The sequence below is a fragment of the Oculina patagonica genome, chromosome 1 (assembly GCF_052425735.1).
Source record: "Oculina patagonica isolate OP01 chromosome 1, crgOcupat, whole genome shotgun sequence".
Lineage (NCBI taxonomy): Eukaryota > Metazoa > Cnidaria > Anthozoa > Scleractinia > Oculinidae > Oculina > Oculina patagonica.
The window spans coordinates 17,599,466-17,721,547 of record NC_135758.1 but is presented as its reverse complement, the minus strand read 5'-3'; the positions used below and the strand labels follow the sequence as shown (position 1 = coordinate 17,721,547).

The 122,082-nt window shown below is 38.4% G+C and overlaps 9 protein-coding genes and 1 non-coding gene across 16 annotated transcripts in view; 4 read left to right on the top strand and 6 right to left on the bottom strand.

The window, feature by feature from the left end:
* The window catches only part of LOC144660061 (uncharacterized), a 7,481-nt gene extending 770 nt beyond the window's left edge, over window positions 1–6,711 (bottom strand). Inside the window, exons 1-3 of the mRNA XM_078520624.1 lie at window positions 6,220–6,711; window positions 3,586–3,941; window positions 1–2,907 (exon numbers count right to left, since the gene is read on the bottom strand). The exon at window positions 1–2,907 is cut by the window's left edge and continues 770 nt beyond it. Of these exons, the coding sequence (XP_078376750.1) occupies window positions 2,686–2,907; window positions 3,586–3,941; window positions 6,220–6,355 (714 nt within the window). The 5' untranslated portion in view covers window positions 6,356–6,711 and the 3' untranslated portion in view covers window positions 1–2,685. The remainder of the gene's footprint in view (window positions 2,908–3,585; window positions 3,942–6,219) is intronic.
* A 1,915-nt stretch (window positions 6,712–8,626) lies between these two features.
* Trnal-cag (transfer RNA leucine (anticodon CAG)) lies at window positions 8,627–8,710 on the top strand. The gene has a single exon. It is a non-coding gene; the product is annotated as a tRNA-Leu (tRNA).
* Window positions 8,711–17,090: 8,380 nt separating this feature from the next.
* Window positions 17,091–23,983, bottom strand: LOC144659770 (uncharacterized). Of its 2 annotated transcripts, none has more exons than XM_078520274.1 (3): window positions 23,720–23,983; window positions 18,114–18,526; window positions 17,091–17,571 (listed from the first exon to the last, which is right to left on the bottom strand). In XM_078520274.1, exons 1-3 carry the CDS (start codon window positions 23,787–23,789, stop codon window positions 17,344–17,346), a joined length of 711 nt encoding a protein of 236 aa, XP_078376400.1. In that variant the 5' UTR covers window positions 23,790–23,983; the 3' UTR covers window positions 17,091–17,343. The 2 variants fall into 2 exon arrangements, with proteins under 2 accessions (XP_078376400.1, XP_078376408.1); XM_078520282.1 differs by lacking the exon at window positions 23,720–23,983 and adding an exon at window positions 18,954–19,271.
* An 11,174-nt stretch (window positions 23,984–35,157) lies between these two features.
* On the top strand, window positions 35,158–46,923 carry LOC144648959 (histamine H2 receptor-like). 2 transcript variants are annotated; one of them, XM_078508414.1, is made up of 2 exons: window positions 35,158–35,284; window positions 45,497–46,923. In XM_078508414.1, exon 2 carries the CDS (start codon window positions 45,548–45,550, stop codon window positions 46,589–46,591), a length of 1,044 nt encoding a protein of 347 aa, XP_078364540.1. In that variant the 5' UTR covers window positions 35,158–35,284; window positions 45,497–45,547; the 3' UTR covers window positions 46,592–46,923. The 2 variants fall into 2 exon arrangements, with proteins under 2 accessions (XP_078364540.1, XP_078364544.1); XM_078508418.1 differs by lacking the exon at window positions 35,158–35,284 and adding an exon at window positions 37,032–37,111.
* Window positions 46,924–54,020: 7,097 nt separating this feature from the next.
* On the top strand, window positions 54,021–60,343 carry LOC144659761 (uncharacterized). The gene is made up of 4 exons (XM_078520261.1): window positions 54,021–54,253; window positions 56,946–57,154; window positions 57,741–57,947; window positions 58,519–60,343. Exons 1-4 carry the CDS (start codon window positions 54,184–54,186, stop codon window positions 58,723–58,725), a joined length of 693 nt encoding a protein of 230 aa, XP_078376387.1. The 5' UTR covers window positions 54,021–54,183; the 3' UTR covers window positions 58,726–60,343.
* A 1,386-nt stretch (window positions 60,344–61,729) lies between these two features.
* Window positions 61,730–68,522, bottom strand: LOC144648935 (trace amine-associated receptor 6-like). Of its 3 annotated transcripts, none has more exons than XM_078508404.1 (2): window positions 68,481–68,522; window positions 61,730–62,839 (listed from the first exon to the last, which is right to left on the bottom strand). In XM_078508404.1, exon 2 carries the CDS (start codon window positions 62,799–62,801, stop codon window positions 61,767–61,769), a length of 1,035 nt encoding a protein of 344 aa, XP_078364530.1. In that variant the 5' UTR covers window positions 62,802–62,839; window positions 68,481–68,522; the 3' UTR covers window positions 61,730–61,766. The 3 variants fall into 3 exon arrangements, with proteins under 3 accessions (XP_078364530.1, XP_078364516.1, XP_078364524.1); XM_078508390.1 differs by lacking the exon at window positions 68,481–68,522 and adding an exon at window positions 66,281–66,485; XM_078508398.1 differs by lacking the exon at window positions 68,481–68,522 and adding an exon at window positions 63,094–63,151.
* Window positions 68,523–72,004: 3,482 nt separating this feature from the next.
* On the bottom strand, window positions 72,005–82,116 carry LOC144659752 (sugar transporter SWEET1-like). Its single transcript, XM_078520250.1, has 6 exons — window positions 81,966–82,116; window positions 77,432–77,509; window positions 75,967–76,087; window positions 75,398–75,559; window positions 74,148–74,267; window positions 72,005–73,235 (listed from the first exon to the last, which is right to left on the bottom strand). The coding sequence occupies exons 1-6, from the start codon at window positions 82,106–82,108 to the stop codon at window positions 73,152–73,154; spliced, it is 708 nt and encodes a 235-aa protein (XP_078376376.1). The 5' UTR covers window positions 82,109–82,116; the 3' UTR covers window positions 72,005–73,151.
* Window positions 82,117–83,004: 888 nt separating this feature from the next.
* Window positions 83,005–92,516, bottom strand: LOC144659743 (uncharacterized). The gene is made up of 10 exons (XM_078520243.1): window positions 92,281–92,516; window positions 90,169–91,049; window positions 89,510–89,714; window positions 89,174–89,299; window positions 89,003–89,065; window positions 88,444–88,755; window positions 87,178–87,525; window positions 86,172–86,335; window positions 85,274–85,370; window positions 83,005–84,162 (listed from the first exon to the last, which is right to left on the bottom strand). The coding sequence occupies exons 1-10, from the start codon at window positions 92,324–92,326 to the stop codon at window positions 83,846–83,848; spliced, it is 2,559 nt and encodes an 852-aa protein (XP_078376369.1). The 5' UTR covers window positions 92,327–92,516; the 3' UTR covers window positions 83,005–83,845.
* An 898-nt stretch (window positions 92,517–93,414) lies between these two features.
* On the top strand, window positions 93,415–104,621 carry LOC144659922 (uncharacterized). 3 transcript variants are annotated; one of them, XM_078520455.1, is made up of 10 exons: window positions 93,415–93,708; window positions 96,686–96,990; window positions 97,397–97,625; window positions 98,202–98,219; window positions 99,198–99,245; window positions 99,398–99,706; window positions 100,073–100,426; window positions 100,913–101,082; window positions 102,813–102,906; window positions 103,186–104,621. In XM_078520455.1, exons 1-10 carry the CDS (start codon window positions 93,630–93,632, stop codon window positions 103,446–103,448), a joined length of 1,869 nt encoding a protein of 622 aa, XP_078376581.1. In that variant the 5' UTR covers window positions 93,415–93,629; the 3' UTR covers window positions 103,449–104,621. The 3 variants fall into 3 exon arrangements, with proteins under 3 accessions (XP_078376581.1, XP_078376588.1, XP_078376594.1); XM_078520462.1 differs by lacking the exon at window positions 93,415–93,708 and adding an exon at window positions 94,187–95,535; XM_078520468.1 differs by lacking the exon at window positions 93,415–93,708 and adding an exon at window positions 94,191–96,041.
* Window positions 104,622–107,320: 2,699 nt separating this feature from the next.
* LOC144645359 (uncharacterized) lies at window positions 107,321–115,572 on the bottom strand. The gene is made up of 6 exons (XM_078504914.1): window positions 115,389–115,572; window positions 110,588–110,863; window positions 109,617–109,862; window positions 108,737–108,856; window positions 108,257–108,456; window positions 107,321–107,828 (listed from the first exon to the last, which is right to left on the bottom strand). Exons 1-6 carry the CDS (start codon window positions 115,570–115,572, stop codon window positions 107,466–107,468), a joined length of 1,389 nt encoding a protein of 462 aa, XP_078361040.1. The 3' UTR covers window positions 107,321–107,465.
* Window positions 115,573–122,082: the final 6,510 nt, after the last annotated feature.

Below are 122,082 nucleotides of genomic sequence, written 5' to 3'. Positions count from 1 at the left end.
TGAACTCCGAGGAAAATGTTTTACCAATCAGATAACTGAATGAACTCGCTGGGAGAGAAAAAGAACTGTACTAATGCACTGGGAAATTGTCAGTCCCGGGCTCTTCTCTGTTTTTGGATGCGAGTAATGTCTTTCATTTTCACTGAGGAAGTTCTAAATTGTAAACTGTAAAAATAAAACAATCAAACGAATTAAAGATCGCACCTAAAAACTTTTTTGTGGCTGGTGACTGATGAGTGAAATAAGAAAAAGAAACATCTGAGGGCCTAAATTGTGAAACTGTAACATTGCAATAAATTAAATGTGAGGCATATGGCGATTCGTCTTATAATTTTGCATGAGCTTGTTCCTCTTATAAAGTGAATAAGATCAACCTCAATATAAGTTTACCGGAAAATTATAAAAATTAACATTTCAACTTAAATTTTAGGCCCCGTCCACACTGATCCGGGTAAATTTGAAAACGCATCTTTTTTTTCCCGGCTAGGCCAACCGTCCACACTGAAACGGCGTTTTCGGTCACCGAAAACGGGGCTTTTCAAAAACGCTCACCGCAATGAACCGTATCGTTTTCAAATTTACCCGGGTAAATGTGGACGGGAAACATTTTACGCGGCGTTTTCAAATTCCTCCGTTTCCAAATTTACTCGGGTCAGTATGGACGGGGCCTTAGGCTACCTGTCAGATGCATACTGACACCACTAAAAAACTGGCTAACGTATATAGGGAAAAAGGTAAAAACGAAGATAACGAAATGATAAACTTAGGGCACAACATGTGCAATCAATGTGATTTTTCATAAGCACAACTGTTATTCACTTGCAGTGAAACTTTTTTGATGTTGCAAGCCAATCCTATGTAGATAATGTGGACTACTTGTATGTCTATGGGTCAAGGATATGTTTGGCTTTTCTTCTTCCCCTAATAACACTTATTCCCCAGCCGCGAAGTAGCTCGAAGTACCTGCCTTGCATGCAGCTATTTAAAGGCATTCCGATTCATGGTTAGGGATGGACCGTTATTTCTTTGGAGGGGGGGGGGGGGGAGGAATCAAAAATCCTGAAATAAATTGTTTGCAAAAAAAAAAAAGCTCAAATAAATTGTTTGAATACATCAGAAACATTGTCTGCAGGAAGCTAAGATGCAGCCGGAAAAAATTGTTTGCACAACATCGACACTGAAAAAAAATGTTTGTTTAGAAAAAAGATTTTGATCCCCCTTCCACCCCCCCCCCCATTCAAAAAAATAAAGGCCTGTTCCTTTTTTTAAAGAACGATGAAACAAAAACCTTCGCATGAGTCGATGCCTTATGGCCAGGCCAAGACTAGGAAAAATGCTGACTATAAATGATCTGTTGATCATAATAAGGGCTTGGAGAAAACTTAAAAATATGTGCCTATGCATATGCAGTTTGTTGCACTTGACTCTATATTAAAGGCCTTTAGCCGGGTGCCACTTCTTTAGTTAACAATCGCTAATGCATTTTCTACTGACTTGCATTTGAGCGGCGGATAATACTGCACAGCAGTAATCTGAGTAATGGGCCTTAGATTCAAAATTCGAACTCTTCATTTGCGGAATAGCCTTTCGATATCTAAACGAAGCATGAAGCCGCTGAAAATTTGTTCGAGAAATGATTGATTACCAGAGAAAGCTTGTGGGGAAATATGAGATTGTAAGTTGAGGATTGCCGATAAAATACCGCTACCAATCTCCCCACATATCGCAAAAAGATGTAAACTGAAGATTTTTAACCGCCAACATGCCATGGGGACCCCAGTGAACTAGTCGAGCTCACAAGCATTCTTTGGTCCCAAAAGCTGTAATTTAATGGCTTCCCAACATTCGTTAACTTCATTGGCTTTAACCCGATTGACTTCCGTTTGTTTGCATCTGCGCATGAAAAGTTCGATATCTTTAACCTGGCCCATACCTGAATAAAAGATATATAATATCTAACGTAACACCTTAACCAGTCGATGTGGACTGGTAAGACAGATATGTTTCTTGACGCACAACAATGTGATATGATTCAATCCCAGGCTGCATTGATAATCTGGCTGTGAAAACGGGAGTTTTGGAATCAGGGATACACCGTCTTGAGACCAGACAAAATAGGCTAAACTGGCGTTTCTTGCGTCAGCTAAATAGGGACAAATAACTAACTGAAAGTAGCACTGAAGTATTTTTCATGTTGTATGACACAGTTTTCATTTTATAATCCAAATTTTTAAAGAGCTTTGAAGACCAAACATTAACGTCTACAACTGACACATCGCCCCCTGTTGTTTCGTCCTCTTGTCCGTGATCACGTGACTGAATTGCTTGTGCTATTTCGTGATTGGATGAAAAAAAAAAAAAAAAACACGGAAACTTGTCGCACTCTTTTTATCGAGGGTTTGTCGAAATAGGGGCCCCAAAGTTTAGAAAAAAAAAAAAAAAAAAAGTTAGTTAATGATTTTTAAAAAAGGGACGATCACACTTAAGTAAAATAACGAGCCACACTGTTAGGGTTAGTGCCACTGAAAATGTTTTGAATTTGATTTTTACTTGATAACCGACCTCTAGCTGAATAACAACTTCGAGACGATAGCCTTTTTGATTCAGTTAGATTTTGAAGCCTCGACTCGACAACCGTTTATCAATGAAGCCAGAGTTTGAAGAACCATCACTAAGTTAGTTTAACTACACTGACAGGCTTCTAAACCTGCAGCCATTTGTCTTGCTACGAAGACGAAATGGGCGACTGATAAACTCCTTACTACGGGCGTCGCCAATAAGAATCACAACCACAACCAAACGAAAGTTGTTTCGTCTCTCTGAGTCCACTGTGGACAGCTTGTACACTGGAACGCCATGCCTCTTGGGGGATTCGTAAACGGAATCCAGATCGACCGTGAAATAATACTGTGAAGAAAATATATTGATAAGAGCTGGTCCAAAATAATTCCTTTATAAGGGCCCCGTGAAATTAAATACGCTATAGTCCCCCTTCACTGGCTGGTTTTACTCCGTCTAAATTACTCGAGAAAAGGTTTCTAGTTCTTGGGATCTCGTATTTTCCAAAAATCCGTCTCATAGAACAACAACTCGTCATCTCTCGAGATGAGCAAAAGCAATTTACGAGTTTAGTCCGAGTAGATGGAATTTAAACTCACCTTTGCTGATCCTACGCATGTTAGTTACCGGCGTGTCACGAAACTCGTATGCACTTCGCGCTTGTCACACAATCCGTAGCGAACAGATCACTGCGTCCGGCATTATTTCTTTATACCTAACTTGTCCACTGGCAACACAAATAGGCATACTGGCATATCATTATAGTAATCAACCCAAATTTACAAGGGAGCGGTGGGGAGGTAAGTGACCGTGGTCTAGGGAAACAAAAATGCTAAAATGGGAGCCATCATGAGGAGAACGAAGCAGTCATTCAAGAGCATCACTGACTTGGAAGTTCGTCAATAACACTGATACTTTAAGAGTGAACACTGTCGCGGACAGCACATAATCAGTCCAAACCAACCATATAAAGTCATGTCTGCATAACGCAATCTCGACACTCTCACGTCACGCTATTTACTTTACCTTGCTTGAAAAGTAAGGTCCTGGCTGAGGCTTGAGGCACACCCTACCACACTTATCCCCGACAAGATGAGCTGCATCCGGGGTCCTTTCCACGTAAACCTCAATAGTTTGCACTTGATGGCCGCCGGTGGTGACACAAACCCTTATCTTGCCTTTGACTACTCTCTGCCTTGACTGGCGGTTCACACGTGATTGCGTCTTGTGGTAGAGGGGCTTTAGATCAGGGAAGTCCACCTTGATGCGCAGAGCAGGCTGCTCCTCCTCCTCTAGTTCCATCTTCTCAAATATCGACTGACAGCATGTTTTCGGAGACTGGGGCTCTGTTTTATGGCCTGAATCCAGTTTAGATTCCTCATCTAAATCAACAAGAATTGGCAAGGAATAAGATAACTCAATGAGGATTATCACATCGTCTTCTTCCGCGCAGCTGTCATGGCACTAGTTGCTACGATTACATCATGTTGAACTATTTCCTTGTTATGATAATTAGGTCTTATCATGATCATGGTTTGCGACGCCATCTTGACGGGTAGGCAAATAGGGTAGAAAATACAGTGTTTGTATGGGAATCCGACGGCTGTATTTTCTCTGCAGATTTACGTTCCGGTTCGCTGAGTTGACGCGGTTCGCGGGAAAAAATATAGACAAATGTATAGGAAATTAAAAACGTAACTGAACGCTTTCTAGCCCCGCTACATCCTTCAAACTTGTCGAATAAAAACTTTTGCCTAGTATTTTAACTTTACATTTCATAAGTTGACCAGAATTCAATTTTTGTAGAAGATATTTGCCGTCGGATTCCCATACAAACACTGTTAGTAATTTCTATTTGCCTTCTCGTCAAGATGGCGTCGAACACGGTGATAAGGCCTATTGCTATATAGTTCTCATGACCAGGGTGCTAAAAGGCGCTAATCGACTATCATCTATGTAGTATGAACAGTTTACCAGAACTTTTGGTAGCATTTTATACTTGAAGAAGGCCTGTTTCATAAGCCGAAATATTGAAATAAAAACAATTAGATAAATATGATTTGATCAGCTTTTTAGTGGTCATTTGATCTCTTCCAGTCAGTCATTTATCAATTTACGACCAGGTCTGATCAGGTCTCTTGAGATCCAGTGTGAAATGCAATATGATCACCTGGGGTATGTGGGATAGGCCTTTTGAGGTTCACGGTAATTAAATAGGTATCAATTCCATCAGCTAAAATAAACGGCCAGCTAAACGAAACAAAAAGGTATCTTCAAACTGAACAAGTTATTAGTAAAGCGATGTTATAAAGATTTGTGTTTTGCCGTGCGCGGTTAGCCGTTATTTGAGTCGTCACCGAATTAACGCTTCTCTTCCCCTTGAATAGGGTGTCATTTTTCGGTTCTCGGCCTTTAAAAGGGTATCAATTTTCGCTTTCTTTATCCTTTAATAGGGTCGGGTTTAAGAACCTTCGAGGCACACTATTTTCCGAAATTTACGGGAGTACCCTTCCCGGGCATGATCATCGCCCACGGCTTTTGCTGTCTTCAAGTTTTTGCTACCGGGAGTGTGCCGAGCGATTATTTCCAAGATGCCCTGATAGAGTTTGTCTTTATTCGAATATTAAATGCAGTGGAATCGAAATCAAAGTTGTTTAAATGAATAAATAAATAACTATATTTAGAGAGGAAGCCACAGCAGCTCTAGCTGTTTTTTTTTTTTTTGGCGGGCCCTCTATCCAGATCGAATTGGAATTTGGAAATGTTGGTTTTTGTTTCCCTTCCCTCGGTCGAACACTGAAATTTTATCCCCGATTTCTCGAACTGCCAGATTTTTCGAAACAATATATTTTCGTTTCCCAAGTTGAGGTTCGTAAAAATCGGGATTTCACTGTATCTGCCCGTGCTACATCACAAGACTAAGAAACTTGTTGGAGAAAGAAACTTAGGATATTGCGTAAAGTTAAGTGCTATTTACTAAAACAAATATTTTGGTTAACTGCCTTTTAAATAGACTGTAACGCGGAACTGAAACACGAGACACAGTCATGCCAACATTTGTGTAAGCTGCTCAAATATGGCGTGATATTCAGCAACCGACCACAACAATATCACGTGACTTATAACTTCCTGTCTTGCTGAAGCGTAAAGCAGTGAGGCATAAAATATTTTATCTGAAAAATATGCTCATCTTGAAAGTTGAAAACCATCCACAGCCTTACCTATCCATTTTTTTTACAAATAGAAAATTCTTAGCGCGATAAATATCCTTCACTCAGTATCAATTTGTTTCGCAGCAGACAAATAAACCGAACTCTCCTTTAACTTGTCGTTTTGTTCCGCTTGATCTCTGACCCTACAATTTTTCTTGTCGAACAAATACCTCTTAGCCTTTTTGTGGTTTATCGTTTCTTTGCATCAACAATAAAAATTTTCCCAGTCGAGAATTATTTCGCACTTTTATCTGCAGTAAAATTTTTATCACTACAAGCACGCGATGTAGTAACAATGTTTCCCCTGCCTCCCATCCCTGCATGGTCTGGCTTAGGAACTGGCATAAACATCTTTAGCTTGCAGGCAAACGGGTTTTGCATGTTAATATCCTTCCGTTTGTGTTTTTTAGCGGAAAAAAGCGCGTTCCTTTACATGTTAGGTACTCACCTTCTTCTTTCCAAGGCAAATTTCTTGCCATAAAAAGATCTCTCAGTATGGATGAATTCAGTAAGCTCAACAGCTTGCTGTCTTTCTCTGCCCCTGTAGTCAAACAGTCCAGGGTTTTTAACTCGGATTTTTCCATGACTAGTCGTACAGAGAGAAAAAAGTTTCCTCGACTGAAGCTTGCAGTCAAGTGAAAAAAGCTCGATTTGCTGTAATCGCACGCGTTGTCAAACTTGAGTTCTAGTATTTTGCCATCATGTCATGTTGCGTCCGACTTAATCAAGCTGAAACGACCGATTCCTTCCGTGTGATGGCTCTCGAATTTGATTTCGACCATATATTCGCTGTTAGGCAGACGAATAATTATATAATGCGAATAGAAACCACGGGCGGTCTAGAGATCCCACCACATTCATTCAGTAATACTTGATTGACACCTGTCAAGTGAAAATGAAACTATGAGATTGGTCCATTCGCCTCAGGAATCACAACAGCTTTTCAACAATTATTCAATCCAGCTTGAAAACACCGAGCAACACTTGAAGGTACAATAAGTTCTCATCGCCATGGGGACAACAGGGGTTTTCCCTAGCTTAAGTCTTCCGTTCAAACTGCCCGTGGGCTCACAAAATGTAATTATGCGCACGACAGAACGAACTGGAATAATCTTTGTTTCTAGTAATTAACCAGAAGTACAAGTTGCAACTTTGTTCAAACCAAGAAAAAGGTTAAGGAACTATTTGATAGAGAAATCTGGCAAGTAATTTATAATACAGTACTCTCTGATTAGGGAAAAAGCAGTACGCTTGCGTGACACAACATTGTCACGGTCAATGCACTTGACAATGCCACGGTGCATGAGCAAACATATTAAATGCAACTTCAATCTTTAGAATAGTAAAACAAGCATTTGTCAAGTTTACGTATTGCAAAGAAAGACGGAAAATAAAAGCAGAATCCCATCAAAAGTAATGGTAAAGGAAACTTAATATAAAAGAAACTACTGGCAAGAGTTTTGAATGATACTAAAAACAGCCTGGGCTTGTATAATTAGAACTTCCTGTTTCAGCTGTTTACAAAATTTACACAAAGCCAAAACGCTTCAATGGGGTGACAGGTCAAGTCTTGCTGCGGAAAATTTACATTTGCGGCGTCTATTGCGGTTCAGACAGCATCAATCGTTTATTTTTCCACTGAACAATCTTTAACACGGAAGCTTCCAGTGCACGACAAATTTGTTGGCATGATTCAAGTTTTCTTCGTTTGAATTCCTTTACCACACACACTTAATTCTTTGCAAAAACACAAGCAACCGTGTTTCTATTTAAAATCCTCTTCTGTAAAATATTTCAATTATCGTGGTTCTTTTGAAACCTTCCCTGAAAAATAATCTTTTGAACCCTCCCTTGTATAAAAAAAATGTTTTTGGAGAGAACGTTGACCTGTGTTTAACATGTGAAACCGGTTCGCTCTTCCAACGGAGTTGTGTGTGTGTGTGTGTGTGTGGGGGGGGGGGGGGGGAGGAAGGGGGGGAAGTGGTGATTTGTTCAAATCTGAATAATATAATAAGCCTCCTTTGTAAAAGAATTTGAACCGGACGCCAGAGTCTACATCCCTTTGCAGTGCCTTTGATAAGTGTTCGGACGGTGTATTTTTCTGTTTATCACGACGAAATTTAATATGCTTCAACTTGGACGGAACTTATGTCTCTTTAGGTAATCACGCTTTTGCCCCTTAGGAATGTCACTCACTCTTAAGTTTGCGTGTGTGCTATTTTTATTTCTAGCTCTCATACACAAATACATGCACTTCCTCATGTGGTTTTTACGAGCGTTGTATATTATGCTCAGCAGTTGAAATAAAGTTGCAATCCCTGACATCTATGTTTCCTCAAAAAGTCACTGGACGTAAGTAAATGAAGTCCAATAAAGTAAATACGATGTGTCCCGGTTGAATCTAGAACGGGAAGCTATAAGAGATGATAGCTAACGATAAAATGTCAGTAATTTTCGTTGTCAGCTGCATAGGACGTTAATGTTTAATCATGTTAAATAAACTTATTTTTGATCAGCTGTTGTAATATAGATTTGTAATCTTCCCCCGGATTGCATAGCTCATCTATTATTATCAAATCTTTATTCTGAGGTCAGGCCTCTCAGTGATTCACCTACCACAGGTTTAGCTGCATAAAGTAATTACAGTAACACTGAAACATGTACTGATGGATCAGAAAATATTCCTGAAGTTAGAGTTAAATGGAGAAACAAAGACAATCCATAAAATCTCGGTGCTGTAAGAAATGAACGATCCTTGGGATATAGACAATATTTCACTGCGCTTTTCGACTTAAAAAATCAATAAGAATTAAATTAGTCAAATAATTTTTCACTGCCTATCTAAGCATGAATCAGTCAGGATGGCCGAGCGGTCTAAGGCGCTGCGTTCAGGTCGCAGTCTACTCATGTAGGCGTGGGTTCGAATCCCACTCCTGACAGAACACTTTCTTCCTATTTCTTCCTTTTTCTTTCCTTTTTTGATTGTCGCCGTTGTTAGAATTATTAGTTGTAACTGAAGTTATGTCTCAGTGAATCCTTTGTTAAATATAAGGCAGCGCTTTGCCTACATTTTGTTCAGCCGTTTTATACGTAAATTTGAAAGTTTGCATCGTTTCTCATAAACGGCTTCAGGTTCCAATAACTGAACTGGTTTTAAGTCTCATACTACAGCACTCCGGGCAGGTGTTTTGAAATCCATGCCAAACGCTGTAATTTCAATACTCTGAGATTACAGTAAATCAATGAGATCAGACTGAGTTCAGGGTCTTGAAGGGTTTGTAAATCCCGCCGCATCCCGTACTTTTTTCATTACTGTCCCGATATCCCGGGCTAGTTTCTGCAAAAGCTTATAAATGCAAGATGTAGATGTTGTAGATGCAACGCCACTGCCTGCCTTTTAGGTTTAGAATGAGACACCACTTACCGCCGGCCAAGTTGATTCGCTTTCTCTGCTAGAACGTTTATTCGAGTTGTGACGATTTCCAAAATTCCCGACAGACAGACAAAAATCCCGCATCCCCAAATTTTAGTATATCCCGCTTGCTTTGGAGCAGTCGAATCCCGAATCCCGTCAAGATATTTTGCGTTTTCTCGAATCCCGCACAGTTTTTTGGATCAAATCCGGGATCCCGAAAATACCCTTCCAGTCCCTGAGAGTTCTGCCGATCGTTCAAGAGGTTGAACTTGAAGAGGAAATTGATTTGTGTAATATGTGTTATACCGCCAAAACTGTCCACATTTTTAACTCTCAGACAAATACAGGCATTTTTTTAGGTTTTGAAAGAAAATCAGTGGTGTGGAAAATTGACGTTTTGTCCGCAGCTGTCCGTTTTAATACCTGCATGATTGAGTGTCCTTGCAATGATTAATATGAAGTTTTGCAGAGAAAGGATGCGCAAACAAGATAGATGCAGCATCAAAAACCCGGGATCAAGTTCAGTTAGCAAATAAACGCGACAATGAAAATTTACAGTCCATAGATAAACAGGGTTCGTTTTAATTAAGCGTCACTCGGGACACGGAAGATGTCCGTTGTCCGTATTAAGCGGGTTAATTTTAGAGAAAATGTATGAGGTTTTCGTCAGGACCAACGAAACTGTCCGTAAAGCGGGGTTCCACTGTACACAGAATAGGAAAATATAAACGTTTCAGTATTACTTAAAACCTCTTGAATTGAAATGAATAAAGATTCATTGCAAAATCTCTGAATCTCGTTTCCACGGCACTCAGCAGCTTCGGTGTCTATTTGGTAAACGGTAAAGGGGTTCAGGCATGACGCGTGATTTGAACAAAATAGCGCGTGACACGTGAAAACAGCTCAAATCTGTCCGTGATCCGTGAATTGCTATTCCGCGACTGTCACGCGTGATCTCATATTTTGAGGACCGTGATTCCGAAAAAAAAAAAAAACGGTCGTGAAATACGAAAATAAATAACGTACTCATAAATCAATTCACGGAAGTAAACCATTTATAACAAAAGACACGAATCATGAAGAACCATAGATTGATCTTGTTTGGAGAATACGTTGTGTTGGCTTGATTTATGTTTGGACCTTGTCACACTATGAGCTCGCCTGAGAGATCACGTCTTGCTACTAGGCTTGTTAATTTTTATTTTTTTTTTTATTTTTTTATTTTTTATTTTTTTTTTATTGAATGAAATACAAACATTTACATTAAAACGACACACACAAAAAAAAAATACAGGAAATAAAGGAAATAAAAAATTAAAGGAATAAAAATAAAACAAAGGAAAGGAAAATTACATAATCACTTGTTTACATGAATATTTAAAAAACAATATATATATATATATATCTAGTGCCTACCTCTCTTACTTAATTAACACTAACTGAACTTTAACTTAGAAAAAAAAACTGTAATTAATAAGACGATTAAAGTTTTTTTTTTAAAAAAAAACCCCCCCCCCCCCCCCGCCGTGAGAATAAAGAATAGAGGGGGGGGGGATAATTATAAAAATTTTTTTTTTTTAAAAAAAAAAAAAAAAAAAAAAAAAAAAAAAAAAAAAAAAAAAAAAAAAAAAAAAAAAAAAAAAAAGAGAAACCCCCCCCCACCCCAAAAAAATTTAGATAGACGCCCCCACCCAAACCCCCCGCGCGCGGGCGGGGGCGTCATTTCCCCCCGACACCAAAAAAAAAAAAAAAAACAAAAAAACCAAAAAAAAATTTCACCCCCCCGGCCCCTCCAGGGAAAAAAAAAAAAACCCCCCCAAACCCCGCCTTCGTCCCCGCTTCGCGAGGAATAAGTTCTGGACAAAAAAGAGAAGCAATTGTCCCTTACTCTAATAATGGATCAGTGATAGTTCTCAACACTGAGCCGGAAATTCAATTTGGCAATAAATTCTTCAAAATTGCATGTTTAAGATTGGAGCTTCTGACAATATGAGTAATATTTGGCAAACAATAAACAGAAATTGAGCTTTAAAATATTTTGGTTGTCTCCTGTGCCATCCATCCATAACCCCAAAGAGCCTTTCCATTTTGGAAAGCGAATAGCTAGTGTTGTTTGAACTATTGAACCAATTTATAAGTTTATCAGTGAGCATCGTGGTAAGTTGGCAGTCTGCGTAAGAAAGCAATATAGAGTCAGGTTCATCGCAATATAAGCATCCATTATTTGTTTCAATTCCATATATATGCAGCTCTTTTTTGGTGACGATTATTCGGTGGATTAATTTATAATAAAATTCTCTTAACTTGCTGTCCTTACAAATTTTGCTTATTCGTGAGAAAACTAACTCCCAATTAAACACTTGCAGATTAAGATCATTTTCCCACTTCTTTGTTCCGGATGGTTCAATTATGGAGGCGTTTATAAAAAGCCAGTAGTAATCCTTGCATTTCAATTTGGCAATGTCTAATATAACCGAAGCGGAAAACTGAAAGATTGTATTGTTGAGGCTCTTCCTCACGTCAAAAATCGGTTGAGCTCGTGCTTTCTCAAGCAAAAAGTCAGGAATCGCAGAAAGTACTTGTAAATAGTTTAAAAAATTGCATTTAACGTTATATTTCTCTTGGAATGCTTGAAAAGATAAATATTTCCCGTTATTGTCCAAAATATCTTGTATTGTAGATATCCCGTTTTCCATCCATTTTGGGTAATAGATTGGTTTTCTATCTATTAGGATATCTTTGTTGTTGAACAGGATCAGAGCAGATTCACTGTTTGGTTCATAGAGGTTCTTCAACTCTAGGAAATATGCTAACATGTTTTTGTAGAATAGTGGAATATCATAGTTTTCTAAGACGCTGTTATCATAATTGCAACGAAGGAAGAATTGGAGGCCACCATACTTGCCAAAAAAATTGTTTGGGATGGTTTTCCAAGCTTCCGGGAAACTTTGGTCTTTGGTCAGGAGTCTGGAAATCCATACCAAATTTAAAGATTTGAATAGGACGTCGACATTTGGAGCACGTAGGCCCCCGTTTGCATAGTCCTGATACAAGACATCTCTTTTAATTTTGTCCTGTTTTTTGTTCCAGATAAAGCTGAAAATATGATTTTTAATGGAAGGAATATAACATTTCGGAATTATTGATGTCGAAGCAGAATAAACCAGATGCGGAATAGGCTTGCTAATAATGAGGCAAACTACAACTTATCAATTGAAGCTCATTTTCTTTATTAATGTATATCAAATACGCGATTCGTGAAATGGCCTAAAAAATATACGTGATACGTGATTTAAATGAAAATAGGCTAGTGATTCGTGATTGGGACTAGTCTATGGCGCACGGAAAGATTTACTTACGAACTCGGATGACCAGCTGAAGAGATGGGCTGAACACTTTTAGGAACTCCTTAACCGTCCCGCTCCACCAGAGAGGCCAGATATTCCAGCGGCAAAGGTAGATCTTGAGATCAGCTGTGACAGACCAAGTAGGGGAGAGATTTAGAGAGCCATTAATCCTCTGAAGAACGGAAAAAGCCGCGGGCCAGATGGACTACCCGCTGAAGTTATTAAGGCAGACATAGACACCTCAACAGACATGCTGTATAACTTGCTTGATAAGGTCTGGCAGGAGGAGGTTGTGCCAGCTGATTGGAAGATGGGATAACTGGTCAAGCTTCCAAAGAAAGGCGATCTGCTGGATTGCGGGAACTATCGAGGAATAATGCTCCTATCAGTGCCAGGAAAGGTTCTTTGTAGAGTCATTTTGGAGAGACTCAGCACTGCTGTTGATGATAAGCTTAGAGACAACCAAGCTGGCTTCCGTAGAGAAAGAACCTGTACGGACCAGATCGCAACGCTACGAATTATCGTTGAGCAGATCGACCATCGAATGGAACTCTGTCCTTCATGTCAACTTTGTGGATTACGAGAAAAGCTTTCGGCAGCTTGGACAGAGAGTCTCTTTGGGAGCTATAATGAGGCATTATGTGATTCCTGAGAAATTTTTCACCCTGATTCGCAACACATGCGGGCAAGATCTCCGCTGGCTTTGAGGTTCTTACTGGAGTCAGGCAGGGATGTCTTCCATCACCATTCCTGTTCCTGCTGGCTATTGATTGGATTACAAGAAAGACTACAGCAAGCAAGAGAAATGGAATCCAGTGGACAATGTTGACACAATTGGATGGCCTCGGCTATGCTGATGACTTGGCTCTCCTTTCGCAAAAGGTACGGCAGATGCAGGAGAAAACATCAGACCTGGACAGGAACTCTGCACAGCTGGGGCTGAACGTCCACAGCCACAAGACTAAGATCTTGAGGCTGAACTCGACAACTGAACATTCAGTCATCCTTAGGGGGGAGCCACTTGAGGACGTGGATTCTTTTAGTTACTCGTTAGTACCATCGACAAGCTAGGAGGCACATACAGACGCAGACATCAAAAGTAGAATCCAAAAGACACACACCACCTTTGCTGCCATGAGAAATATCTGGAGCTCAAGGAATATCACCACACAAACCAATCTGGGGCTCTTTAATTCCAACATTAAGTCTGTTTTACTTTATGGCTCAGAGACTTGGAGATCAACAAACGCATCGACGATGAAGCTCCAGGTTTTCATTAACAAGTGCTTGCGTAGGATTTTACAGTTGGTGTGGTCAGATAGAGTTAGTAAGATCGAACTACCGCAAAGATCTGGGCAAACTTTAGTGGAGGAAGCTATCCCGAGAATAAAATGGAAATGGCTTGGTCACACCTTACGGAAGCCTTCCTGTACCATCACGAGGCAAACTTTAACCACCTGGAATCCTCAAGGGAGTCGAAAAAGAGGTCGACCACGGAACACCTGGGGACGTTCGCTTGAAGCAGAGATCAAGTCTATGGGCAAAAGTTGGTATACCAGCTAGAGAGGGATGCACAGGACAGGAGGCTATGGTGAGAGACTGTTGATGGCCTATGCTCCTGAGAAGGAGTGAAGGGCTACTACTAACATTAACCTTCGTTTTAAGTGCCACCCCGGGGCAGTTCGACCAACTTATTTGTCGCCATCCCCGGGAATTTGCCATTTTTTAACAACAAAATTGTCCAGGGTTTGGCCCAGGGAGTTTGGCAGGTGTGGTGTATAACCTGGTAAGGGCTCAAGCCTGGACCGCTCTCACCCGAGTCTCACCCTGACTGGGAGCTACTGGGGCTTAAAAGTCACTTTTAATTGCGTACCATGATTGGCCAGGCTTATATACCGATGACTTGGAATTCTAAAAAAAAATCATTTGCTTGTCTTTTGGGTGTGCAAAAATTCATATTTATGCATCAGTCAATTCAAGCATTGCCAATCCCCCAGTCCTCCCTGGGCTCGGGTGATCGTTATGATTTGGCAAGCAAGTAAAAGTACTTATAGCAAACTTACCATTAATAGATTCAAGAGCCCTGAAAATCGCAGGTTTCAACAGGTGGAAGGCTGTTATACCACTGTCATTTATGTCTAGGATGGTCCAGAACTATTGTTGAATATGTACTCCATTTAAAGAAGATTTTTTAAGCCGATCTGTTTTTCTTTTCTAAATTTTCGGTGACATCTGTTCACCTTCATCAGAGTTTAACTGAGTTATTTGACATTTTCATATCACTTTAATTTATATTTAACAGAACTGTACGTGTTTTGGTGAACTTTTATCAAGAATGAGGACACTTTGGTATGCTTTTCATAAAGAGCGGCTATCTCATAAGCGCGGTAAAAACCGGTCCATTCATAACTTTATCTGAAAATTCCGCTGGGGAGCATACACCCACAGGGACGGCGGAGCCGGGGGGGCTGGGGGGCTTTAGCCCCCCCCCCCCACTTTTTCCGAAAAAATAAAGAATTACTAAGAGAAAAGTCTCTTAAGCCCCCCTCCCCCACTTAAAGTCACTAGTCAGCCCCCCCAACCTGGAAAACTGCTCCGCCGTCCCTGACCCAGACCCCCAAACGGACCATTTGAGGTCTACAACCCTTCAAAAGCTGGCTACGCCCCTGTATGGCCGGGGTGCCATTATACTCCCATAAAACTGACAGGGTCATTTAATGATAGTTGAAAATTTGAAAGGAACCCGGCCTAAAAAGGTGCCAAAATGTTTGCATCGAACACCGTTCTATTATTCATCATAAGAGAGGTAAACTCTGATATATCTATCTATATACTCCACTGTGGTTGCCTCCATCGTGTTTATTCTGGGAAGAATAACCACGTATACTCCATCGTGGTTATTCTGGGCAGCCATGCACTTTACTTTATTTCTTTTATTATTGTATTGTTAATTTAATTGAATGTAAAGGGTGCAAATAAAGTTGTTGTCTAGGTAGCTCAGTGGTTGGAGCACCTTTCGTGAGATCGGGGTGTCGTGGGTTCGAATCCCGCGCGCTCGGGCTTGATTTTTTCGATCCTACATTAGTTAGTTAGTCCTATTAGTTACTTTATCTTAAGTACAGTAAAACCCTGCATTATGGCTTGTTGATCAACTCATTACAACCACTATCGTTTTTGGTTTGGCAAGTAAACATGCTACAAGGAATAACGATGCATGATGTTGCTTATTTGCACAATAGCTGGAACATCTTTTGATCATTGCATAACTGAAAAAGAGTCTCCAGATACTTGTATAACTACAGCAAAAAACATCTGTAACGTTAACGTACATCAATACTCGTTCGCAACAACAAAGCTGCTCAACAACAACAAAAAATAGCAGACTCACACAGTACACAAGAGTTAAGAATGGGTATGTAGCAATTTGATTTTTCGCGGTTGCAGACCATGGGACTCGTTTCCAGCACCTGGAATCAGACTTTGCGCTTGCTATAACGAGGTACGAGGGTAATTGAGAATTCTGATTTTTTTCTTTATTTCACGTTAAACTTGCTAACAATAGTTTTCTTGCTCATAAAAGTTCTCTTTTGTAATTTTACTTATGAAATAATACCGATTAATTTTGTTTTAAGTTGATACAATTCAAGTAATGTTTACCAGATAGTGTACAACAGTAAAACACTGCAAGTTATTAAACATATATTGACCACAATTTGATTGTTGTTAAAATCTAACAAATCGTCAACTATTAATGTTTAGCAAACGTCCTTTACCCAAAAAAGCTCAATATGTAAGAATTTTTTACAACCTTTAAAATGAAACGAATAATTAAACAAACTATATATTTACAATAAGTTCTTAATTTTGCGTGTACGTTCCTGCTTACATTAATCTTAGAGGACCGGCTGGGAATTAAGACTGCAATTCATCTTTTGGAACTTAATTTTAAAGCTCTTTTGATTGAAACTATTCAACCCTTATGAAAAGTAAGGTGCGTCTTCCAATATTAATACGAAACTGTATTTTGAAGCATTCCTTTGAAAGCGAACGTTTTAAGAAAACGTATGATTGATGTATGGCCTTCGTTGAGAACCGCACTTACTCAAACACTCTATTGCTTAACCTTGCTAGATTTTTTATGCCTTTTTAATTTGGAATACCTTTTTATAAAATAAAACTATTTACAAACGATATATTTACAATCTCGTCTACAGAATGACTTTACTAACACGTGAAACAAAATCTACTAGTGAACTTATATTACACTCAGTGTAAAAAAATAAAGAGAGAGTTTAGAAAGTTATCAAGAGAGTCTGGATGCGTTTTAACTAACAGCTGAGAATTGGTCACATTTTACTGTCAGCTGATCATGAGAAATGATAACTTTTCAACTGAGATCTGCAAAATTTATTGATAACTGGGCCGAAATTTTAACTGATGGTTGAGAAATCGCCGAAAAAATAAAAGTTAACTGATAACTGCTATGTCAGGTACCTCCCCATTGAGGCCATCTTCCAGAACCCTCAGATCATCCAGACCCTCTTATTAAATGTGTTAATCTAGAATTTATTTCACGAATTAAGTAAATCACTCATTGCTTTTATACATGGCAATACTGAACAAAATATGAACTAAATTATAAAAAATTGCCTTAACGTTATCATGACCCATATGGTCTACGCTTAGGGGAGGAGTTAGACAGTCTTTTCTATGTAACCTCAAGTGAGATAAACAGCCTCTTCATTACGACCTTCCCCCATAAACACTTCACAGAAGTTACTTTTAACTTTGGTCAGAAGAAAAGCGTTCCTTAATATGGAGAAACCTTACAACTTCTCTTGCTCTTGAGCAAAAATGGCTCACTATAAAATGGTTGACTTTTACGGCCATTGGTATAGACAATATAAGCTACAAGCCAAAAGCGGTTGCGTCTTTCTGAGTCTACTGTGGACAGCTTGTACACTGGAGAGCCTGTCAGAGGGTTATGGTACACAGAGTCCAGATCGACTGAAAAGTACTGGTCTTGTCTTTGGTAATTCTGGAGGGAGGAACAAAAAGAAAAGATAAATAAAAAGCAAACAAGTATTTGCAGCTATTTAGGTAGGTAGGTAGGTAGGTAGGTAGGTAGGTAGGTAGGTAGGTAGGTAGGTAGGTAGGTAGGAGGTAGGTAGGTAGGTAGGTAGGTAGGTAGGAGGTAGGTAGGTAGGTAGGTAGGTAGGTAGGTAGGTAGGTAGGAGGTAGGTGGGTAGGTAGGTAGGTAGGAGGTAGGTGGGTAGGAAGGTAGGTAGGAGGTAGGTAGGTAGGTAGGTAGGCAGGTGAGCTGGTGGGTGGGAGGGTGGCTAGGTAGGTAGCTAAACTAAGCCAAAAAACTGGAACAGAACATAGTTATTGATAAAATGTGCATAATGCAATCTTCCACTACAAATATATTAATTGTATTAAAAGGTGGATTATAACAGCCAGATGACTAAAAAACCTACATTCTTACATTGTATATTCTAATAAAACGGAGTGGCACGTTTTAAGCCAATCACACTACATGTTCTATACATGCTGCATCATTACAAAAGAAATACATACATCAGAATACATGAGGTTTTCCATCTTGAGCTTGAGTGGCACTCTTCCGTTGCTATCACCGCAAAGTACAGCAGCCTTGGGCAGCCTCTCTACATACACTTCCACTTTAGAAATAGGCGCATCAGTTGCTACTCTCAAGTTTATTGTGGCGCCCTGCACACGCTGTTTTGATTTCTTGTTCTTTCGGCATTGTACTTTCTCGTAGCATTTTTGAACGTTGAAGAATACCACTTCCTCAGTTAAGCTTGGCTGTATGCGTTGGAGAGGCGGAGGCATTTCAGCGTAGCGCGGAGGCTGAGAACACGCTGCCCAGTTTAAGAAGCCATTGGTTGGTAAGTCACTGTACCTATCACAGTCCCTTGACTTAGGCAACTGGAATGGTTTGATGTCTCTGAATGCGTCCAGGTCGCAATCTGTAAATAAATCAAACATTTGGTTACCTAACTAATATTCAAAAACTCAATAATTCATAAAGAAAATACAAAAGAAATAAAGAAATAAATGTTAATAAAATCTTTATATCTGATAAAGACACGGCTAATTAATTTTAGTGCAAAAATGAGTTGTTCTACATTTAAAACACTCGGCTGCGCGTCATGTTTTAAACTTGATAAAACATTATTGCATGACGAATCATGCAATAATTGCTTACATAGCAGCTCGCAGGTCGCTATATCCACAAACTCATATGGCATTCTCAGCTTAAACTGAGAGCCGATTCATACACTGAACTATAATAAAGAATAAGCCGAAAACGCATGTTAGAACCATACTCTGCATCGTTCAGTTCTGTATTCCTTTAGAATGAGAGATGGAAAGAAATGAAAACCTGCAACAAACCTCGCCTATCGTAATTGTTTCCCATCGCAAGTAAAAGTTGCCTTATATTAGATATAGAGCACAACATTTCAGAGACCGGCCAGCACGGAACAGGTTAGCTGATAGAATGATAAGCCAAACGATATCCCTACAAACATCCTGTCAGTACTGAGGGCAATACAGCTTTTTACTGTTGATAAAAAGAGTTCAACAGGAAGTCCAAATTCACGTTTGGTTGGGTTTGACCGGAACCGTTTGCTGACTGGGCCGGCCGGCGTTTTAGCAGTTTTAGTGTTCATTTCATCGTGCGAAAAATTCAAGATTTCCAGTTTAGTATTGAAAAGACCTGAACCTCTTCAACTGCATGAAAATTGAGTCGTATTGCTGGTCCATATGCAAACACTGATCACAAGTAAAATAGGTGGCTTCAATTATGCTTTAAAAGCGGAAAGGAAGTCGATTTGGCCGGAAACTAAGTCACGTTAGTAATTTTACGTTTCCGGTGAATACAATGTGTTAAATCACTAATGCAGGTCAATTAGATATACAGGAACAACTAACACTGCTAGTAAAATATCAGTCAGAACAAGTAGCCAAAGAAAATAATAAAATATATACCAAACAAAATAAAAAATAAAGTTTCCTTAATACAACGTTGGTGCAAATATTAGAAATTCAAATTGCCAATAGAAGAGTAAAAGCCACAAAGACGGGAAAAAGAATTCTCAGGTGCTTTGAATTTCTGTTGAGTTTTTCCGTTAGAGAACGAAATAGAATGAGTAAGAGCATGAGTAATCTCTATCGTGTCCTTTAGCTAGTCTGGTCTGCGTGTAACATATAGCTCCAATCAGTGTCACTGAAGCGTTCGACGTACTTATAGAGAGTATAAGCAAAGAAATGTTCGGGTCACTGCCTTGCAGAACATTATGTACGCAAGAAATTAAACGAGAACATAAAATCAAACAATTTAATTTGAATGATCGCATTCGAGCTTTGCAGCTGGTAGAGAGATTAAACGAATACAAAGGCAAATGTTCTGTCAAAAACCCATGTTTCCTGAGTAAAAAAAATATTATACAAAACTGGGATAGCAAGAGAAACTCAACTTTTTAAGGATGCCAGTTTGAAAGTGAAAGTATCACATGCTGCAATCCAAGCTGTAAAAACTACCTCAAAATGTTTTTAAATACAACCTGCTCCTTAGTGTGCATCAAGTGCTCGACTTACGATTCATTCGCTTCTTGAATGTTCGTTTTCCAAACGTTTACCGCTGTTAAGCAACTAGTTTTAATCACAAAGAGTGCCTGATGTAACCTCTCACTGTTGATACGCGGTAAAACCGGAACAACTTTGCTTTTCCCGAGAAAGCGTTTATTTGAACATGCACATCTAAAATAACATTTAAATATTTAAACGAGTAGAAAATGGTTGTATGATTTTTTTTATTCCGGAACCAAACTTGAGAAAAGTCTGGAGTTTTGGAAACATAAAAAAAAAATATTTTCCCGGTTCAACTTGGAAATAAACCTTAAACAACGTAAACGTCCTCATTAAATCAATTAATACATAAAAATTAGCTTTAGATACCTTCATTAATAGCATGATCCTTCATTTCTCGTGTTAACTCAAAAGGACACATGTGCAAATGCAGTGAGTTCTACCTGATGTATGAGTTGCTAATGAATAACTGCCGGTTACCCAGTGAACCGAGAAAATGTCTTCCTGTTCTAAAAACAGCCCATGAACGCATGGCGTACTGTCATCGTGAATGAGTTGAATGAAATTAAACCAGCCGAAGGGAATATTTTAAACCGAATCACAAAATGTGTTTTTTGTGGGCTATGTATGAAGAAATAAATTGTATATTTTCTTGGCTCAATCAAAAAAAACACCCAGAACTTAGTCCTTATGTAAACTTCTCCTGCGCGCGTTTCTCGCGATATTGCACGTATATTTTAAGATGGATTTTCTCTAAGGCACAATTTATACCACGCACATACTAAACGGGACTTGGAAAAATGTTATAATTTAGGGTCAGAAAAAGAACTGTGAACCTCCAAATCTGAGTGAATTTGCGCAGGTTTTGTACGATGACAGGGAGTCAAAAATCTGACTTTGTATTTTGTCTATTTAAAACAACAAAAGATCAGCGAACAAGGAACATTAGTCTATCGACAGTGATCGTTCAAGATATCGTTGATAGCCGATCGGACTTAAGATACAGTTTTTCTAATCTAATACGGCTGACACGAGTCCTGCAAATCACCCACATGTCACCCAAAGGCGGGTAAACTTGGCGAAAGCAACACGAACGAAATGTTGTGGCCACTATCAGGAGAAGTATAGTGAAACAGCTTGGTGAAATAAGAATTAAATTATAAACAAAAAGACACTTCAGCTGATTTTTTTTTTTTCAGAGCCAATACAACAGTAAGCTAAAGAGTTCCTGCCTGGTACTAAGACAAACTTCCTTCAGCAAGTGGGTCAAACAAAAGTGTCATCGACTCCTATGCTTCAGTACTGGAGGTAATAATACCCAGCAGGGGAAAGCGAAAGAGGATTTCCTTGTATCTTTTCAGCAAAATTTAACGTTGGATAAAAAGTGAAATCAAAGAATTTTGGGTAGTTCTGTGTTGAAAATTAAAACAATACCAGCACTGGAGGGCATGCATTCAACCTTGTTATCACGATAGGAAAAAAATAGAGATTTCTTCGGCATTTTATCATTCTGTTTATAAAAATAAATTTCCAAAACACTTCTTCCCTTGAAAACACTCACTTATTCAAAAAACGCGGCCAAGAACCGATTGTGGACAAAAGACAGCATCAAAAATGACACTAAGTTTAAAGTTTCTATCTTTCCTCATTTTAAGGTCTGTTTAATTGACTTAGAATAACAAGATCATTGCCTGCAGCGTCTGGTTTTCCTCTACTTCCTCATCGAACTCATTTATTTTAATTCGCCTAGCTAATTCAGTTTATTTTAATTCGCCTAGTACATTCAGTTTATTTTAATTCGCCTAGCTCATTCAGTTTATTTTAATTCGCTTAGCTTCCCAGTTTTTCAAACCTCTTTCAATATCTACATTACACTGTTGTTGATCAAGTTTGAGGTTTCGTTTTTAATTTTTTTTAAGTTGTGGCGTTGGTGGCAAGGCAAAATCTCTTATACTGATTCTCGAATGAAACCGAGTATTAACGCTAATGGATTTGTAAAACTGCTTTGCACTTTTTCATCAAGTTGACTGTTCTTTGAGACGTGAGCTAAAAAGCGAAACGTAAGACTCTGCACCCATGCGTGAATCCTTTCGATTTGTTTCCACGAAAAATTACGAAATTTAAACATCGTTTTGCGTCTGCGCTGGCCATCGCGGCCCTGAAACTCTACGTGATTCGAATGCAGAGTGTCTCGAACAAGCAAACTCCGCTTTCTCAGAAAAACCAGCACCAAAGTAAGGAGGAAAAGAGCACACCCAACGGAGATGACGTAACTAAACAGGATGCTGAACACGGAACAATTACTGCTAAGTAAACAAAAACCCCTGAAAAAAGTTATCCAGTTTAAGCAGCGAAAATATTTTTTAATGGCGAGCAACAGTACAACAAGAAAATTACTGGGAAATTACTGCTCTTGCTCTAAGTAGCTAGGCCCAGACTAAAAGAAAACTATGGAAAAAATGGGAATAATTTCACTTTTATAGTTCTGCCCAAACAAACATAATTGCTAAAATAAATAACCAGGGTAATCAGTCGACAAACAATAAACGGTTTTATTATTGAATAGACTGTGTTTTCAAGAGTTGCAAAAGGGGTTTGATCTTAATCCTAATCTATTGTGGTTCGAAGGTGAAAACGAAACAGTTTGACGAGTTTTCACGCGTTACACCTCGCGGTTCCATATTAGTCTAAATAGGTTGAAGCTGCTTTGCGTTAAAAATAGACCGACGTAGGCCATAAGGCCCAGTTAAAATTTTTTAAACGCACCGGGCGAAAATTTTCAGTGAATCAAATTTCACGGGAAGTCTTTTACTGTCTAAAGTGCCAAGAAATGTAAACTAGTGAAATTTAATACCAAATTAACTTGTTCTTTTTGCTGTCATGTATTAGCCAACAAGATGATAACAAATGTCAACAAAATGTTGGTTTGGTTGAAACAAACTACTGCAACTTTTAGAAGCAGTGATGTCGTTTTAATTCGTGTTACTGGATGTAAAGGAATCAATCGAAACAAATAAGAAGATAGACCGCGACTGACACGACAACCCAAGCTAAAGATGCTATGATGATCCTATGATAGCATTAAAAGGTCGACCACCCACTGATCGCCTTTTTCAAAAGCCTCCTAAAATGGCCTTAAAAGTAAAAATCGTAGGCAGTGATAACTTTGTTTTTTCTACTGAGTCAGCTAGGCAGGAATATAGAAAGCATAAAAAGTTTCTAACTTAGATCCCAATAAAACGAATTGATAAGTCGTGCGTTTTTTCATTTCTTCAATTTTTGTTACAGTTTTGTTCCACAGCAAAGACAATTCATTGACACGACAGATATCAATAAAACCAGGGCTCCTGATAAAACAGCATCCAAATTATATTTAGATCATAACTATTTTAGTTTCATTGGCAAAATGGATGAAATGTTAGCCACAATTGACTTTTTTTGCCTTGATTACCGATCCTTAATGGTTAATACTAGATAAATAGATTTTTATTGTAAAACAGCTATCAAGATTGCAAAGTAGAAATCAGAATAAATACAAACAGCAGTAATATTTATACATGTACACTTACCATGTATAAAATATCTCTCTAGCTCTGCAATGCTGAGGAAACCGCCAAGACATCCATCTTCCAACTCCATCGTTTAAATTGTATTTTTCAGTGAGATATAAAACGTCCGATTCAGTTATTCAGCTAACAGCCTTCAGAATTCCGCTATCAACGCTGCTAAAATATTTTTGACAAGGCCTTAGAAAAAATTCACTGAATTTGGGGCAGCTAAGAGCTAAGTCGATTTCAGTCTTCGCTGCAGTAGGCTACAGATGACGGCGCTTGTTGCCAAATAAATCCACGGGCTTCAAAGATCAGCCTTTCCCTAATTTATACCCTTGATTGAGTAGTTTGATTGACGTTTTGTTTTGATATGTGATTATAATGGGCTTTAGTGGAGCAGGAAGCGTATCGTGTCAATGAGTCGACACGTGTCTTTTGTGAAACTCTGCCAAGTTTGATTTAAAATACTTTCTAATTCGTCCTGCAGCGCTAACAGCCAATTTATAACAAGCTCTTTCGCTCTGCTGTAACTTCCTAATAGTTCTCTAATTAATAAAATCTTTTCAGCGCAGTGTTGTCTTTCTCGCATTAAGTTAAACTGTTCCGCACTCAAGCTAAATTTATTTGACCGGAAATGACCACAGGAAAATCAAAACAAATTATATGCGTGACTTTGACACGTTTTCAAGGGTCAACGATTTCATAGCATTTACACTGATTATCCAGGACCTCGCCTTCCACACTCGGAAATTCAATTTGTCATCGAAAGACGATGAAGAGCAATATTACGATCGCTGTGGATTTTTCATAAAAATCATAAAAGACAATGCGTTTCCTCTTTAAAAGGTTTAGTTACAGTTTCACTATGGCACTGCGGGAGAATAGTGCTCAAACACGACAGAAGCTGTGTTCAATGCTGTGATTAATCGATTCACGAAGCGATAAATTTTTACATCCTGTCTGCCTGCACAAGTAACACAATATCGTCATATTCAATCGATATCGGAAGGGAGCGGCGATCGCGCGACTTACGACCGGAAACGCAATTCCAACACCAAATAAGGCTAGGAGAATTAAGGGTGTGAATTGTGGCACAGTAATCTCGCATGTCTCTTTTGCAAGCAGCCGCAGCTAGACAAATCAAAACTTTTTTTTTATTTTATTACATAACATTTATGTTAGATTTCCTTTCACACACGCAGTCACCTTACACAAACGTGGTTTTGCTTTCATTTAAAGTTTCTTCTCAAGCTCAAGACATATTGAAAAAAAAAAAGATGGTTAACACACGTTACCCAGCGCGAGCTCACAAAATAAAATATACCTGTACCTTTCACACACAAGCTTGACCGGAACATGAAAGCTTAGGGTTTTCCCGCTTATACCCCAATATGTAATCAATTGACGAAAAAAAATATGGGTCGAAAATTAATCTACACCGCGATAATTGTGTAGGCTTGGTCGGGATCAAAGGGCAACACCACTACACCGCTATAAGTTCCTTTCAGCCGTAAAAGGGAAGAGATCTAGACCTTAATTGTAAAAACATTGGAATAAGATACAACTTTAAAAAGTAAATAAAGTGATGTAAAGAGTTTAAGTTTGTTCAACTGGAAGCAGATATTTTCTGTTGAAATTTATTCAAGACTACGCTACAGGAACAAGGGTTTTAGGGGCCGGGTTATTATATATTGGTTAAATTTGTGGCGCCCCAAAACCGCAAGCCATAGAACGGATAGCTAAATGGCGACGGGAAATGTCGTCTTAATAATATTGGTAAGGGTAGCAAGCATATCATCACACGTTAGTGCTTGATGTCATTTGCATTGAACGGCTTTTTCTGTGGGATTTTAAAAAGAATCTGCAGTGATTTGCCAAAGAATTAACCTCGCAAAAGAACAACTTGTTGTATTGATTTTATTTAGCCCGCCAGGACGAATACTTGCGTCTAAGGCTAGGTTCACACAGTTTGCACTGATGTAAAATAACCCAAAATACACTGATATTTATTCTCTCTTTTTTTTTTATCTTATCCAAAACACGGACTGCAGGAAACATTCAGGTCCCCCTGGAGCTAGTTTCAGTTTTTCAAACACAAGGGTTTTAATTACAACAGGATATCATACTTTTCACGCCATTGTAAGGCGCTTAAACGTTGCTTCCTCACTTTAAGCTGAAACACGAGGTACAAACGATGTTTTGGTTTTCGCTTTAAAAATTGTGGCTGGCTAAAATGATCAAAAATTTTCTAGATGTGGTGAGATGCTTCGCTCTTAGACGCTGCTGAATGGGAGGAGTTTCACTACTACAACAAAATGGACAATAGTCTCTTGAAACACGCCCTTTTAGGACAAGAGCCATGTTTTGATTTTATTTTATCTGTGGGATTGACTAAAAATACCCAAATTTATTTTCAACTGTAATTTAACATACAACAGCCAGGGCAAGGTCACAGCATGAGATTATGAAACAACGCTAGCACACTAGTCTGCGAGCAGGAGTCTCTCTTTAGGGGCAACGATGCGAGCGCCGAGCGAAGCACTTACATTGCTCCGAAGAGAGAGCCTGCTTGCAGGCTACAAGCAAACAGAGATACAAAAGCTTCTGTCCAACATGAAAAGCTGAGGTAACATTATAGCGATCAGTCTATTGAGGTTTGTTACCCAAAATCAATTATCTTTAGTTGTAATTCACACTCTCGGTTTTACAATCTGTGATTTGTGACTTTTTCTGACTAGAATAGAGCCTCTCTATGGATACTCGTAGACTTCGTTTTCGTCGCATTTTTTTTCGCAAATCTTTGATTTCTTTAAGCAGATCTTCGTTTTTATGGATTGAAGCTGCGTGACAGTGAAGTCTGTAAATCACAGCCGAATAGATATCTCACTTCAGCTACAAATTGCATACATAACTGTTTAAATTAATCAAAAGCAAACGATTGTTGAAATAATAACAAGGCAAATTAAAAATTGTTTGAATTTGTTGCCGACGTTGTGTCCGGTTTGTTCAGTGTCTGATTTTCTTTATTACATTTATGTTCTTTTCGAGTTTACTTTTATACGACCCCACAAGCTCGAAACTTCGTTTTTCCTGCGGTAATCGTCATGTCTTCGATTTCTTCAAAATTTTACCCATAAATAAAGGGGCTCAGAATACAAGACAGTCAGAGAGGGCGACTAAGAGAAGCACGAGTAGGGCTCTTTGGATGAATCGAGACTTTCATCAAAAACCTTCAAAAAACTTCGATAAAAGAAGAATGATACAAGCTAATGAAGCCATACGAGTCACGGTTCTAGATAACTGATTAATATTTTTCATGTGAAACCTTGTAACCCTGAGTTTAACCTGTGTCTTAGTAATCTATATTTGCATGGTTTGCGTATTATGTTTTGCGTGTTGTTGGGTGAGGCATAGGATGGTTAAATTGTTAGCATTGTAAAGCCGATAGGGTCACCGTAAGGATTGTAAAACAAGAAAGATAAGAATTGTTACAGTTTAGCTTTTCTGCGATATCACATCAAGTGATATCTTAAGCGAGCGAAAATTTGTTATACGGTAAAAAAAAATCTACAACGCGATATCACGTTTTAGCTACCTAACTGATCCAAGCTGCTATGCCTAACACTAACACTATGAAGTTCTGATCAGTACGAATTTGTTGAATCTATCAAAGAAGAGAAGAGTCATAGGATTCAACATAAACCCTTTCTCGAGATTATCTTTTAGCTTGGACAGCGTGCATGCAAAGAAGTGCATGTCCTATAGCCCGGGGATAGTAGATTTTATGACCGGGCTAGTGGGTTTCATCCTAGGAAAATGATCACACTCAGTACAAGGATTTTTTCGGGCTAGTTAAAACGACTTTCGGGCTAATAAATCCTGGCTACAGCTTGCCTGAAGAGCAAGATGTACAAATTGAATTTTTTTTTGCAATCTGTTGGAATTTATACGTAAATCGGGCAGCCCATCAACGGTCGATCTGTTCTGTTATAAACACTATGTATCTGGGGATGAGAATTTATGACCGGTGAACAGATATGTCGAATCAGTAAAATCACACACTCCCCTATGGACTCAGGTGATGATCGAGCGACCCACTGAATGATTTTAGAAAAGAATAACGAGATATTTTAAAAGGCCAGAAAAAGCGAGCATTAAAAAAGGGACATGGCTACTGCCCAAATGAGAGTAGTTCATTTTATACGGACATCAGATCCAAAAAAATTGTACACAGCATGCACAGTATGTTTGTTTAAAAGAAGCGAAAATCTAGTCAAAATAAATTTGGTCGACTTTCATTCTTGCTGCATGACTAAACAATTCAGCTCTCGATTTAATTCAAATTGCCATTTGCAACATTTCAGTTTCTGTAAGCGTCCCTTTAAACCCACAAGCCCAAGATGCGTTGTTACTGATTCCATCGCAAACCGTTAACACCCTCATAAAAATGAATTATGTGAATTATTTACCTGCACGTGGCGAAGCAGAATTGCTTTTTCATTTTTCACTATTTTTTTGTTATTGTTGTTTCTAACAGTTTGTTATCATTCCGCCCACACACTCTCCATGCCACACCTTTTAGACATGTTTGCTAGCAGTACAGTCTAGTAGCTACTTCTCGAAGCCATAAGATGTTATGGACGTGTGATATAAAGCATTGCTTTCTTAGCTTGGGGAATTCCGTGGCTCAAGCATTATTTCGTTTTTTCGTTTGCCTGAGCTCGCGCTTTTTGTGACACACTGATTAAAGCGGACCGCAACCAATTTAAAGTGGAATGGGAGTGCCCGGCATAAAACCCTTAACGCAGCTGGGGAAACGGTAACCTTTGCTCTTACATAGATCCACAGACTCAACTTAAACAAACTTTAGCGATTATCTTCAAATTATGACATTGAGTGTTAAAATAAAACCCACTGGGGGACTAAAGACAATGGGTGGGGAAAGGATGGGTTTATGTTTTAAAGAGATTCCTGAACTAGATGAAATTATCTTCGCAGTGTGTGAGCAATTAACGCTGCGTAATAAGCCTACTCAGCGGGTTAAGGGTTACATAGTGAAGTGTCCCTTCCCTCAAGCGCTGCCTCTGTAATATATTGTTTCCTTTCTAACAGCTTTTCCTTTGTTTTTCACACGAATAGGTGATCATGATCAATAGCACTTGAAAACGGTCGTAAAAATAATCATGCCGCATTATCGAGAAGCTCAACAAAAGAACACCCAAGTGTTTCAAGTGGTAGCTTCCAACAAGGAGTTGTGAACTCGACCTCCAACTGTGCTTTACACTCAGCTATTTCACTAGCCTGCATAACAGGCAGTTTGGCAGGGCAGTGCCCGGAGTGCGAACACAGTCTACTATTTCATAGACTCTTCATATCTCAGTTTTTTTTCAGGAAAGATTCAAGGACCTTTCAAGGACAATTCATCTACAATCAAGGACTCGTTTTCATTAGTACCACATTTTACATTTGTCTAAGCAGGGGGGTTACAGAATTCCATTAAAGGAGGGATCATCATGAAAACTTAAAACTAGTATTATCAAAATCAACTTTCCTCGACTTGTACTGATATATGTCCGTTAACGTCCTGCCAACTTTTGGTGCAAACTATTTCTTTTTTCGCGTTATTGTCTCGAGCATTCAATGACGTCTTAATAAAAATCATGGGCTGCTGGTAAAATTTCGAGGAGTTTTTAAGAAAGAGCCACTGCCAAAGTTTAAAGCACCAACGAGTACTATAAACGACACTCGCATCCACACATAACACAAAGCGCGCGAAAAATCGTGATTGACAATTTTTAACTCTGGACGGTCATCCAAGACTTTTCAAATTGAGAGCCGTTGATCTTTATAAAGTACAATCAATGATAACCGTGTAATGAAAAAAATAGTGAGCCACTTTCTTTTGCGACGCAAAAACTTAACAGCTGAAGACCTAAGCTATCAAGGCGCCCTGATACGTCTGCAATTATTTTATACTATGTGATCACGTGTACTTCTTTTTTTTTCAATAACTTCATTTTATTTTTAGCTCAAAAGATATTAATTACGTTTAATTTCTTCCTCGCTGCAAAACATAAACTTGTAAAATAAAAGGCACTGCCTTATTAAACATCGTGTTTTTCATTAGATATGTTTTTACGCCCAGAAATCTTAATCCTTCAAGTATTGAACTAAAACAAGTTAGGACTAGACGAGATAAGATTTAGTCGTTTTGAAATCAGATTAGTTTGGCAATTGTGTATCTTCTACTCTGCTAAATAATCTTTCCTTCTGACTCATTTCTCAGATTGCAGCCATAACAACCCACATATTTAATTAAGGAAGTTGTTTCACTTCCTACTCCTTGTTTATTTAACCGTACGCGTCGGGCAAAATTAAATTTTGTTTTTGACATACATGTGACAAACTATCTAATACTATACTTCATGTAATATTTCCGGATTTACTGCGCCTTGAACAAACTGGACTTGGGTTTAAGTCGCGGGATTTATATTTACAAAAACAAATCTGTCCTATTTTAGGCAAGCATTATCCTCGCCCAAGTTTGATATCGAGGTATTACAGGCAATTTTTTTTGGTGAAACACCCTAATTAGATGAATATCATCTTGTAGCGCCCTGATCTGAGTACAACTTTTAAAAACTAATGTCGAAGTAAAATGTAGCGCTCGGTGTTCTGTAACTTATTCTGGCTATAGCAAGGATAGCCTCGGCTGTGATCATAAGATACACGGAGAACGGGAAAGGAAGATAGAGAAAATAACTGAGCGCAAAGCGAGAACTGAGAGCGGGAAGCGAGACCGTGAAAAGAGAATCTCGGGAGTTCCTATTCAGTCTTCCCCAGACTCCTCGCGATTTCACTTTGCACCGCTTGTTTCAATCCTCTCTTTTCCCTTCTCAGCTAAGCTCAGCTACATCCGGTGCATGAGACGGAGACAAAATGCGACATTACAGTAGCAGGCTACGCAGGACTGTTCAACTACTTTTCATGAAACTAGTAATAGGATAGCTCCAACTACAACTCATAAAATCAAAAAATAAACACTAAATGATCACAATCTGGTTTTTTTTTTTTGCTCCGACGAAGGGCTAACGCTCAACGAAATGTCAGCTTTTCTAAATTCGCTACGGCGATTAAGTTTTAGTTGATAATCAACTAAAGATAAACACTTAACCTGATAATCTTTGTTGAAAAGTTTACTATAAATCCATCAAAGTTACGAGTTACAAGGCGAAATATGGGTGTTCACAGGCTCCTGGTTATTATATCTTTCTGCTAAATCACGACGCTTTGAAGTGTGTGAAACTGATAATAGCAGATGTTGTAGAAATGTGGAGAAAATTTATAAATAAATGGGAGATACAATTTAACTTTTTAGTCTGAATGGGGTTAGCAAATTTAAGTTTTTTTTCTTTTCGCGCCCGGCGCGGGGGCGCGCCGCAAAAAAAAAAAACAAAAAAAAAAAAAAAAAAAAAAAAATTTTTTTTTTTTTTTTTAAAAAAAAAAATTTTTTTAAAAAAAACAAAACATTTAAAAAAAAACCCCTTTTTATTTCATTTTTTAATCTCAAACAAATTAAACCACCAATAAAAAATTTTAATACCCCTTCTATTTCAGTGGAATCACCTTAATGTGTTTGGTCCCAAGCCCCAGCAGGGTATCGAGCAGTCTCTCTTTTTGCTCTTCTTCCGGTACCAGCGCTAGTCCCAGCTTGCGGCTTCCCCGATCGTATATCGTGCTCTCTCGCTTTCGAGTTCGTCCCCACGACTTTAGGACAAAAAAAAGACGTATCGCAGACTACAGTAGAGAACCCCCATCCAAATTAGTTTCTCAAGTACCCCCTGGGTGTTCTCAACTTGTTATACTATGGCCCCGTTCACACTGACCCGGTTAAATTTGAAAACGCATCTTTTTTTACCCGGATACTGAAACAGCGTTTGCGGTCACCGAAAACGGTCCTTTTCAAAAACACTCTCCAAAGTGGGTAAATTTGAAAACGCTGGCTAGGTGGTGTAGTGTGGACGGACCTGGACGGTGAAAACGGGCGAAAACGGGACCTTTTGAGAACGCTGACGTCAAATAATCATGTGTTCTCTGTCAAAAGGTTTTAAAATTAGCTTAACCATATCTCTGTGCATTCGTTGTAACTCGACGTGCGATGAAGCGTATCGTTTTCAAATTTACCCGGGTTTATGTGGACGGAAAACATTTTACTTAGACTTACATCAACACCCGCTGATACAAGTTTTAATAGTGATTAGAAATTCCGGTGTAAACCCTAATTCAGCCATAAATCAGCTCTATATTTTAACTTCGTTAGCCCTGTTAGTAGACACAAAATATCAAAAATCACCGGTTCAATTTCTCACGAATTTCTAGAAAACGGAATTACGAGCATCCTCCCTCATAAATCGTAATAACAAATTTTCCATTTCCCCCACTTCAAAACCATTATTAGAATCGGTCGAATGGACTCGGTAAACGTCCCGGGTAAACGTGCATCTCAACAGTGTGCTTTAGCATAAACGGCTCATTTTCCCAGAATTTCTAGAAGACGGCATTACGATCATCCGCCCTTATTGGACAAACCGCAATAATAAAACTCTCTTCAAGTATTACGCATTAAAATTCTCATGACTCCTAACAAGCGTAGAAAAGGCTGGAAAAGAGTGAATTAACTCTGTGGTAAGAACCGCAGAAAATAAACTTAACTAATGGTAAGAAAATGCATGGGGACCACACAGGGGCGAAGAAAAAAGTATTTTGATCTCGAACCCAAAGCGTTTGCTATTTTTATTCAAGGCAGTCCCTTGGTATGGATCCTTGTATGCAAAGTATTAATTCAGTGAAGAGAATTTTCGATATGTTGCTTTCTAATGCTGTTTTTAATGGAAACGGCTGATGACAATCTTTTCTTCAAAAAATTATCAAATTTTCCACATCAAAGTATAACAGTTAATTTTGTAAATCTGCATGCTTATTGTTCGGTTTTATAGCACCCCCTACCTTTTGACAAACGTACGTTAGCCTAGGAATCAATAATTTGTAACTGCCCAACAATGCATTCTACATGCATTTACCACTAAAACAACAAGTCACAACAAGGAATTTTTTCGCATGGATTGCTAAGAGGGACAAATGATGACTTCTTACACGTATTCCAAACCTTCTTTCGAAGAATTGAGGGAAGTATAAACAGTCTTTTATCATTAATCTCTGTCCTTGAAAAAAGCTATTAAAACGCTTGTTAAATGCGGAACAATTTTTAAGTTACCCAAACGTGACGTCCTCGCCCCTTCCGGTCAAATTTAGGGTGGAGACTACATATAAATCACAATAAAATATCTCTTATCATTATGATTAAAAGATGGAATCAAAACAGGAAATCAACAACAATCAATAAAGCTCGCCCCCGGGCAATAAAGCAAGCATTTGATGACGAAAGCAAAAGAAAGTGCGTTGAGAGTTTTCCGTTTTGAACTACAATACAGACACGTACAAGTCCAAAGTAAATATAGGTTTTATGTAGTTAAACAAAAAAAAATTAATGCTCTGCCATATCGTGTTTGCGTAACCTTTGAAACTTTTGCATGGGCGCGACCAAACGGCCCCCACCCTGGGTATCTTTTAGCAGTTATACCAGCTGAAAGAGACGAAACGCTGTCAAAACCAAAGCAGTGTCTCAGTTCAGGAATATGTTAAAACGCTTGTGTGTATGGCGAATCTTTACAGAATATTAGACCGTAGCCTTTTCTGTCTTACTAAAATGCCTGGGGTCGAATACTTTACATTTTCTTCACAGATTGTTGTACTGTTAGCCCGGGTACAGGGGGGTACAGGGGGGTACAGGGAGGTACGGGGGGGTACAGGGGGGTACAGGGGGGTACAGGGGGTACAGGGGGGTACAGGGGCAAGAGATAACTGCAAAACGAAGAAGAGGAAAGAGAGGAATTTGGAGTTGCTTTGGTTTTTCGTACAACACTCTCAGTATGACATTTCTATAATCAACCTTTTTCCCAGGTCTATTCCCTTAGTGTAATTTGGAAATTACCAAGGGAAAAGCCCTAGGAACGAGATTGCTCTGTGTTTGGTTTAGGAAAATTTGCGCCACCTACAAATTAACCAATCACATGCAAATCAATCGCCACTTGGGCTGGCGTGTTTACCCGCGCTTGGTGCTGCCGGTGACTTGTGTTTGCTATGAGTTCTTATTTGTTTCTTGTGCTGTTAACGTTTGTTGTGATTTGCCGTTGCAAGCAGTTGCTTATATGTTTTGAATTTACGAATAAAAAACACTCTAACAGTCTAATGACCGCTTACGGACGACTCCGCCGGTAATTAAGGGTCACTTACTCATTTTCCCAGCATTTCTTTAAAAAATGTACGAAAACTGAAGCGGATACCTTCTTAAAGTTCTGCAAAATGCTTTTTTTTATGTTCGAGAAATTGACCAGTGAGAAACGCTCATTTAACGGGGAACAGTACAAAATTTCCACCGGGGATCGTTACGTATATAAATCAAATTTAGAAACTAAGAGTAGATAAAAAAAAAGAATCCCTCGACCGGGAGCTAAATGGCCAAATTGTTACTGAAGCAAAAGACATATAGGGCCAGAACTGCACGGTAAACTGATTTACCAACTTTGGTCAACTTCCCATGGGGTGAAATGATAAATGGATTTCCAAAAATATAAAACGAATTAAATTTCCTACAAAGTTAATGGGAATTATGCATTCAAATTGAGCGAATTTTCCTCGCTAGGTTAATAACAGTAAGGTAAAAAAAAAAAATTTTCAAAAAACGCACCCTAAAGTTCATTCTGTGTAAACTAATATCGTCTTGAGTCAATAAAGAGAGAAGCAAAATAAATTAAAACTCTATGGAAACGTGAAAAAATCTGTTGAACGTATTAATGTCATAACAGAATTAGACATGTTAAAAAGCGTTCTTTCCTTGTATGTATATAGTTATGGAAACGCTTGTGAAAGTTTGAGAGCACATTGACAAGAAACAGCTGTGAAAACCGTTGCCCACAGCTCGTGTTTCCGCAGCTTTCCGTTTATAAAAAAAACCTCCACTTTGGTTGCCACATCTCCATGGAAACATCTGCTGCCATCCCTCAATCTGAGAAGTGAAATTGACTTACTATTCTAAGATTTAATTTGTGATAACAGCGAAAAGTTGCATCCAACAATGAACGCTGCATGGCGTACAAATCACTGAAAGCAATGGTATTTTTTTAGCACAATTGAACTTTGCAAGTTTAAAATATGTTTTTTTATGGTTTATATTCGACCAAAATATCATATCCAATATCCTACTTAATTTCACGAGCATCCGTCAGATATGAATACTGACGTAACGGGTCTTTGTGTTAACATAAGTACATATGGAAATCAAGTTGAATCCAAGTGAGAAATAAATAGAGATTCAATTGAAAATTCAAAGCGACAAATGAATAAGACGAACAGCACAAAATCTATTCAGTCTCACAATCTCGTTTTAAACAAAGCGACGAGGGAGATAACGAGCCTTGAAGACGCACAAGTTATCGACGAAAAAAAAAACGGGTTGATCATACAGTAAGTATTGAATCAAACTGTTATCAGTATTATAATTTGCGTGCTTGGAAAGGCCTTCGTCTTTTCTCAGGATTAATTTCTTGTTTCTGGTAAAATATTAATTTTGTAAGTGTTAAGTGTAGTACCAACTTGCAGCCTGAAATATCAGTCATGTCCTTCGACTGAAATACATCACTTTATAGGATTCCTCGTTGCGCAATAACTACTAGCAAAGTACTGCTTTTTAACACTCGAAGATAACCAAAATGAAGCAAAAACCTAGTGTGGCATATTTCATTTAATGCTAAAAAGGATAGCAGTTTAAACTACCCGAACTTTTTACGGAAATTTTCTCCGGAATTGTCCATAAATTGCTAGTAGGTTTACTGTCGCAATCGGAAAATACTGCTTCAAGAGTCAGTTTCAGAGAAAACAATATTCTTCATCTCGGCGTCTAGTTAAAATTATATCTACGTACATGCGGACAGGTTTGCAAATACCACAAAATTGCTTGTAATCCGAGATAATATTTATTGCTGATAGTTATCTAACTTCCTTTTCCAAAAAGAATTATTGTCATAAGTTGTCGTTGTTGACTCGCAGCAGTAATCTTTTACAGAAGGTCTTATGTCCTAGAAATTTGAATAATAATATGGATGGGCATCCGAAACCAAATTCACAGCCTGCCTCTAGAAAGAAAATTAAATGCACTGAAACAGCTCTGCAAACAGTCGTCTAAACCATTTACATAAATCAAAAATTGTTCACCTCAAAACGGGAATATCATTAACTGCGAAATGAAATAATATACTAATATTATCCCCCCACATCAGCCCATGCAGCTGCTAGAGCAAAATTCGCAATCTAGTCTGCAATCTCCGTTTTTCTACACAGGCGCGTACTCTAAAAATCTTCGGAGCACGCAGTCTGATTGTCAAATATGTTCACCCAGAAAGAGGACATTTATTGACTGAAAAATAAAAGAGTATACCAGTGTTATTCATCCACATTAAATGTCACGACAGCTGTTAGTGTATAAAATACAGCTTTACTCCACCAAAACATCTATTGTAAAGCGATCTTATTGCATTGTTAACTGACCAATAAATGCACGAGAAACACTCTGTTCATTAGGCAAATATACCGTACGCCAATAAATATGATATTTCCTGAACAGGGATTATATTCAACAGTCTTTTTGAAATATAACTAACTTAATTTTTCTCAGTGTATGCCGAAATTTTGTCTAAAACGTGAATTTCGCTTATTTCATTGTAACAGTTGTCTTAATATTGCGAAAAAAAGATACAACGAAGAGCTTTCTTTTATTTCGAGTTGCAGAGTAAAAATAAGATTTAATTTTAATTATCTGCTGTTAGTACTGACAATTGCAACTTTTACTTAATATAGACGAAATTCATAATTCGTCCCTATAGCGTTTGATGTTTCATGACCTCGCGTTTGGTTTTACCACATCAAGAAGTCTCATTCAAAGGTTAATTTAATTTTTGTTTGCGCTTACCAAGAAAGAAACTATTAATTCCATAAAAATAAACACAGACGAACAGTATTCATTTTCAATTCTGGTGCCTGTCATCGCCACCATTATTATTTCGAAGTTATATGTCAATTCGTCGCTTAAAACTCATACTTAGGGTGTCTGAGTAAACAGCGACGGAAAAGGCCTCGAAAAGAAAATTAATTTGCAGTCAAGTTTTACGAACGAGCACACAAGCAATACCCTCCTTTTTTCAGTTTATCTGAAGCGCGAGAAGAAACGGCAGGGACAAATTAATATTTTTTCCGGGTTGAAAACGGGACGTTATTAAAAGTTAAGTGAAAGGAAAGGTAAGTTTTTAAGACTGATAAAGCTTAATATTAGGTAGCATTGACAAAAAAAGGCCACTAATGAGAAATCGGAGACAGGATTTTAAGGTCCTGTGTATTAACAAAAAATCACATTGCTCCGGTAATTCGGGCGTAAATCTCGTTTCTATTTTTGGTGCTACTAATACATTTATTATTTTTTTAATAGAGGAGAGAGATTTCTTTTAAAAATCTTTAATTACAGACATTCTATGTATACGCGGCGGCGCGCAATATTTGCAAAACTAAGCAAGTATTGTAATGTAAATACTGCAATTTGCGGGTAAGCTACTGGATTTCTAGACTGCAAATCACAAAACAGCCCCAGTTTAAGTGTAAATTCGGTCTCGGTAAAAAAAAAAAAGGGATTCGGAACGCACGTAAACAATTTCAAATGGGATTGAGTTTTTCTCGAGGATGGCGCGTGACTTCGCTCGACATTATCGCGCATCTCCGGCTAATTCGCCTGTCCCGCCTCGATATCAGTGGAGAAAAACAGACTGTCTTGCATTTAACTCGATGTCATCATGCACCAAGTCCTCAATTTCAGAGGCGTTAGATAAAAATGATTGTATTTTTTTCCTTGGTTTAGGTTTTAAGACAATTTAAACTAACTTTTAGCTAGAGAAGAACAGAGCGAGTTAAAACACCCAGAGTGATGAAAAAAAAAAAAACATAGGCGGTAAAAGATGTTCTTGCACACCTTGGCCTGTTGCACCGTACGCCGGCCGGCAAAGTGGTGGTAAATACCATAGACTAACGCGTAAGTATTTATTGAATAAGACATGATTAAAAAAACACTTATACAAGACCATTCATAGCAGGAACATTAGAACACTGCATTGTGCACAGCAAAACTAACAAACTACTCTATAACGAATCTGACCACTTTGCAAATTTGCGCGAAGAGTCAGTTTGTTATATAATAATAATTCAGTTTATGACATGTAGAAATTCTTATAAAGTTATTGGGGATGTCTTGTCTTGCAATTCTTTATTCCTCTACCGTTTTTCCATTTTTGATGATTCTGCACAACAGTCCACTTTTTTATTGCTCAGCATATATTTCGCATATGAATATACCGTAAAATCGGGTTATGCCCTCCCGCTTTGCCCCCCCGGTTGCCCATCTTCTGGGCGATTCGTCCGATTTGCCCTCCCGGATTGCCCCCCTCTGCCAGATGACAGTACTGACACATCTTGTTGCTTTTTGTGCGTTTTCTTGTTCTCGTTTACACTCCGTGCCCCATTTCCGTTCTTTTTTCTCTGGCCCTCCCGACATCCCCTCCTTGCCCACACAACCCCTACGAACTGTTGCCCAGGGCTCGGAATTACGGTATAAATAAGTTCTATTGTTCGAAAACATGATTTAAAGATAAATTTTCATCACCCTCATGCTATTCCAACAGGAAAGACCGTCCACTATCGATTACATAAAACCATTTAGTGAGAAAGAAGCCCTCATCTTTCAAAACGTGCTTATAAATAATCACACTACGGTTTTTTCATGTACATGTACATCATGATGTATACAAACACACTCATACCACCTGCAAGTCGAGCTCAAACAAATGGCTAATCAGAAGGAAAGCTTAGCAATTAGAAATATATTCACCAAAAAAAGTCCCGCTATAAGACTGATCGACACGAATATTCTTCATCCGTACAACATCAAAACATTCCCTAGAAGACATGTAATGTGAACGTGAAAAAATCATGATATAAACTCTCAGACATTGAGAAATAAAATTTTAAGGATTTAAGCTTTAGGCTTAATTTTGACCAACGTTCCCACGTAAACGAGCAACATCGTCAACCATTCAATAAAACCAGAGGTTTGCATAAAGACAATGCGTTCATAGTTAAGAAATCGTCAATATTTAATGACATTCATTGTCCTTGAGTAGAACCTGGCGTTTGAAAAATTGAATACATTTATTATTTATAATTTCCATTTAAACAAACTTGTTTTTATCAGTCTCGACGTTTTAACGAGCGTCCCGTGAAAGGTAGGCTAAACACCCCACCATGCAAGACCGATTAATAAATCAGATAGCCCTTCTGTAAAGAAACAGCACAGTTTTAAAGGTGAGTGGCGTACAGGTTTCTCTGTAACATGTCCAAATGAGATCAACATTGAGAATATCATAAACTGTGTCTGCGGGTTTATGTTCGTTTAACAGCTGTGTTGACTGGTCTGACTATGCCATCTAATTTTCTTGCTAAAATGGTTTTTTCTTTTTAAAAAAAAAAAAAATAATTTTTTTAAAAAAAAAAAAAAAGGGGGGGGGAGAAAAAAAAAAAAAAAAAAAAAAACCTCTTCTCTACTTTTCTAATTTTTTTTTCCCCCCAAAAACAAAAAAAAAAAAAAAAAAAAAAAAACCCCCGTAAAATAAAAAAAAAAAAAAATTTAAAAAAAATATTTTATTAAATAATAAAAAAAAAGGAACGCGTTTTAGGCGCGCGCTGATTGGCTACTCAAACTCCAAATATCCTTTGCTATTCACCTCCGAGCAACGTGCGCGAGAAAATTGTAAATAGTCTTTAACAGCAATAAACTAGTCAAAAAAATCATCCTTTCGGGTTATATTATCGCACTGTTTTAGTGTATACTAAAACAGTGCGATATTTACCTCGCCACTTCGCGGCTCGGTAAAGGTAAATATCCACCACTAGCCAACGACACCGAGGTGAATAGTTGTTTAATACAAAGTGTTTTTTAGTTCACTTGGAATAGGAAACTTTCTTCGCTGTAAAATATCTGGGCACCATCTTTCTAAAGTTATAACTCAGTCCAGTTTATAATTTAGCGAAAAGAACTGAAAACCAAAAACAATAGTAGAAATATTTGTAGAAACAAAACAACAGCTAATAGTTGCTTATCAGTCGTAAGAAGGTACGCTGTGGTTGGAATAAAATAAATCCCGGGAATAACCGGAAAACAAAACTGTCGATAGAACAATCCTAGGCCCGCGGCCTTAGTTTGGGGTAAACTGATGTAGAAGAATATACACTTTTTTGGGAAACCAGCGAGGATTCTAAGGCGGTACCCTATTAGCTAAATAGATATGCTTTTACCAAGGGGGTCTCTCATAAATTGTTTATTGCTTTGGCCCAATTAGGAACGTGAATTTTTTTGAAAAAATTTTTAAATATGTAACTGTGCGTTAATGTTAGCAAAATACTGTATGTAAAGTTGTACTAAATATAGGGCAGCCAGTCGTGACAAGAAAAAACTATCTTTCCAACTGATAATAAGTGAATGAAATAGCGTTTGTGGTTTAAAAAAAGTCGCTACGATTTTAATGTACATTGATCATAGCACACGTAAACATTACTAAGAAAAACCATTGCTGAATGGATCTTTTTGCTGTTGAACAACAAATAGTTGGCGTACGAGTGTAGGAAATTTAAAGGTGCGAAAACCGCATTTAAGTATTGACGTGTAAATATTGTTCTAACCAGAGATAAAAACAGATTTAAGATCGAGGCTTTCAATCCAGGCCTGTAAGGTGGGCGGTGCGACGACTGCCTATTAAATGTGAGACCGATGGCTCAAAATTAAATTAATCTCTGACAAATTATTCAAAAGACTGAAACAGTAGTGTCTGTACTCCAGTTTGCTGACTGGTGTTGTTTGAAGCCTGAATCAACTGGTTTGTCCAATATACCAACACAATGGAATCTTTAAATCATGAAAGGGTAACCGTATGTGTTTACTTATATCGTCTTCGTTGACAAAGTTAACATCAAGCCAGATCAACATGATTTTTATCGACATATTTACTCCCTTGGCCTGCAAACTTGGGTTACTTGACAAAATACCGCATCTTTCCACTGCCTGAATATTGAACATGGCAGCTGGAGTAACAGTCGCCCGACTGAAAAGATTGGCTTTCAGAATAAACTAAAAAAATATCTTGGATTTTGTTAATGATAGTCAAAAAGAGTCGATAAAAAAGGAACCATCTTTAATAAAATAAACAATAAGACTGTTTCATGTATGCGTGCAGTCGTTGATATGTTTTCCCATACTCTTTCCATTGAAAACAAGTAAGCAGTCTTAATCATTTCCATGATAATTCAGAAATACGCGTTCGTTAACAGCGTTAACGAACGTTCTTAATTATCTGTTATGAATAGAATTTCTCTGATCTTGAATGGCACCTAGCTGGACTCGTGATTTCTATAAATAGATTAAAGCATCAGAAAAACTCTTCATTTACGAAGACAACAAGTAAACACAACAAAAAAGAAAAAAATCTTTCTTTTTATTTTAACGCAGTTAAAAAAATGATCAAAGGTGATTGTAAAGTTATTGCGCGTCAGTTGCCTTGCATGGGTTGAAGATATTTCTTCTTTCGGATGGTCTGGGTTAAATCTTTACAAGTTTAACATCTAAGGAATTTTTGTGGCTGAGAACTCGCTTTATTAGCGTGAAAGCGAACCTTCTTTCACAACAAACCAAAATAAGTTCTCCTCCTCCTTCTCACTTGATGAATAATAATAAGTTTCACAAAGAAATACCAGCCTTGGAAACGATAAAAGTCATGATCCGTTTAAAAGATGGCAAAAAGGAGTTAAACTTAGAAAGAGGGACTGCTTCGTCTTGTCTCTTTTCTCTTTTTTTTTCACGATATTTTTGCATTGCTTTTTCCTAATGAATGAAATGTTTATTGCGAAAACTAGGGGTCCAAATATACAAAAACACTTTCAACACACAAGTGTCAGTTCATTACAATATCAAAAAAGAATAATTAACAGATCTTAAGCTGCCTAATTTCAGGTTCTGAATTAAAATAACAAAGAAGGGATGCTTTTGCAAAGCTCTTAACTCAATTTACAACCATATAACTACTACTAAAGCATAAGGCTTTAATCCTGGCGACGGGCTCAACGCGATATTATAGTTTACTGGCGACTGCACCGTTAAAATGTGTGGTAAGCGAGTGAAAAATCTGCACGCAAACCCAACATCAGTTGACAACCTTCGTCTTAAGGTCAGTAAAAATGTGACTAGCGCACATGTACACCAGTTTTTATTTCTCATCCTCCTTTGTTTTAACTGTAAGACAACCTTATCATTACCATATAATCATAAATAATCTGTCCTAGCACTTTGGGGTTGAAAGCGAGATTATTTTTAGATCATGCGACTTTACCGTTAAAAGCAGCTCAGCGAATGAAAAACCAATTCGCTCCGACGTTTCTAAAAGTCAAGAGATCCTTTGACTGTTTCCCTAACAGTCGTTTATTTGCCAAAGTGTCTGAAGTGTGCAACTATTGTAATGCATTCACAACTTCCCCGAAAGCTGTTTGGTTAATATTATTAAACCGAATGCCTGATAGTTTTGACAATTCGGGATAGTATTTTCCTTTTTTTTGTCTGCATCAATAGTAGAAAGACCACTGAAAAACAAAAACCGGATAGTTGTAAAAGCAATCGATAGTTCGGAAGGATATATAAACGTGTTCTAATCTAAGAGACAGTTGGCGAATTATTCCCTACAAATGCATTCCCTTCACGTTGTTTAGTCCACAAGAAATCAGACGAAAGAACTTCGGTGATGCTTTTTAAAAGCTACTTCACTTGCCTATTTGTACAATATAGGTGTACCGGTACATCCTTTATAAGTTAACATACATGTGATAAAAGTCTAGCGTCGGATAATAGCACGCTAGAATTAAACCTCGAGTCAACTAGTCTGAGCGGTCCTTTCATTAAGAACCGTTTGTTTTTTTAATTCTGTGAAAAATAAAATTTAATAAAGTTTCTTTACTAATTTTGATGTAAGCGCTCTCGGTAGTGAACAAGAGATCCTTTGTCCCCAGCCAGTTGCGCTGACGAGGTGGACTAAAGCGATGATTATGAGTGTGTGTACTGCCCCAACATGTTCCCATAAATGAACTTTTAATGTAACTGAAAATAATGAGAATAACTGAAAGCCAAACAGGCTCGTAAAAAGGTACAATAATATATATGCATTGCACAATTTGAAGTCTAAACTAACTTCCATCTAAACTAAGTTCCATCCGCAGTGATATTCAACAAAGTCACTGGACAAATCCTGCATTGGGTGAAAGAATTTCTAAGGTTGATTTAAAAAGAATAGAAAATGTTAATAAAGCCCGCCAACTGTTTGCTTTTTTCATTGGTTTAAAAAATGATTTTAGGTGACTTATTTTCTAGCACATCGAAATTACGCTGAGAAAATTACTCAAACGGATTCCGCAGTTTGTTTATTTTCGGCGACATAGAAAAAGGAACATCGGGCGGAAAACTGCAGACAAATAAACAGGCTTAATCTCGAAACACAAATGCCATGAAACATTTTTTTTTTCGTTCCTAACTTTTCCAATCGAAACTTTTGTCCTCAATCTCAGCAATTCAGAATGCTAGGTTTTTAAGTTAATTTATCAAAAGAAACGCACTCAGGAAGTTTACATTCATTGACAGATTTTAATTTGACGAAGATCCTGATTAATCTGCCGAAGAGGCGTTAATTTTGTTCCGCCCGGTTGTCTGCAAACGATAATTAAACCTCCACTGATTGAAAATACGGCCTGGCAAATAAGGACGCTTTACACATCGGAAAAGCAGTCCTTTGTGCTTATGATTACGATAGGGATTGTTATCGTTTTATTGCACTTAAGCGCTTTTTTAAACTGTCAAAGCAAGACTGAGATTGCCGACATTTATAACAGTGGATCCGGCAGTACTCTTTGCTATCTCTTCACTGTCTAAATTGAAGTACTTCATGATGAAAAATACTTTCGAATTTTCGAAGCTGTTGCACCTATAAGAACAAACGTAACTAATATTACTGAGTTGAAGCTGGAGCTTGGAGTGTTCCCCGTTTAAAGGGACCAGGGTTTCCACTTCAATTAGTAGCTCTGTAAAAAGCAGATTTTCTCGGTCGGTTTTGCTTTTATAGGATAACACGAGTGTTAGCTATAGCTAGCGCAATCCACGGAAAGTGTCTTATCAAAAAACAACGAACACATCGTCAACAAGCAAGCATTTGGCAGACACTTCAAACATAAATCCATATCCTGATAGACCATCTGCGTTTATACAGAGCACTTTCGACTGAGGTCGGACTACATGCGAAGGACTTTATTGAAAGTCTATACATGTATAAACATTGTATAAGCCACGTCGTTGCAGTTTTGTACTCAAATAAACTGCAAAACGGTCTCTCTTTTTTTCTCTTGTTTTTCTCTCAGCTCAAAAGATCCGGCAACGCGCGACACACTATTTGGGAAATACAAAGCATCGTACAGGAAACTTAGTAGATCCTTTTCGTATGTCGCTTTTGACAACGAAGTCGCCCTTTTGTCGAAGATACAGACAAATGTGTAGCCCGTTCCAGGCTCTCGGTAGTTATGGGAGAGCGAATAACGCGCGCGGGTGAACGAGGAAAAAATGAGGCGCGACGAATGCTCGCCTTCGCTCCCCCCCCCCCCCCCCTCGTTTTTTTCCTCGCTCGCCCGCGTTTTTCGCTTTCCCCTTCAACTACCGAGAGTCTAAAACAGGCTAACAAATGTGCAGCTTGTAATATTGAAGAATACTGTAAAATTCCAAAAATTGGCCCCCGCCCCCCGTTAAGAAACCCTCTCGGCTCAAACGCAAAAAAAAATCCTCCCTCCTGAATATAAACCTACGGTATTATATTTAGTTATGACTTTTCGGATTATATAACCCTCTTACTGCAGAGCTTGTTTTGAACTTATGTCGCTAGAGTATGCTGCAGAGACTTGTTTGATTTGGAGAGTTTTACCATGTGTATTCTTCTATAAACCTAAAAAAAATCAGACCCATTCAGACGCAGTATCCATTCCAAATGCAAACCCCACATTATTTGAAATGCAAATTAATAATTTCCATCCGAAAATAAATGAACATAACGGCCTCGTCCTCTCACCCCACCTGCATATTCAGTATATTTGCTCTCGCCAAAAGTGGCGTTGAGCGAGTATAAGCCCAAGTAAAAATTTGCCTTTGAAGAAATGCTTCCACATTTTGTTTTAATTTGTGAGACGACTGTGACAAAAACATTGTTGACCCCGTTATTCAAGGACTTATTAAGGCCAGGGAACCTTATATGGTACCTGCCAATTACCAGCATGTAACTGAATGGAACCATGCTCCGACCATAAAATATTAAACATTGGCAAACACTGGTTTATGATTGACTTTACGTTCATGAGCAACCAATTGGCATCCAGCAATCAACAAACATTTGAAAGCAAATGGTTTTCGCACTTCTCATATTGTATACATGTGCGTGATCAGGCCATTCAATATAAACTACTGCTACGATGTGAAGTTTAACTCTGAATCAATCCAATCTACTTTTTTAACAGGCAAGGGAGGCGTAACTTCTTCAGAAACGAATTACCAGACCCGACAGAGGAATGATGGAGCATTTTGACGCTCAAGTATCAAATAACAGCAATGTAAATATTTCACAAGACGAAATGGACTTTTCGCCCGAATCAAACGCTGTAGCAATCGGTATTTACGTTGCTCTGTCTATACTGGGATTCTTCACAATCGGTATAAACGGCCTGGTCATTTATCTGATGCTAACCAGAGAATATCTCAAGACAGTCACCAACTTCTGCCTGGCAAGCCTGGCCGTATCTGATATGTTATCAGGGCTCTATGCAGTACCGCTTATTATTGCCTGCAATACGCATGCCAACATGGATATCTGTGTAGCCATGGACTTGGGTCAAAGATTTCTATCGATATCGACCGTGCTACATTTGCTGTTGATTACTATGGAGAGGTATTTTACCATAGTTTTCTCAGTGATGAGAACTACCTCTGTTTTATCCAAGAAAACCTGTCTGGCTGTTTTGATGGTAGTCTGGGTACTGTCGCTCTGCGCTTCGCTGGTCCAGCTCTCATTCATAAACAAAGAAACATTGGAACCCAGTAAAAGGCAAATTATTTACGATTTCATTTGCCTTGGACTCTTGGCTGTGTTTCCTCTTGTACTTATGGCAGTGGCATACATTCATATTTTCTATACCCTGAGGAAACACTGCAAGCGAATCAAACGCGATGTCTCGCATCTTTCTTCAGAATGTATGCAGCGTAACGCCAGGAAGGAACGAAAAGCGCTTATCATTTATGGTGCGATGATTTGTGTCTTCATCGTGGGATGGTTCAACTATTTCTTCAACTCGTTGCAAGAAGATTTAGGAAACAGGACAGAAATCCCGCTCTGGGCTGATGTGATTTTGTTATTGTTGAGGTTCAGCACCGGGTTATTAAACCCATTGTTGTACACCTTTCTTAAGCAGGACTTTAGACGAGCAAGAAAATCCCTGGGCGTCTTTGGCTCGAGAAATCAAACTTTCAGAAGATCCACATTTAGGAGCTCTTCTTCTACGAAAAGGACTCATCTTTCCTCTGTTTCATCCGCCGAACAAGGGGCCTCTTCTGTTTGAATTTCTAATACTTATCGATCAAGGAAGAAAAAATTAAACGTGAGAAAATTATTAAGCCTATCACTGAATACATTCTTTTCTTTAAGAATAATCTATGATAACAACAACGAGGTACAGAAAGGCCGCAATTTTGAGGATACAATCAAAATTCTATTTCTGTGATGGGGTCCATTTTTCGCCTGTAAAGTCTGAGATGGGGTCGCTTAATGGGGGAAAATTGCATCAAATTTATATCTCTCTGTTATCTAAATTGGGTCGTTTTGAAATGTGCAAAAATATCAACTAGCGGATGCTGTATTATTGTTAATTAGAAAAATTTAACAATAAAAGCATTCTCTCCACCTCCGGTCTGAGATAAGGTATAAAATTCAACTTATAAGTCTGAGATGGGGTAGCAAATTTGAGCTTTTCTTTGTCTGACACGGGGTAGCTGGGTTTCAAGACCCCAGCGGAGCAGCCCCCCCCCGGTAAATGGCCAACTGACTGCTTAGGGACTGGTCAATAAGTACCAGGGGGGGTGGGTCGGAGCAATTGGAAAAGTGGTGGCTCGAAAATTTGTGACCCACCCCTTCCTGCTGGCTCAAAACTGACTGACCCACCCCTGATAGGGGGTTAAAAATTACATGACCCACCCCCTTTTCTAAAAAAAATCAAGGAACCAATCATTTCTTTATTATCTGTTAGGGGTTGGAGGTTTTTGATTTGGCATCAGTTTTTTAAGTGAAATTCCCTACATATACCACCCTAATATTCCCTGATGGACACTGCTGTTCCATGTATGTCTTTTCCCATTTCTTAACACAGCAAAGAAGAATGAATTTATCACTTCTTATACTAGTCTTTTGTAAGTTTTCCACCCATTTTCAAACATATGCGAAAAATGAAACAGTATGTAAAATTATTTCATAAACAACTATTGAAGAGTTCATATTTTAAAACACAAATTGATAACAGAAACTACAACCACTGTCCATCATTCATATTTGAAGTGTTTGAGTTTACTGATATTAATAGGCTAAAAGCCTAGTGTGAATCCATGCAGGTTGAAGAGAGACAGGCAAACCTGATTGCCTGATGGTATGATCACAAGCCATCTAGGGGGGTCAGGGGGCATGCTCCCCCGGGAAATTTTTATATTTTGGCCTTCTGAAACCGCTAGAAATTCATTAAAAAATGCCCACATGGAGAAATTTATCAATTTTATATACTGATGAATACAGCTTTTCTTGGAACTATAACAATTTAAAGTAAGTGTAAAAATAAGATGACCCACCCCCTACGTATAGATCAAAATTACATAACCCACCCCTTTTCGAGGGCTCAAAAACTGATGACCCACCCCCTTTCTGCTCCGGCCCACCCCCCCCTGTACTAATTGACCAGTCCCTTAGCGTGGAATGTGACAAAAATCGAACTAGATTGCAAAATTGATCATATAATGTACATTCACTGATAACAACAACAGTAAATGCAAATGCAAATGAATTGCAAATGCAGAAATGACATTTACTAAACACCATCCCATCTCCTTAATGGGTTCAATTTCCATGCTTTCTCAAGTCCAGTCTTTGTTCCTTTCCGAGAAGCTGTGTTTTCGGGAATGAGAACAGGCTATTTCTAATGGTACAGTATGTAAGCTCTGGGGTAGATGGGTCCCTTAAAATTCATTCAATGCAGACTAACTTTCCAACCTGGAAGTGCAGTTATGAGGCTATGGGTTCCGGGCGCTGGGCTACAGAGTCTGTGCTCATGGTTCTGAGCTCCACGCAAAAAATTTCAGTGGCCTATGTCTTTTACATTTCATGTAAGCAATGTCCCGTTTACATGTTAGCCCGGCTTGCTGAAAAATGTTATCTCACTCCATTTTGACATGGTAAAAATCTGACAAACTGCTGTAAATAGAGTTTGAATTTACATTCTAGAATGGTGACTGAAGACTACAAATAAGAAAACAAATTGAGAGATTTCTACAATTAAACTGCACCACCTTATAAAAGACTTCATTTACATTTGCTATATCAACGTGTGTACATAGAATTTTGCAGAAATGTAAATTTTACTAGTTTCCTCAGCTTAAAAACTGTATATTAAACGAAGCAATAGTTTTTACCTATCAATTAGCCAATTCCATTTGGCTTTACCCATTTCGTTTCACATTGTAGCACAGCGTACTGCAGTGAGCACGAGCCTGCTAACATTAGAACAGTGGCTGGTAATCGAGGCCACAAGGCGTCCCGCTGTTGTATTTTCACTGCGCGTTGATTATTCATGTGGTGACAGGCCATGAGCGGGATTGTTAAAGTGATTGTAAGGCGAGGAGGTTGCCATTGAACGCCATCGTAGCCGGATTCCGGTGGAAAAAAATCTCATAAAGGTGTTTCCAAGCTAAAAAAAACATCTAACGGAGTTTTAGGGGCTAAAGGAGCCGTCCATTTTTTAGGAAAGCAAAAATTGAAAAGAAAAATCCCTTACAAATAGAAGAAGCGAGTAAAAGAGTTTATAAGCATCTTTCTGTTTTCTTGGTAAATGAATAACACTGCCTTTAAATTTATTCTTTTCTGAGAACGGTCCAAATTTCAGTTTAGCTCGATGTGTAAGTAATATTTGACGAGCATTTGCTGATGCAAACTGATTTTATCGGGTACTAGACGAACATGTTGCTTAAAAAACAGAGTTAACGAGGTTTAAGTGCAACCAAATAATGATCTGAATTATTACAAATTTTCATATCGTCTAGAGTTTAAAGTCTTAAAATTGCGTAATTTAAATAACAAATATTAATAATTAACTTGCACTTTTAATCATTAACCGAGATTTACCGACAACCGACAAAGGTCGAAAATTTTAACCGACAACCGACAAAGTAAGGAATTTTTAACCGACCCCCCCATTCAGACCCTCTACACCGCTTCAGGAGAAAACCGAAAATTGCATGGAAGCGAGGCTAAGTGGCCCTCACCAGCTAAAGTTAATATGAGCGCGTGGGGCATTTCAAGTCAGAAAAAAACATTTTTTTTCTGATTTTAGTTGGCAAGGGTCACTTAGCCTCGCTTTCCTGCAACTTCCGTTTTTTTCCTGAATCCGCCGCGCCGATGTATATGGCGGGAACTTGAACGCCACGTGACAAACTTTTGATTGCAGCGATTGTCAATTACCTGTAACTAGGCAACAGCAATATTTTTCCCCAATTTCAGCCTGTGATGGGATGACAGGTAAAAATCTGACTGGCGAGGACCAACGAAATTGACATTATCAATTTCGATATTATAATAACCGAACACAGTCAATTATGACAATGAATCAATCAAAGTTCAGAGCTTGAAAAAGTAGTTTTTTAATTTTAGGACTAATCAGCTTCTGCCACTTCCAATTTCTCATTTGACTTTTTTCATTACTGAGTTTGTCAAACTGCTAAGTCTTCATGCCAGCCTGTGGCTAACCCAGACCGACGACTGGAAACAAGCATGATCAATAAATTTAACCTTTCTAGTCGAAGGTGGATTTTTTTTTTCTAAAAGAATGTTAAGTTAGTTTCTAAGTGAAAAAGCTGAAGTTGTGACCAAGTTGTGGACAGAGACAATGTAGAAACGCGTGATCGTGAATGATTTAGAACTGCTATAAAAAGGTCGCTTCAGCAGGAGAACTAGACAATGGTCACTCCTGGAATAGCCTCAACTTGCAAAACGTGCTCAAAATATATCAGTCATGCTTTGACAAACAGGAAGACATTCCTTCACTAGGCAGGGGGCACGATCATCGCCTACCCTGACAACAGTTGGTCACTTACTTCCTGATAAAAAGCTGGTCAACACTGCATGTCGGCATGTAAGACAAGACGATTTTCTGTGCCTTGACAAAGTTCAACTCGCCTGCAATCAACTTTTTTCCAAGTAAATTTTCTAGAAAAAAAAAACAAATTAAGAACTTCGTAAGTAAGTCTAGTGTTTTCCATACGCCACAGGCCTGGCGGGGTTTGTGGTCCAGAAACAATTAATGCAGTCACAGGTATTTGTTCTGTGGCCATTAAGTACTCAGTACTGGTCACGTAACGTAGAAGCCGGTTTACACCAGTTAAAAAACTTCGTAGCTGTGTAGCATTTATCATTTTGAGGACTTTAAAAATACTTTAGTGCCTGAAGTTGTTAGTTGTTAAGGCTAGGCAAGTAAAACATTTTACGAAAGCAACGCCAGTTTTGCCAGTTTTGCCAGTTTTAGATTAGGGTTGGAGAATGTTAATTTAGGTCAATCTTGGTGAAGGACGATTCAGTGAGCAGCGCCAAGAAAGCAGTATCAAAGACTGACGTGTTTCACATACTCGATTGGCTTCATCAACGCCAGGCTAAAGCTAGTTTTACAACAAAAAGTGAACATCTGTTTTTCAGTTAACTTAAGTCAGGTAGAACTCTCAACTGCCACGGCCCACGCATGGTGCAATTGGTCTTTCAAGTTCAAAAGTCGACTTGGCTCGAGTTCACAAATTTAATCCAATTACAATCATGTGAACATCATCACCACATAGGTGGCATAACAATCGCTAAATTTAAGAAATTAGATAACATTCCAGGTTTAAAATTGTTTCAAAACCCAACGACATATATTAAACATATCTCTGGGATTCCTTTTCTTAATTTTACCCAGAACTTGCCACACATGAAAAACAATGAAGAACAGCCTTGTGACCGTTTGTTTACAAACGGCGGCCTTGTTCCCTTTTGAGTAAGAGATCTGGGTACGAGATTAGCACGGACGGCCTGTTTGAACGCAACATCTTCAAGAATGTCTCAGAGTTTCAGATTAGTATAAAAACAGTAAATTATTGCCTCCAGTTTGATACAAAAATTACATTGAAGGCTTATTTCGCTAATAAACCTTTACCATTGAGTACGTGATTATAAATTCGTGTGACTATAAACAGCGTCTTAATAACATACCGCGAACTTTCGCCTGATATCAGGGCTGCTGATATAAACTCAAACGTGCTCTCAATGAATTTCGCGGTTGATTTAATTTCGTTGTAAACAGGACGAAGTTCTTGAGAGTCACATACAAGCGTGACTTGTCTGCGGCTAGGCAACAGCGGCACGCTGAAAACGAAAACAAAAACACAAAACAAAATGCAGTTTACTTCCCGGTCGCCCCGGCACGTAATTCTGCAACAAAACCGCTGTTTACGGTTAGAAACAACTCAGAGACATTTCTTATACGCACATAAAGCTTGGATGTTATATTTATTACAAATATAGAGTATAGCGCAAATTGTCAACCAAAATATATCCTGGCTATTATGCCTGGTTCAATAAATTTTGGTCTTATGCTAATTCAATAACTGGGTGTCAAGAGCCATGACTCATCATATATTTGCAGCAGGTTATTTTTCTCTGCTAGTCACGTACGACCGTGTAACATGAAATTGTGGAGACCCGGGTTCTAATTTTGGCGGATTTTTCCACGTTTCATTTTCATTTTACACTGCAGAAAACTATTTCTGAAAATTTACGCGACAATCTGAATCAGTTACCAATATCGCAATTTTTTTGGAATTGTGTGTATTTTTAAGTTTTTGACGTTTCATTCGTTCCAAAAAGCTATAAATCATAAATAAAATGCAGATGAATTCGGGCGTAAATTTAACCGCAGGACTGGTCATGATGGCGCATAATTCCCAACATTATTTCAGTCATCTTTAGTTTAATTTGATCGAATTGTTTTATGTTGATTCGTAAATTTCGGATCAGTGAAATGCAGTACTTATATTGCGTTAGGCACAATTTCTTGGAATCGCAAAATTTGAACCCCTCCCATTAAATAAAATGTGTCAAAAAATGCAAATACTGGATACCGTTAAAGCCGCCAAATCACCAATTTGCAAAATAAACTCCTGCACATGCTTTACGGAATAAAGCCACCCCTCTTACTACTATGGTTAATTTACCGGAAGTGAAAATTATTGAGTACAATACAAAGAGTCGACTACCGTTAATTATACTGAATAAAACTTGAAAAAATTGTTGAGTTATATTTATGTTATTCTCTTTCTCCACTGGTTCTCAAAGCCAAACTGATGTTGGCCTTAAGGCTATATTAGTAATCAGAGGTATTTTTAGCATTCTACCAGACCGTAAACAACTCTGTCACGACTTGGCTGAGCATGAATTAAAAACCCGACATAAGTTTGTTTCGTAGTAAAAGCTATTTATCACATTCTCAGCTCAAATCATTCTAAAATGCACTTTCGAAAACAGCAGCTAACCTTACGCCACGAAATGTATGAAAATATTTTAGACACGATATCAAAAGTCATTTTTGCAATCTTTCCGAATTTGTAGTTATTCCCTTAAACCTGCTTAGTGCAGCTTTTAATACTCTCCACTCACAATCATTTCACAAGTACACACGCCCTTACGCGACAGAGTCGGATATCGGGACAGAAAACCTTTCTAAAACTCATTTGCAAACCCTGATCTCTGTCAACGTTGAAACTCAAAGCGTTTGACTTTTATAAAAACAAAACGCAAATTTCTTTATAGCAACAAATGATTTGCATAACAGACAAAAGGTCGTCGACTACTACTTCCGCTCAGATGTTTTGCTGTGAAAAGAACTTGACGGGGTTTTGATATTTAGATGTGGCGATATTTAAATCTCTTTGTCAGGTTTTAGAAGAGTTGAACGACAAATGGTCAAAACCGTGTATAAATTAGTATTTGACACGTTGGGTTTTTTTGTATTAACACCTGTATCTGAATATTAAAAATATAATAGTAGCTTTTTCTGAGATCTCTTGCTGATAAAAAAAAATGTATCAAATATATGTCATGAACTAAATTTGCTCTAGTTTGCCAACAGAGAAATTTTTTCCTAGCACTGAAAGTATTATTATCTACGATCAATTCCTGAGAATTTGTTGGAGAAAAAAATTAAGAGGAGAAAAACAAAGCAAATGAATTGCCACAATGTGTTCACATCCAGACAGCATAACAATATCAAGCAAGCTAGCTGTGTCGAAAACAAGTCACGTTTTTCGCATTAATATAACATTTACTTTTCAAAAACACTCCAGGTCAGTTAAAATTAGCTATGAGTGATTGGTTTTCTTGGAAAAAGACTTAGGAGTGAAATTTATGCCCACGTCCTAGATCTATAAATCATAACATTTATTATTTCGCTTCACAATTCACTAACATGTGTTCACTCTCTTAGAGAAATATAAGATTGTCTTCCTTCAGCAGTGCTAAGAATTTTTTTTATTGTTAATTATAAAGGTTGTCAGCCCAGTTGTTCTCAGCAAAACAGTGAGTACGTGATCTGATATGCATCCCTTAAACTTCAGTTTTATTTGGCGAGCTGTGATTGGACATCGACCACTTCCGCGTGTCTACACGTGCTCCTGAAATTAACATAAATGTAAAGAATCTTCCAGTTACATCAGACAGTTTACACGGAAGTAAGTCCGGGTATATATTATTTTCACGGACGGTTGCTGTAGTAAAATCTTGCAGCCGACGAGCAGTAGACATCACATCAGCTACTACAAAGCTAGACGCTGATCAGCTTTGCCCTGAGCCTCGAAGCAGCATTCTTTAAGATTTGCAATGGAACTAGACGAAGATTTTCGCTGTGAATCCTGGTTAAGGTTTCTTTTTGTGGAAGAGTTTCTACGAGGTATGGCTATACGTCCGTTTAACACTATAAATGTCTGTGTTATTTTTCCGTCTTTAAATTGAAGACCGCTCACTGAATAACATTTGGTCACGCCGCTATTTCAGAATGCGTAGGCGATTTTGTGACACATAAACTGGACTTTCAATCGAATGAAACCGCTAAAATATTGTTTGAAACGATAGAAAACAAAACAGAAAAACCTAGAAAGCCAAAAAGGAGGGTTTATGGTCAAACGTGAGTGAGATTTAAACCGATTACAAAAACTTTGCCCGATTTTCATTAGGTCAACAGCGGAAAATTCAAATTAAGATCATTTTGCATGGATTCTGAGAAATCCTCTTTGTTTATATTGGCGCCGCGTGGTTTTATTATTGAATGATGTAACCAGAAACGCAATTTCAAAACATTTATTTTCAGGCAGAATTTTAATTTGTAAACTTGTCGTTACCAATAGCAACACATTTCCATTGGAGTCTAAACGATTCCATGATTTTTCGAGAACTTATACTGCTTGGCGACACCTTTGCTCTCTCCGTAAATATTTATTTGACGGACATGGGTGTATTCGCCGAAATCTGATTTCTAAGAAAATCTTATGATCACTTGACTTGTAACCAATACTTTTGTTGGCACGTTTCTATTGGCTAAAATGTTAACCTCGCATACCAGGTGGGTATCAAGCGATGTGAAACGACTTCATAACCAGTCAAAACTACGAGAAAAGTACGGTTTGATCAAATGTAAATAGTTTTCTAACGACATGTCGGTAGGGTGATAGAAGCGTTAAACTGATGTACCGGCATGCTAGAACATTACACGGAAGTACACAAGCAAACCTTCCCGCGCCGTGGCAAAATTTTAGCATGAAAGTAATCCGGGATTATCTCGAGATGGTTAAAAGAGGAAATTAAGAGTGCCACCGACTGATAAAAAGAGGCAGTCAGGGCGTTGATTAACCCGGCTTCAGAACGGATATCCGCTAAATATGATAGCTGATCTCTGATTGGCTCCAAAAGCAGGCGTACCTTCCATGCAACACGCATACTAAGGGACTGTTCGTTATTTATGGCTAAAGAGGGGTCGGTGATTTTCAACCAATTCAGGCATATGAAAAATTCACCCCTCCCTGAAAGTGGGTATTTTAAAAACTTACCCCCCTTTTATGAGACAGGCTCAAAATTTTACCCCCCCCCTCCCCCTTACCCTCAGGACGCAATGTGCCTCCGATTGCAAAATTGCGTACAACATGCGTTCATGCCCCGTGCCGATAAACCAAAATCAAGTACAAGGTCATTTGTGATCGTACAGTATGGAAGCACTCAGCAAGGAAAGCGAATTTGCAGAATATCCGATTGTAGAGACAAAATCAACGGTAGGAAAGTTTGTAAGAAGTTAATTGCAAGGCTTGAACCACGCACGCGCGAGGAGCGATCATGGAAACAATGCTGCAACGACTGCAACGTTCCCAGTTATTTATTGTTATTTAAAGAAGCATTTCACATTTACAGTTCATTTTTTGAAACTTACAAAGACGAGGAAGCTTTTGTGTGGGGGTTTTGCTATTATTAAATATAAGATTGCCTGTAAAGGGATTTAATAAGTCACGTTTTGTGAAAATAGAATTCTTGAAACAGAGATCAGCTTTTTAAAATACGTCTGTAAAACGGCTACAAAAGTGATGAAACAACAGTTTCTAAACGCTTACCCCCCGTATTTCTACTGTATTTTAAAAAACACCCTCCCTTTTTCATTGATTTTGAAAATTTTACCCCCCTACTCTAAACACCGCCCCCCCCCCCCCCTTAAGCATAAATAACGAACAGTCCCTAAGTGCAACGCGAGTGCATTGTTTTTTGTTTTGCGTTTTGGAAAGAAAAATGTTTCTTTTCTCAAAAAATTCTAGGAAATTTTCAAAGTTAGATCCGATGGACACTTGAAGAAAACCTGGTGGCCTCCGACGGCAACCGACTGATTGTTGACGCTATAAAAAGGCTAAAGAGGCCGGTTTGCTATAAAAAAAAAAAAGGCCTGCGACTACTTCCGGGAATGTTTTGGAGGGTTTCTTAATGTCTTAACACGTGCTGTAAACGGATATAACTTAGCTGAAGCTCGACCATAATCACTTATTTAAAATATGTTCTTCCGTTGCTCTGCTTTTTCTACTGAGCACGTGCGAGCATTTTACTGCTATTATGTCATTTGAATGCCAGCCGTCCAACCCACACCACAGATGTCATATTGTTATTGCCAAACATCGGTTCCGCCCAGCTGTCAAAATGGTTCAACCAAAATTAGAAATAAATCTTTTTTTAGGTAGCGTTCCTTTTAAACAATTCATTTTCGGATTTAGTTAAGATTGTTTGAATCTTCGTGTTAGCTGGAATGTAAATCTTACAAAAGATTGAGCCACAACGATAAGGGGCCGAGCTGACTGACCATGAGATAAAATCCGGACCGAGTTTGCTTAAAATTGTAACGAAGTCTAAAACCAGCTTGAGTTACCAATCTAAATGAACGGGAAATCTTATTTTCGATCGCAAAATCCGGATTTAGATTGGTTAAAAGGAACGCTACCTATATCTCGAAAGCGGTCACCACAAATCGATATATTAAATAGTACAAAGAAAGGGATCTACTCAGAGTCGAGTACTTATTTAATATCTGCGGTTCTTTTATTTTACTCCTATCACAGAATCAGAGCAGTACGATGATTATTCGAAAGACTTCATGAGTTTTCCACTTAAGAAACCAAAGCTTGAAGTAGATCGTGATGAAGTACTGGACAGTAAATGCATCAAGGAGGACCCAGAAGATTTCTCATTTGTCAGCAAGGAGAAATGTCCTACGCAATGGATTACCACAAAGCCGAATGTTAAGGTTCATTTTCTGGGCTTTAAAAAGGTGAGTTTCAACAAGATTACGTCGGTTTGATTACGCTTAAAAAACGATAAGCAAACCATGATCAAAATCCGCGAGAGCGCCCAATATGTTAGACACCTCGGGCAATAGATAAACAAAGAATTAAAATTATTGAGCACGACACACCTTAACGGTAGAGAAATATTGCGCACAACGTTAGCAGTGTTTTCTTATTTATTTATTTATTTATTTAATCCATAACATCCCAGTAATGCTATTTAGACGCACAGGGAGACCTTACAGTGGTGGACAGTGGAAGAACCCTTCTAGGGGAGGGGTCCAGAAACCCCACCCCGCTCGCCTTATCCGTGTCAAATATAAGGCCGAAAAAGGACCCCCCATTGGAGAAAGAAGTGGCCTTCCTTCATAACGTCCTTGTTCCCCTCCCCCCATTTGGCACTTTCCCCTCCCAGTCTGGGTTCCTAGTTGGTTTTAACATTGTTACAAACTGTTGCAAAAGTTTCCCTGTAAAAAATGCCACGCAAGACCTATTACTTGACCATTATTAGACCCATTAGGAAATCGTTGTAAAACACTTGCCTTGAGTTTTTAATTTTTCCCTTCACAGGAGTACGAAAAAGTACAGAGTCGCGTAAACCGTCAGTCACGTCAGCGGTTGGCGGACGGCAAGGTTCGCATAATGGTGACAGCAGACGCACAAATCACGAAAATTGAAGTTCATGTGGAACGAGCACCAATGGCTGCCGCTCTGAGTGGTGACGTCACGGGTAGAGTGCCGCTGAAGGTTAAAATGGGTGCACACGTGGTCAACAAGGTAAGAATAGAGCGTGCAGTTGAAATGGTATACAGTAGAATCTCGATTTCTCGAGCCTCTAGGGGTTACGAAAATTGCTGCGAGAAATGTGGGGTTTATAAATACAGAGAAGTACTAAAAAACGAAAATTGGTTCGAGAACTGAATGGGAAGTTTCGAAAAACCGAGTGTTCGAGAATTTGGGAATTTACTGTAGTTGCACCTCTAGACACAGGAGCCCATCCATGTATCCAGGAAAAATTTGCCCATAAAATACTCGCACTGGTTTTCTTTGATAATAATTTCTTCCATCACTTAATCTGATAAGCACTTACACCTCTTACACCTCTTACACCCCACCCCAGTCTTCAAAAATACCCATAAGAAAGAAATTACTGATGGCTCAACAGCCTTCAATTCATTTAATCATTTAATCGATCAATCGTCTGATCGACCTCTCAAACTAAAGAATCATAGTGCTACATAATAACATTCGAAAATAAGCAGTTTAGTTTGAACTTCTTATATGACATTATTACAAAGCTCAGTTGTAATATCCATAAAATCTCATTATTTTGCGTGTTTCCTTTCAGCAATACCTGTCTGTGGATCTCGATTCAGTTTACATGTCATCAAAAGGCACTCCAGTTTACAAGCTTTCCACCGTGGACGCGGACAGACGAAACCGGTTCCGCCTGGTTGTCTCAGTGCTGTTCATTGATGGAGATCGCAGCCAGTCGTTCGCGAGTCCAACGTTTTTGTTACGAAGCCGCAGACCAGAGAGAAAGAAATCCTGTTAGCTCACACTGTGAGCCAGGGCGAGGATCTCGGAAAGACCGCGTGTTAGCGAAGACACCGTGTGTTCCAGTTCCCTCATTAACTTGGCGCGTCTCAAGCAAGACGAAGATCTGTGACAAATCGCGTGTTCACGAAGACACCATAAGTTACAGATCCGTTAATACGACGGACTATGGTTGTTTCAAGTTTAAAAAAAACCGTTGCGTTTCCTGCTGCACAACTCTGTTTCAAAACCAGCCTCATTTTCAAGACGCAGCATGCAAGCCATGAGGGCCTGGGGCGAACAGCGTGCTCCCGAAGACACCGTGGGTCCCAGATCTCTCATTGGCCAATAACAAATGGCGTCAAAAACAGGGTTGTGACATTGTTAAAGGCGTAGTTGCGTTAAAGCCTGGACTAAACGGAAACGAGAGCTGATAAGAAGTTTAATCAAACAGTTCGTTAATTAGTACGACAAGTTGCTGAGGTGATTCCTCACAACATCAACGAAAAAAAAAATTGTTGAAATATTTATGTCTGGCAAGGAAACCATGTTTAAGCACATATGTAAAATCGAGTACGCAGCAGCATCTTTTTGTCCGATTTTGACCAGTTTTAATTTAAGAAATTGCTGAAATATTTAAGCCGAACAGGGAAATTCTGTGTAAGTACAATATAGTAGAAACTTAATTAAGCGGTATCTCTCTAAACGAGTTGTAATTTTTTCATAACTGCCTACGTGCAAATTTCTTTCCAAAATAATTATAAAGTAAGTCCTTTTTTCGACGCACTTAGAAGTAAGGGCACTAATAAGTTTCTTTAAATTTTTCTGCATGCATTTTAAGACGAAGAAGTAACTCATGTTACTATCTGAATAAAGCGCAAGAGTTTCGTGTGTTCCTTTATTTTTCCAGATTTTACTATCAATAATGCTAAGGGATATCGACTAAATTCTCTGAACTAATATAAAAAGAACGACAAGCCAATTAAATTACGAATATATCAGAAAAATATTATTTAAATTCTATTATAGAATTTAATTTCCCTGTTTGCGTTATTATAACTCTGTAAGTTTCACGTCTATTTATGAATAATGTTTAAAAAGAACATAAGAAATAAACGTTCAGAGCTTCAAAAAAGAATGGCTAGTAGTTTCATGTGCTTTTAAAGGAAAATTTACACCGTTCACCCAGAGTAAAACAAACATCCTGCTTTGAAGTCTTAAGCTTGAACTCTGCCTAAAAAAGGGGTAACTGGAGACCCTTTAGTCATCCTTTCTCAGTTTTGAAGGGCTGGGTGGGAGAGTTATCATCTTGTGCCACACTGAGAGGTCGTGATCCTTTTTTGGTTGGTTTGGTCACCCTTGATTGAAATTGTGGAGGCTCTGTGAACGAGATTAGGAGCCTTACTAAAAGATCCTTAAACCTTAGCTTGTCGATGTGACACATGCACAGTTTGTACTTCTCTAGCGCTTATTACAATATTATAAGGCTTTTACTGGAGGCTGTCATTGCCTCTCACAATGCATAGTTCTCTTCTTAATTAAGCTTTAGAATTTCCCACTGAATTAAAAAAGGCGGCAGGTTGGGGTAGCCTTTAAAAAATTGCCTCGTGACGCCCAAAGAGATCATGGGCATCCCCTGTTTTTCTTTGGGACCAGTAATATTTCTGTCCTGTTTGGTCTTTATAGACATTACTAGTTAATTTCAAGCAGTAAGTCTGTCAGATAATACACCTTATTCATAAATGGCGGAACGCGCGGAAGAGTTTGGGTCGAGTACATGAAAGCGAGGCGAGTGAGGCTTCGGCGTCGAACCAAAACAAAGAAAAGTATGGGGAATTGAAGTACGGTAAGCAAAACGTGATTAAATAAAGACACAAGGGTTTCTTGAGTATTTTGTCTTCGAACACATTAATAAGCTAAAATGCTGTTCACAACGGTTGATCATTCTTTATAGACGTTACTTGTAACAAATCTTTAAATTTAAGAAAAAGTAAAGCTAAGAAAAGTGGAAATAGGGTATAAAGAGCGAGCTTTCAAATTTTAAACTTTTCAAATTGAAATAAATTTTACAGCGGTAAGATTCTTGCAATTTTAAATATTCCGATACATTTGCTGAATTCAGAATTCAAGCACTTCTTTAATGCCAAATCGTCTTGTTGATTTTTTTGTCCATATATACTGATCCATTTGTAATTCTTAAATTGTGTATACATTTGAATGCTCGGGTTCGAATGCCGAGGTTAGTGGGTGAACGTTTTGTAAAACGATAGACTGAACTGAAATATTTTTAACCTGTTTGCGTAGTGCAAAATCGCTTAAAGTCTCTATAATATCTATATTTTTCAAGCCTTCAAAGTCTTCCATTAACACGATACTATAGTAATACGCATAATAACTGTACAAAGGCTGTAAAGAGATTAAGAAGATCGATGCGGTTTTGCGACGAAATTTCACGATTTGTGTTGACTTCGCATCCATACGACCGTTTATGCAGTTGTCAAACCAGGGATTCCAATGGCAGTCATCAAAACTCAAGAATCGCTTTCTAACCGACGAGATATTTCAAGAATTATTTTCAAATACTACTTCAGTTCGCCATACTTTTCTTTGTTTTGGTTCGAAGCCGAAGCCTCACTCGCCTCGCTTTCATGTACTCGACCCAAACTCTTCCGCGCGTTCCGCCATTTATGAATAAGGCTGTAAATACAATAACTTCATTAAGGAATCTTGATAGGCTGTTTCATCCTTAATTTACAATATTTAGATAAGGGGAAATTACAAGTAACCTTATTATTTTTTAACATATTACATTGCATATTATACTAGTCCTACATTATAAAATATTACATCATAAACTGTGTAAAAAGTTCACTTTAAATTCCTTGATTGTTTTAGAACTTTTTGTTTCTTTGTTTCTCTATTATACGTTCTTGTAGTGTGGTAAAAAATACTCCGCCCGGCCGCCCCCCCCCCTCGCCCCCCCCGCGCCCGCCTCTCCCTCGCCGTGGCTGGTTACCTCATAGTGGTACCCAAATGAAGTTTTGTGTTTCTTGTCTAAGTTTATGTTTCAACGACAATTGAAGTTGAGTTCCTTACGTATCTCAGCTCAATTGATTCTGTGTCAGTTTGGGGTCCTGAACTTTTTCTTATGGAACGGATCACGTCTTTAAAATCCTGTTTAAAAAATGTATACAAAATAGGGTTTGCCAGAGGGGTTGAAAATCTGCAAAAAAGAAACGCCGTGTCGACCCAGTAGGGAATTTCAGTGACCATTTGCCCTCCACCCAAGTCATACGACAGAGACAAAAGAAAGTACGGGAACCATCCAATGACATAAAACACGATCATTAATGCATAGATCAATGTTGCTCGTTTCTCCTTTAGTCTGTGCCTTTGCGGTCTACAATCTGACACAAAAAGCACTGTTTGCTTTTCTATTTCTTTGGTGTGCCTTCGCAAAACACAGAAAACTTTCGTGTAAGCGATCATGATGATAATCAGTGGCACACAAACGAATCCAAAGATGCATATAAAGTCATAAATGATCTCTGTTTGTGAGAAGCTACCTAACTGAGGCACACCTTCCTTCACGTCTACCCATGAGAGTTGAATCAATGAAGCACATAATGGGAAAAGCCAAACGGAAGACACAATGACAACGTATTTCTTAGAGCTGAGAAAATCATCTGGCCTCACATGGCGTACAATAACTACATATCTTTCCACAGCAATGACCAATAAGTGTAGAATAGAGGAGATTGACAGCATTCTGTTTACAAGATCCATACTAAGGCACAGCGGCCCGACATTCGGATAATCTGCCTCCAATACTGTGCACGCAATGATCAATGGGATTGCACAAGATCCCGATAGAAAGTCCGAGCAGGCGAGGCTTGTCAAACAAATATTGGCTGGCGTGCGCAGTATTTTCTTTTTCCAAATCAGGTATACAACGAAACAGTTGATGATGATTATAAAAATCGCCAGTAGAGCTAAAAAGATAAACGCAGGCGTGTTGGATTGTTCTGATGTACTTCCCTTGTCTCCAAAAGATGCATTTGTTGTGTCAGTTGCTGTGGAGTTTTGCTGCGCCATTCAAGTAGAGTCTTTTGTCTCGAACGCCACCTTTAAACCTTTACATCCAAGCGCAAAAAGGAATAAAATATAAAAAGCTTTTAGTAAAACACAGATGAATACAATGATAATAGAATGATCAATACAATGAATGGTGGCAATAAATATTGTGCAGAAATTATGATCACGTCGCATTACTGGAATATCTTTTAAAGATCTTTATAAGTTGAGAGCAGAATTGTGGCTCAGTTGTCGCCGAAGCAAGCTTAGCCAACAGATTCAGAATTTCTTTACAAGATCACATTTAACCAACCTTAAATGAAAATGAAAAGGAACAGAGCCAACGGAAGTTTCCCTGAATTTCTTAACTTCTTGACCGTGCGAATGAAGACAGTTGTGCAAATGTTATTTGAATTCGCCTTTGTTGTTTGCTCGAATGACTTATACCACCTGTAGTATATGCCGTGAGATCAGCTTGTCAAACATCCGTGGTTAAGGTTCACGAAACATAAGTTCAAACATGTTTTTTCCCAGTACTTGTTTCCATAACTACATTTCACTGCTCTCAAATTTACATGTGTACCGAAAACTCAATGGTTTCTTTTTTATTCTCACGTTAGGAAACAGTCATTAACGAAAGAAGGAAAATTGAACAAAACTGCTTAATTGTAGTTTCTTTAATTAAGAAACACAGACCTGAGGCCCGAAGATATATATATATATATATAAAGATAGATTAACTGGAAAGATGTTGGAAGGAAAGATGACCAATTAATACTACCGATTTCTATTAAAAACTAGCATACGAGACATATAATTAACGTTCAAACACGGCATGAAGGTTTTCAGCTTATTAATAAAAATGGCAGCTCAATGGATACCGAGCCAATATTGAACACCATGAAGGCAAATCGTACATTAAAAATTCAGGCCCACAATTGTTATTAACAATGCTGCAAAAAAATTTACTAATAACAATTGCGGGCCTAAATTTTTAATGTACGATTTGCCTTTATGGTTTTCATCGCGGTACCAAGAAAGGGCCGGCGGTAACACTTTTAATTTTGAAGAGGTAAATTAAACAGGGCTTTTTTTGTTCATATTTCTAATATCACAAGTTATTTCCTGCAGCGAGCATCAGTCTACTATGGCGATTTACTAAAATCCAAAGTTGTCCGGCAAAAAAACCCCAATGATTTAGTCGAAATTTGCAAAATATTGAGACGAAAGTTTGAATGCTAGATTCAAAACAAAAATAATTGACTCGAGATGCGCTACCACCGTGATCGGGGTAGGCGAAAAACCAGTTTAACTGGTTTGAAAAATTCGATGAAACGAGATGTTAAAAAAAGTTTAAAAACGAGAGGACGCTGACCAGTTGTCACGCTGGCGTGGAACGTTCCATAGCCAAAGCCTTCACCACTCCAGTGTTAGCGATTATACCTATGCGGTATGATATTAGATTTCTCTCAGATGCGGTTGGTACCATTTCCCTTTCGCGTCAACTGGTCAGCCTCCTCTCGCCTTTCGAGTTCATTTTTTTTGTTCTCGATTCATTTATTTTTAATCGTATCCAACTGTTTTTCGATTTTTTCCGAGGTTAAAACTGTTTTTGGATCAGTCATTTAAACACTTCAACTTCAAATTTTCAAATTTTTGTTTTTGGACATAGTTTTCGATATTTCACCACTAGGTATTGGTCTCATATTGAAGTTTGATAGAACGTCTCTTTCAGTTTAGGGAAATCGATATTGCCATGACAACGTTAAAAAACCCTCGAAATCAGTAAAACTTGAATTTTGTGCGATCCAGATTTTATATGAACGAGCTAATACCGACGTCTTAAACCAAGACTGTATTCGCAGTAAAATATAACGGATTAAAAATTACTCATTTAAGTATTTCGCTCTGCATGTAGTTGTAACGAGTACTCTGCCTCGTCCCCAGGCGTCCTCCTCCTTTGTCGTGCACGGTTCGCTTCGGTTCACTTGGCGTTGTGGGACTGTCGAGCACGGTTCGCTTGGCGTTCTGGGCCTGATGCGGACGGGAAAGGGGACGGAGCGGCTCGCTCCCTGACCATCAACCCCTGCGCTCCCTGTTTTCCCGCCTTATCGCCTTTGCCGTCCGGCCGACCGGCGCCTGGGGACGAGGCAGACGAGTACTCCTACGGTTGTTTGAAATCATTTGCACTTTTCTTTGTTTATGATTAAAAATGATGTTTATTTGATTTCAAAGAAATCGCAAAAACATCCCCAACAATAATAATAATAAATAATAATAATAATAATAATAATCATCATCATCATCATCTTTTTTAGTGACAACTGACAAAGTGTTCCTTAGTTGAAACCATCCTTATTTTATTTTCATATATATGAATGGCTATTTGGTGTATACTATTATCAGTGTTGAATTTGAAGTTTCCCTCAATTGCAAGTTATATTGTACATAGAGAAAATCGCTTCAACACCTGCGTGGCATAGCTCCTTTAATTCACAAATTGACTCGTTTTCTATATTTTTCTTTTTTCATTAGACGCTTTTCATTGTTTTAGTGCTGATCTGCAGTATTATAACAATCTGATATGAAATGCTTTTTATGCGGTGAATCGACACTGAACTCCAAATACACAGCATATATATTAACAATGTGTCAAATCAAAAATGTTTAACACTTTATAAAACATTACGTGTAGTAATAATAAGTAGTCAAAGTACAAATCACAAGTGAAAACATTCAACGAAACTACTAAATGATTTCTCATAAGATGTTATGTTATTATCCAGCTTCAGTTTTCTTCCACCGAAGATCGGAATTTAAAATGTATATTTTGCCTTTCGCGCATTCGGAGAATTTAGTGAACAACACGTAATCCGTTTAACATTTTTCCTGCAGTACAAATATCTGGGTTTTGCGAGTCATTTTGCACTCCATTGATTTAAGTTAGATCGCATAATAAATTGCTGTACGATTTGGCGTTTATATGTATTAGAGTTCCTCACATGTAATATTTACAAATTAAAGTGTAATCAACGACTCCTTCTATTGATTACTGAACATTGCCTGTCGTTTCGCTTGAAAATTAAAGCAGATCGATTGTTTGATTCCCATTCCCAGTAGAGTAAAATACACGATGATAAGAAATAAAACCTTGCAGTCTCGTAAAAAGCGACATACGGCGATAAGCACTCATGAATTAGTTATCTTCAATAGGTGAGCGAGATTTTTTCAAAATAAACTCACGATTGTAAATAAAACATCTTAAACATCTTTTTAATATGCTTTTAAGGTGTTTGAAAGAAATGAATTCGAAGACGCTAAATAAAACATCGTGAATCGCCACCGACAGTAATATGCAACTAAGATAAAGAGTGAAGGCCTCGAATTCATTTTTAATATTGAATTCATGTCTCATTTTCTTGCGGTCGATTTAAACAATTTCCAAAAATATCATTACCAAATAATATTTAGCCCCTCATAAAAATCACAGTTTGATTTACCTTAACACTGTTAATTTTCCTTGATGGCGATTTGTTTGCGGTTGCTCGTTCGCTGCTCAGATTTAAAGACTGTTTCGTTTATCCAAGCCAGGGGAAATGAAATGAAATCGGACCCAAGCGGTACAGGTGTATTTTCTGATGACAAGCTTTTCAGTTGCAGTATATCAATGAGCCTTAACCGGATATTTAAACCTGCTGATTACACCAATTGTTAACTGAAGAAAATGACTGTACTTGAAAAAAACACCCATTGTGTTGCATTCTCTAAAAGCTTCCAACCCAAGTAAAGGAAATTTAGTAGAAAAGACATTAACAAATAAAAATGCCAAAATCATATGGCTCGTGAACAAACAGCTTTTTGATAGAGGACTATTGATTTGTCTGATAAAGTGCAGTGATAGGTCAGAAAGGAGTTATTAAATCGCTATATCATGTTATCTTTGTTCTTCGTTGTTAGTTTTCGCACGCGCAGATGTCAACAAACAAAAGAAAAGAAAACCTCATCGCCTAAAACACAAATCAATGTTTGCTTGAACAAAATGCCAAGAAGCTGGGGGGATTTAGTTTAACTTAAACCTAAAGACAAATTAAAATGAATAAATATGCTCGTCACGTACGTTCAACAACATATTTTTCGGCGTTTATAGGGTGTTATTTATTAGATACGGCCTCGTCAGCTAAGTATCAGAAGATATTCCACGCGATTTTGCAGGATAGTAATTGTTCAATATTATTTTTAATAACTAAAAACAGTTTCGAAACGAGAGAACGTTCGTGTTTAATAATTCGTCTGTGACAAAAAAGTTCATCCGCAGTAGTTTCGACGAGATAAGTAACAGACATAAAAAACAAGTACATTGTAAAAGAGAGAGAGAGAGCTTGACCCTACAACCTGTGTCCTTTCTCTTTTCAAGGCCGCATTTGACGACGACTGTGGCGGAGGCCTTGTTTCAATTTTCACATTAAATAGCTATTTGTGACGTCGACATGGGTGTAGTTTTTGCGCAGGTCAGCCACGTACTGAGTTTCCCTATTTGGTCTGAAATGGATGCCTTTAATATATGGGCAAATTTTCTCTTGATATCGGGTACTAAACAAAATCAGTATTAAGTGATTTATATTTCATATTTCACTTGATTGTCGAAAGTAATTCGCACTTTCTTTGTTTTTGCATTACTATACTTAATGCTTGGTCTAAAAACTTGCGCCAATTTCTCGACCAATCAGAAATAAAACCAAAATCAATCATGACTCGCTCAAAAAAAAAAAAAAAAAACAAAGAAAAAGCAAAAAAAAAAAAAATAAACCATAAAAAAAAAAAAAAAAAAAAAAACCCCAAACACCTCACACACGTTTTCCCGCACTTTGTACCGGCAACATGCATTTGATTCGAGTTCTGATTGGCTCACTGGATTGTCTGCGTCCTTTGTGATTGGCCATGCATAGTAATTACTTTGGTTTTAGGTTTACGACATTCAACCGAAAATCGCTCTCATACCGTATCATATTTATTAACTGATTCCGATAACTTCACGAAGAGAAAAATATATTATATAAATATTTAATAAAGAAAAGTTTCTGGATTTGAAAAAAAAAAACACTGTACTGTCTCAGGTATGAAATTAATTATAAGTTACGGGTGGTGCAAGATTTTCGAGACGTCAGGTCTGATATACGTGTGAAATAAGGTCTGTTAATGTATATTGTTACACCCTCCATCAAATGTTCCCATCACGGCATGGGGACTAATCGCAATCTAGGACATTGTCTTAACCACTTAGTTACGTGCCGCGCAACCACCATAATCTAAATGAACATCTATAATTAATATTACATACAGAAGATATACAGCTTTGGTCAGCAGACGCAAGTCTTATATAGGCCAATATCTGCATGCAATATTATCTCTCTTTAAAGCTACGTATACAGGTCAGTTGCTCTTAGCCACAGATCACAACAAGGCGGGGAATAAGACTTTCTTTTTCAATAATTAGTTTTGGATTCGGGTGACAGAAAACTAAAAGCAAGCACAGTTGATTTTTAAAGGTCGACAACCGAATTGATTGTGTTTCGGCCATACTATCTGATATCAACATCGTTAAATTTTACAATATTTCGATTGCTCTATGTTTTGAATCACCGCACCTTAAACTGGCTTATCCACTAATGCGTTTTTTCATCCAAATAACAGTTGATTTACCTTTGCCCTTGTCAGTGCAGTGCTTTTCACAGCCAAGCAGATGAACAGCAATGTCGACTATAGTACTTGAACGATTCGGTACTGTCAATTTCTGACTCTGTCCTGACATTCAAATGAAGCATCACTAATTGAAATTCAAATAAAAATCAGTGATTGTGGCAAGAGTATAATTGAAAAACTTTTAACACGCATTCTTATCAATTTTGTTTTTCAACAGTCATGTTTCAAGATATGTATAATTAATAGCCAAAGCTTTTACTGCGATTTTTTATTGCTATTTTAAGTCTTTCTTATCCTTTAAACCACACATAAGGAACTAAAGTGAGTACCGTAGTTTAGATCTGATCAAAACTGGCATTTCAAGGCTTTCAAGGCTTTTTTTTTTATAGGGTAGCGGATATGGAAAGGGGCGGTACATCTTTCGGGTGCATTTAGTGTTAAAGAGCGAATTAAAATTCGGCTAGCACAAAAAACCTCTTTACATACATGAATATGTACGTTTGGCACACTTAAGCTGTACGATTGGCGAGGCATCAGTTCTTATTCATGTATTTATATTCGAAGCACAACTATACTTGCTCAGTTTGTTGAAACAGACCTCGCTCTTACCTAGTGTACATGTATTTACTTTGTTAATTAACTTTACACACATTTTGCGCGATTTAAACCATATCGCGGAGCCATCGCAAAACGCAATTTATCTTTAAATCATTTCTTGTTAGGTTTCCGTTTTTAATCAAGTGTGTATGTTAAACGACTTTGAATATTAATGTCCAAGTAATCTGTCAATATAGGTTTTTGAACCACGTTGTTGCTGTATAGTTTTCAGATCGTGCGTTCTCAAATCAAAACACAAATGACGAATCAAAATGTACAGCAATACCACACACTAAAGCAGCTAATAAAAGATCCATTATCCGATGTTTTTCTTTCCTGAAATCCCGACTTGGAACCGTGGTTGTCGCTCGCACGTAGTCAAAACGAATATATAAGTCGGCTACAGAAACCTGTAATACGGTAGGCTATTTACACCTATTTCGCGCGTAATTTGCACTCTACTAAGTGGATTTGGAGAATGAGAGCTTTTAGTTCGATAACGGGTGAATTAGCCTGCGGGAAGGTACCTTCGTTTTCCAACCCGACTTTTCCGACACAATTAAGGATAACGAGATGCAAAGTTATTCAAGGTCTTTTTAAAACTGACTTGACCTGAATTTCGCCTCCTTTTTCAAAGCAAGACTTGGTGCAAAGTCTAATTCACCGAGTTGATTTGCGCATACACTCCGCTGGGCCCGGTTGTTCAAAGCACGATTAAGCTAATCCAGGATTAGCGTGAAATTTGGTTTCAATTTTTTAACATTTCTTTGAGGCTTTCTGTTTATATTATCTCTCCCCCAGTTTTGACGTGGACCAATCTCAAACTTCACAAAATGATATTAGCTATGGAAAACCCTTCTTAACAAGAGAAATTAAAACCTCGATCATCTTTTAATCCTGGGTTAGCGTTAATCGCCTTTCGAACCAGAACTGTTATTGGCCGTTCTCTTCCCCAGATCTAGAGGCCGAGAATGGGTATCATTCACGAGCCGGTTTTGCGGGTTTTTACTCTGTATTTTGACTCTTCAAAATTATTGTTACAAATCTTGATACTATGAACTTGGCCGGGGAAGATTCTACCTTGGCAAAATTTAAATAATGATACAATCTGTGTAGCAAGCGTTCCCGCATTTTCGGCGTGCGAAAATTGAGGCGAATTAAAAAAGGAATAAGGAGGGGGGGGGGGGGGGGATTGTCCTCGCTCCAATTTTCATTCGCACTGGAACGCTTGCTACACAGACTAACATTAATAACTTTCACTAACAACAAAATGGAATCTGGCGTTTGAGTGAAAACGAATTAGCCGGAAATTAAATATTTCTGCAACACTAGGCAGTGGGGACTGGGGATAGCCCAGTCGAAGCCGAAGCATGTGCACTGAGGGAGGGCTATATTAATGATGATTATCACGTGGGAAATCATTCCAGGCCGACACCTCGTTTAAGCTCAGTACGTTATTTTTAATTTTGGTCATTTACTTTAAGGTATGTCATTCTTAGTTGTCATACATGTCAATGCGGGTAGGGATGTTTCGAACTGGTAGCTCCGTAGGATAGGCTATTTAGAGCATGAGCTAATCTTCCTACCCAGATTTCCGCCGTGTTTTTTCCCCTTGTCCGGGTTTTTTTCTAGCAGGTTTTTTCTGGCCTCCGTCTGATTGTAGTATCTTTGCAAACTGTCGCTCAGCTCTGTATCATGTTACGTATTGCTTACTTGGATGTCTCGCCTGAGAGGGTCAAATTTTGACTCGGTCAACGGGGACAACTTTTCTTATATAACGCTTGGCAAAAGATAGCTCAGGGGAGAGGGTAACTCTTCTACCAGGGACAACTCTCCTCCAAATAAACAGGCCCTGATTGTCCAGTACATTGAACGGTTGGTTAATCTGGTTATAAGATAGCCCATAAGGACACCGGGCCATATAACACCGTTTTCAGCATAGTCAACAACTCTGGACACTAAATAGTTGCCCGTGATAATGTTTCGAGCACTGGGTGATTGAACTTTTCCTGAATTTACTAGCACAATCTATTCAGCCTAAAAAGGGTTGCAACCAGTTCCGAGCGATTCAAATGAAAATCCCGTGGCGGGCACGGTGAAACAAACAAAAGAAGTTAATTAGAAATCTTTACATGACCACCAACATCGCGGCGATGACGTCATTTGCAGCCAAAAATACATTCAAAAGGAGTGAAAACGATAAATCATTAAACCGCATTTTTTATTTCTTTTTTAAATTTGCGATTTTCTTATTGCTAACCAGAAGTTATGGAAACATCATTAAACATAATTTATTATAAGCGTTACTTTTTTCATCCCAGTTTTAACTGCCGTCGTATAAAATAAGCCAGTATCTAATCTGAAAGCATCAACTAAACGGACCGCCAAGGGGAAATTACATTGCCTTGAAAGGTAGTCAAATAATCGGCTTCTCTGACTACTCAGGCTCCATCGTAGTGGTCGCCGGTTGAAGATCAACTTTTTTTTTTTTTTGTATTTTAATATTTTTATTTAATATCAATAGTTTCTTACATCTAACAATACACACTATTGTTTACACACACGTACAAAAGACCACAGGAGACCAACTTTTGCTACAGCTACTGTATGTGAAGTTCGCAGTTATTACGTTAGGACTGTTTGGACATGGAGAATTGTGGGAAACAGGGTCACTTAATGTTGCGGAAACCACTGTTCGTTAGCAATTGTGTTTTGGTGTGGGTATTGATTGTTTGTTGTGAAGCTTTGCTTTACGTCATTGTTTATTGCAACACCAAGATATTACCATGAAACAGGGTGACAATGCAACTCTGACTTGTAAAATATGTGACAAAGTACAAACACAACATACACTGGCACAGTGCCTTGTATAAGTTAAAAGAACGCATTTAAAAAACATGCTGTCTTGATTACATATGAGTAAAACATTTATGAACCAACAAACTATTTTTATTGCTAGTTGTACTGTTATTTACACCAATGCAACCCTTCTCATGCAACGCCCCATTTATACGCCGTTAAATAATAAGTGTTTACCATACATTAAAAATCCTGTAACATTTTTTCGATGTCGTCACTGTGTTTTTTCCATTTTACTATAAAAATTATACATCTCATGAGAACATCGTACCAGTCGCATAAACATCCCCAAAACAAATCAAGTGAGTGAGTTGTCCCTTCTTCGTCAATAAGTCACTTAAAAAGATATCAGTTTTAAATGAAAAAAAAAATTAGAAAACAAAAATCTTTGTGAAGCCCATACTTCTGATTGCAATACTCAAGGACCGGGTTTTCGACATTTACATGTTCATTGTTCTTGAAAGTCGTTCACCGACTTTGTTTTGACTCCTCTGTTTTACAGTGCTGGTTCCCAGAAGATAAAGAGCTACATGTAGCACTAAATCAATTAAGGGAACAGCACTTTATAGACAGGGGTCGTGCGTACAATTAGCCTGCGTTGCAGACGAACTAAACCGGAGGGGTTAGGTCGTCTGCAACGCAGGCGAGAGAATAATAGGCTAATCCAATTAATCTAAATTCCCTAATATTTTTACAAATTGGAATACATGTAAATGCAGATTGTAAGTTCAGTTTCAAAAGTTAAAATAACTCCTTACAACTGTGGCCATGGCCAAATCCATGGGATAACTATTCCACCTGAGAGTGCCAAACTTTACAGTGCAGTTTGGAATAAAGCAGATGTCCTGGTTACTACAGGTTCATCCTTCAAGGCTAGTAAATTTTAACATTCACTTGGTTATAAGATGAGCAAAATTTTATGACTGAACTTGTTTCACACTAGTTTAAGTGATATCTAAAATTACCGTCTCAAATATATGTGCTATGCACAGGGTTTTCATTAGAAGGCGGGACCGGGTAACAGTAGCAAGATAAACAAGGGTCAAAACTACCTACATTCAAATTGAACACGAAGCAAATTCACAAAATTGTATTCTTTTCTGCCTGCCTGCTCACCTATTGGTCACCTCCTACTTAAAAAACGTAATGAAAACCCTGTGCGTAGACTTTTAGACTACATAATAAGTTACGGTTCCACGAAGTTCTATGATGATATTACTGCTTGGGAGGCTTGGAAGGGTAAATACAGAACAAACTCAGTTGAATTAGTCCCAGTACTACTCCACTAGCATTGGGCACCTGTCAAGCAAAACAACAACAAAATTACACTTGCAGGTCACATTTCTTGTTGTACTAATATCACCTTATATAATGCAATACATGCTGAAAAGAAACCACAAACTTATTTGAGGTCCTAATATTAAACTCCAATCCAATCCTAAATCGGATTGGAGGGGTCCGACTGCATGAGGTCTGATCAGTATTAGTGCTTTATACCCTTTCATTCACAAAGTCATACCCTACACCCGTACATGTACAGTGTATCTCAATCAGAGTACAGTAAATAATTATGCTCAGTCTAACTTTTAATTTTACGGGGGAAAGTTCAGTGTAAAGTGATGCTTAAGTGTGTGAACAGTACTTACATTGGCTTCTGTATGTTTTTTCTTAACATTTTTTTGCGAAATGAAAGTCTCTTTATTTTTGCAATATATCTCTTCCATGAAAAAATATTGTAGCTTGTAGTTGCTTTTTACACTGATTGCCTACAACCAGCCAAAAATATTGGCTCACTTTTGTCGCATGACTTGGCAATAATGGAAAATAAATTGGTCTACAACAATGACTTTGTAGTGTCATCAAGCTGGAAACTGATCGTTTGGAAAACAAAATTATAATGTACCCTCAATCATGATAATTTTCTTCCATGTTTACTAACAGAACTGTAAGATCAATATGTGAAGTGACTAGTTGTGCTTTAGCCTGCATAGCTGGTGGTTTTGTGGGGTTTCAAAGCGTGCACTCTTCCCCAAGCCCCTGGCAGCTTTGCTGTTCATTGAAGCAGGTTCACCACATGCTTCTCCAGGCTTTAGACCCCAACAAAACTTCTAGCAACGCAGGCTAGACGTGCTTACGAAACAAAAACAAATTTAAACCACAGCATTCTGACTTACATGTAATATACAAATGTAATTAATGTGATATTTTTACCTGGATGTTTATATCTTCAACGGCTGTTCCATAACATAGCCATAGAAAAGACACAAAAACCATCATGAAGGAGAATATAAATGGCATTGATTCTGTGCTCTTGGTCCTCACAACTTTAGCCTGCAAGAATAATGTGAGGTTTAACACAAAACCATCAGGCACACACCATAGAGTTTAAAGGTCAAATGAACAGAAATTTCAAAATGCCATTTTAAACAACCAAACACTGAATTAAACTATCTGGACATTGATGAGTGAAAGCTCGATTTTGCAGCGAAAGTGGCGGAATCCAAATCTTTTGCTTGTTTTGCTGGGCAAAAAACCTGTAGGCTGGATAGAACTTTAAAAGAAATTTTTGCTTTCCGAGCCTTAAAGCGCGATTTACAGCAAAAAAATACCAAGATTTCCGAAGGCTTCACGAAAACGTTTTTGAATGACTGCGCACTGAAATCAGTGGAAGTAATGGAACGAGATTGTGACATCATAATTGGCGTTTTTGAAGACGACCGCAGACCAATACCGCAGTCCGCACTGTTTGTCAAAGTTATGGAAAATGCATTTAATTTACTTGGTCTCCCTATCCGGACGAATTCCGCTTATTTATCGCTTTAAGAACTAGCTCCCACTGAATATTCAATGAGAGCATTCAACACCAAACAGAAAAAAACAAAAATTAGCTGTCGTGGCTGACGTTGTCCAAAATACGCAGAATTTGGTCATTTCACGTTGTTGTTCTGCAGAGAACGGCTTTCAATTGTACCAAGATTAAAAACGCACATGCAGAGTTAACGCACGTGAAGATTGCGCATTAACGTTAAATGCTAATGAGAAAAAACGATAGAGATTTCTGATTTGTTTTCATACCAGTGTGCATTCTACCTTTATCTCACATGATATCCAAAACGACAGAAAACAGAACTTTAAGCTATATTTAAGCTTTAGCTTTTTTATTTAAAAAATGTGCATCTGTGAACAACAACCAACAATCAATCAACTGAAAAACGGCCAAATAGAACGAAATAACTGCTTGAAATGTCACTAAACACATCAGTTTTTAGTCTGCAGAATCGGTCTGCGGTCATCTTCAAAAACACAATTATGATGTCACAAGTTTTTATTTCCGACATCCCATTCATCCCATTGCCATGCCATATATCATAGGAATTGTGACCTGCCATGGTTTCTCCCTGTCCCCCTTCCCAGACCACAGTACAGTATAGTGTGTTAAAGAAAGAGTTCAGTTTACATACCACAACTGCTAATGGTGAAGCTTGCATCGCAACAGTAAAGAACATGCATGCAAACCCAAGATATGCAACCCTCTGAGTCTCCTCTGTTACATAATGCATCAAGTAAAGGTACAAAGCCACTGATACCATTGCTCCATATACTAGGCTTTTAAGTTCTTTACTCTTTAAAGGAAAAAATAAAACATGGCATTTAAGTATGTAATGGCAAACTAATTGTATTATGATTATTCAGATAAGCATTCCCACTCTAACACTATTCCAACAGTAATAAAATTTAACTATCTACCATCATATGGTTGCAATGCGTGCAGAGAGGTTACCTGTAGATTCCATGCCCCACTTGCCTCACTCAGATAGTATACCCCACTTGTAGTTGCATGGCCCATTCCACCTGGAATTTGGCAGGATCCCAGGTGGGATCCCAGCCGGGTTGTTTCAGAATCAGGGATCCTGATCTGGCATCCCGCCAACTTTAGGTAGGATCCCAGATAAAATGAACACCATTTTTACATTGGGTAACTTTAATAATGAACTACATTGTACATGCATTATTAAATAAAGGCACCTACCTTATGTTTACAATAAAAAAAGAAACATAGAATATAAAGAATTTGTAAGAACATTCCAGTTAAATTGACTGGAATTAAAGCTTCATCTTTAAGAATACCATAACTTGCCCACATCATGCAGCTGAAAGATAAAAAGTGAGTGCATATTAATTTATTGAAACAGTAGATATGTGTACTTTTATATGGCATTACATGTAAATAAGCCAACTAAGAGTAGCCCATGTTGCAGCCAGATGTGTCACAAACTCCTTGTTATAGTCCATCTGTGCAACGGCACCCAAAAGCTTGTTACGATATCCCGCAGGTTTGCAAGTATCTGTGTTTTTATTTCAAAACCTGATGATCAGCCTGGCAATAGAATTTTGTCATGCAGTTCTCATTGTGTAGTTCCATAAAATATCCATACCTCCCCCACGGAAGGGATTTTTTAAAAGAACCACCCCACCCCTCTGGAAATTCCAGTTAAATTTCATACATTTCTTTGAAATTTTTGGTCTTTGAGACCCCCCAACCCCCAGGAAATTTCCAATCCCTTCCGCGGGGGGAGTATGGATATTTTCTGGAACTACACATTATCTAATAAGTGAAACTGTGCTCAATTGCAGACCAGTAAATGTGGAGATTAGGTTCAAGTCCTGATAAAGCTTCTGATCTTTTGAAATAATGTCTGCAGCGCATTTTATAAGTTGCTTTCTTACACCGCCTACACTGGAAAACTCTCTGCTATCCACAGTTCATTATCTAATTCACAATATTCATGAGTATATTTATTTAACAAATTAATTCATAATCATTAGGCATATGAACTGGGATTTATGACAGCACTGGACCAGCTTTTCTGCTCCATTTCAGAGAAGCAGAAAGTTGCCAAGAGGAATGCAGCATATATTTTTAATATTTTTCCAATAGTTTGATGTCCACATACAGTACCGCTCAAAAGTAAGTTACCACCTCTTGTCTCGTTTCTCGCAAGACGAGTTTCTCGTCTCGCGAGAATCAACGAAGTGGACATGTCTGGAATAAATTACGGCAATTATCTTACGAGAAAACTATTAATCTCTTACGAGAGTTTTCACCGTTTAGTCAACTAAAGTTCGAAGTTTTTGCCTGATTGGAAAGATTGCTGATTTGTTGGCAACGATCGGTTTGTCTTTTTCCACTCGACGTAAGAACTCACTTGAATGGTCGACATGTCAAACATCACATTATCTGTTTTCAACCACAGAAAAACCTTTGTTAGGCGATGTTCGCTCGCTTATTGTGTCTACATGTATGGTTAACAATGGGTAATTAAAACCTCAAGAGAAGTTAGAGCCGTGAACTTGCAGTTTTTTCAAGCGTCTTGCCAGACGAGAATCTCGTTTCCCCAGAGGGTGGTAACTTACGTTTGAGCAGCACTGTACATGTACTCCTGCATGAGAACACAACAGAAAAAAAAACTGTCCTCTATGTCAAAGGAACTTACTTGAGAAATGTTGTGACGAAAGGCAAGAGAGGGACATTCTCAGTGCTTCCACTCATGACCATTTTTTTACAGGTGATTCTGGGCAAGAAAATAATATTACAATTTCAGGAAAAAGCATAGATTGGAAAACACAAAATTGTTAACAGAGTCTGATGGAAAAGAAGTGACAGTTAAGGTATCAGTGTATCCCAAAATTGACCATTTTAAAGAAAAATATATTTTGGTATTTTTGGGTAGATCTCATTAAGACCTTTCATTCAAAAAAAAAGAGCATGGAAAAAGATTGATTCTACATAAAGTTATGAACGAAAAACTTTTCTTGCCATTAATTATTTGATATTGATACTGTAGCTGTCAACAGGTTGTCTAAAGAAGCGCGGCGATCTACCGTTGCGTGATTATCACAGGGCACAGTTCTTGGTTTTCGACGAGATGCTTTGGGTGTTTTGCCCTGGCAAAATGCATAGTTTTTTCAGACGTGAAAGAAGAAACATTTTCCAGTTCCTTTCTCATGTTCAAAGAATGCTGCAACAACGGGAAAAGACTAAAGATTTGGCAGATGCACTAGTAGATAGCGAGTTAGCGAATTATTTTTCGCCGCTGGAAGCAGTAACGCCACGACCCGGCATCACGACCAGTTCCTCGGCTTACTTTAGGACCTTTAGGATGCTTGCGACTCCACGTTTTTGTTGTTTCAGATTTAACATTTCGAAAACTGCTGCACTGAGGCGAAAATTGTTATAAAGCGAGCGGTAGAAATAAATTATGCAACAGACTGTTTCCGACCAGAAGCAACATTTGACACCGCTTTGAACAAGTTCTATTGTTAAAGTAAAATGAACCTTCATTCTATCGCTCAACGCGTGATCCTTTTCACACGTCTTGTGTCATTAACCTCATTAAGGCGGAAGTACGCCCCAAAATACATTTTCTTTCGTATCTTGTAAACAAATTTTCGAAGAGAGAGGCGCACATTTTAAGTTCGTTTTCAATGGGGTTTTAACAATTTTCGCTGAAATTTGGCAAGAATGTTGCCCGATAATATTGAGCAACAAAACTGTGTCGGCGAATTTTAACTTTTTTTCTCTTTCAAAAGTTATGGCTGTTTAAACGCAGAGAATAGTTGTTCCTTACACTCTTCAAGTTTAACTGCGTGTCAAAAACAAACCAGACAAGAAATCAATATTCCCCGACACAGTTTCCTTGAGAAATGTGTGAAGAACAAATAGCGATGCTAATCGCTTTTTCTCACTCAAATTTGTCAGGAAACGAACCCGATTTATGAGCCTCGGTACTTTTGGAAATAACACGCTCTTTTTGGATAACATTAATATTTTTACTTAAAATAAATATATCTCCGTAATCTACAATTCCTTAGCCGGCTTTCAGAAAATATATACTTTGCTGGGGTTTGCGTTAATTACCAGACGGTAAGGCAGCTCCAACGCATGATGGTCATTTGGGGTACACTGATACCTTAAAGTACGCTGTGTATATGAATGTAAACCGGAGTAGAAGGCATGTGCATGTACATCATGTACATCATGTATAAATTTTTGTTTGCCTCATGGTACGTAAGCAAGAAGCAGCTGTTTTATTTTATAAAATAAAGTCAACAAAATTCAGTTATGTTTAAATTATAATTAATATAATCGTATCCATTACAAATGTCTCGATTTTGATTGGTTCTGTCCGCGCCTATTTGTTATGTAATTGGCATGTGGTCAATGTGGGTGACCAATTTAAAGTACATGTATTGGATACCTGTAATTGGACACCTACACTGTAGGTCATTCACACATCAATCATATCACTTAGTTGGTTTCTTTCTTGCTGTTTTCTTACTGTTTGTGAAAGAGGTTCTCAAAAACTTCCTAACCTCGAAATTTGTTATAGATGTCATTAATTAGTAACTGGACCTCATGTTGTACAATTCAGAGAGTAATAATGCTGGTAATTTCAAAATTAACACTCCTGATTTCAAAAATGTAAAAAGGAAAAATTGTTTTTATAGTGGTCATGCACTTAGCTTTGAGATAGCTAGTTTACAGGGCTGGCATGCCACTAAAAGGGCATGAACTAAAACCTGAAACAACAAAACGAAACAACCAAAACAAAATAACTGAAACTGCCGAAACAACTGAGTGAGTGAGTGAGTGAATGAGCGAGCGGTGGTTTCACTCGTTCTGTTGGTTTTGTTTTGTTATTTTGAGTTTTAGTACATGTCCCCTGAAACAGAGGAAACATTTTTTTTAAAGGAAACACAACATGGTTAAAAATCCCAAATACAGTATGTTGCCCTATTTCCCGGACACCCCTATTTCCGGACACTTCGACTTAACAATTTTGTATATCGTCATAACAGTAAAATTAAGTTAAACAAAACGTTCAGAAGACTTAGCGATTAGTCTGCTTTCGTTTCCTCTTTTCTTGGCCAAGCTGCGCTCCGTTTAGACGGGAAAATTCAAGTTTTCGTGGAGGTAGGTAAAAAATTTTTCTTCTTAAATGCGATTTTTACAGTGCGTCAAACTACATCGTTTCAATAAAGCGCTCTGTTCTCGCAAAGTGCGCGATAAATTATATTTATATATATATATTAAAGTAAAGGTAAAAGGACTAGGTTTATCAGCATATAATAAATTTTCGGTTTTCGCTCTTAATTTCCGAGCACCGTCACCAAAGAGTTAACTTGAATTTTTGATGAGGTGTGCCTAATTCCGGACACATACCTACAGCAAACTTGTTTACCTATTTGAAAACAATTTTATGGAATAGGTTTTGAAAAACAAGCATTTTTGTAACTGTCTGTGCTGTATTTAAGCTTCAATACCTGTTTTGGTATTGATAAATCTTCCTTGGCGAGCTTCGTTTCAAGTGGCCGAAACATTCACTGAACATTGTTTATGTCAATGGCCTGACGATTACCTCGCTAAAATTGAAAGAAAAATGCCTTAAATTTTGCCTGAAAGACAATTTTTCAAAAGAATAATTCTTTATTTAGCCCTAATTACTTATAATTATTTTGCCATGATCGGGAATAATATTTCCGAGAGAAAGGGAGTATTTTCCTCGTAACGATCGGAATTAGGGCAACTCGTCCGGAATAAGGGCACCAAATTTGACCAACTCTTTCTGTGATTACAAAGAAGCCAAAGAGATTTAGAAGTTAAAACTCCACAACCTACTTACCAGCAGTGGAAGCTACATTGTGGCTACATTGTAAGTTTCAGCTCGTAAGTGCTGTTTTGAGGTTAGATATTTCGGTTAGTGCAAAAAGTGTCCGGTAATAGGGCAACATACTGTAGCAGGGGGCAGACAAATTGGCTATTTTATTATACAAAGCGTGATCAAGGATTTGAATTTGGGACAAATGAGAACAAGTCCAGGTAGTGGCAGGGTGGAGGGGTTGAACCCAGGACCAACCCCATATACAGAACTTGAGTAAGGCCATCCCATTGTTTTTTGAAATGCAAAAAAAAATTCCAGATTCACTAGACAACGAGGCAAGTACTTTTTAATTTACAAGCACATGATCTTGTTTTATTAACAACAATTGGTATGATGTGATGTCCTTGTCTTTAATTAGCATCGATACAAAGTTTTTCAAAGGCTGTATCGTGCCAAGGGCATTAACGATTGTTCCAACATTCTCAGCGAGATCGACTAACACAAAAAAATTTTCGGTTCTGCATCTCCTGGCTTCTTAAATGAACCCAGACCAGATTCACTAGACAACGAGGCAAGTACTTTAATTTACAAGCACATGATCTTGTTTTATTAACAACAATTGGTATGATGTGATGTCCTTGTCTTTAATTAGCATTGATACAAAGTTTTTCAAAGGCTATATCGTGCCAAGGGCATTGTTCCAACATTGTTCCAACATTCTCAGCGAGATCGACTGACACATAAAAATTTTTCGGTTCTGCATCTCCTGGCTTCTTAAATGAACCCAGACCCCTTAAAGTGTTCACTTTTTGTGCCCGACCGACCGACACACCATCACAAGAGACGGGGCGATGGGAAACGAAACATTTTATTGGGATGGCCTAACAATTGCTGTCAAATCCCCTGCCTATGCCCAGCCTCCCCCCCCCCCCCCCCCAGCGGCTTCACATTGATAGGTGCATAAGATCTATGAGCACAAAAAAAATAAAAGTTTTGTGTTTTACAAAATTCAGTCAATAAACTGATAATATAAAAAATACTGAGAGGGATGAACTTAAAACGTTTGTCAGCAGATAATTTTCCTAAATAAACCTTCAGCTTAGTTTAGTACACGTGTACAATTTGTTTCGCTCTCATTCTGCAAGTGACGGCTGGTAGATTTACATTCCCATTATTATGAGGCGCACATTTTGCACAAAAAGTACTTAACTTAAGTGTTTTTGTACTAACCTCAATGCATAAATGTGGCGTTATATGTATAAACATGTGTAGAACTTCAGTAAAAGCCCAGATTAGTCAGGAAGAGTAAGCTAAATTTAAAACTTCCGTGTAAAATAATAAAGCTTGTTTATGTTTATGTACTCACATGCCAGAAAGGAAAAATCCAACTGTCGCAATAGTAGCCGTCCATGAGAGAAACAAAACGGTGGATGACATTTTGAATGGCACGGTTCTCAGAAAAAAAGTGCTGTTATTTTGTGTTGGTAAACTGTGCTGCATCTGTTGCATGTATTCGATTTCAACCAAAGTACCTGAGCCCACACGATTGAAAGATGCGGCCTTTGCAGTCTCGCGATAGATTCTTCATGTATGGTTAAACATTTTGTCCCGAATGTGAAAGAAAGGGGATAAGAAGTGTATTAATCGAGTTAATATTTCTACATTTCTGGAATCCATCATTTGAACACGTTCTGTACTCATTAGCGAGCGAAGCGCCGGTGAAACTTCCCAAGCAAGAAAGAGAGAGGTCGAAACCTAAACAAGAGTACCTGGCGCAGACTAAAAATTCCCCGTCCCTCCCTCTTGACTTCCGAGTCATTCCCGCCCCAAAGGCCGCGATCCCGCGACACAAAAAAGATATTTGATTTGTGTTCAAGCGTTCATTCTTGAATCTTCCAACAGTTTGAATTCTTCAACACGTTCTATGTTTGGCATTTTAAACTTCTTTTCATATACACCTAACTGTAAAAACGTTGCCATAGAAAAAATAAAAAAAAATAAACTTAGTGTCAAAAAGGAATTAATTAGATAAACAAGCTACATTCTCGGATTGTTAAAATTCTCAAAGAAGTCAGCACTGTGGTATATACAAGGCTTTTCCTTCTCATAGTTTAATTCTGCTTGTGCAAAATGTGCATGGGCTCCTTGTGAATACTGCCCAATCACGATTAAACTTAAAACATGAGAACGTCATAGCATCGATCAGCAATTATAGCTGAATCCACAAGCTCCCAGCTTTAAACAAACTCTAATGTTTAAAAAAGTAAAGTTGCTTCGCCGTTTACCTTTTTTTATACCCTTTTTTCGTTGGAGCATCCTTTTGTTAATTTCGATCGAATGGGAATAAAACGGCATGTACAGGAAAGAAGACAAAACTGGGAAGACAACAGCTACATCCATTTATAAACAAATTTTATTTCCAAGACAAACTATATGAAAAAAGTTACAAATATCGTTTCGTTAAATTTATATAGACAACGAGTAATGTTAAATAATAGCTTGTCTCGGGATATTGAGTACAAAAGGAGCAATACATAAACACGCATTAGCGTGCTACTCTCAACTGATGGACTCGGCGAGTCGTTTTTTATATATTTTTTGTAGTTATTTCTACTTTTCGGGGTTATATTTTTACAACAACAAAAATTCTCTTGAACTGAACCTCTTTTCATTCAATTTTTTTTAACGCGTGGTGGAAGCCTTTCAGACCTGACCAAATGGCAACGCAAGTAGACGTCAGTTGAAAACTTGCGTCCACCGGCGTCTCCGTTTGGCCAAGTTGCGTGCACTTGCGTTGGCCACCCATAGCAAGAAGTCAACGCGTTTTTTCCAGTTTAATTCAAATACTGAACCTCGTAGCATTTTAAATGCCTTTTTGCAAACTTGCGTGCACTTGCGACTAAACTTGCGTGTCCGTTTGGCCACCCAACGCAAGTCCGGCTTTACCGTTTGGCCAGTACTTTAGCCTGAGACGCAGAACGTCGCATCAACAGACCAGAAAACTGCAATACGGGATTTTGTTTTCTTAGCTCCTTACTACTGTGCACAGTCCTCAATTATTCAAGACAGAAATTTATATACGCTGTAAACAAGTTAAAACTGTGTTAAAGAACTGAATAGTCTGAATGAGTTTCTAATTTTCTCTTTACATTATAGTACCAGTAGCCATACTTGTCGGCAATCACAGTTAATTACTGTTTGAAGTTGTTCAGCTGGAAGACAAAGCCTTTAAACTATTCTGACAACTCAAAAATACGCAAGTAAAAAGTAAGCGCTAAAGGACAACGGAAGCAAAATCCATTGACAAACAACGTGCACAGTTTCAACACCACTGCATGAGCAAGTCATCTCATATGTTTGCCTCCCATTAAGAGAAACTAAGCTCCCATTAAACCGTTGCCAATTATTCCACATAAAAGAGAACACCTCTGAACAGTAGCCATAGGATGCCAGGTACGTGGGGCCTCTGACGGGTCTGGCGTCCTCCGGCGAATACATGCTGCTGTCTGTGCGCCCACCGTATGCACAGCGGTCGAAGTTCAGAAAGTAGATCATGGGTGAATCTAAAGAAGCAGAACATAGAAGACTTTAGGTTGTTAACAAAACGAGGAATCCAAAGTTTTCTTATGTTACTCAATCATTTATAGCTCAAAGTATTTCTATGTTAGGGAAAGTTAATATCAACCCACTGATCATAGTCTCTGGCTCAACTGAAACTGATGCATAGCACATTTTTTTTTTTTTTGGTTTTTATTTTTAAGTGCGCGGTCGCAATTTTATCATTCTAATGTGACTGAGATTTCACCGATTTTTGGTCTAAACTGTTCTGAAATTAGCGGTAGACAACTTAACCCAACATCAAAAGGAAAATATAACCTTAATTTGCGAAAAGAAGTCAAACTACTATTCTAACTTTTCAGGTGGCAATCCGTTTTCATCCTAGCCATCCGCAGCCAAAGACGCTTGTTAACAGTTTCAGTACTCTAATATAACAATTGTCTGATAAAAGTGGACCATTATTTTTAGGTTACCTACGACACAAATATAAATTTTGGCTGTTCAAAAATCAGTTAAAATAGGTGACAAAGTCCCTTTAATAAGTACTCATTTTTTCCAGAGTTTGTTCATTGTTTTCGTTTTATGGCACATCGCGTTTATATTTTGGTTGCGTGTGCAATGGGTCCTCTGCAGTTGACGGTCACATGGAACAAAATAACACCTTGCTAGAAGGAAAGCTACGCGGTGGGACATTTAAAGCAACTTCAACCAGTCATGCTTGACTTTCCTCTGCTTTATAAATGCCCCAGAGCGATGCTTGCCCTCCAGCAGGGCGGATTTTGTACCATGTGACCATAAGCTGCAAAGGGTCCATTCCAGGTCAGATTTTTAGTTTTCAGTGCGTGTTATTCCACGTTAGCTCGGTTCTGTGGTAGTTTTTTTGTATTTTAGAAAAAGAGAAAACTGTTTGTGAACCGAGTTCTAGCTGTTGTAAAAGTCGCAGACAAATTGTTGAGCCAGGATTTGCCTCCCGGAGATAAAGCTGAGATTTTCACGTTCACTAGGTATATAGCAATTACTACGGGTGCCAAAAGATTTCTTTTCTTTTTCACCCGAGATCCCACTCGGCATTTCCTGTACACTTTCCCCTCGAAGATAAAAGTTAATTGCACTTACTGGTGTTTCTTTCAAATTTAGTGGGTTTTCTTTCTCCATCTGGTATCTTACTCCGAAGATTCTTGTAGTCGAAAGGTATATAAGTAACGTTTATTTTCTATAAACATGAAAAGAGAATCAACAGTCATCATTCCTTAACTTAACGTAAAACAACAAGACACTTTAAAAACCCGTGGTTCATTGCTACTACAGTGGTTTCAATATTAGCCCTGTACAGCCGACAATATTCGGTTTTTATCTGGATAAGGAACCGCTAAACTGCTTATCTGGAGTTACTTTGAGAGGCGAAGTTAAAAGACCTTACAGGTTTAACTGTCAGCCCAAAAATTTCTATTGGGAGTTTTTCCCGTAAAACTGCCATCCAAAAAAACCGATAAATTTATTATTATTTTTGGTCTGTTTCAGGCTTACAGTTTATAAGCTGTGCGTACATGTGAGATGTCTTTCTATTCTGTAAAATTGCGTTCATATTGAAGTGTTAGTATGAGCATGGACAGTTGAGTGTAAACATATTGCCATTTCCTCAGGTAAACGATTGTTTTTACTTTTTAAGTGTTACGCATCCGAACCAAGGAGTTTTGACAAATGGCGCCGACAAGTCCGCATATCGCTATTTCCAAACACGTAGAACTTTTTTAGTAAAGCTCGAAAAATCTTAGTAAAATAGTGTCGTCGAGACACCGGTTATGTATCGAACTTTGAACTGTGAAAATTAAAATTAAAACCTTTTCTTTTTGTCATTTTGGCATATTTCTGACGCTTGGTCAAATTTAATTTGATGACCGATGCTTCTTTGAACGGGCCACGGAGCTAAAACAATTAATAAGTAAACACGTAAGTTGTAGCACAGCAGAACCCTCTTTCTATTAGTATGTTTGACTTGAAGTTAACAACGCACCTCGTAGCCTGATGCATATTTACATATCATTTTGGGTTGTTCACCACTGGACCCAGTGCGGCACAAGAAGTCTCGGAAGCGCGTCCCTGGGGTGAGCACTTCATACATAAGGAATCCCAGAAGTCCAAGGAAAATAATGAGTCCAGTTATGAGAAAGAACATTCCTGAAAGGAAGTAAAAATAATTTGAACAAATCGTCTTGTCTCCATAAACTAAGACTGTGGGAACTCGTCCGTTACACTGTACCTTGTCGCGTCCATAACAAATTGCTGTTTGGCGAGAACGTGATTGGTTAAATTGAAGAAGGTGTCGTACATCTCATTACCCCACTGAAAAGCACGATACTTCCAGCACCCATTTCTGTAACTTTGCAAAGGTTGTTACGCAGAATGTATCAAGAAACGGCTTAAGTGTATAGTTGTATCCCATGAAAGGGTTATTGCCGTCACAGTCGTTGCCATAGTCTTATAGTAATGGTATACGTATATCATCACTATTTCATTTTTCTAACTAGAAAATAGGACCTTGATAGTACTAATAGTAACTTTTTTAATCATAGTGTAGGGAGTGGTCACCCAAACTTCCTAGCTGGAGCCTCATTAAAAAAAACCGTGGACCATTAGTATACAGGTGAATTCAAATATAAAAAAAACATCAAATATTAAAAAACACATGCGTAATAACAAAAGTCAAAACATGTTATTGCAATTTCATGCATGCAGATTCGATGAACATAAATATTAGAGCCCTTCACTTAGAAAAAAATCATATCACAAAAAGCAAAATATAATCATTTTTAGGTACAAATCTTACAATGGTATCCAACGAAACTTAAATCTTTATTAGTGATCGAGATTGTATCAACGTGGACGCAAATTTGGTAGTTAATAACTGGTTAACGTTAACTGCGGATACCATAACGAGTTGTGCATGAAAAAAGTTATCATATGAAGGCTGCTGAACATTCAAAATCTAAGGCTAATAAAATAACACAAATAAGACTTACGTCGGCAATTTCTCTTGTTAGACTTGCCAATGGCCACCTTAATGTCCATGTCAATATTCTCCATGATGTTCTCCACTTCGTCCGATAGTTGATGACTGTTGATCCCCAGCACAATACACACAAAGCACTTCACCAAGTTCACCTCGTCATGGTAACGAGGCTTGCATGTTTCCATTGCCATGCCAAGTAGAGTGTGGTTTCTGACGATGAATGCCCCTAAAGGCAGATGGGACTCTGGGATGCCTGTGCCTGGATTGTCTGTGGACGCGTAAATGCGTTCACCTGTGCGTACTGAACCCCCGATCTGTACTTTGACCATTCCAATAACACAAACGATGTCCGTTTGTCCTGTAAGTGAATACATACTCATTGTATCAGCCAACAAATTGACGAGAGAGTCTTATAGGCAATAAAAACTTATGCACAATAATTTGGACACCAGTCAGTAATGGCATTAAGCCTTCAATGAGCCCCGGATTCAAAGTCGGCAGTATTTACAACACTGAGATGGCTTCAGTTTTTTTAAGCACCAGGGCCCGGTTGTTCAAAGCACGATTAAGCTAATCCAGGATTAGCATGAAATTTGATTTCAATTTTATAACATTTCGCTGAGGTTTTCTGTTAATATTTTCTGTCCCCCAGTTTTGACGTGGACCAATCGCAAACTTCACAAAACATTAGCTATGGAAAACCTTTTAAAACAAGAGATATTAAAACCTCGATCATCTTTTAATCCTGAGTTAGCATTAATCGCCTTTCGAACAATCAGACCCAGGGGTCCCTGTTGCGTCATTTGCATCACCTCTGCTACTCAACCAAAGAGCTGGATTTCCTATTCGTTGCAGAATCTATTCAGCTAACTACTGTTACGTTAAACAGCAGTAGGCACCTTTTTCTTCTATGATTTCCGAGAACTAGAGGCCAATACTGTGACTAAAATTTAATTTTGTTTTACTGTTAATTTTTATTACATTTTAATGATCGCCTACCTTAACTTATAATCCATGCACGTCCAAGCTTTTTTATACCTTACTAAAGTCACTTGACTGTGTTATAGAGAGTTTCTATGATCTGATGACAGTTGTGTATTTTGTGAAATTACGTGAAAAATGACGATATTTCTTGTTGATGCACTCAAAGCATCTTTCTGAGTGAGTAAATATCTGGCTTTACTTTACTTTACTTCAGCAGAAATATCCACCAAATGTAAGTAATGGCTAGGAAAAGTAGCAATTGTTACTAAGAGCATCAACTTAAAGCACCAACCTTTTTCTTTTTCTGACGGAGCATGCGCCTCCACATACGCAGATCTGCTGATCACTCCAGCCATTACCGCCTGCGATGCATTTTCGCTGCTCAGCGGTTCAATCGTGGCTGTTCCTTCGTCGTCGGCGAAGAACCCCACCACCACTCCCTCGTCAAGTGTTTGGTACAAATCTGGGTTGGTAAGTCGCAAGTGATAAGCGATGTCACCTTTTGGTGTTTGCATCATACAACTGAATGTGAGACAGTCGATGTTTGCTTGCTGGGCTCTCAAGTGATTAACAACCAGCTCATCAAGGTGGTTTTCACCTTGACCTGACAAAGAAATGGAAAAATTGGTTGAAAACGTTGGTCAAAAGAAGACTGAAATAAACTACAATTCGTAATTCTATAAGGGACTGCATCACAGAATACACAAAATGCAATAATGAAATCTATCCTAAATAGTTGAAGATCAAAGTTCTTTCAGTTCAATATCAACCTTTATTACTAGTCTGTGGTAGTTTGAGTGGCTTTTGTTTAAAACAAATGTCAGGCGGCGTTTAATGAAAATTAAATGTACCTTCTGAACTCAAAGGAGAGTTTCTGGAGCCAATGGAACTCGCAGATAAAGGCGACCTTGAGTCTACGAAGAAAATATTAACTTAAGAACTTCACTCCATAAGCTTGTGTAAAGTTAGGTGATCAAAAAAAACATATACGAGCGCAGCACACAAGGATCCACACAGCTAACCTGTAGAGTCTGGCTCGTTTTGCAAAGGAAGGTATTTAGCAGGCTTCTTTCCTCGATTCCACCTTAGAGAGCTAGATGGACAAGTGTTAGGCCTTTTGCGTTTCTCTTTGGAATGAGCGTCAGGTTCTGTGGAGTAACAAAGTGTTTTTTGTAGTCCAATCAAATAAGTCCTGATTGACTGGCTTGACAGTTGCCATACATATGTGAATACAGAAGAGACTATCGCCAACACGACAGCAGTGGGATTGGATGTAGTCTTTTTTTAGTGTCCAGCCATTATTTGTCAACTGAACATTCTACTTTTTAGCGTCAAACACACCGATCTAAAGGACATACCTGCTAGTTCGTCGTTCATTCTCTTTGTCTTTATCAAGAAAGGCTTTGACTTGATCTGCTCACTGACTTTATTATTAGTTAACACGACTTGAACCAGCAGTTCAAACAGGTTTCTCTCCTGCGTGTGTACTTTTGCTAATTTGTACACTGGTCTATCGGATCCATCCATTTTATACACGGAATCCAGATCCACTTGGTACTCCAACTATAGGATAGATTTGAGATTTACAGTAAGATGCATTGCCAACAATCTCTCACGCAGTACTTAATAAATGTCAATTTGGTAAGGCAAGTTAAGATAGTCTTACAAATATATGACATCTTTAAAGGTCTCTTATTGAATAGTCTTTTAGAGCCCTCTAAGTTGAAAAAAAGGGGAGAAGAGGGTCTTTCATTACAACAGCCCATTAACTCACCAATGCATGCTTAGAATCCAACTATATACCGTACATAATCAAGTTTTCCAGGAGACAAACCTAAAAAAACATTAAGCGTTACGACTGAATAATTTGTTTTGTTTTGCGGTTGGGGGTTTGTGTCTGCTCTTAAGTCACCCCCGGGAATCATCTCAAGTTTGAGTCGATTTCTGATAGAACTGTAAGTTGAAGCAGATGCTCGGATGATAAAAAAATATATCTTTACTCTCATTTTGTACTTACAATTCCACTATCCTTCCTCAGGAAAACAGCTTCAATCGCCACATTACCATTGACATCCTTTTCCAGCCTGGCTGCCTTTTCTTCTCTGCGGACCCACGCTTTAACGCTTGTCACTTGGTGTTCAGATCGAACCAGGAACTTTACTTTTCCGTTGATGATTCGCTGTCGTGCTTGCTTGTCTTTTCGACTCTGCTGCTTCTCAAAGACGCGATTTTCCAGGTCACAAAACTCCACTTCCACGTCTGGGATCAAATATTGATCAATATCTATCTCAGCCCCAGCATTGAACGGGTTGATCCCGGCCAAGTCGTTCATGCCACCCGTGCTTTGTGCACCGCCATAAGAAGAGGAATAATTACCTCCCCCAGTCACCGGTCTTGAAGATGTAATGATGCCAGCGCTTGTGACGATCGTGTGTTTGCTAGGACAAAATTGTCCGTTTACAGTGGGTGCCACAATAAAGCTCGGGTCATCCGAATCCATTCTGATATTTCCGAGAGTCACCGAGGCATCTCCGACAGATGGCACCGAAGACGACTGCCACATCTCCGAACTATTAGAGCTTTCAAAGAAACCAGACGTGGAATTCTGGCTTGTCGAGGTCGAACTTCCCGGAAACTCTTGCCCCTGTGTTATTGCTTCTAAGATGCGGCCCATTTGATCAGAAGACATGTTTAATTGGGGGCTTTGACCAAGGCCTTCAGGATTGAAATTTTCCGCTGTCGCGTTTTCAGTCAGACTTCTCAGATATTCAGTATGTTGCTGGACAGTGGGCTCATCAAATAAAGGAGGCGAAGAATGCTGGGCAGCTGAGAAAGGCATCGAGTTATTCCCCAGAAATGAGCCAGCCTGACCGTGCCATAAGCTAGAGGATTGAGCTTCTGTAAAAAAAAGAGAAGGTTCGATACAAACAATTGTCACACGGGTGTTTTGTAAGTTTGGGAACTGAATTGAACATACGCTAGTAGATATTGTTTCAACTCAGTAGGAAACGTAATATCTCAGTACCAAAGTACTGCTACTGAAATTTTGGCTCAGTATTAAAACTAAGAAATTTAGTCAGCTTTGACTATTAGGTTTGGTGGTTAATTGAGCTATTATTTATTTGTAAATCGTACCAAAGAGTCCCGAAATCCTTTTAAACGGCTCTTTGTAATAAAAAAGTTCAGGTTTTTAAGGAATCCAGGAGGAAAATGATTCAACCCGGAAGCACTGTTTAACAATTATGACCGCCAGCTGTATCGCTGAGAAGACAAATATGGTCAGAAAAAGTGAAACACAGCTTCACTTGTTATTCCTTCTAGGCTCTGCGCTGCAACTGAAGCCTGAAATAAATACTCAAGGAAGTTTATATAGTGAAAGTTAACAGATGCTAATTTTTCCAAGGGGAAATGGCTAATATAAACTAAGTGTTTTTGATCGTAAACTGAGGTTTCGAAAGTCCTTTGGGGGAGTTTTTTCTTTGTTCATTCAGATCAAATGTTCAGATTCTTTTTTTCACGCTCACAAACCGTTTCCCCTTTCTAAATACTAGAAAAATTATGAAGAAGTCTTTCTGAAGTGCCCGTTCTTTTCCGCCCTTCTTCGATGTTGAAGCACACATCTGAACATAAGTTAGATATATTACGCAGCATACGAATCAACTCAGATCAGCGACTGTCCAAGATATTGATGTATTTGAAATGTTTCTAGCAATAAGACAGAAGAACAGGTTTCGTGAGTTCAGTAAAGGAGTCGATCTTAAATGAAATTTGTCAAGCTTAGTTATTCAATTAAGGATGCATGGGTCGTGTTTAACAGCTTATAATTAATGATTGAATGAAACAACATAAAGAAAATATTTTTAAATTGGTACAAATTTTCTATATGTTGGACTGATCAGACTGACGAACGACTGGCATACAAGAAGACTACAAAAATCGTTCCAGCCGAATCAGCCTAAGTGATTTCAGCGTTCTAATTCCATAGTCCTTTCTGGGTAAATTTCACGGTATTTTTAAGAGCTGTAAAAACACTACACCCGGCATAAGAAGGCCAAACATTCAGGAAGCTGAGCTACATACAGTGTTTAAATTTAGATCAATCGCAGTTCGTAAATTCGGAGATCCTTACCGGTGTTTGGAGGTCGAGAAAGTAGCTTCTCTTGCAGTCCACTCATCTTATCTGTGACTGACAATCCGCGTCAAACGACTGAACCGGCACCGTTAATCGACTCCCCACGTTTCTACTCGCTCAGCAAAATTCCTTTACCAAAGGATAGCCACCGCAAAACGAAAATTACTTTATACGCTTAGAATAAAATGATCAGTTATGCCGAAGGGATTTTTCCCGTGATATGCACCACTAGTTTTACTGATACAACAAACGATGCGGAACTGCTGATGGCTTGTGACGTCACGGGACAGTTGAAATGAGAGAACAACAGAAAGGATAAGTCCCGACTGAAACTTTATCAGAAAGCCACGTATGCCATAGCAGTTTTTGTTTCATTACACTGGTAATTTAAAATGATTGATCCTCACTACCGAGAATAAAATAATTTTGGTAGCCGACGAACAACAGTATAGCCCTAACCACGTCCCCTCATGAAAAAGTTATCAGACCCAAGAGGACAAGGCACAAGAGGACTGGAGTGAGAAATGAGGAGAAAAAAGGTCACGTTTCCTTCATCCTTCGCGCCTTGTACTGAATGTTCAGATTGGTTAATTTCCATTTTTTCATGCTATACCATGCTGTATTATACGGATACCGAATTCTGTAACTAACTATTTAATACATTTATATACTACATTTGAAACGATCGGTTTGACCTACTGTCGCATGTATTGTGACAGGAGTCCATTGCGGTCAGAGTTTCGATAAGTTTTAATAGACACGCTTGCTGCAAATATGAAAGAGTACATGAGACGATTGAGCTATTCTGCTATAGCACAACTGCACTACATTTTATCTTCAAGGACGTCATATAAAAAATATGGGTCATTGTCACGCAACAGGTTCCCTCGATCCATAAAACAGTCTTCACATCACGCCTCAATGCAGTTTCCTTCGCAGCTGTTGTTTGTTCTCGTCGCGCAAAGAGAAGCATTGCGACGGCTGCAAAGGAGACTAGTCTAAATGGGGAGGAAATGAAGTTGATTAATGTCCCCAGCTGTGGGTAAAATGTAGTGTACGTCAGACCGAGGCACAGGAAGTTAAAAGCCTCGTTTCCGTGCAAAGAAGGGAAAGCCCCTTACTCCTGCCCTTTATTGGCTAAACACATACCATCACAATGCAGTCGCGTAGTTGAATCTCCATGAATCTGACATTTTGAAATCGAAACTCTTGGTGTAGCGATAAAGTCTCAGAGAATCATCCAGATTGAACTAAGTATTGCAACGCCATTTAGTTTCCGCCAGCCGATGCCGTATAGACCAGGTACTGAAGACAGTGGAGAATAAATCACGTACTCAGAAACAGTGATGGCTGATCTTAAAAGACAAGCTCTAGATGAACTTACACAGCCTCTTCTGTCTGTGTCAAGCAGAGATGATGCTTACGGTAAAATATCTCAATTATTAATGGTTTATAACCCATACTGTTAGAAAGAGGGAGTTCTTAGTAGTGAGTTTTTATTGCGTCAAATGTCTGAATGTTTAGCCCCAATTATGAATATTTAACATGATTACCCCAGAGGCGTATTACGGTTCTTACCAGTTAAGAAATGGAGAGGACCAGGAAGCTGTGTGTATAAAAATATCGATCGCGGAGTCCTGCAAAACGAATTCATGCTCTATGGGACTCCTTTTAGTCACTTTGTACCGATTTAAGGTTCATTTATTCTCTTGTATTGGTTGCAACTTGATACTTGGCATAATTATCATGTCTATCATGTAGAGACATATTCACCGACCGGTTCGTAGAGTATTAACAATCACGTAAATAACGTGATTGTTAAAACAGGTAGAACGAAGTGTTGGAAATATTTGACAAGAATGCAATTTTTCATCGACCGTTGCGAACAGTTGTTTGTAAAGATTGAAGAATCTTTCGATTTTGTTCCGCTTCAGTTGCGTCACCCAAAACAAAATTATTCACATCACAAGTTTCAAACCGGAAGCTACTTACACGTTCCGCCTACGACACAAAGTCACGCCACGGGACGCCACAGCGCTTTGTTCATTACCTCCTAGTACCTTCTTTCTGTTGGTTTTACTTTTTAAAAAGCGCATTGGATCGAAAGCCTTGACAAAACATGTCCAACAGAATATTGTTTTAGCTGATCTGCAAATATGTAGATATCCATATGGGAGTTCATATGGTTGTGGGTAATAAGGCAACCAGAGCTAGGGATTTGTTAGTGAGGGTGTAAGTGGGGATGGGAGAAAGTAGGGTACCTCGGATTTTCTAGTGTTAATTGTTTCAGCAAAACTCCAAGAAAGTGAAATAATTCTTGTTTACACGGCTCTAACTACGTTTATGGCTATTAAACATTAAAAGCTGTATGCAGAATTATACATGAGAGCCTAGCAACGTACGGTAAGCAGAGTAAATAGTGCTGTCAAGATCAAGGAGTCCAAGTCAATGGCTGAAATTTGGGCTCATTAAATTTTGAGAATGTTGACTTTTGAGTGGCAGTTGTCACTCAAGCCGACTTTCGGTCTTTTCCATTTCGTTTTCCGAGTGGATTTGTTATTCACGAGAACTGCAATGTAGACAATGTTATCAGATTACATACATACAAACATACATTGCCAATGGGTTCCTGACATTGCTGCATACTTCTGGTAATACGACTGAATGAATATCCGAATTTTACTTGTTTTTGTAGTTATATTTCCTGGTTGTTTAGACAAGTCGTGCTGTCAATCAAGCTTAAGGGAGTTTATTTTTGGACACCATCCAGTTTCGGTTTACTGACGTCATACAGTGGTTAATATTCAAGCACTTTCGAACTTAAAATCTTTTTTTAGAAGGAACACACAGAATACTGACGCAAACTTGTTGAGTTACCATGCTAAATTCACAAACAAAAAACAAATATCATTTCGTTTAAACAAAGACAGGGAAAGGTTATGCGATGGCCTCACAATTATGCCGGGAATGATGCCAACCTGGGTGAAGTGTTTATATTGTATTTTTCATAAAGCGAAAGAACTGAAGGTGCACCTAATTTCCATTGTTAGGGTCAGTGATTAAATATGTTTGAAGCATTGTTATGGATGGAATAATGTCCGTGACATACTTAGTCTGAATGAGAGTAAGGTTTGTGCACCCTGGCTGACATATAAGTCAAGTAACATCAGAACTAGAGCTGGTGCGGTTGTTCCAGTACAACAAATTAAATGGCGACAAGGTCGGGGTACCGAAGGCTTCCTTCTAAACGAGGTACCGTTGCATGCTGTTCGATTTATCATCATTGAAAATATAGCACCCCAGCTAGTTGAAGGAAAATTAACAAACGACGCCTAAAGGATAGAGGTCCATGGTGATTTAAAAAAATTCGGAAGGGGTCGCCGACGCGCTTATTTGGCGTACGATCGGCCTATGGAAAAAATTGTGAGGTTTCAGTTTCATACAAATTGTTATGTTCAACAAAATACTGGCCGTGACGTGATTCATTTTTTTACCAGTTCCCAATAAAGTGCTCTTAACAAACTGTAAATTTATTAAAGAGAAAGCAAACCGATCAGTTATTGGACCAACTTTTCCGAAAGATATATACTGATTATATAAAGATTCAATCCCTTCGAACCTCCTTTATTTTTTCGTGAAAACAACTGAAACAAACGTACGTTCTTTACAAGGAGTACGCATTTCCGCCGAGATTTACCTCCAAAGCAACTCTTGATATTGATGGCCTACTCAGCAAATATCGCTTTGTGATAGAGGTGGTGAGTTATTTTATAATTAGAAACATTCTCACCGTGTTTCTATTTTAAACGAGGAGCGTGATGCCACTTGGAAAGGAGAAGGGGAAGGAGTATAAACAGGCACCCCATTTTGGCATTTCGAGCTTAGCTTAGTTAAGCTTAGCTTAGTTAAGCTTAGCTTAGCTTAGTTTAGCTTAGTTTAGTTTAGTTTAGATTAGATTAGTTTAGCTTAGCTTAGCTTAGCTCAGCTTAGCTTAGCTTAGCTTAGCTTAGTCCAGCTTAGCTTAGCTTAGCTTAGCTTAAATCTTTTGTCAGTTAATCCCATTCAGACTCTCAAATAGAAGTATCGTTGTGTCGGTGGGTTTATGGGTTTGCCGCTGTACACCCAAATGTGATAGAAGTAAGGGTATCATGTCCCGCAAGTATATACTAAGGTCTCTTTACAAAATATAGCTGATGGGTTCCATGTTGAACTTGTTTTCTTTCTCAGTGTGAGTGTTAAACTTTCCTTTTTAATGTGTTGGGAAAGTGAAGGTTACCTTGCCTAGCAAGTTGTCGCCATTTTACTCAAAGAGATGAGATTGCCTTTACACCAAGGGCACAAGACTTGCTCGCCGGTACAGGTGCTTTTATGGTCATCTTAATTTCTTCTTTCATATCTGTAGATACTTTGCCAGTATTCCCTGGCTTCGGATCCGTCGGAAGCGATGATTTTAGCGGAGGAGCAGACGTCCGCTTTATAACATTGGAGGAAAAAACAGTGTTTGACAAAGTGCAATCCCGGAGCGGAGGAATAGCAAAACAACGGGTATGTGATGGAAGGGTGCAAATGGAAGCGCGCTCGCCAGTGAGTCAGATCCTGAGAATAAGAGTGTGGGTGTACCGAGAGCCAGCAGCTGCGGACCTTCACAGAGACGGAAACGGGCCAGTGGAACTGAAAGTCGAGTATGGAAATCAGGATATAGACAAGGTCTGTTTGTAGTGATATTTCCGTTTCCTTCCATGTTTGGTCTTTCTGAGTGGAGTGACATGTTTTATTCTTATTATTTGTCGCTAGAGCTCTTAGTAGAAGGTATGTTTTGCGACGATGGACAAAATTGTTCCAAGTGAAGAAAAGTAACTCGTATGAGAAGGAAATCATTCTGATAAAGGAAAAATGACGCGAATGAAATGACCTCTGAGAACAAGGATCTTGTAGAATATACACGTAGAAGATGTAAAAACAGAGAATTCTGTGGTTAAAATGTTTTAATTGGCAATACAGAACATGGTTCACAGGGATAAAAAGAAAATTAATAAACATACTATAGACACTGTCATACAGAAGTGCATAAAGATCCCTGAGATTGATTTTTTTAAAATTGTATTTTTCGTAGCAATTGTTCTCAGTTGACCTCGACTCCGTTTATAACGGCCCCATCGCTCCAGTGTATGAACTGGCCAAAGTAGAAATGGACAAGAGGAATCGTTTTCAACTCCTGGTCCAGTTGTATTTTCCCGGTAATGGAGTGGAAGAGGAGATTCAACAGTTTTACAGTAAACCATTCCTAATGAGAAGCAAGCCCAGATCAAAGTCAAAGTCAAAAAAGAGGAAACTCACCGACGGTAAGTTTGCCAGAATAAGGTCCCGCCTCCTAGAATGTACTGAGCCGGCGGGACTTCTAGGTAGCGTTGTATTGCATCACTGACATGTCATAACAGATGCGATGTCATTGCCATTTGTCTATGGACAAGCATGACTTGACATCTTTTCAGTGTGACACACTTAATATTTCTCATTGGCAACAAGGTAGATAATAATTTACCTAAAGAGCAAGAACAAGTTCTACGTGAAACATATTAATAGTTCAAAAAACCAGTCACTCATTTACCCTTTCCGAATGATCATCATGAGCGGAAGACTTCACAAATTTGTGTTCTACTGTATCGTATAACGCGAATTCTCCCAAACTTTCTTGATTGTGTTGCATCAGGATATGCACATAGGAGAGGCCGTTTTCAATTTCCTTTATAAACTAAACACAAGAAAATAAACAGTATTTACATAGCCTTATACAATGCAACTCAACAACCAATCAGATTGCGTGTCCATGGGTGGACGTTTTTCTGGACGTTTTTAATCCTATATCAGCTCGGCTCTTTGTAACTAAAAACATGACTTATTACTTTTTATTTCAACAGGCAGCGAAGAAGAAGAAGGTAAGTTTCTCCTATATTTAATAGTAAGATGGCAGAATTTGGTATATATAAACAATTCTTTCAAAATTGGACTCAACATTTAATCAAGCATTTCCCGCCAAAAGCATTACTGCTGAACGCGTGTGTGTTCAGTTCAGCGCAGTCGCAGTTGCATCGACAAGACCGTGACGTTGCAAAACAATCCAAAACCGGTTGAGTTCTACGCAGTGACGAACGAGAGTATTATAAAAATTAGACGATAAAAATGTTCCTCTTTAGAGCATAAACAATACCCTGATATGTTATGTCGCCTAAACTTACCAAGTATATCCTTGCATACCTTATCTATTTATAACATAAGGAAAAGTTGTCTCCCAAAAGCTATGTTAATTAAAAAATCTGTACATTTACATTTTCCTTTTGCGTAGTCGACTATAAATGCTGCTGTTGTTGTTGTTTTTATGACCAAGACCGGATAGCATGAGGTATTCGGTTTAGTTAAAAAATCGACCACATTTTTCCATGGTATCACTTATCGAGCATAGAAATGACTTCATAAAATTTACTAAACTCAAAAAATAACCGTTTTAAATATCTTTTTATCTTTCGTTGAGTGTTGCCTCTCGCTAGAAGCGAAGTAAGATGATTTTTCTGATTGAAGATCTTGTTAGCGGTTGTACACTGAACTTCAACAGTTCGCTGCCGTGTCGCTAGCACCGTTCTTCTCAGTAAGACAAAAATATTTTCAGAAGCCTGGTAAATCTTCATTCGACAGTTCACCTGAGTAAGAGTTCAAGCCTGATTTCTGAAAACAAATGCGTACTTGATTTAAACAAAACAAGATAAAATTCGCGCGTGTGTGGCTTGATCTGAAGTCACTTTCATGGTGTATATATACTCTCATCGACCATACCTTTCGACCAATCAGCGCGCAAGAATTCTCTCGGTTTTTTAACTCAAAATGACACGTTGTGTAGAAATTACATTTACTTTTTGCAGATTCAATGGAGCAGAGCAGCCCGGACAGTTCGATAAGCAGTATGACAGGTAGGTTGATCAATGTTTAATCAGTGATATAATAATGGACATCATTATCATTAATACTGTTCTAGACGAGTTTAGTTAATTATTTTGCTACTAGTGCTGCCAGTAATACTAGTGAATGGTTATATTAACCATCTGTTGGTCTTCATCCCCAGCATCTGCTGAATTCCAACAACTCCGCGTCCTTGAACACTTGGAAGCCAAGCGTGCACACATCGAACATTTGTCGTTCGTGGTTTCTAATGCGGGTGCCAAGAAGGCTGATATTGGATATCACTTTAAACTCAAAGATCCTGATGTGTGCGATGACTTTGACGAAGGAGACGTTGTTGGTTTCTACAAGGATGACAATGGGACCGCAAGCATACAGCTACTAGATAACAAGAATGGAAAAGAAGCTTTCATGGCAGGGGTCATTAGCAGATCGGCATACCTAGAGGCCACACCACCCATGGATGATGACGGTTGGTTTTATACACTATCCTATTTATTTTGTCTGTTCCACTGAAAGTAACTTGAACTTCGAGGTCAGGTAATGTGGTGTCAAAAGAAGGTTCTGTTGTTAAGAGGTGGTTTCCTTGGGGCATGCTTTAATCACCAGCCAAAAACATACTGATCATGAGAAAACACACCGACCCTCAGTCGCTGCGAACAGAACTATGCTAAAGTCCAAGTGATTAAATTTTGTGCATCCTTGTAAATCTCTAGCCTCTAGGTCGTCTAAACTCCACGGACAAATCCCTTATTTCATTTCGCGTTCATCGTTCCTATTTAGTCCATTTCTTTTTCAATTCCTCGTGAGATCAACCTTCAAATATGTTCTGTTTTAGATCCCACAGATGTTGTTTGTGTGATTGGGATCATCAAAGTAAGGTGCGTGGGTTCTGTCCGAGCGGGTGAACGAGTCTATGCCACTGTGGACCTAGACAATCCTGGCACAGCTATCCCAGAATCCCACCTGCCACCCAGTGTGGTCCTGGGCAGAACCAGTATACTGCTCGGTATGTCAATGGAGGAAAAGAAGGCATCTAAGCTGGATGATGTCAATTTGGTTCAGTGCTTTGTGTGTATAGTGCTCGGAGTCAACGACAAACAAATCGCATCAGAAATTGAAAACTTGTACGATCACTTTGAGATGGATCTAGCTGTGAAGCTACGAAGAGAAAGAAAGAAAATGAAAAGATGTAAGCAGTATGTTATGTGTTCCTTTCTCTGTCGGTTCTTCCGGTAATTTAAACTGGATGCATTGCCTTAAATTTCGGTAAAAGACGTAAATCCACGACATAGATATCGCCTGTTCTGAGACTCGGGTAGGATAAAAGGATAGGAGAGAATCCCGAAAATTAATTGATTGATTGATTGATGATTGATTGATTGATTGTTTGATTGGTTGATTGATTAGATAGATTGACAAATTGATGTATTAACCGACTGACTGACTGACTGACTGACTGACTGACTGGCTGGCTGACTGACTGACTGGTTTGTATAGCATTGCATAGGACAGAAAGCAAAGCATAGCATAGCATAGTATATATCTTTAGTGTGTCGTGCTCTCTAATTAAAGCAAGGTCTTGGTCTGTTTACAATAAAAAGATATGAAGACCATATAAAGATTGATTGATCGATTGATCCGTTTATTTCTCGATATTTCTTTTCTTTCTTTTTAGTGTTGTACTCGGCGATATGCGGTGTTGTTATCATGGTTGGTTTGATCGCTTTTTGTATGTACCAATTCTTCTATCCGGGAAGTGCCTTACGATACTGGATGTGTAAACGAGGATCCCTTGCTGACCACACGTCTTCTTTTAAATACATTCCTTACAGAGACAAAACACAGGTATATTTAATTATGAAGCAAAATTAAAGTGAAAGATAAGAAATTATATACTACTTATTAACTGAGAGTGAGGTCATTACAGGGGAATCTAAGACCGAGGCCTTGATGTATTGACCTCGCTGTCGCTCGGTCAATACATCAAGTTCGAGGTCTGAGATTGCCCTGTAATGACCGAACGGACGAGGTTAATAAGTTATAAGTTGGCCTTTAAGCACTATTCAAAAAAAGAGTATAATCAAGGTAAAAAACACTGGAGGTAAAACTCGCTCTCGCTCTCTGTGGCTCTCTGAGTCGCTCATACTAAAGTAGTATTGGTATGCTTATATTTTTCTTTCAGTTATTAAAAAGATAGTTATATTTTGTCGGCATTTTTTGTTGTTTTCGCTCCCTTTGCTAGCAGCTTTTACTCACAACTCAAAAAACCGTCGAGCCGAGAAAAAATTTCATAATGCCCGGTCATTACAAGAAAAAAATTCCCGCTCAGCAGCCAATCAGAGCGCGCGTACTATCGTAGCCATATAATAAAGACTAAGAAATCATGAACGGGCGCATAACTTCCGGTCAAATTACAATGTCGCGATCAGAAAAGATAAAAAGGGAGGCAGGCAGGCAGGCAGGCTCTCCAAAAAGCTTAAAAGCATGCAAAGGCAATCAGTAATATGGATCTATATTTATACCTAATCGTACCTTTTTGGTACGCTTCGGCGGCATATCAGGCGAGTTTGGTCGAGCCATGGTTCGTATTTTGGCGAGACGCAGTCGAGCCAAAATACCCATGGCGAGACCAAACGAGCCTGATATGCCGCCGAAGCGTACCAAAAAGGTACTATTAGGTATTTACCGTACCCAAATTCAGCCAAAACTCCGGTGATATTATTCGCTCAGTCGAAGCCGTGCTTGCCAGACACGTAGTGCAAAATGTGTTGACCTGCTTGTATTGATACTTTTTTGGTCTTCAACACTTTTATCAAGTCGTCTTCTCACATATTTTTACTCGTTTGTTTGGAGCTTCATTCCCTAAATTTTCAAAATCCAAATTTAGCGAAAAATTTGGAAACTCCGACTCCATTGTTTCAGTGTGAATGTTTCAGTACTCGTCGGCAGACATCGCGCAATTGGCGAGCGCGCTCAAGTTAAGTTTTGGCGGGAAAGTTTTTCTCATTTTATGACCGGTAAACACCAGCTAATTAAAAATACTAGTTTCTGTTTAATTGGTAAAACCTCTTTTCAATTCATCGTACGGAAACACTACTTTAATTCAAAGTGACCGTGATATGGTGGCATATCAGGTCAGTGACTTGATATCGTAGGATATCAGGACAGTAGATCGCGCTTCTGATTGGCTACTTGCGAATTTGGGTACGGTAAAAAGAAAAATGGTGCAAGTTGTTTCCGAAGAAAGACTGTATGATGTGTCTACATTATTAAGGAAATGAAATTTTGACCCTATTCAATCACGTATTATATTTGTATATGACTAGTGCTGCAGGTAGCCATTTTAGAGTTGGTTACGAGAAAAGCTGTCCCTGGTAGGAGGGTTACCTTCTACCCCTTGCCATCTGTTATCGTGCGTATATATGAAGGTTCGCTGCTATTGAGAAATATGTAAAAGGTTCTTTCGCTCGGGGTTGCTCGGTATGGACAACTTTTCCCTGGGAGAAGTGGTCAATCTTGCTTGTTTCTCTAATATAGTTATTAGTGTCGTTACCACTCGTTAATTTCCATTGCAGCGTTGCTTAGCGCACGGGATTGAATTTACCTGGGATGGACTCAAACAGAAATTGTCGCCGCATTTGGACGATGTTCCGCCTATGAATTCTACAGGTAAGTAACGCCATTTGTGTTGGTCTTTGTCGCCTTTCCACAGTCGTATTAGCTTATGCTAGGTATATTGTAGCCATCTAGCGAGCACGTTTCTCCGTGGGATACTCCCTATAGTGATAAAGGACCTCGGGTTGGAGCTCGAGCCCCAGTATGAATCTATGTCGCCTACCACCTCTCATCTGGAGAGAGAGAGAGCGGGGATGGGGAGTTCGTCTCAGAACTAAGGCAGCTAGTGAAGGGAGCCGCGCATATTCTGATTTTATTGTTCTTTCCATTTAGTGGTTCCTGGAAGGCACCACTATTACTTAAACGTGGATCGCTGTGCATTTGGTGGAAACAACAAGTTGTCCGCACCCGTCAAAGGCATTCCTAACAACCACGAAGTATGCGGGCCGATTATATTTTCTGTGACTCAGAACTGTTCAGCTGTTTATTACCATCAGGATAAACCATACGAAGGCTGGATACAGTACCAGTCAGTACAAAATAACACTTACTTACACAAAACTTTAAAATGCAAGCCTAAAGAAGAATTCAACTGATACGGTAAAAATTGAGCGTAATCAATCAAGATCGGCGTGTACATATATGGATCGCCAATAACTAAAATGGCGATTGAACAAGCTGCTTGCTGAAGAAAATAGCATTAAGAAGGCCTGGTTCTTGCACGTTTCTTTATGCAAATAACTGCCCCAAATGAACAGCATTGCGAGTCCATGTATTTATTCTGCAATAGTTATTTGAAGTTAATTGCTTTTATAAAAATAAAGTACCTTGCGATGGACTAGCATCCCATCCAAGGGCCAGTAGAAATATTTTTAGCTGCTTAATGCTTTAAGCTCCGGCATTGGCCACTTGGCCTGAGGTCTTCTCTTATTATAAAAAAGTAATTGTTGTGGATACACGGATATCAATTTACATGAAGTGAATACAGTCAACTCTCTCTAAGACGGACACCGTCGGGACCGGTCCCAATGTAAACTGTCCGTCTTAGAGAGGTGTCCGCCTTATAGAGAGTCGAGTTAACCTGACACCAAAACTTTTGAGATGATAAAGTGGAACAAAAATAATATCAGAAATTCGTCTCATTTGCTCATTACAAACGGTAATACCGTAAGTAGAAAACTACCTCTTTGGTGCCCATACGCAGAGAAGTAATACGTAATAGCGGATTGTTTTTGGTAAGTTTGGTATTCTAAAGACGTTGACTCGATACCAAGTTTTGAAGTATTATTCACTAAAAAATAACTTCTTGTGCGTGACCGTTAGCGGTTTCAAAGTGTCCGTTGTCCGTCTTAGAGAGGTGTCCGTCTTACAAAGAGTTTTGTTATAGTAAAATGACTGAAAAACGGCAGGGACCATAAACAGGTGTCCGTCTTATGGCGGTGTCCGTCTTATAGAGGCGTCCGTTAAGAGAGAGTTGACTGTAGTTCAAAACGCTTCGCTTGCATCAGAACATTGATATCTCGACTACAATGCACCCGCCCAAGTACTCATTTTAATAACGAACAAGAACTCAATTCACCGAGTGAAAGGCACCTTTATAAATGCCACAGATAAATAGTCTGTTTCACCAGTTTCCCGTTATCCCGTAGTGTCAAAAATAGGGTTGCTGGAATTATATTACTGTATATATACTGTACTGCAATTACTGTACTTTTATTTAAGACCAAATAAGTGCATCTTTGGCACTAAATAAAGTACATACAATAATTTGAAGTCTCCATACCTGACTTGCTGCTGCACAACGAGCAGAAACTCAGCCGTGTTCTGTTGGAATTCCGCAATTCTGATTGGTTCTCCCGTCTGTTCAGTTAAAGATCACAGATGACGTCAAAATGTGGCCGGTAAGAACAAAAAAGTGGCATTGATGTTCTTACGCCATTTTGACATCATCTGTGATCTATAACTGAACAGACGCACGGCAAAATGGAATCTATTTGTTTTATACAATAACAGAAGACTTTAGTACACTTCAGTGTGAGCAATGCTGCTACCGGCGAGCTGAAGTTGTTTTCATTTCACGATAAAGTTTTCCGTAACCACGAAGCAATGTAAAACCGATTAAATAAACAGAATAATGTAAAATTGAACGATAATGAAACAAACAACCTTTATTCCATTTGAAAAGTCGTTTAAAGGGACGATTTTTCTTGATTTTTGCCTTTAAAGTACAAAACATTTTAGGTTTTGGACTGCAATTCTTGAGAGTTTCTACAAAAACTATAAGATAACTCGTCCTCGTTTTCTCTGAGCGACAGTCAACTCGGCTGTGACAACTCGAGTTCGTGAGTCAAGTTGTTAATTATAACATATATGGGGCTAGAAAACCTCGTTTTTTACAGTTCTCATTTTTTTACCATACTGCCTCGTGTTCTATTGTCTTTTTGTTACCATAATGAGGGGCCTGAAGTGGTAAAATGGATTTTGGGTCACTGGACTGGGAGTCGCAAACATGTAAACAATAGAACTGGGACTCAGATATGCAGATGAGGAAAATCGGGAAAACAAAATGCTGGGAAATGGGATTTGGGCGTGTTGCAAATTTGAGCTGGGAAATGGGATTTTATTACCCACCACGCCCCCCTCCTACAGGACCCTCCACAATGCCCTGCAGCGGACTTTTTTATTTTTCATCTGAACACAGTCAACGCATTACTTTGATTTTCCAGCTAGAAAGGAATTAGAGACGGACCATTATTTCTTTGGAGGGAGAGGGGGTATGAAAAATATTGAAAACATTGTTTGCAGGGCCTAGAAAGGCAAAATAAATTGTTTGCAAACACCATTTGTATAACAAAAAATAGTTTGGATTTCGACTAAAACTGTTTGCAGATGTGCATAAACGAAAAAATAAGTTTGCCGAGGAACAAAGGAAAATTTTCCATACCCCCTCTCCCCCAGGAAAATAATGGTCCGTCCCTTACTCCATGAAGTTGATGCTTGAAGGCAGATTAGAGAATATTTTATCGCACAAAAAAAAAAAAACATCTTCGACAAGAAAAACTAACTTCGAAAAAGGGCAAGGAAACTTTGGCCTGTTTTTAGCCAAATAATTATATAATAGACTAATTAATCGGTTAACGGTCGGATATCAGTGGATTACGCAGATTTTCCGTGTCAAGTTATACACATGCCATGTTAAAACACATGCACAACTTCTTTCAGTGTTTTTTTTTTTTTTCACTTTGACCAACTATGAAGTTAAAACAGCTTTAAACGTTAGCTATGCGTAAGGTTAAACTTTATTTAATTTTGCTTGCAGAAAATAATCATGAATTAATTTTTTTCTGGAATGGAAATAAAAGGTGGTACTTCTACCTGTAAACTTCGGTGCATGTCAATTATAAACGCTGACAGCAAGTTATGTTACCGATACGACTCACACAATATTTAAATCGGGAAGTGTTCGGGGTAGTGTGATTAACATTTGGAGTTTCGCCTCCACATGGACTCCATACTTCAAGATTTATATATATTTTTTGGTATTTCAAGGTATTTGGTATTACATTGGGGTTGTGCGTAGTATCGCTTTTGCACTTACTCGCGTGCCATTTACAGTGAGGTTTACTTCAACTGGATTATTTGTAGTTGATATTTTTGTTTTATACTCGGCAACTAAAAAAGCTTCTGAAAACTTCACAAGGCACTAGTTAACACTAAATTGTATATGATTTCAAACACTGGTGTTATTGTCAGTGGCCGAGTGATCTTATGTAGAAAGAGAACAAAACAACAACGACAAACAAAAACTAAAGATCCATGCAGGGAAGCCCTGAAGCCGTGAGAGCAGCTAACCCGCGATCGGGCAATCTCTTTTTTCCAGGAAAAATGCACCTCTGCATTGCTGTCATTATTCTTGGAAGATCGGCTCGCCCCATTAGTCAAGAATCTGTGCCAAGACCACAATTGGGTGTGGTGATTGGGTCTTGCTTTGTCCAGCCCTTGTTTTTATAAAACACCGAAACAGTTGCCTTTAATAATAATCTCTAGTATATTACATACATGGCTACGATAGATGTATCTGAGAAATAATAATAAAAGAACAGTTGAAATTTTCTGATCTTTACTTTTTTGCCCTCTCCGAAATTAAGTTTTCAATATGCATTATATTGTGAAAATAAACATGGTGGTTATCATCAAAAAGACATATTGAGTCCAGGACCGTGTCATACCAGTGCAAATGCTCTACGAACTGAGCTACCAAACTACTGGAAGCAGTTACTGTATGAAGGAGTTTTTTGCACAACGGTGACTTCATCATTTATTTAGTTTGTTCGCCCCCACTTCACCTACACGATTGGCTTCATAGAAACATTTGGTAACAGAAACCAACTTCGTTAAAAGCTGTGTATCAAAGTACCGCATCTCCAAAGTCTTTTCAGTTCAATCTCCATTTATTGCGATTCAAAACGATTTGAAGAAGAAAGATGACGCGTTTGAGTTTTTAAAGACATGTTGGACAGGGAAACATCTGCCGACGTTAGTTACAATGTTATATCTGTTATGCATGAGTCTCTTATTATATTTAAACCTTTCAAGATTTTAAAAATATTTCTTTAAACTGATAATGACCTTTTCCATGAATCAGGTTTATACTTGTCGAGTTCGGAAGTTTCAGAGCTACTTCTTAAACGACGTTCTAACTCCGAACCAGAGTGTATTCTCTTCGACAGTCGTCTCGGCTTTCGACAAACTCCTTGAATTAAATGAGCCTTGATCGTCGATTTTTTGCGACGTTCAAAAAAACAGTGCCCACAAGCCCACCAAAAGGTCTCATCAGCGGCTTTTTTTCTTTTTGTCTTCTTCTGGCGATTGCTGACCAGCATGGATCGCTTTCCCACCAGCTTCAGCAACGCAGGAAGCTCAGGCTGCTCAACAACACAACGGACCCTTGGCTCACGATTGTAGTATGATGCGACCTGAAAATGAAACCAGAACACTTTAATTTACAAATTTATTCCATCAACGGCTCAATATTAGTTTTTTTTTTCTATATAAAGTGTTTGGAAAAGAGTAATGTATGAAACTCTCCACTGAGTTGTCCTAAGTCTTTATTTATATAAATATATTCATTTGGAATTTTTGGCCCGGTCACGACAAGAGTTTGTAAGCGGTAGTAAATGTTTTCGTTTCATTATATCTTTTATTTTGAAATTAGACTTTTTAACACATGAAGGATCATGCGTATACTGCAATGATCTTTCATGGGTTGAATCCTTCTCCCACTGAATATATAACATTTTATATACATTTTCAGAAATAAGACTAAGAAATAAGTCTATGGAACAGTAAATAGCAATTAGCAAGGAATAAACACTATATATTGGTATCTGTTCGGATTGCTCACCAAATGTCTCTCTAATACTGTGTTTGGTTGCAGTATTATTCTCTCTTGTTCCACAGAGTTTGGTTCACACTGAATGTTTCCAGCGAAAGGATCTTCCAAGGAAGTTTCGTCTATTTCAGCGAGGTTGCACTGTAACAGATCTTGACTCAGCTCATTGCAAACAATGTCATTTTCCATTACTTTAGAGTTCAGAAGTTTTCCTGAAGTGAAGGGGATAAATCAAGATTTTCAGAAGGCACTGTGGTTATTTTATCAACAATTCAGTTATACCTGCTGAATTGCACTAAATTCTTCAATAACAAAATATGGTCGATTTTAGTGATGGTATTAAAATTATCGCCAAGCTTATTAAATACAAGTCACACCAGCATGTTGTACCAAGGAACTAAAAAGAGGCTGACAAGCCATCGAGTACCGTCTATTGTCAAGCCTTATTGTACAAAACTGAGAAGTATAATCAAATCTATTTCATCAACTTACCCTTCTTTCTTTCTCTATTTTCACGAAGTGGGGTTACACCAGTGTCAGTGATGGCCTGGCGGCTTTGTGGCGCTGTGATCTTACAACTCAGATTTTGCACTCTGCAGGCACTTGAATAATCTATAATCAATGCAGAAAATGCCGCATACTTGTCAGGGAGAAGTACACACGGGTCCAGTGAGTAAAAATCAATGAAATATCCTATAATATTTGTCCAAATAGCGAGTCAGAATATTTGATATTTGTTCTCCTTCTTGTCCCGCAGCTTGTTGAAGGCACAAGTGTAACAACAGTTTACAATTGTAATAAAGTCACAAGTGTAATATCACTCGGTCACATTAATATATTTGTAATAAAGTCACAAACGTTTGGGTCACAAGTGTAAGTGTAATAAAATTCTATTGGCAGCAATGCAAATTTTGCTTCAGTAAATAAGAACCTATTAACAACCTAAATAGACTACAATTTGTGCTAATTACCGTGTATGTAAGAACCTGTTTAAGCTAACGTGGAAAAATGAAGGTTCTTGCTCGCGTGTTTATACTGTATATCCATTTAGACAAGCTCTCCAATATAAATGTTGTGCAGATGTAAAGCGATGGTGACTGACAACATAAATTTGAATGACAGGTGTCGTTCACATTTGTGCCTATGTGTGAAAAATTTATTACATTTGTGACCTAACCTTATTACACTTGTGACTTAATTACAAATGTGACCAAATGTTATTCTAATTGTGACCTGTTATTACACTTGTGACCTGTTATTGTGCCTTCAACATCACTTAGGGCAAAATTGTAATACTTCATGTTACTGGCTATGATGTTTGAGAGAGTGGAAGAGAAAGCGATTGTTATTGGCCACGTAAAAGTCCAGTCACCTGCACTCCTCTTATAATTGACTTTAGTCGTAACTCGAAATGGTCTTGATGTAACACTAGCTGTCAATCCTGAGATCAATTCTATTGTAATGGTCAGTTCCCATTTATTCCGCTCGGCGACGTCAGCCCTCTCCAACCAGTAGACGTGGTCCCCATCTTGTTTCTTATAAACTGAACCAAGATCGACACAAATGACTCGTCGCTTCTTCTCTCTTTGCAAAGTACTGACTTCTAGTTCAACAGGACCTGTAAGAAGTGTCAAGTTTTAAAAACGAATAGCTACCGGTTTAAATATATTTAACTTTTTGTGTCCAATCACAAAATTAGATGTAAAAGGAGTTTTCATTGCAGATTAATCATACAAAGGAGTAAATCTACGATAGAAGTCTACGGACTGTGAACAATGAATAAAAGGTTATGGGAATCAAATCCAGCAATCTGTATTTTTAATTTTATTGCTGGAGAGCATGGCAACCTGCTACCTTGTTAAGCCAGCTCCGTTGTTTAGCTCTGGTTGGTCGGAGCACGTCGAAAAACGTCGTTGAGACCAGCGAAGAAGCTGATCAATCTAATCTTACAATCTTACATAAAAGAAAGACTGCTGTAGTATTGTTTGCAAGTAAGAATGTAACTGATGATAGACAAGATCCTACTATATAAAACGTTCTTGGCTTTTTTGCTTTACATTTTTATTCTCAATTTCCATTTTCCCCAAAGTCAATGACTAATCATTTCTCATTGGCATATTATCATAAAACCGCACGATTCTAATGACACAAAGTGTAGAAACAAAATAGCGAACTAAATATAAAAGTCAGTGTAAGACCGAAAGGATTGACGTGTGCCGGTCAGGGAAAAGCCGTCAGACCTCGAGTACTATAATGGTGGAATGAGGTAATGGTTACTGACTGAGTTATGTCAAGTCTAGTATGGGCGGTTGTACATATTATGCAAATGAAGGATTTACTTACCACTAGTGTCGTGCGTTCTAATAGCAGCTCTAGCACATCTCTGTACGTGTGCGTAGACATTGATGACTTCTACGGATGCTCGGGCCACTACAGTCACCTCAGAGTTTTCAAGTCGATATTCCAAGCCTTTAGCTCCCTTCTTAGTTTTTTTGTCATAGAAATCTTTAAGGTCCATAATTTGGACCTCTATATTCACCTCGGGATCCTTGTTTTGGGGCTCAGGGTTAATGGCTATGTTGTTCTCATAGAGCTGTCGCAGTGTTTCATTTGAGGCACCTAAGAGATCATAAACATCATACCAAGTTCAGTACAGTTCGAACAGCTGGGTATCCTGCCTTATTTAGAAGGGTTAAGTGGGTGGTTGAATTAGTTGGATGAGAATGCTTACAGTATTCTAAGTGTCGCCTCGTCCTCCGGCTTCACTCACTGAAATAGGTTAACACTTCTTTCCCAGCGCTTAATTGTTTAGAGACACTTCATTAAAATTAAAATAAAGGAAACCATTATTGCATTACACAAAAAAAAAAAGCGAGAACGGACCCCATATTTAAAAAACTTAATTTTAGCAGTTTGTCGATCCAGACAACTCCAAAACACATGTGTGATTTTCAATTTTAAATCTTATTCTTATTTAAATATAATATCGTTTATTTTAGTTTATTACAATGTAATATTAATTTCTCTTAGGTAGGTAGTTAGTCACACGTACACACGACCCCTCAAGCATGTATTTGCTTTAAAACAGATCGTGGTTAAATAAAGGTTTATTATTATTATAATAACAAGCTATTTTCTCTTTAATTGTTTGGGCAAGTGACGTCCTGGGATTTACCTAAACCTTTCTCTCTTCTCTTAGCGTTTAAGTCCAACACCTTTACTCTGGTTCCCATACCCCTGCTCATTACTCTTCCATGCAACCATGCAAGATAAAGAAAACATGCAAACACGCACCAGTATTGAAAATCCGACAAATATGTAACATGTTTGGCAGACACCCGCACCTTAAAAACCATTCTTAGATTTACCAGACAGTGACTGTTATTATAGCAGTTTGACAGGAAAATGATGCGAAACAATCATTTTAAAACGAATTTAAAAGCCCCATTTGCTGTTTACAACTTACTTTTTGATCAAACCTTTACCTAAGAATTTCACCTATGTAAGACATCACTTTAGTTACGAACCGCTGTACACGTAATGTTTGATGTTCCAACCTTAGAGAGCTACAATACTCCTTTTACACCATCAGGACATTCATGGTTAATAAAACCAAATATGAATAAGTGAAAATAACTGAGAGAAAACTGAAAACCTGTTCAAAGGCTACAACTGACCGTGGGTAAAATCATCTTTCTTCACAAGTTTAATTTTCACAGGTAAAAAAATATCACAGTCTGTTGGCACACGTATTCATATGGGACGAATATTTCGTTGTTATCTTTCCTTGATGTGGTTGTATAACTTTCCACTGACAACAAAACAACCTACATTTTTCGTCCTTTCTCCAGTCCATAAATAATCAGTGTTCCCTTGATGACTGTAATATATAACTACTGATCATGATGCGCTGTTGTTTGATGATTTTGCATGATAGGTGCTTTCAAACTTTTGGACGGTTAACTTAATTAGATTTATTTTCAAATGACATGCAATACTCCTTTCATCAGAAGAGTATTATTAGCCATTGCCACACATGTATTGCCCATTGCCGAGTTGTCTTTAATTTGCCTCTGTGTCAGATTCTTCCTGCGAAGACTCATAAAAGTGCAACTTTCCGGGTTTTGACTTCTTGGATGTCTAACTTACAATTAATACTGCTGAGAAACTAAACAACAACAACATCAAGAAGAATGGCGCTGAAATTCATAAAGCAGAAGATAGAACACAATAAAAATGAAAACTTCGTCTTCTTTGAAATAACAATTAATTGAAGAAGGTTTAAAATTGAGAAACCTTTTTTGATAAAGAAAGACCAGCTTTGAAATGCTCAGAAGACTAAAGATCTGTTCCAGAATGTTAAGACTAATTCATACTCGTAAATTGTACTGTTTTAGGCATGGTAGAGTAAGAATAAGCAGCAGCTTTCTGAACACAGCTGACCAACAATTTAGATACTTATCTACTTGGTGGGTGATATTCGTCTTTAACATTGCATGCCAGGAAGGAAACGTACCTTTCTAGGGATTGTCATTCCTATAAAAATTATGGTGGAATGGAGGTGGGTATGGTGGACAAATTGCTCTTTATGTAAACACTTCTAAAGAAACTGCAAGGCTCCTATTAAGGGGAGAGAGACAGGAAAAGGGTGATTTTTCTATTATTCTTTGAGAAGGAAAGGTTGCTCCATTGGTGAAAGTCTTGGAATCATTAGAGAAAGGTTGGGAGTGGGGCAAGGTAGAAGGTGGCAGGGTGGCAAACGATTAATCCACCGCAATAAGAACTGGTAAAATTACTGGCTGAAGATGATACAAGCTACTGTCCTGATTAACCTCAACCGGTCAAACTAAAAGTCTCCGAATATAATTCAGGAACTCGTTGAGTTCTTTTTTTCAGTTGATCAGTATAGAATAACCAGTCACAGTCCATCCTACACTATCAATCTCCTTCACTGTCATGTGCGTCGTCACTTGGTTCCACAATACCAATGTTATGTTTGAAACTGAAGTTTTGTCGTTCTTTGTCCTATTTACTTTGCAATTGGTGATTTCCCAGCCACTTATCCAGTTTTTACACCGTCAGTTTCTGACTTGATAAGCTAAGAAAAGTTGATATCAAGAGCCGAGTGTTGTCTTGTTGCATTTTTTTTTAAGTATCTCTTTAGGAAGATACAGCATTTTCAGGCACCTCTGTTATTTTAGTTTATTTTTCATTTTATCATTTTACCTCTGATTATTCTGAACACCTTCCAGTTTAAAAGAACTGACATGTTAGTTACTAAGTAAATAGTACTTTTCTTCTATCTGCTTGTTACGGGAAATTGTTGGCAGTTTGCAATCTGGATGGATATTCCTGGGCCATAGAGGGCCTAGTTATCATTAGAACGAGTGAAGGACCAGATATGTTCACACACGATTTTAATAGACCAATTTAAAATTGTATTTAAGAAGTCCAACCAATTTCAACATTTTCTTTTGTAGTTATGTACTCTGGACAGTATTGTTGTTTCTATAAGTCAGATACAACACAGCTAGTTTGGCTTCAGTAAACATATTTAAAAAAATTTAAAAGAAAAGCTTTTCTGCATGTTAATTGAATTAATTTAAACTCATAAACTTCAATTTGAGTGCAGTAATCTGGAAGTCAGTTTAAAATCCAGGACATTAATTGGTACCTTCTTTCCTTTATGGTGTGTTCGAGATACTGTTGTGTTCAGTTTAACTTACTCAGCCTTCGTACTTTAATTTCTTCATAAATGGAAAGAAAGAAGAGTAGCATCAGCATTGCAACTATGGTCAACAATTCTTCAGGAGTTAAATATAAAGTAAGTGTAGCCCTATTTGTACACTAATTGTATATACCATTCAAAGCATTCCCTTGTCTTATGCTTAGAAGCAGCATTTTAAAAGCATTGTAAAGCTTTTGAAATACAAATCCGACAGGAAATTAAGCGATGTTTAGTATAAAGAAATAGTCAGGTGCACACACAAGCTATCGATACTTTATAATACAATGAGAATAATACTTATTAAAAGAATTTTAAAACTATAGCCTTAGGGATCAACATCAACAACCGTTTTACTAAAAACGACCTGCAACACTAAACACAGCGCTGTACACTTTAAACGTAAATTGTAAAATTCATTAACTATTCATGAGGGTGCAAACCAATCCCAGCACTGTATTCAGATCACATGTACACAACTATAAACCCCAATATAAATCAAACAATAGAATTAACTTTTGATACAGACTCCTGCTCAGCTAATTAGTATTCATTAACTTTTAATACAGATCTCTACTGATTCGCATAACAAAACTTCGCATTCAATTTATAATTGTTTTCATTTCACAAGTAGAATAAAATATTCGCGTCCGATCTGTGTGGGCGTTTACAATGGCTCGCCTATCGGCTCGCCATTGTATACGCCCATACAGGTCTCCCACTCATATTTTATCTACTACATGAAATACAAATCTGTACACAGTTACAAGTTACCACTTAACGATATCAACTTAACCAGGCAAAGGAAAACCCGAACCTCTGACACATTAGAGCCACGTAACAATAAAATTTATTTGCATCGCTCGAGCTTATATCTCTTGGCAGTACTGAATAAAGTCTTCATCAACGTTACCGTCGACACACATGCTGCAGCAAGACATTATATCTACTATATCGCTACTGAGGTCGCTTTTTAATTTTATTTTCTCTCGAAAGAATCTTCGCAGCTTTCTATAAACATAATTTCACTTCGTGCCTCATTATTAAACATTAGTCACAGTGCTTGTAAACTCTTTCCAAATGCCGGATTTAGTTTTGTTAACCGGTGGCTGGGTGTTCAGGGCGCGAAGAGCTTTAAATGGTTTATCTTTAATTCTAAATGTTAGAATAAAACATGCTGATCTAATAAAACTGAGCTCTTTCAGGCTTACGACGTCCATCTAAGTAATGTGATTGCAATGACCGACGCTCGAAGAACTTGCCTCGTGTTATTTTAAGTTGTTTGGCACTTACATTTTGCACTTATTACCTACAAAAGTAAAATATCCTGCAGAATGTCGATGATTCTGTATTGAGCTACACATGAGATAGTACCAAATAACGCCTGTGACAATTAAACTTACATACACCTGGTCTAACCTGGGAAATGCCACTCCGTTAAGCTCGCGTCCGCCACGGGCTGCATATGTGCGCTCAATTCTTGCACCTCTGCCTGACCAAAAAGCTGTGTTCCTCCGTGAAAAACTTGTGTGCATCCTAACTCGGACTGTATGAGCTCGTCAATGTCATTTAGAGTTTCTTCCCAGTCCGAATCAAACTGCATGTTCCGATCTGAAAAGTCGGGCCTTTTGAGTTGTTGTAGTAGATCCGTGAAATTGCGTTTGAAGGTTGTACCGACTCTGTATATGAAGTGTTTCGTCCTGGAGAAACTCAATCCTTGTTCATAAGTTCTGCTTCATTCACTTCCTTCGCGACCGCTAGCGTGAGAGTAGTGAACTTTCTACGTTACGGTTTGTTCTATAATTGAACCTACTGTGGCTCTCAATTCTAACTTACGAACATAAGAATTAAATAATTATAAGTCGCCATCTTTCGAGCAGTGGGCGTTATGGCCCATAATCGTTAAGGGACACGATGACTTAGTCATAACACCAAAAGGGCGATTAAAAAGAAGTTTTTAGGCAAGTCAATCTATTTTTAATATCCTCTGCACAAAAGCGGACACCTGCGTTTTGCAGTCAAGTTAACTCACTATTGCCACCCACGCCAAGTTCGTTCACAGATCAGACAGATTGCATGCAAAGACAGTAATTATTATTTCAAAATACCGTATTTATTCGAAAAAGCGCCCAACCTCGAATAAGCGCCCACTTCGAATAAGCGCCCACCCTGAAGGTAGGAAAAGTTAATAAGCGCCCAACCTCGAATAAGCGCCCACCCCCACCCCACAAAAAAGGTGAAGTGCAGAAGAGGAGTTAAATTGACTATGTACTACTAAGAGACTTCCCCGAAGACCGATTTTTTCTTAGTATTTTACTGAAACTTTCAATGAACAGTTAAAAGTCTGCTTTGGTAAATCTTCATGTTTTGTTATTATTTATTGTTTCGGTACAAAATAAACTTACTACTTGCTGAAAATGGTGAAAATTTAATAAGCGCCCAGCCTCGAATAAGCGCCCACTCTCAAGGTCCAAAAATTTAATAAGCGCCCAGGGCGCTTAATCGAATAAATACGGTAGTTACATTTTAATCGGTGCCTTTAGGACTCTAGTAACACTTAAGCTGTTAAAAAAAAATATTCTTACAATACTTTTAAGATTTGATTTTAAATATTTTACATCTCCTCCTTTATTTCACAATGTGAATTTGAGTGACTACCAAATACCTTTGAAGCGTGCCGGTCTAGCGGTCACGTGCTTCACTTCAAATGCGGTAGTTTGAAGTGGTATTCCGTATTCAATTGGAAACGTTACACATGATCTTTGTTTATTTCTAAAAGTTTCGAAGAAGTTATAATTATGGCTGTAATCCAGTCATCTATTTTATACCAAGAAATATTGGATTAAGTTGTGCATGAATTCCTCGCTAAATCATAAAAAGAAAATAACAGCTTGTAGCTATTAGAATGGCATAAATGTAAATGGTTTAATGATAGCGTTAAACAAAAGTTCATATTAACCTCCTCTTGTTCCTAAATAAAAGTCAGAGGAGCGACGAATCCAAGTTATTTTTGCAAACCCAAAATAGGCGATTATGATCCGCCACGTTCAGTCACAAGGCGCTCTTAAACTAATGCGCTGTATCAATAATAGCTAAATTTAAAACTTGACCTTCGCTTTTGTTACGATCCTTTTTTTTTTAAGCTTAACTTACTTTCCTTGCATTGTTCTATTAACGCAGCGGTTTATTGTCTGGACCCGACTGCGCGATTTATAACGTGCAGGCTGTCAGGGGTCAATTGTCTAGAAAACACTTGTAAACATGGAAGTGTTTAGAAATGTCGAAATGGAAGTGTTTAGGGCGCATTGTTAGAAAGGTTATTTATAAGTTCTGGTTATTTCCAGTGCAGAAGATTCATCAGTTAACAGCTCTTTACGTGGTTCCTTAAGTTTGACATTTCCCTATAATACTCACTGAATGGCATTGACCGTACCGTGCGGTTGTGTTCTGGGATTTTTATGCACATTTTAAAACTTTCAAATGATTGCATAATGAAAATGATTGCGTAATTTGCATTACGGTCACGTAAGGCAAATATAGCGCAGGGGCGGATCCAGGAATTCCTGAAAGGGGGGGTTGTACACTTTTAATAGGTTTCGACGTAATCTGCGTGGATAGCGAGCGCCACAGGCGTGATCTTCAAAAATTTTCCGATTTTACCCTCTAAAACGCCATTTCCAGCATTCCTGAGACTCGAAAAGCGTTTGTAAAGGCATGAAGTAAAATCCGGAGGTTACCTTTTCAACAAGAAAACCAAAATGAATAACGCATGATTAAAAGCAGTAAAAACGATAGTTATTAGTCGTTTTATAATATGCCTTGTTAATCGAACGATGTACAAAGCCCTCGCATATCTCGTCTACCTCAAATCTCTGAGAGTAATGCATAGCAATAACAGCAAGATATTAGAAGCGTTCTTTAGACAGTTTCATGAGCGAAAAGACCACTAAGCTTCCGCACTACTGACTGGTAGGGTGCATACGATGAGGAGAAGACGTCGATGATGGATGTTTGGAGAAGCATTCTCATTACAGACATCAAGTGCTAGCAGAAGATTGCTTGGAAGCTCCTTCTTTGCTAACTGCCAATTAGTTTGCCATCTTCGGAAACTAAAGAAACGATTTACCCACCACTCACAGTGCCGTAGCAAGAATAAAATAAGTGGAGGGGGAAGCGAGCGCCGGAGGCACGAGCCGCTAGGGGGGTTTGGGGGCATGCCCCCCAGAAAATTTTGAAATCTAGAGGCTTGGAAATGCTATTTCCAGCATTCTCCAAGAGCTATTTGTGATTCCCGCATATCGCGAATTATTTACTTCGTACACCGTCTCAGCAAACCAATGCACATTGAAGAGAGTATAACACTTGCAACGTCAATTACAAAATAGAAAACCGACTGTTGAGACTGTCTCTGTATCTTGAAACCAGCAAATGTTTCACCTTTCAGAGTCATCTTAGTAAGTTCGTAGTTATTAAACTGTCTGAGTTGCCTTAGAGGCAAACATAGACTTCATCGGCAGGTCGTTTTTTGAAAACTTCCCAAACAGGTGCTTGCACCGCTGGTTGTCCCCCACAAATAAATTGGCGACCCGCCACTATGTCAATAGCATCTGCCAATTCCTTGTGGACATGCAGAAGCATGAGGTGGTTGAGCCTGCCCTCTCCCTTGGTTGAACGCAGGTAGGTCTTGACTCGCTTTAAGGCGGAGAAGGAGCGCTCGCTGACGGCATTGGTAGCTGGCATGACAAGCATAAGCTTACCAAGGGTGCAAATCGCACTCAGTAGGAGTTTGCGAGCATTTCCGAGTGACTGAAAAAAGTCCAGCAGATCAGCGATGTCGAATCGGGAGGTGTCGTACCCCATTGCCTGCACTATTTCTGGAAGCAGGGCTGGGCTTCTAGCTTGTACTGCTGCAGGTCAGTATCCCCGTACACGGCCGTAAAAGTTTTATTTTCAACCTTTTATACAGGTCTGGTTTTACTTTTTGGGAAAAAAAACTGGAGAGCACGCCCCCAAAACTATGAAAATGACTAATACACGTGCGTGAGAGTCGTACATGCCGTCAACTTATCTTTATTATTGATGCAAGAATTTCAGTGTCAAACAGTCAAGTGTTAGATCTGATGGGGAAGGGAAGGTTCCCCCAGACCCTCCCCCTGGATCCACCACTGTAGAAAAAGTTATGGCAAATGTAAACTTGTCTTCTACTTAACAATTAGATTATTCGCTCTCGATTTCTATCGTGTGATAGTTGATTCGGGATTCGCCCTCATCAACTATCATACATAGAATTCGAGAGCGAATAATCTAATTGTTTTAGTATAAATCTACTAGACGTTCAAAACTTAACAACAAGACAGGCTCTCGTTTTTATTGAATAATGATGTAAATAAGTCACACAACACGCGGATAATTGACAACTGCACCACATTGCATTGGCTTGTGAGTGCGCGTTTGCATTTCATTCACGATTTATTGAAACCATTATATGCCCGAAACTGAAGGAAAAGCCAAGTTTTTTTATTGTAAAATGACGATTGGAAGATGTACTGACGTACAAGGGCCCTTGGAAGTCAAGATTTTTTAAAAATTTTGAAAACGTAAAAGATTAAAAAAAAGTTAAGCGAGTTGTTCGCAAGGAAGAAACCACATTGCACTGTTTAGCTTCTGTGTGCGCCTTTGCATTTCATTCACGATTTATTTAAACCGTCGTTGCTCGAAATTAAACTAAAGGCCGGATTTTCATTGTAAAATGACAAAGATAGACTGACTTACAAAGGCCCTTTGGAACTCAAGTTGTTTTAAATGTAGGAAACGTGAACGATAAGAAATTTATGAAAAGTTGAACGAGACGCCCGCAACCTTGAATTCGCTTTCAATTTTGTCTTAAAGTCTTATTGATGCATAAAAAAACTTGCAGATCGAATCTGTTAGCCTTTCTTTTACTGCTCCTCGATGGGACGATGAAACTGTGTTAATTTGCAAAGACATTTTAAACTTTATTTCCACAAAATATCTCGGTGAAACGCATCTCTGAATGTTATAAAATTTTTAGATTCCCCCGCTTTTAAAAGCGTAGATGAATATCAATTGCTTTTCTTACCGTGTAAAATCTTCATTACATATTTCGGTACAGTCTTTATCTTATCCAACATCGCCTGGAATAGTAAATAATCCAAGTCCTTCTTTACGGTCAATTTAAAAGCGAAAAAGCGGCGACCATTTTGTTGACAACCGCACGCTGTTTCGCTACTCAACTTCTACAACAGAATAGATAGTGAGTAGCGTAGCCAATCAGAGAACAGCATTCGTGATAGAACGCTAGTAGATTTATACTAATGCACCATAGCAAACAAGCGCGGGGGGTAAGGACTGTTTATTATTTGCCAAAGAGTTGACGAAACTTTATCGGAATGTAAAGGTCAAAAACACCTTTCCCAGTTCTCTCCTCCACCCCAGTCCACCATTGTATAGATTAAAGATGTTTTATAGAAGGATACCATTACTGCATTTCAGCAGTGGTTACACAACCTTTTTTTTAGAAGATTTTAAGGTATAAACGAAACTTGTGCTGGTTGTTTATGAAGTGAATTCACTGATATAACCAAAAATGGTTCGGATTGAGCCCAGGATTGAATTTTTGACAGTAAAACACTCCATACTGCAACACAGAAAAAAACATTTCAATTTTCTACAAGCTTCTACAGATAAAACGATGTCACAGTCTGTTGACACACGTATGCGTAGGGGACAAATTTTTTATCCTTAACATTCTCCTTGAACTGGTTGTAAAAAAACTGCTTTACTTTCCATTAACAAGACAACCTCCATTTTTCCATCCTCTCTCCAATTCATAAATAATGAGTGCTCTCTTGATGACTGTAATATTCACAACTACTGATCTTGATGTGTTGTTGTTTGTTGCACGAAAAGTGCTTTTAAACTTGTGGAAGGTTCACTTAATTAATCGGGCGTGGCCGATTTATAGTTTACCCTTTGGTCGTCCTAGAGCGTAGTCTCCTGGCGCGGCCAAAAAAACGGGGATAGCTTGGGGTTGCTACAAAACCGCTACGGGTGACGCATACCGCAATGGTTTTCATTTTAGTTTTGACAGGAAATCGTTGCAGGCACACTTGGTCGACTTTTGGGTTAATGTGTAATCAGGTTGTGTTTTTTTGCTTCGGCGGAAGGACAGAGAAAAAAGCTTACGGGGCAAAGAACAGTATGGGGCCCAGTTCTCGGCCACTTTTGACGTAAACTTGTATTTCTTACCTCAGAAGAACCGCAGGAACTTGAAATTTCTCCCAGAGCTAGCTACATTATTCAGCTTTTTGGTGTAAAGCTATCGACCGGTCAAAAATTAATTTACCCGAGCAATAATAAAAATAAAAGCTCCATTTGTGGGCCCAGTTCTCGGCCACCTTGGCCCAGTTCTCGGCCACTTTTGACGTAAACTTGTATTTCTTACCTCAGAAGAACCGCAGGAACTTGAAATTTCTCCCAGAGCTAGCTACATTATTCAGCTTTTTGGTGTAAAGCTATCGACCGGTCAAAAATTAATTTACCCGAGCAATAATAAAAATAAAAGCTCCATTTGTGGGCCCAGTTCTCGGCCATCTTGGCCCAGTTCTCGGCCACTTTTGACGTAAACTTGTATTTCTTACCTCAGAAGAACCGCAGGAACTTGAAATTTCTCCCAGAGCTAGCTACATTATTCAGCTTTTTGGTGTAAAGCTATCGACCGGTCAAAAATTAATTTGCTCGAGCAATAATAAAAATAAAAGCTCCATTTGTGGGCCCAGTTCTCGGCCACCTTGGCCCAGTTCTCGGCCACTAAAAAGCTTGTGCGTAATTATCTGTAAAAAAAATGCTCAATTAATTTTCACAGTCATAAAATCACTCTGTAAACCTATTTATACTATATCGATCCCAAATTATTTTTATGATGCTTTGTTTTACTTTAGAAAAGAAGGATTTTAACGCGCCTAGTTGCCTATGTGCAGGTTCTGGCAAAACCGCATTGTGTGACCCGTGCATTTAGATGGTTTATTTTGCAGTGAAAAGGTCTTGAAAGATTTAGGTGTTGTAGAAATAATAGACAAGACAAGAGTCAGCT

Coding starts and splice junctions, on each gene's coding strand:
- LOC144659770 (XM_078520274.1), bottom strand. CDS start 23,789: ATGGAGTTGGAAGATGGATGTCTTGGCGGTTTCCTCAGCATTGCAGAG. Junction 18,527..23,719: donor AGAGAGATATTTTATACATG/GTAAGTGTACAT, acceptor ATTTATTTACAG/ATTGCGACCTGGACGCATTC. Junction 17,572..18,113: donor AAAACCTCATGTATTCTGAT/GTATGTATTTCT, acceptor TCCTCCCTCCAG/AATTACCAAAGACAAGACCA.
- LOC144648959 (XM_078508414.1), top strand. CDS start 45,548: ATGATGGAGCATTTTGACGCTCAAGTATCAAATAACAGCAATGTAAAT.
- LOC144659761 (XM_078520261.1), top strand. CDS start 54,184: ATGGAACTAGACGAAGATTTTCGCTGTGAATCCTGGTTAAGGTTTCTT. Junction 54,254..56,945: donor TGTGGAAGAGTTTCTACGAG/GTATGGCTATAC, acceptor CTCCTATCACAG/AATCAGAGCAGTACGATGAT. Junction 57,948..58,518: donor GTGCACACGTGGTCAACAAG/GTAAGAATAGAG, acceptor GTTTCCTTTCAG/CAATACCTGTCTGTGGATCT.
- LOC144648935 (XM_078508404.1), bottom strand. CDS start 62,801: ATGGCGCAGCAAAACTCCACAGCAACTGACACAACAAATGCATCTTTT.
- LOC144659752 (XM_078520250.1), bottom strand. CDS start 82,108: ATGCAACAGATGCAGCACAGTTTACCAACACAAAATAACAGCACTTTT. Junction 76,088..77,431: donor TTCGTCACAACATTTCTCAA/GTAAGTTCCTTT, acceptor TTTATCTTTCAG/CTGCATGATGTGGGCAAGTT. Junction 73,236..74,147: donor TTGAAGATATAAACATCCAG/GTAAAAATATCA, acceptor TTTGCTTGACAG/GTGCCCAATGCTAGTGGAGT.
- LOC144659743 (XM_078520243.1), bottom strand. CDS start 92,326: ATGAGTGGACTGCAAGAGAAGCTACTTTCTCGACCTCCAAACACCG. Junction 89,066..89,173: donor AAACGAGCCAGACTCTACAG/GTTAGCTGTGTG, acceptor TTTTCTTCGTAG/ACTCAAGGTCGCCTTTATCT. Junction 86,336..87,177: donor TAACAAGAGAAATTGCCGAC/GTAAGTCTTATT, acceptor ACTTCCTTTCAG/GAATGTTCTTTCTCATAACT.
- LOC144659922 (XM_078520455.1), top strand. CDS start 93,630: ATGGCTGATCTTAAAAGACAAGCTCTAGATGAACTTACACAGCCTCTT. Junction 99,246..99,397: donor TTCGATAAGCAGTATGACAG/GTAGGTTGATCA, acceptor CTTCATCCCCAG/CATCTGCTGAATTCCAACAA. Junction 101,083..102,812: donor CTTACAGAGACAAAACACAG/GTATATTTAATT, acceptor TTTCCATTGCAG/CGTTGCTTAGCGCACGGGAT.
- LOC144645359 (XM_078504914.1), bottom strand. CDS start 115,572: ATGCAGTTTGATTCGGACTGGGAAGAAACTCTAAATGACATTGACGAG. Junction 109,863..110,587: donor TAGAACGCACGACACTAGTG/GTAAGTAAATCC, acceptor CACTTCTTACAG/GTCCTGTTGAACTAGAAGTC. Junction 108,857..109,616: donor CAATTATAAGAGGAGTGCAG/GTGACTGGACTT, acceptor CATTGATTATAG/ATTATTCAAGTGCCTGCAGA.